The sequence below is a fragment of the Lolium perenne genome, chromosome 1 (genome assembly GCF_019359855.2).
Source record: "Lolium perenne isolate Kyuss_39 chromosome 1, Kyuss_2.0, whole genome shotgun sequence".
NCBI classification, from domain to species: domain Eukaryota; kingdom Viridiplantae; phylum Streptophyta; class Magnoliopsida; order Poales; family Poaceae; genus Lolium; species Lolium perenne.
Window position 1 is genome coordinate 143730368 of NC_067244.2, and position 143102 is coordinate 143873469.

The following is a 143102-nucleotide window of genomic DNA, read 5'->3' on the forward strand; positions in this document are numbered from 1 at the left end:
ATGGTTCGTATAGCTCAACAAAGTGATATGCTTGAGAAAAAGGGTCAAATAGAGAGAGAAGACTCTCTTGAAATCCATGCTCTCAAAAATGCTCTTGAGGAAAGTCAAGAAACTATAGCTTCTCTTGAGGAGAGGCTAGAAACTCTTGAAGAGCCTCAAGATAAAATTAACAAGCTCACTAAAGCTAGAGATCTTGCTAGGGCTAAGTCTAAAGTGCTTAAAAAGGGAAAGGCCCAATTTGAGGTTGATCATGAGAAACTTGTGAAAGATCTAGATGAACTAGACAAAGCTCACAAAGCTTTGAAGAGTGAATACACTCTATTATCCAAGTCTTATGAGCAACTTCAAATTAGGCTTGCCTCTTATGATGTGCCTAGCTCCTCTACTCCTTCATGTGATCATGCAAATGTTATTGAGGAAAATGCTAGGTTGAAAGATGAACTTGCTAGGACCTCCTCTCCCCAAAGTAAACTTTCCTTGGATGATCTTTTGAGTAAGCAAAGGTCAAACAATGGGAAGGAGGGACTTGGTTTTAATTCCAAGGCTAAAAAGGCAAACAAGAAAAAGACCAAGCCCGCACATGAGAAAACTAATGGTGAACCCCGAAAGGGCAACACCATTAATGATGATGGTGCGGGAATAGATAATCCTCACTATGTTCTCTTTAAAGATTATTATGGTGATGTTTGTGCTAAGTATGTTGGTCCATATGATGGTTATGTTGCTTGGTCTATTTGGGTTCCAAAGACCCTTGTTGCTAACAAAAGAGGACCCATTGAAAAATGGGTACCTAAATCCAAGAATTGATCTCATGTAGGACTATGCCGCCGGAGGTTCAAAATGGGTACTTGATAGTGGATGTACAAGTCATATGACCGGCGGCAAGAACCTCGTCAAGGAGTTGAGGCCTAACATAAATGATATCATCGTCTCCTTTGGCGATAATTCTACATCCGAGGTATTGGGTTTTGGCAAGGTTGTGGTTGCACACAACATTACTCTTGTGGATGTCATGCTTGTCAAAACCCTTGGTTACAATTTGCTTTCCGTTTCCGCCCTTGGCAAGATGGGTTTCGCCGTCTTTATTGATAATGATATTGTGGTCCTCTTGTGGAGCAAGACTCTAAAAGTCGCATTCGTTGGGTATCGCGAACACAACTTGTATGTGGTGGACTTTTCGGGGACCACCACGTCAAGTGCGATGTGCCTATTCGGAAAGGCGGACGTGGGTTGGTTGTGGCATCGCCGCCTAGCCCATGTCAACATGAGAACTTTGCAAAGTCTTCACAAGGGGAACCATATTGTGAGACTAATGGAAAATGTGTCTTTTGCCAAAGATCGTGTTTGTAGGGCTTGTGTTGAAGGCAAAATGCATGACTCTCCGCATCCAAGCAAGACCATCATCTCTTCCAAGAGGATCTTGGAGCTCCTTCATGTGGATCTCTTTGGTCCCGTTACTCATGCAAGTCTTGGTGCGAAGAAACATTGCTTGGTGATTGTCGATGACTACTCAAGATACACTTGGGTCTACTTTCTCAAGATAAAAGATGAGACTCAACAAATATTCATTGACTTTGCTACCGAGGTGCAACGACAACACAACCTCCTCATTATGGCAATAAGAAGTGACAACGGCTCCGAGTTCAAGAACTACACACTCAATGAATTTCTTAGTGATGAGGGGATTCGTCATCAATATTCCGCTGCTTACACCCCTCAACAAAATGGTGTTGCGGAGAGGAAGAACCGGACTCTTATGGATATGGCAAGGTCTATGATGGCGGAGTACAAATCCCGCTATAACTTTTGGGCCGAAGCCATCTCCACCGCTTGTCACTCCTCCAACCGGCTCTATCTCCGCAAGGGCTTGAACAAGACTCCATATGAAATACTCACCGGGAACAAGCCTAATATCTCATACTTCAAGGTGTTCGGGTGTAAGTGTTTCTACAAAATCAAAGGGGTTCGTTTGTCTAAATTTGCTCCTAAAGCTTTGGAGGGTATATTTGTTGGTTACGGTGCCGAATCTCACACTTATAGAATCTTTGATGTATCCTCCGGGATTATCATTGAATCTTGTAGTGTGAAGTTCGAAGAAAATGATGGCTCCCAAGTGGGGCAAGTTGATGTTTGTGCAGGTGATGAAATACCTCAAGATGCCATAGTAAGAATGGGTGTGGGATTTTTCCGCCCCATTGAGGGACACGGTGTGGCGTCTCGGGAAGGACTATGCTCTACCACGGTGGAGCCCTCATCTTCTCAACATCAACAGACCCCATCAAGTGAAGCAAATGATGCACCAACCCAAGAACAAGAACAACACCCTCTCTCTAGTGTGCAAGATCAAGGACAAGATTAAGGTCACGATCAACCAAGAATTCATGATGGTTCCGACGAGTATCCATTTGATATTTGCTCCGCACCAAATGATGTCCAAGATCAAGCACATGATGTTGATCACTCACAAGAAATTGTGGTTGCTCAAGTGGAAGGTCAAGACGGGGACCCAAATGATCAAGTTGATCAAGTGACACCTCCAAGGCCAAGAAGAACCAAGGAGGAGATCGAGGCCCGTCGTCTAGCAAGAAGAGAAAGGCAACTTGAGCGTCTTGAACACACTCACGACAAGGTTCTTGGTGATGTAAGGGCAAAGGTTTCCACAAGAAGGCAATTGGCTAATTTTAGCAACCATCATGCTTATATCTCCTTAGTGGAACCCAAGAAAGTATTTGAAGCCCTTGAAGATTCGGATTGGTTGGAAGCTATGCACGAAGAACTCAACAACTTCAAGCGCAACAAAGTGTGGACTTTAGTAGAGAAGCCAAAGGGGTGCCGCAATGTTATTGGCACTAAATGGATATTCAAGAACAAGCAAGATGAGTTTGGGAATGTTGTGAGGAACAAGGCAAGATTGGTGGCTCAAGGGTTCTCTCAAGTTGAGGGAATTGACTTTGGAGAAACCTATGCTCCCGTGGCTCGTCTTGAGTCCATCCGTATCCTTCTTGCTTATGCATCGCATCATAACTTTAAGTTACAACAAATGGATGTGAAAAGTGCATTTCTTAATGGTCCTATTCATGAAGAGGTTTATGTTAAGCAACCCCCGGGGTTCGAGGATCTCAACTTCCCTAACCATGTCTACAAGCTCGATAAAGCTCTTTATGGTCTCAAACAAGCTCCTAGAGCTTGGTATGAGCACCTTAAGGAATTATTGGTAGACCGTGGGTTTGATGTTGGGCTAATCGATCCCACTCTTTTTACTAAGAGGGTCAATGGGGAGCTTTTCGTTTGCCAATTATATGTTGATGATATTATCTTTGGCTCTACTAACAAAGCTTTCAATGATGAATTCTCAAAGCTTATGACCGATAGGTTTGAGATGTCTATGATGGGAGAGATGAAGTTCTTCCTTGGTTTTGAGATCAAGCAATTGAGAGGAGGAACCTTCATCAACCAAGCAAAATATCTCCAAGACATGCTCAAGAGGTTCAAGATGACCGAGATTAAAGGTGTTGCCACTCCTATGGTTACCAAATGTCATCTTGCACTTGATCCCAATGGTAAAGAGGTGGATCAAAAGGTATATCGCTCCATGATTGGATCCTTGCTTTACCTTTGTGCATCTAGACCGGACATAGTGTTGAGTGTTGGTGTGTGTGCAAGGTATCAAGCTTCTCCTAAGGAGAGCCACATGATAGCTCTCAAGAGAATCTTTCGATATTTGGTTGATACCCCAAGATATGGTATTTGGTACCCCAAAGGCTCAAGTTTTATTCTCAATGGGTACACCGATGCGGATTGGGCGGGAGACAAGGATGATAGGAAATCAACCTCGGGGGCTTGCCAATTTCTTGGTAGGTCCTTGGTGTGTTGGTCATCTAAGAAGCAAAATTGCATATCTCTCTCCACCGCCGAAGCCGAATATGTTGCCGCCGCAAGTGGATGCACTCAATTGTTATGGATGAGGCAAACTTTAAAGGAATACGGTGTCATTTGTGACAAAGTGCCTCTTTTATGTGACAATGAAAGTGCTATCAAGATTGCCTATAATCCGGTGCAACATTCAAGAACGAAGCATATTGAGATCCGGAATCACTTCATTAGGGATCATGTTGCCCGTGGTGATATTGAGCTCATCTATGTTCCTACCAAAGATCAACTTGCCGATATATTCACGAAGCCTCTTGATGAAGCAAGGTTCACTTATTTGAGGAATGAGCTAAATATCATCGATTCAAGGAGTATAGCTTGACCATCTTGCAAACACACCTTCGTCTCAAAACTTTATTTGGTTTAGATGTGGGCATGGAAATAGGGGGAGTGCGGTTTAAATTATTGAGCTATCCCTCCCCCCATAATGCCAACATTAAAGATTTCATTCTCGGTATATCATATGTTGATATGGGAGCTTAAATGATGAGTATTGGTTTGGACCCTAGATATATCTTCGCGGTGCCATACCATAACACTCATATATGGTGGCCTAGGCCACCACACTCTTCTTCGTGAAGAGTTGGAGTTGTTTGGATTTTCATTGGATTTTATTGACATCTCCTTGTTTATGGGAAATCACTCATTTTTGGTCTTCATTTGATTTATTTGCAAAAATGAGTGATCATGTACCATCTCACAGTTTGGTGTATCTGTCCTAAGCCTATCTCATCTAAGACATATCCTTCACCTTCCCCAAGTGGACCTCGTTCGTGTCAAAATCCTGTTTTTGGGCTCAATTTCCTGTTCCACCGGAAGTTCCGGTCGTTTCGACCGGTACTTCCGGCCGGCATCCTTTCCGCCTGTTAAGCCTTTCGTGTCCTGACTGGGTGGTTCCTGAGAGACCGGAAGTTCCGGCTCCAACGAGCGGAACTTCCGGCCTTAAGTGGCCACTATATATATGGGCTGAACGGGTGAGCAGTTCCATCTTCCCCTCTTTTCCCCTTTCCAATATCTATTTGGTGGTGCTCCTCCCTTGTGACGGCTACTGCTCCTCCGGCCGGATCTCCCTCCTCCGGCGCTCCCCGCCGGATCGTCTCCGTGGATCGGCATCCTCTCCCTCTTCTCCTCCATGGCTCCCCCCGGTTTGTGCCCTCTCCCTCTCTATGTGTGGGTAGACCTCACTAGATGAACTATAGGGCATACTCTAGGCAAAGCTATGGTAGAAATCCTCTAGATGCCTTTCCTCTACTAGATCGTGCTTAGGATGTCGTGGTAATGCGGGTCTCTTAGCCATTGCCTCAGATCTGGTGAGAAACTACCGCTGTTTTCGAACAGCCGGAAGTTCCGGCCCTTCACGCCGGAACTTCCGCCCGGGGCGGAACTTCCGCCGGTTCTCACCGGAACTTCCGGCCTGGCGAATTTTTCTGCTGTTACCCAATATCCTGTGCATGCTCTGGTGTTTGGCCTCCTTGCTTATGTGTTCTCTTTCATCATTCCTATCATGTTGATTCCGTCATCAGGTAGTTCCAAGAAGAGAGGCAAGGATCATGTGGATGAAGTTGAGGAAGAGCTTGAGCAAACCCGACCATCCAAGCTCACCGCTCGTCAGCAAGCTGCTCAGAGGCACAAGTCACCGGCTGTTCGTGGGAAGAACGTACACATATCCGTGAAGGGCATGCAATACAATGAGTACAAGGAGCTCCGTGACATGAACCCTTACCTCACCCCTCGGAGCAATAGGGTTGGGGATAAGCGGTTCCACAACAAGACCCAAGAGGAGATATTCTATGAGATCTACATACCATTCAAGAAGGGGGTCGCTCCTCAACATGCTATTGACACCGGGAAGATGGCCGCCAACAAGTACTTTGACGAAGCCTATGCCATGTGTGGAGAGTTTGGGCTCTATCCGATTATGGAGCTCAACAAGGATTATGATGTTGGTTTGATTCAACAATTCTATGCCACCTTCCACTTTGAGCAAGATGAAGCAAGAACATTTCGGTGGATGACTCATGAGAAGCTCCTTGAGTCTAACTTGGCAAAGTTTGGAACCGCCCTTGGATATCCTCGCTACCCGGGTGTGAATGCAAATGGTTGGAGGTGCCATGATAGCTCATGGGCTCAAACAAGGGAAGTCTTGGAGAACCTCTACATCCCCGGTTGGGGTATAGCGGGCAAGAGTGCGGATCTTCTCCCTACTTGGGATATTATGCTTAGAGTCTACCGGGAAACCATTGGACCAAAGGGTGGCAACCTTGATGAGATACATCTTTATGAAGTGGATCTAATGGCAAACTCGTTTGCTAAGAAGGGCACCGGTGAGAAGCTTGATGTGATGGACTACATCTATCATGAGATGTGGTCATGTGTGTATGAGAAGAAGCTTCCCGCCTTTGCTCCGTACATTATGAAGCTCATTGAGGACACTTGGATGGAGACTTGCAATGCTAGACTCGTTCAATCTATTCCACTCAATCTCACATCCCATGAAGTGAAGACATTGAGGACCAAGCGCCACAACTCTCCTCTTGAAGCTGTTAACCCCATGGATGAGAAGCCACCAAGTTGGGCTTCCAAGCTAGCACGCCGCTTGAGACAGATTTTTTGCCTCACTTCTGCAGTCAACCATCGTCAAGACGCAGCATGTTGAAGCCAAGAAGTCAAGGCTCCGTCAGAAGAGCATCATGAGGGCACTTGAGGTGGAAGTGTCTCTTCCCGGATCCGAGGAGAACATCACTCCGGAGGCAGAGTGGGTCTCTCAGCATGGCATGCCTCTCCCTCCAGATGGTCTTGAGATCGAGTCTCCTCCGCACACTCCTCCCTACCCTGGCGCTACATCGAACTTCCCTCCCGGCTGGGCTAACGCCGACCCTTGGGACGCGTAGTTTCTCTTTTTCCTTTTTGGTGCTTTGGTGCCAAAGGGGGAGAATAAGACCTTGTTAGGTTGCTCTTCGGTGGGTATTTGCATGGGGGAGTCACAAGCTCGTGTTGGCTTTGGTTTTTATTGCTTGTGATTCTAGTTATCTTTATGATGTCGAACTATGTCTTAGCTATTTGGTTTGTAAACTCTATCTATGTGCTTGGAACCTTATTTGTGTATGGTAAACTCCGCATGTGAGTCTTCCTTGGTTATCTATGTGTGCATGATTTTATTATTCATATGCTTATCACTATGTTGTATTGCTAACCTTTGGAAGACGGATGCAAGATATAGGGGGAGCTTCTTATGTACCATTGCTCACATCTAGGGGGAGCTCCTCTATATCTCTCACATTGTTGTTTACATTGTCTATTCCTTGCAAATACTTGTGGTGTCATCAAACACCAAAAAGGGGGAGATTGAAAGAACATTTCCCGCCCTTTTGGGTTTTGTGTGTTTGACGCCAACACTATGTATATTTTTATGTGTGTTGATGTAGACAGGTACAAGCCATCAAAATTATGTTGGATCGGTGTATTGGTTTTGCTGTTCTGAAGTTCTGCAGGTTTTCTGGATCTGGCGGAAGTTCCGGCCTAATCTGGCGGAAGTTCCGGCCTGTCATTTTTCAGCAGAAGCCTCTCAGCGCAGTCTGTGCTAAGTTTTCTCTTCAGGACCGGAAGTTCCGGTGGAGTTGGCCGGAAGTTCCGGCCAGCGGAACTTCCGCCCAACTTCCGGGCAAGTTCCGGAATTCCGAGTTTACGGCTCTGTAAGTTCCAGTAAGGTTTTCGCCAATTTCCGGAACTTGGCCGGAACTTCCGGCCACCGGAAGTTCCGCCCAAGTTCCGCCCCTTCATTTGCTTTGCAGGTTTTTTACCAGGGGCGGAAGTTCCGGCCCGAGTGGCCGGTACTTCCGGTGGAAGCCGGAACTTCCGGCCATCCTGGCCGGAACTTCCGGTGTTAGTGGATTTCGTCCCCAACGGTCAGATCTGAAAGCTCCACCCATATAAATAGCTTTCTCCTCCAAAGGGACAAGTTGCTCAATCATTGCAAGAAAAATCTGCCAAGCTTCATCACCATTAGAGCCACCTCAAGAACACAAGATTTGCAAGATCTCCTTCCTCCCCCAACCAAAGCTCTTGATCTTTGGAGATTCGAAGGAGAAGACACCGATCTACATCCTCACCGAAGCGTTCTTCATTTCCCCCTCTCTTGTTTGAGGGATCTCATGCTAGTGTTCCTATTTGGTTCCCTAGTTGATTTGTGTTGATATATTGTTGTTGATTGTTGTGTTGTAACAGATTTGGGAGCCTCCAATTAGGTTGTGGATGTGTGCCCCAAGAACCTTGTAAAGGCCCGGTTTCCGCCTCGAGGAAATCCCTTAGTGGATGTGGGCTAGGCCTTCGTGGCGTTGCTCACCGGAGATCTGAGTGAAGCCTTCGTGGCTGTTGGTTTGGCTTTCGTAGCAACCACACTCCTCCAAACGTAGACGTACCTTCTTGCAAAGGAAGGGAACTACGGGAATCATCTCCGTGTCATCGCGTGCTCCACTCTCGGTTACCTCTATCCTATTCTATCTCTATATCTTGCTTAGTTGTTATCCTTGTCATATAGGTAAATTCACTTAGTTGCATATCTAGAGAATTTACCTTTTGTGTGAAGCCTAAATTGAAAAAGAACTAAAAATTGGTTAGCACCTATTCACCCCCTCCCCCCCTCTAGGTGCGGCATACGATCCTTTCAGCCACCCTGTAGAGCAGCGGAAGGCTGAATGTTAATGAGGTGGGCCGACGTAGAAACAGCCTCAGCCCAGAAATGTGGCGGAAGAGAAGAAGCAATCATCATAGCACGGGTGGTCTCAAGAAGATGACGATGCTTACGCTCGGCGACGCCATTTTGAGCATGCACGCCGGGACAAGAAAACTGAGCGAGGGTACTCTCCTCAGCAAGGACACCACGAAGGCGCTGGGAGATATCCTCACCAGCAGAATCAGCACGGAACACGCGAATGGGTGAGGAATACTGAGTGCGGACCATGGCTGCAAAACGCTGATAAATAGAGAGCACCTCACTACGAGAGTGCATGAAAAACACCTAGGTGTATCGTGAAAAATCATCAATGAATAAGATATAGTATCGATGGCCCCCTTTCGAAGCAAAGGGAGCCGGACCCCAAACATCTGAATGGACTAAATCAAACGGTCGCTAAGAGACAGACACACTAATAGGATAGGGAAGCTGAATCTGTTTGCCTAACCTACAACCCTGACAGTGTAACGACCCATCTCCAGAGACAGACCCCAAAAGGCCACGATGAACCAAAGACGACAGGCGAGAGTCACAAAGGTGACCAAGACGATGATGCCACTGCTGAAAAGAGCCGGTGACAGAGGCAACAACCGGAGGAGAACTGGCAGATGGAGTGGCAGCGGAGGGAACACGAAGCCAGTCTAACTCCCAAAGCCCCGGAGACTTACGGCTACGAGGGCCAGCTCCAACTAGGGCCTGTGTGCGACGATCCTGAACCGCACAAGACTCGGCGTCAAGAATGACGCGACAACCAGAATCGGTGAGCTGGCTAGCAGAGAAAAGGTTCATCTGAAGGCGAGGAACATGAGAAACATCAGGGACAAATAAAGAGGGAGTAAAAAGGGTGCCTCTACTAGAAACATGAATAGAGGTACCATCAGCCGTGATGACACGGACAGGAGAAATAAGAGACCGAAGAGCAGACAGAATAGAAGACTCAGAGGTCATATGAAAGGAAGCTCCAGAATCCAGATACCACGGGGACGTACCTGACTGTGTAGAAAGTGGTGGTCGCGCAGCGATGCCGAAGAGCCGCCACAGAACCAAGAGCGCCCGGCGAGGAAGAGTCTGTAGTAGCGAGCAGACCACGAAGACCCCTGAGAATGTCCTGATCAGAGAGTGCAACTGCAGAAGATCCTGAAGAGCCAGCCTGCTGACGATCCTGGAACTGCTGACGTAAACTGGGATCCCGCGTCCAGCAGGTGGAGGAAGTGTGGCCAACCTTGCCACAGTAGGTGCAATGAGGACGAGGGCGGAGACTCGGACCGCGAGGCTGCTGACGTAAACTGGAACCCAAGCATCAAGCAGGCGGTGAAGCTGCGCTATCTCATGCGCAGAGAGGGGCGCGACTGGAGAGGTCGACGTACAATCAGGTGCCGACGAGGAGCTATCACCCACACGCACAGAGGCCACCAAAGGGGGCGACGGAGAGCAACACGCCGATGAAGACAGAGTCGGCAAAGCGCAGTCATAATCACGTGAAGAGGCCGCGAAAGTCGATGTAGAGCGGCAGGCCGACGTAGACGGAGCCGACGAAGCGCGGCCATAACCGCGGGAAGAGGCCGCAAAAGTCGATGTAGAGCGACGGGCTGACGTAGACGAAATCGGCGAAGCGCGGACAGAGCCGCATGAAGAGGCCGCAAAAGTCGGTGAAGCGCGGGCAGAGCCGCGTGAAGAGGCCGCAAACGGCGATGAAGAATGGCTAGCCGTCATACACGGAGGCAGCGGATAAATACCAAATACCAAAGGGAGGCCCAAAGATAAGGCGTGATCAGCGGAAGAAGACATCGGGTAACAACAGCCGACAACATTTTTTTTTTGTGTAGATGGAAGTCAACTCACAGCCACGCGCAAGGAGATCGATCTAATCCACGCGCGGGCCGATCGGCAGGGGAGAACGACCAGGGGAGATCGGCAGGGGAGATCGACCAGGGGAGATCGATCAGCAGCCAGGGGCCAGCACGTAGCGCAGCACGGAGCGGATCGGCCGGCAGCCAGGGAGATCGCGCAGAAGCAGAGATCGGGCGGGGCGGGCGGCCTGGGAAGAAAACGCGTTTTCTTCCCGGGAAGAAGAAAAGGCCGGCGCGGAGCCGATCGGCCGGACGAGACGGACGGCCACAGAGACGGCCGGGGAGACGGCCGGCGAAGATGGCCGGACGGAGAGCGGCGGCCGGCGGCGGATGAAGAGCGGCAACTACGGCCGGGACAACGTACAAACTAGGACCAAGTTTTGCTCTGATACCATGTTAAGGCAATATGCTTGTTGTATTACCAGGGGGCCAAAGGCCACAATATATAGTACATATAGAGGTGCACATATGCAGAAAGCCCCCTAACATATGGGAAGATTACAATAGACAGATATATACATCTAACATATTAGAGGTTCCCGTGCTGCATTTTGGCGTGCTCTGAAGATGCGCAAATCTTAACGTAACCGCCGGGACGAGACACATATGCGGCGCCTCCCAATATATTTTCCCATGAAGGAGATGTAGCACCGATGCTGAAGTGATCACCATGCATTAACCTTAAATTGCACTGCTGTTTACAATACAATTGTGTATCAATACAAATTTGGGGACTTCGGAGATTACACGGCAAATAGCTAGGGACGGATCAATGATCTACATGGAGATGCTTGTTTCGTTGTGGATGGTGCATGAAGCGGCCGGAATCTATGTACGTGGCTGCACGAGCCGCCTGATGCCGCGGCACAACTTGCGCAGGAAGAAGCCGCCGCCGAGCTGTTTGGCGTTAGAGTCGTCGTGGCCGTGGCACGCTCCCACCTGGTAATGAAGCAGCCAATCCTTGCAGTCGACGTCCATGGCGAAGTTGTCGAGATTGTGGGCGAGCGCGCGGTCGCCGTGCCTGAAGAGCAGCTCCACCTTGAGGCTCTTGGCGTAGATGGTAGGATCGCTGGGGCAGGCCTCCGCGGCCGCCCTGGCGACGGCTCGCGCGCGGTCGGCGCCTCCGTTCCAGACCTCGAAGTTGATGAACATGCACCAGAAGTTGACGCCGCTGTTGTCCTCGTCGGCGTATATGCGGCGGCCCCACTCGATGAACAGGCCCCTGGCGGCGTCGACGTTGCCGTCGTGAAGCTCCATGGCGATCCACGCTTTGTAGACGGAGGCGTAGTCGGCGACCCTGCTGCATCCGAGCGCGCTACGCAGGAGGAGACGCGCCTCCTTCATGTCGCCGTCGGCCTTGTACATCACTTGCGCCTGCTCGCACCGATATTTCTCGCCGCCGGCCGCCCCTCGCGACTCCCCACCGCCAGCGAGACTCCTCTACCCGCACGAGAGCTCCTCAACCCGTAGCTCCAGTCAACGCGTGAGCTCCCCGCTACAGCGGCGACCACCACATCGTGGAGCTTGTAAAAAACGATAAACAGGGTTATGCTTGAAATTCTCAAATGCTTGATACAGAAGCGTTTTGTAAACCCATCAGCAACTTGATCTTTTGACGGAATGAACCTGATCTCCAATTGCTTCTTCATCACTCGTTCTCGAATAAAGTGAAAATCAATCTCTATGTGCTTTGCTCAGCATGAAACACAGGATTAGCTCACAAGTACGTTGCACCAAGATTGTCACACCACAAACACGGAGCTTGTGTCAACCGTACTCCTAGTTCAGCTAACAAGGACTGCAACCAAATTACCTCAGCAGTTGCGTTGGCAACAGACTTATACTCAGTGCTTGACCTAGAAACTGTAGCCTGCTTTTTAGCACTCCAAGAAACCAGGTTTGGTCCAAAGAACACTGCAAATCCTCCTGGAGCGACGATCATCAACACATCCAGCCCAATCTGCATCAGAGAATGCACTAACTAGAGTAGAGTTGGACTTCATGAATGTGAGCCCAACTGTAATAGTGTGCTTGACATATCGCAGAATACGCTTTGCAGCAGTCCAATGCATAGTAGTAGGAGCATGTAGATACTGACACACTTTATTGATTGCATAGGATAAATCTGGTCTGGTGAGAGTGAGATATTGTAGTGCACCTACAATGCTTCTATACATGGTACTATCCTCAGGACCAAGCAAATCACCTTGAGCAACAATCTTTTCAAAAGAAGACAGGGGCGTCGGCATGCCTGTACAATGTGCCATACCAACTCGTGTGAGAATATCTTGTGCATATTTAGACTGACTTAGCACTAGTCCATTGTCAACCTTCTAAACCTCAATGCCCAAGAAGTAATTAAGATCACCAAGATCCTTGCGTGCAAACTCTTTACTTAGATCCTTCAAAAGAGCATCAGTTGCCGCTTGAGAGGAGCTAGCAACAATAATGTCATCAACATAGATAAGCATGAAAACTGTGATGCTGAACTTACGATAGATAAACAATGACATGTCAGCCTTGGAAGCAACAAAACCAAGATTAATAAGTTTAGCACTCAACCGAGAATATCATGCTCGAGGTGCCTGTTTCAGACCATACAGTGCCTTGTCAAGCTTGCAAATATGATTAGGTTTTCCCTTATCTTCATACCCTGGTGGTTGTCTCATGTAGACCTCCTCTTCCAGAACACCATGAAGAAACACGTTCTTAACATCTAATTGTCGCAAACTCCATCCCCTGGAAACTGAAACAGCCAGAACCAGACGAACAGTAGCAATCTTAACAACAGGACTGCATGTATCCTCATAGTCTATCCCATAGCGCTGTTTAAATCCTTTAGCCACCAACCTGGCTTTGTATCTGTCAATAGATCCATCGGCCTTGCGTTTGATTTTGTATATCCAGCGACAATCAATAATGTTTTTACCTTCACGAGATGGCACAAGCCTCCAAGTATTATTTTGCTTGAGAGCATCAAACTCCTCATTCATAGCTGCCCACCAGTTTGAGTCTTGTAAAGCATCTTCAAGGTTTGCTGGCTCAGCTGTAGAACACGACAGAGCCCATCGAATAGTGCCATCCTTGTATTCGCGCGGTTTAACAATACCCTTGGAAGCTCTTGTAACGGGCCGGGTAGAGGGAGCAGCAGGTTGGTGCACAGATCCGGCGGGCGCAGAGGATCCCATAGCAGGCACGGCAGACGAGCCAGACGAGCCAGAACTGCCTGCTTCATCGGAGGACACAGGCGGATCTGCTGTGGATGCAAAACTCGGTGTGGAGGATCGTGAGGACGACGAGGAGCCACGCGGAGAAACCGGCGCAGAGGATCTGGGAGCATCGCCTCGCGCGGGAGTGGGCCCCTGTCCACGCGCGGGAGTGGCCGACCGACGCGACGTGGCGCGCGCGGACTCGCCTCCGTGGTCAGACGCGCTGCCTGTGTGGTCAGGTGCGTAAGGGGCGTGATCCGACGCAATTTCCGGTGATCCCAAGGACGATCTGGGGCAGAGAATCCGCCTCGGATCGGGCGCTTCTGTTATTTCCACCTGAGTTGCCAGATGAGCCTCCAGAGCTGCTGGAAGCACTGTTTTGAGCAGAATTTTTACCGGGCGCCGTATTTTGAGGTGCTGCATCCTGCAGAACAGAACATACAGGTCTAGACAATGGATTAGTAGCATGATTATTTTCCACATGTGAATCATCAATAGTATCATCTCCTTGCTCAAAATTGTGAAGAGATGGATCAAGAAGAATAATTTGTTCGCGGAGAAGAGCACCGGCATTGGGATGTAGATTTTTGAATGGAAATACGGTTTCATCAAAGACAACGTCGCGACAAAATATAAACGCGACCAGTGGATACTTCTAGACATTTGACCCCCTTATGACGCGGACTATAGCCGAGAAACACACATTGCGTAGAGCGGAAAGCAAGTTTGCGCTTGTTATATAGACGAAGGTTGGGCCAACATGCACAACCAAAAACACGAAGAGATGAATAGGTTGGGTGTGTGCCTAAGAGACGATGTACAAGAGTGTCATTGTTGATGACTTTGCTAGGTAGCATATTGATGAGGTATGTGGCTGTAAGAAACGCTTCATCCCAAAATTTTAGAGGCATACCGGCATGAGCAAGAAGGGAGAGACCAACCTCAACAATGTGGCGATGTTTTCTCTCAGCTGCCCCATTTTGTTGATGAGCATGAGGACATGACACAAGATGAGAAATTCCCTGAGTCTGAAAATGAGAGTTAAGTGCAGTATACTCTCCTCCCCAGTCAGATTGCACAGAAATAATTTTCCTATCAAGTTTACGTTCAACAAGTTTTTGAAAGTTCACAAAGGCAGCAAGAGCATCAGACTTTTTCTTGAGTAAATAAATCCAAGTAAACTTGCTATAATCATCAATGAAGCTTACATAGTAATCATGATGACCAACAGAGGTAGGTGCAGGGTCCCATACATCAGAAAAGACTAATTGTAAGGGAGTTGTAGATACACTGGTGGAGATGGGATAAGGTAACTGATGACTTTTAGCTTGTTGGCATGGATCACACACTAATTCATGGCTAGAATCTCTAATACACGGAAGTTTATTTTTGCTAATAATATGCCTAACTATGATAAACGAAGGATGACCAAGACGACCGTGCCACCGAGACTGTGATGGATGAGCGGCGACAAAAGCATGCTTCTGAGAATTTGGCGACTCCAGGGAAGAAATAAGAGGGTAAAGCCCTCCAACACACCGTCCTCTATGAATTATTTTCCGGGTGACCTGATCCTTGATCAAAAAGAAGAACGGGTGAAATTCTATGAACACTCTATTATCATATGTGAAACGGTGAACATAGAGAAGATTTTTGGATGCATTAGGGACATATAGGACATTGCGAAGTTGAAAATTTCGAGCATGGTTATGAACTATAGATTGACCAACATGGGAAATAGTCATACCTTGTCCATTGGCGGTGTTGACCTTGTCGTAGCCCTTGTAGGAGTCCCTCATGGTGAGATTGTTGAGTTCCCCGGTGATATGATGGGTAGCACCTGAGTCCTGGTACCAATTTGTGTCGACCCCGTAGGCAGCATTGATTTCTTTGTCACCATAGCCGCCATCATCATCTTCATAACGGCACCAACAATCTTTAGCATAATGAACCTCTTTTCCACAATCTGGCAAGTGACATTGGCCCATGGGGTGGTGCGGCGGCGTCCACGACCGCGTCCTCGGCCCCCTCCTGGAGGTCCACGGCCACCACCACGACCTTTATTGTATGGGCGATCATCTCCTCGACGACCATCCCGACGCTCATCACGGCGCTCATCGCGGCAATCACCGCGGTCACCGCGCGGCTTGCCAGAACCAGTATTGTTGGTGTAGAACTGGCGACGCTGATGATATGCAGCGTTTGCAGATGTCTCAAACTCATCAGGTGGCGAGGAATTTAGCATCTCCTGACGCTGATCATATGCATGCAATTGAGAGTACAGCAGACTCAACGTGATTGGCATGGGAGACACGCCCAGAGCGGCAACCAGAGAGTTGTACCCGCTGCCAAGACCGGCGAGTATGTAGGAGACAAGCTGGCGATCAGGCAGAGGGTGACCGGCCGAGATCAATTCGTCGGCGAACCCCTGCATCTTTGTAAGGAACTCCGAAGTAGTCATCTGTAGCTTCTTCGTGTTAGCGAGGGCGATGAGCAGATTAGTCACACGGGACTCACTTTGTGCGGCAAACATCTCCTCCAGGGCTGTCCAGACTCCATGGCTGCTCTCAATACGATGGACATGAGGTATGATCTCAAGGGATAGAGATTGGAGGAGGTATGACAGGACCGTCTGGTCCTTTGCAAGCCAGACTGCGTACGCCGGTTTTGGCGTCGGTTTCGCCTGGGCATCGGCCTCTTTTTCGGCTGTGGTAGGAGGAAGCTCTTGTGGCGGTGCTGCAGCTGTTCCGTCGAGAAACCCGACGAGTTGAGCGCCACGTATGGCAGGGAGCACCTGGGAACGCCACAGGGGAAAATTTCTTCTCGTCAGCTTGTCTGATGGAGGTGTCCCGAGGTTGATCTGGGGGACATAGCTGGACGACGCCATGGCGATCGGCCTGAGCAACGATGGCGGAGCGGAGGACGGTGAGGTGGGCGATCCTGGCGTCGCTTGGTTTCGGCGACAGACGGGACGGAGACAGAGATCGATCTTCGTCGATATCGATCAGGTAGATGCGGCGGAAGATCCGGCTCGTGATACCATGTAAAAAAGGATAAACAGGGTATAATTGGATCTACTCGGATCCAATCCCGAGTCTGTCAAGGTTGTATTTATAGTAGGGTGTTGTGGGTCACCAGCCGTACAAGTTAAGAACTCATATTACAAACCGTGTTACATATAAACTCTAACAGAGCTCACTATCTACACGGGAGGGCTCGAGGTTGGCCAGCCTCCCCCCGCCGCTCGGCCGCTGCCGGAATTGGCGCGGTTGTCAGCGAGGCCCCTCCTTGTCCAAGAGATGTGGAGCGGAGAGGTCATGTGCAAGGTTGTCGGTATGGAGATACTATGTAGTATAATTTTCTTGCCAACAACATCGTATCGTAAAATCATACTGTAGTCTCACGGTACTATAAAATTCTATTTTTATTAAAAATATATGTATATATATTAATAGTTTACCTCAAATTAATTTGAATTTAATCTTTAATTTTGAGCATATTCTATGTTTTTAGTAGAATCTAATGATGTATTTAAATAATATAAATATGGACTAACCCATCCAATGCATGATATAAGAATAATTAATTATGAACCTAAAAAAAAGAATGTGTATACTTGATAGTCAGTATAAATAAATGGCTTCTAGACACCGCGCTCACGACAGAGTTGCCCACTAACGCGTGCTCCGACGAGCTGCTCCACATCGACCATGCATTCGCTACCGACGAGTATAACACGTCCGGGCCTCTCGAAATAAATCAAGTGGATAAATGAATAAGACTAGTATAAATGCCCGTGCGTTGCCACGGGTTTTCAAATTTTATTTCTCAATGCACTTATATAATTCACAACTTACTATGAAAATCTCGATCTTTTCTGAGAAAAAAACACGATAATTATATGTATAAGTCAATAAATTTCACCCTCCATAAGGTTTCATACAATTTTGCGCTTTCTTTTAAGCACTACTCGAACATGGATGATCCCAAAGTTCATAAATTCCAAGCCAGACAGATAAACCATTACACTATGTTCACGTGTAATTCCTAGTCAGACAGATAAACCATTACACCTTTGGAGAACAACCAGCAGTTAATTGAACAACACAAAATCATAAATTTAATAATATAACAAGTAAGACTACAGAAGTATTTATTCACAAAAGAGAATGCAATGTACAAAGCTGGCTATCTATGAAGGAACCTGTGCTCTACAAAGATGGCTAGCTATGTAGTTGATGCATTAATCGATTATGCTCCTGGATATGAGTAATGTTTGCTGAGGACCTGCTGCTAGCTCCTAGTCATCGGACCTCATCCATTAAAGCGCAGCTCAGGTGGCGGCTCTGTGATGAACTCCTTCTCTGCATTTCACAAGTTCACACCAGAAACTATGGTTATTTCCTTGGCTTAAGGAAACAATCAACTAATGATATTTACTAATGATAATAGTGTCAACCGTATGCAAGAAAGATGACTCCTCCAAGAGACACTGACTCTATAAATGTTTGAGCAACAATATAAACTTAAATGGTCTGCAGACAAATCGATTTGGCATGATTTGACCAACCTACCAGTTACCCCAAGTGCCTGGAATATTAGGAAAGGACAAAGCAGAAATATTTAATATTTCAGTCGTGTATAGTTGGAAGACTTGAATTTCATAATTTAGCAACGATATACATTACATAGTATGTAAACAAACAGTAACTACTTCAGACGTCAGTATATAGGCTGTTGACTTCAAACGGGCACTTTTGCTAGCATATATAACACAACAACTTATTTTTCTAAAAAAGATCATATAATGTATCGACGGATTCAACATAAAAACAAAACCAGGTAAGATGTAGCCACATAATGAGTCTTCCACTTTATGCCAGAAGGGAGAGTATATGCAGGAAGTATTACTCGGTAAATCCTGTCACATTGCAAGTGAAAGAAACAAATTCAACGTGTCTTAACATATTAATATATAACGTATGGTATGTCTTCCCTTCATACTCCCTATACTACACAGCTACACTACATATTGCATGATCGAGCCAGAGATGAATCTGTAAAACTATAAACAGAATGTAGATGCTATTTAAAACTACACAGTGATTCTCCTTATCTACTCCTTTCCGTTTGATTTGCTAAACGAATTTTTGCAATGACAAAATTAATCATTTTTAGAAAGGAATTTGAACCAAACAAAATAGAAACTGAAATTTGTGGTTCTTTGTAGATATAAAAAGATCTTATGTTTGCATTGGATCACGGGTGATGATCATAGGACCTCTGAGCGTCTCCTTTGCATGCAACAACATGTGCCAGCAAAGAACAAAATCTGGTCGAAACAAAAGCCAAGCATAAGAAAAACCACAAAGCATCAGCGATAGCAAACATAATGGTCAATCGGTTTCTTCCAAAGAATAAATGTATACGAGACATGATAAAATTCAGACCAGTTCAACAGCTAGCTAGGCCTTGCCTCCTCTAGTACTGCTGAAAGCTCATGTTTATGTAGCTTATTGCAGGAGGATTCAGAGTTCTCATCTTGCCTGCAAAGAAATGAAGAAAACCGTGAGAAAGAGCTCAAAACCACACCGCACCTCTGGCTTTCATGCCGATTAGCACGTCTTTCAAGCCTAAAATCATCTACAAGAACAAAAAGATTTATTTTCCCCGAGAAGTCATGGACAGCGTATTAGCAAAGTTCATATGTGATTTCATAGGTAAATGGGTGTTCTGTATTACAGGATGCAGAGCTAGATGAGCTCCTAATCCTGATTGGGTTTCCGCTCACAGATTTTCCAGGAGAGTCTTGCCGAAAATTCCATTAGTTGCTTTGATTAAGCAACTGCAGTAAGTATTCAGTCTTTTCATCTTGAAAGACTTGCAGAAGTACCAGGGATCATGATTTTGACAACAATTTGCAAAAGGTTTCACAAACAATTTCATTAAGTGTTTAGTCATCCTAACATGAAAAACCAACCCATCGCCCGTAAATACCCATCAGCTATGGTAGAACTTAAGTAGATTTCCTAACACAAAATTCACAATGTGTATTAAGCATTGCCTGAAAGGTCCGACTACTAACACATGAACTTAACAATATACTTAGGATAGAAATGTTTACGGATGATAATGGATGACAAGCCAAATTCTAGTACCTCAGAGCCTCCAGTGAGCTCACAAAGTTCATGACAACATTAGATGGATATCTCCAAATATGCACATCCAAAGAGATAGTAAAAGGTTTACCCCACTGGGAATCCTCCCTTGGCACGGTGGCTGGGTGAGCATGATGATGCACATGGCTATGAGGAGAACATCCATAATTATCTTGCTGAGGTATCTCCTTGCGCTTCAGATCAGAGAAGTCCACGAGCAGGATGGGGTTAGTTCAGCAACGCCAACTCATACACATGCACACACTTAAGTAAAAAAGCTCTTAGCATCAAATGGGCATGAGAAACAGCACAAACTATCATGACTGTCAAGTAGAAATGCATTTTCTGGTTGCACAAGCTAACACGTGAAAGTGTTTAATTAGCATATACCATGCTTCCTCAAATCCTTAGTAGAACTGTTATACATGATTGAATTTTATACAGGTGAGCGGTGTCTGATTTTCAAGCATAATGAAATATCGCGATCTGTTCATGGCTCGTGCTGGTGTATTTCGAGCGAACCACAGTTCTCCGGCTGCAAGTGTAACAATTCATAACAATGGCTAATATCAAATTTATCCGCAAAAAAGGCTAATATCAAAGTTGTACAGCAATCACATTTTATTGGTTGCTTCTCAGGATACCATCACAACCTTTTCTTCGCTTGATGCATCCTTATGACTGAAAAAGCACACCAGTTTTGGCTTGCCTAGAAATCCTATTTTGAAGGAAAGGAAACTGTGTAAATAATAAACACTCTATGATTTTGCACAAATTCGATAATTGATAGGAAGCATTTTTTATCCAAAGAAGGGAAAGCACTCTACAAATTATGTATTGGACTGGTAGCAAGTTTTTAACAAACAGGGGAGACTGTCACATGCCTTATATAATATAAATATGCTTGATGAAAAGAGAGAAGCACTAACCTTGACATACAAAAGATTGGCATTCACACATAATGCTAGGTTGCTCAGGAGGGTTCCAGGGAGTTTTGGTCCACCAAGAGATCTCATGTGAGCATCACCGACAATGGTAATGACACTATGACTGCTGAATCTGAAACAGTCAATGACACCATTACAAAGTCAGTTACCAAAAATTTCAAGAACATGCTATGAGGTAGAACAGAAACAAAGCCAACAACCGACCATATATTTCCAGCCAGGCCTCAAATATTGACAATGCAGTTTTGCAACTTGTGCTGTAAGGCACCTGGAACAAACAAAAAATTCAACATGCCAGAATCATACACTCCAATTGTTCTATAAAGTTACATAATAGGTCGTGCTCAATTGAAGAATACAGTTGTTAGCAGTCAAAAAAAAAAAAAGAATACAGTTGTTGCATATTATTCAATACAGTTTCCATTTCAGAAGGGGTGTGCTCCGATGTCCCCCCCCCCCCCCCCCCCCCCTTAGCTCCACGGTTCCGAGAAGTTGGAGCTGCTCCAGCTTTTGGTATAATTACGTGAAGTTGAATTCGTGAAATATAAAAATGCAGAGCACACTGGGACGTACCGCGTGAGCGCTTAAATCTTTGGCTGAAAGTTCATCTGGCCCGTGGCGAAGTACTTCCTGGCGGTGGAGTTGGCCTGGCCACGACGGTGAGGATGGCTATGGTGGCGGCGCTGAACCACCCAGCACTGCCGTGACGTTCCCAAACACCGGGTAATTAGAAATATTGAGGTAATTAGAAATATTGAAACGCGCTCAAGAGAGGAGAGGGATTTAAAAAGTTAACTGCAAGCTGCTCTAGCTTTTGGTACACAAACATAAAAAAACACGGAGCGCCGTAATTTACATCCGACTGCTACTGATTTGACTTAATCGCAACATGATTTACATTTGTCGCTACTGAATCATGGAATCCGGCGAACGAGTCGACGTACCTTCAGCTGAAGTTAAACTTGTCCGATTCGTTCTCGCCGCCGCGCAAATCGAGTTGTAGCTCGCTGCCACCACCGCCAGGAGCTTGCTATCGCCGCCACTACGTCGCGCGCGTCGCCTCACCCACGACGAAGTTGGTTGAGGCGGTCACAACAAGTTTCTGGCGGCGGCGGCAACAAGCTACAACTCGATTTACGCGGCAGCAAGAATGATTCAGACAAGTTTGACTCCGGCTGAAGGCAAGTTCATTCGTTTGCCGACGGCCTCGATTCGATGGCGGCAGGCGTGAATCACGCTGCGGTGAAGTCAAATCGGGGAAAGTCTGGGCATTCGGAAACATGCCCGAGAGATGGGAGGGGGGGGGGGGGGAAGATAAAACGTGCGTAACATTTTGGTCACTTATCGGTGACAGTGGTACATAAATAAACAACAAATCCATGTTTTTGTGTTCTGCGGAACCAACTCCACGTATTTGTACCAAAAGCTAAAACAACTACACATATTTGTACCAAAAGCTGGAGCAACTCCACTAATCAAAACAAAAAATCTGGAGCGGCTCCAATTTCACGATTTCAGAAAAGTCTTGCCAACTCCGTATGTATGGATGTGTTGTTTAAAAGAAGTAAAACGTGCTACTTAAAAGAAGCAAGCAAGAGAGCTTCTTACGATTTTCCTCAAATAACTGGTAGTCTGTCCAATTGAGTTCTTAACATCTTATCTTAGTGCAGAGAATGAATCACTTTTGCTATGGTTGAGTACCTGGCTTTAGGAGAGGTGGATCCCGTCAGAATTGTTGGATCCGATCAAAGGGAAGAGGATCCCGTTGCAGGGAGATTCCGTTGCTCGTGCGGCCATAGCGTGACATTGACGCTCTGAGATGCCACTGCTAGTGTTGTTCGTGTCTCGCCGCCGCGCACCGCGTGCTACTGCTGGTGGTGCTGCTGCCTGGGTCGTTGAGGTTTGCGGCAGCTGGTCGTCGGCAGGATTGGTGGAAGATGACAGGGTAGGTGGGGCAACGACGGCGGACGGGATATTGGCGACAGCGAGCTCGAGGAGACTGGGGAGTGGGAGAAGATGCAGCGCCGGAGAGGACGTGCGAGGTGGTCGCAGCGGCGGCGGTGGTGGGGAGGGCGAGCATGCGAGGGGGCATAGACGAGCGGGGTCTTCGTGAGGGTTTTCTATTCGGGGCAGGCCCACTTGTTCGGAAATTGTTGTGGGAGGGTAAAATAGTCAGATAAAAATATGTAGGACGAAAACTTCAATCAGAGGAAACAGAACCAGTTCCTTCTTTTTAGATAGTAGAGATAGAGATAGAGATGTAGCATCGATGCTAAAGTGATCACCATGCATTGACGGAAAACTGCACTACTATTTGCATTAAAATTGTGTATCAATAAAAAATTGGAGACTTTGGAAATAATAGAGCCAATATCGAGGACTTTTTTTTTTTGTTGCGGGGACTGGCTTTTACTCTTTTCTTTTTTGAGAGAGAATGACTGGTTTTTACTTTTTACTATGTGTAAAATCTAGGCAGTGAGGCTTCTGATAACTCGGCCAGGCCCAATAGCACCGGCAGGCCGAAAGCCCACGCCGGACTCCTCGGTCATCCCACCACTGCTCCGCCGTCGTCTCGCCCCCGGCCGTCCATCCCCTCCGCGCGCCGCCACCCTCCCCAAAGAACCCCATGGCGTTCGCCGCCAGGAGGAGCGTCGCCTCCCGCTTCTCCCACCACCTCAGCCGCCGCCTCCACCCCTCCATACCCCACCAGCTCTCCTCCCGCTCCAGCGACGACGACCCCCCGAGCCCCCCGCAGCCGCTGCCGCTCCCGCCATTCCTCCCGCCCGCTTTCAGAGCTGCCCAAACCCTAAACCACCTCCTCCCCTTCTCCCTCCACCACTCGGGTCTACCGCGCCGCAGCTTCTCCTCCGCCGCCCCAGCCGGAGAGGTTGATGCTGCTGCGAGCGTCCTCGCAGACGCCGCGGCTGCGGCGGTGCCGGGCCTGCCGGCGCCGTTCCCGGGGGAGGTGGCCGCCGCCGCCGTCGACTCCTTCTACCCCGTCGCCGCGCTGCAGTACCTCATTGATTACGTGCATACCTTCACCGGGCTGAACTGGTAAGCTTCGCGATGCAGCTTCTGCGGTCCGGGATCTGTTTCCTTGGATCGTGTGCTTGGTTTGCTTGCTCCTGCTCGTCTCTCATGCGGGATGTGATGGTCAGGTGGGCTTGTATTGCGATAACGACGGTGCTGATCCGGAGCGCGACCATCCCTGTGCTGGTGAACCAGCTCAAGTCCACGCAGAAGCTAAATGTAATGTACTCTTGGTGTGATTCAGCGTGCATTTTTCTAGACCTTTTGTTTGCTTGATGTGCTAGTGTACGTGTGGGTCAAAATCTATGCAGCATGTAAGTGTCATTTCGGGAATATGTAACCACTGCATTCCCTACACTACCACACAAGCATGAGCAGAGTGTTGTATCAGAGTGGTTACTTGTTCCCCAAATCAGCTAGTGATGTACTGTACCTCACTGCTGCTCCATCCTGTCCAGGCACTTGCCCCTTGCACCACCGCTAATCAGTTCTCCTTTTTAATTTCGAACGTTTTATGGACTTCAAAATACTGCATTCCAGTCAGCAAGCCCTTCTATGCATTATGTAGATGCTATTTCTTAGACCTGTTCATCCACAGCCTGGCCCAGCCTGCAAGCTTGAAATGATATAAACACAAATGCTTCCTAGAAAATGATTACAATAGCACTATTTGTACCCCTATAATTAACAAAATCAATTCTTGTAAATAAAAAAATGTTCTTTACATGCTTCTTCGGGCTGGCCTGCTCCAGGCTTGGGATTGGCATTTTTGGTGCCGCTGTCTCAAGCACGCCCTGGCCCATGGTTTTAACAGTTATTGTATTTAAGACGTCTTTAGGAAGTCACATGCTATCACTGTATCAGTTTAGTTCATTGCTCTTTCCTTCTTTCAGAAGTCTATTTATTTGACCTTAGTACTTTATTGTGGTTCACGCAAAGTTTCCATCTGATTACTTCTTTCTTTCAAACTTGACCATTTTCAGGCAATAAAACCAGAGATGGAAGCCATTAAGGATTCAATGGATGTGAGATTATGTCCTTCTCTTGTATAGAATATATTATGTAGTTGCCAACTGATGAGAGAATGGGGCATGGAGAACAGTTATTTAACTTCTGTTAGTTAGATACATCATATAGCTAATGCTTTAACCTTTCAAGTTCATTTCATACAGAGCTCGGATCCGAAATCGGCGCTAGAGGGGAAATATAAAATGACTGCACTCTTCCAAAAGTATGTAACCTGGAGTACATTATTCTTGTCTCTATTTTAATGACAATGGCACCAGCTGTGCATTTCCTGGTTAATATATACTGTCCATAGTCTAAAAATAATGTTCACTAGGATTTTGTAATCTGGAATTCTTTCTGTGTTAAATGGACGTGTTCTAAATTTTTAGACATATCGGTCACCATTGACCACATCATGATGATATTTTCTCTTATGTGGTGCATGATGTATTAGAGATAGTTCTCGTTGGCGCAGTTCCTCTTAACTTCTTTTTGCAATTTTCCTTTAGGCATGGTGTTAGTCCATTTAGTCCACTAAAAGGACTCCTAATCCAAGGGCCAATGTTCATGAGCTTTTTCTTTGCTGTGAGTAATGCATCTTTCTATCCCTCCGACTGTTCTATGTTATACTCTGTACTATCTTTTGGAGGAAAAAAAAACTATATATTGTATTGCTTACCTTGCTTCTTTCTGATTGTAGATAAATAACATGGTTGAGAAAGTTCCTTCATTGAAAGGAGGAGGATTATCTTGGTTTACTGATCTGACAACCCCGGACCCTTATTACATCCTTCCGGTGTTAACAGGACTGTCCTTCTTGGCTACAGTAGAGGTATGCAATTTCTCTAGTGTCATTGTGGTGTCTGTGTACGTCTATCATTGTGCATGTAACTTGGCATACCATTGCTTCTTTCTTGTATTTTTGGTGTTGTAGGATTTAGGGATCTGTTTTATACCATTTTGCCTGCGTAAACATGTACCCTTGTCAAATGGTGCATTCACTTTTAAAACGTATGAACATAAACAGACTCCTTATGATTGCATCCAATTAACTACTCTGCTTTCATGGTACCTTTTTTCTTACTGAACATCCAGAATTTCGAACTGTGGGTTGTGAATTTGAAACATTGACTGTGCTAGATGATTTACTTGCCAGTATTTCAGTCTAATCTAGCAAATATATTGTGGTATTTCAGCTTAACTTGCAGGAAGGAATGGAGGGAAATTCTATGGCAGGTAAAATGAAGACATTTTCTAGAGGAATGGCTGTTATGACAGTCCCTTTCACAATGAATTTTGCCAAGGTATGACAATAGATATGACTACTCTTTCTTAGTTTCTGTATGTAGATGGTATATCTGTACATGGATAAATGGGAATGTGTAGCAACTAGGGTGTCAAGCGGCGTCCCGCTTTAGTCCGGCAATGACATGATTTAGGCAAAAGTGACTCAAGATTCAAGCTAGAAATAATGAAGAGTGTGAACAAACTCCATCCCGCATCCCGTCCGCATTGACACCCTTATTAGCAACCAAAGATTGGAATGTTTGACTAATTTGTTGTTGCTTCTTAATTGACAAGCATCAAGAATGAGCTTTTACTTCTTAATTGACAAGCATTAGGGATATGTTGCCTTTTCTGTTAAGCTATTGCCATGCCTTTAGTTTTATCAGCTAGGAATTCACTGTGAATGTTATAGACCAAATACCATTGTGGTCCAGATTTTATAATGCAACCAAACAAAGTGAATGTGCTTATGAGTTTTACAACGAAAGCACTTCAGAGAGCGATGGAGATACTCCACAAACAGATCGAGAAACTACTACTACAAGACATTCCAGACATAACTAGAAAGCATCTAACACAAACCAATCAGCACCCTCTCTAGTTAGTCTCTTGTGTCTCAGACGAATTCACAACAGAAGGTAGCACAAATAAACTCATTCGTAGTTTCGGAATCATAATATTTTATACCTAGAAAATTGATGACTATGCAAGACATATTATCTCATGTAGCTGAATTTTTTAATTATGATATAACTGTATAAGATAGATTATCTTATGGCCTGAGAAAATGATCAAAATGACTGTAAGACATATTGGCTCATGTCATGTGGCTGAGAAAATTTATGGCTATACGACAGATTGTCTGGAATGGCTGTTCAAATTTTGTTCAATGGTAGCAAATACTGTTATTTTGCTGTTTAGTTTGTGCTAAGAGATCTGCAAGTAGTAAAGGTCATGAGGGGAACGTATCCGGTGCACCGGGCCTTGTGGAGAGCACCCAGTGCACCAGATCTCGGTCCAAATTCAGAACAAGTTCAAGAAACAAGAATGACAAATTCAGTGTCGATAGACTAATCGGCTTTATTCAGTCCAATTTAGATAAACTCTGGGCACTCTACCGCCTAAACGGACCTAAAGCGGGCAATGACCTAAGGTGCTGGGGGCCACTCTATCGCCTAAGCATTCTAAGGAGGACACCTTAAAAACCATGCATGGTAGATAGATGTTGTGTCACCATGTTGTTTTTTTTTCTTTTCAGAATTGTTGACAACTCACCAGATATGTGTTCTCAGGTTATGAGGTAGTACTAGAAATTTTTCAAGCAAGCACAATATATTATTTTCTTATAGCTTGGGTGGGGGTTCTACTGTAATACTGTTTTGGCATGTGAACTAAAATGTACCAAAAATACATGCCATTAGTATGCTTAGCGAACAAAGATAGGCTGGATTGTCCCGACTAGTCAAGTGAGCTAGATATATCCACTTCAACAGTACTCACAACATTGTCCTAATCTCCTAGTCGTTTGTCTTGTTCCAGGGAATTTTCTGTTACTGGATCACGTCAAACTTGTTCTCCCTTGTTTATGGTATTGGTGAGTATGGTTCAAGCCTTTTTAAGAATTGAGGAAAGAACGGTTGATCTATGGCATTAGGCTCTGTTTGATGGTCTAATAGTTCATGACGTGTGATACTTGATTTTTATCAGTTATCCGCCGACCTGCTGTGAGGAAGTTGTTTAATCTTCCTGCTTTGGAAGCTCAGACTGCACCTGCACTGAAGTCAGCTTTCAATTTATTTGGTGGATCCAAGGCAATACCTTCAGCAAAGTCACCTTTAGCTATCACAGCAGCCCAGCAATCTTCTTTGGAGAAACCTGATGCTGCTGCTCTTGGCTACCGGGTCAAAAATCTTGAAAAGAAGGTGAAATCTAGAGGAAAATCTCGGAAACACAGGTAAAATATGGGCACATAGGAGCTTAAATGAGAGTTTGCACTTTGACCTTGCGGTTGGTTGAGATTTGATTTGCCCTGAATCCTGATATCGTGCTATGATTCGATTTTGCGCAAGGAGGCTGTCACTGTTTCTTCATCACATGTGGCTGCTGTGGCCTTTTTTAGTGTATAAGACCGATTTTGTTAGCATAATAGTTGATAAACCTTAGTAACTTACAATAATTGGTTTTGGTGTTCATCTTCCTAAAATTGAGATGACAATATCTGGTTCCTATGGACTTTTGGAGAGCCTCAGTGACACAACAGGTAAAACTATGGCACCAATAGTTCAAATCATTGAGAGGTATCTTTGTTTAGTGGTGTCAGCTGCTAGTAAGCGGCTTCAAGTGGTTGGTGATTGCTTGTATCCAAATGCTTCCAGTTATAGATGGGAGATGCAGGAATACGTCAGTATGGTACTAGATGTTTATATGATTATGTTTGTATCTTCTGTTTATGCACTTGAGCTTATGTGATGTCCAACTCACGGTATTCTGTACACTGGCTGTGCACTTTGCCTGGAAAATAATAATAAGTTCGTGGAATAAGTATCTGTTCCATCTACCTTGTGGTTTGTCATGCGGCCACTAAAACAACTAGGCAAATTTTGTGTACCAGTGATTATATTTGTGTGCCTTCCTGATGTTTTCAGACCTAGCTAAGCGATAACTCATGTACTTTCAGTTGTTGGTAATGATGTTTTCTTTTTTTCATTGTGCTTCCGGATGCTTTATCTCAGTTTTGCGTTAACCATGTTTAAGTTTGTGTACTAATAGCAATACAAATGGGAGAGGAACACTTTACCTGTTATTTGGTATGTGTCTTGGCAACCTGACAGAGTACACGGTTCACCTGTTATTTGGTATCCTGTTCATTAGGTCGCTCATCTGCTTTGAGATGTGATATGGACACTTTATAATTTACAAACCTGATCAGCGTGAAACGCCAGGCACATACATCAGCTCATTTTTGTGTCCGATGGGTTAGTTACAGAAGCAACGGACTACTTCACCAGCTATGCTGTGAATATTCTTCTTGTGCTGTTCACACGATAGTTCTTCTCTATCTTCAACGGGTATAATATTTCTATTTAAATAGCTTGAAGTTTATGGTGTACATTTTAGGTTATTATTATCAAATAACGACATGCAGGATCAAACATGCGTGCATAGCTAGATGAAAGGACAGTCTCACTACTCGCCAGAATCTGATAGAGCTATCCCGGTTAGCTGCATTTGCACATTCCCAATCTTGTATTTGAAGCATTCTTTCCTGCCAGCCACCACCTAGAACTAGAGGGCTGCCAGTCTATTTTGTCTCAAAAGAAATGAACCCTGGTAGTGTAGAAAAAGAAACCGTGAAACAGAAGAATGGTCAAACGGATGAACCAGCCAAGAGCTTCCGTGCATCTACACCAGTACAAAAGTGCATAACCAATTCATATTCTTCAACACCTCACCAACCTACCTGCCACAAGTCGTCTAAGACCGGTAACACGTACAACTACCGGTCCGGTCCGGTCCTTCCACGGGTCAATCAAACGACGCAACTCTACTGACCCCTGCTGCATTACCAGTGTTGATAGAGCATCTCCACTCGTCTCCCCGACGAGGCCCCCGAACGATGTTTTTTCCATCCGGACGGCGAAATTCGGCCCAGTCGCGTCCCCGGTTCCTCGATTTCGTCCGGATTTGGGCCTAAATTCATCCGGCAATCTCAGGCCATCCCCGGCCCCCCGGAGCTCTCGGGGACTCCGGACGAAACAAAAACGCGCGAAACGGCGATGCAACTTCCCGCGCGTCTGGTGGCCCCAACTTGTCGACGAGAGACACTGATCGTCGCCCTCATCGCATCGTCTTCCGCGCGCTGTAAAAGCCTGCCGCCGGTCAGCATTCGCCGGCCGCGTAGCTTCCACGCGGCGAGTTAATGCCGTCGCGTCGGCTTCCGCGCACGCATCGTCTTCCACGCGGCATTAATCGCCGTCGCCCGCCGCGCCTATTTAAAGCCACTCCGCTCGCCGCGACGCCCCTGCTCCACTCTTCCTCCATTCTCCCTCCCCTGCTCCACTCTTCCTCCACCTCCAACGATGACGTTCTCCGACGACGACGGCGCAGCCGCCAATGGCTTCCCCCGCCGGTCGCTCCACCAGTGGGAGGGCCACCTCCTCCACCAGGCGGGGTACCCCTGCCCGCCGGACACGAGGCCTCCCGGCGGCGGGTGGCGGCTAAGTCGTGGCGGCGTACCAATCCCGCCGCCGCCTCGGGGCGACGCCCTCGACGCCACCATCGAGGAGGCGCGGCTAACAATGACGGACGAGGAGCGCGCCGACCCGCGCCACCACCCCGACAACTACACGCGGTGGAACTCCTACTTCCTCCGGCGGTGGGAGCGGGAGCTGGCGGCCTACGACGGCCCGCCGCCTCCGCCTCCGCGCAACAACGCCGCGGGACGCCGACGTTGGTGGAGCGCGCCGGGCCGGACGCTGGAGAACGTCCTCGAGCACATCGAGGGCGGAAACTTCCCGGTGCTGACGATGCCCCCTGCATCGAGGGCATCGGCGAGCCGCCGCCGGGGAAACGTCTGGCAGCCACGGCGCATGGCTGCCAGCTCGTCGTCTTCCGGATCGGCGCCGCGGCCGTCCTTGGCGCCGGTGAAAAGGGAGGCGACGTCTCCGTCGACGCCGGCGCCGGCGCGCGTCAAGAAGGAGCCGGCGTCTCCACCGCCGACCAGAGGGCGCAGCGGCGCCCTCGTCATCCGCGACCAACCCTCCTCCCCGCAGCGTGGGCGGAAGAGGAAGTCGGCGAAGAAGGAGGACGGCGCTGCCGCTACCAACGCCGCCGCAAACAGGCTCGCCGAGGAGGAGGCGAAGCGCGCGGAGGAGGCCGCCGTTGCGGAGGCGATCGCCAGATCGCTCAAGGACCTGGTGCCCGCCGACAACGCCTCCCCGAGGACGCCTCCCCGGAGTGGTCGAGGCGCGACCGGGAGCGCCAGAGGCGGAGCAACAGGGCGAGGCCGATGGACCTGGCCGCCGCGCATCAACTCACCGCCCGCGCCGCCGCTCCAACCGCCGCCGCCGACATCGCTCGCTACCGCCGGCCTGCGACACCTCCATCCGGCGTCGCCGCCCCATTCGTCGACCTCGAAGCCTCGGACGACGAATGGTACAAGCCATCCCCGCCTCGGTGGGGAGCAGCCAGGCCGCGCCGCCGCAGGTCGACGACGACGGCTCCGACGACGACGGCGGCGACTACACGGTGTTCTACCGCCATTTCGGCATGTAGAGCGCCGTGTTTTAAAATTAGCAGTTGAATTCCCCTAGCCGAATTCGAAATATAGTCGAATTCGGCCTCTATGTATGAACTTCGCCCGTTATATAGTAAATATCATTAAATTTAGTCTAAATTCGCCCGTTTTTAGCCGTAGTTTGTCAAGTTTCCGTTTTTCAAATTTGCATCGTCGTCTTCGCCTGGGCACGCGGCTGGGAAACTACTCCTCCCCACGCCAAATCTTCCTCCAATCCGGACGAAAATTTAGCCGGATTTGGGCGTGGGGGGCGCCAACGAGTGGGGATGCTCTTAGAGCATCTCCAGCCGCGTCCCCCAAAGCAATTTGGGGCGCGCCGGACAAAAAAACCGTTCCAGCCGCGTCCCCCAAAGCCCATTTTTGTCCGGCGCGGCCCGATACGGTGTCCGGCGCCCCGAGCCCGTTCCCGTCCCACAGGGGACGCTCCGGAGACGCCGGACACACCGAAAAGCGAGGCGGGGAGTGGCGGGGCCGACCTGTCAGCGGCACAATAAATTTTAACCTAACCGTCGCCTACCTCGCGACGGAAGTTAATTGGCTTTGCAGCGACGGTGCAGTTCCCGCAGAGGCGCAGCGATGCGTCCCGTCGCGCCTAGCTCTGCGTGCCGGCGTTAATGAGCGCCACCGCTCCTCCGCCTCCCTCCGGCCTATAAAAGGGCCGCCTCTCATCGTTCCTCTCACACACAAACCCTAGCGCCTCTCCCCCAAACCCTAGCCGCCACCATCTCAACAAGACTCGACGCTATGTCTGGTAGAGGCGGAGGCCGTCCTCGCGGCCGTGGTCGTGGTCGTGGCCGTGGCAGAGCTGAACGCTCGCCGTCGCCTCCCACGCCGCCGTCTTCATCGTCGGGGATGGACGTGGAGCCGGACGTGCTGTTCGAGTTCGTCCTCGTCCTCAAGGGCGACCCGCGCGGCACCCAGAGGCTGCCGGACTCCTTCGCCGAGTACGTCGCCGGCGACGACCGCCCGCGCACGATGCATCTGCGGGAGGCTTCGTGCGGCTTCTACCGGTGGATCGTCGACGCGATCTACGACGCGCGCGGCAAGATGTACCTCAACATCGGCTGGGAGAAGTTCGCGCGTCACCACAGCCTTGAAGCCGACTTCATCCTCCTGTTCTCCTACTTCGGCGACAGGGACTTGAGCGTCAAGGTCTTCGACGAGACGCGCTGCCGCCGGGACTACCACGGCGACAGCACCGACGAGGAGGACGACTGAGTGTTGTTTCTTCGCAGCGAATACGTGCACGGAGGTTTCTGCCTGTTCGCCTCATCGGTAGAACCAAAGGGCACCATCCTCCCGCTGGATTTTCCAGTTTGGGTGACTGGGTGTGCCCTTGAGTGTTCTTTCTTAGCAGCGACCAAAGGAAACCTTCGATGCACGGCCTAGTTAGGTTTAGTTTATTTGTAATATTTTATATTTGTGTCCACCACGGTTCCAACTATGTATTAGTTTGTGGAAACCACGTACCCAATTATGTATTAGTTTGTGGAAATTGAAATAAAAATGCCAAAAAAAGTATTTTAAATGTTTGGGGGGGGGGGGGCGTTTGGGAGACGCGGCTGGGGAGCGACGTCCTCCAAACGCGGCACGAACAAAACACGTCCCCCAAACGCTCGATCCGGCGCGGTTTGGGGGACGCTTTGGGGACGCGGCTGGAGATGCTCTTAAATCCCTGTTTTTCGAGAGACATCGCCTACTGCACTTAGGGCATCTCTTGCGGCGCGACGCATTTTAGCGTTCGCGCGCGTCCGTTTGCGTCGGCCGAAATGGTCGAAATCGACCGCGCGTCCGTTTGCGTCGGGGGTGGCTCCAGCAGCACGACGCATTTTTTTTGGCCGAAACTTTTTTTTAATACATGAAACATAATTTACATAGTTAAAACATGAAAAAAAAACCTAACGCCTACTGCTGCTCCTCGTCACTGTCGAGCATGATGAGCTTCGGTATCACCCACGTCCAGTAGCCATCCGGGGGAGCGTACGCCGGGCGCACCGCCGGTCCTGGAGGTGGAGGAGGCTGCGGCTGTGGCGGTGGTGGAGGCGCCCAGGGATATGGTTGTGGCGGTGGTGGAGGAGGCGCCCAGGGCTGCGGCTGTGGCGGCGGTGGAGGAGGCGCCCAGGGCTGCGGTTGTGGCGGCGGTGGAGGAGGCGCCCAGGGCTGCGGTTGTGGCGTCGCCGAGTCCTGTAGTGCCAGTCGAAGGGCTTCATCCTCCGACAGGACCGGCGGCATGACGCCGGTGGCGTAGCGGGGCATCGGCGGCTGCATAGGCGCGTCGTTCTCGGAGACGAGGACGCCGAGCTTCGCCATCTCGTCGTCCGTCATGTTCTCCGGGAACTCAAAAACGCGGCCCTCCGCCACGGCCTGCTGCCATTCGTGGAAGACGGCCGCGACGTAGTCGTCGCTGTCGTCCTTCACCTCCTCGTTCTGGTACGCGAGCGCCTCGATGTAGTCGTCGTCGTCGTAGGCGGCGTCGTTGTGCTGCGCGCGCGTCGCCGCCTACTAACGACGCCTCGGCGCCTCCTGTCTTCGTGGACGAGTCGGCGGTGCGTCCCCGAAGGGGAAATCCCTGTCGCCCATGAAGCCCGCCCTTCTTCTCTTATCCGTCTCGGTTGTCAGATACGTACGCCAGGTGTCGGAGTCGACGGCGTACGCCGGATCGGCGCGGAGGTCCGACGGTACCGCCTCCTTCGCCGGATCTCCGCGGTCCGATCAGACTCGCGCGCAGGGACGGGAGGAATGGACACCCGGCGGCAGCTGAGCCGCCAGCCGCCAGGCAGTTGGACGCCGGACCAGGCCTCGCACGGCAACCATTTGCCGTGCATGAGCCTCCCCAGCGTGACGGGGAGCGGCACCCTCTTGCTGCGCTGTCGGAGGCCTCGCAGTCGTTCTTCTTCCCCATGGCGCTGCGGCGGTGGTGGTGCGAGTGGAGGTGTGGGGGGAAGGAGGAACGCGGCCGGTGGTCTTTTAAGGGCGGCCGCGCGCGGGATACGATGCCATTGAAGGCGGCGCAGAAGCCCAGCCGCTGCCCGCCAGTGCGCGTGCAGAACAGGCAGCCGCGTCATTGATGGCGAAGGCTGCGACGCAGACGCGGAAGCGCTGACCGCGTGAAGCGATGCCCTCGATGCAGACTCGCTGCCAGGTGGGCCCGGTGGGGAAGCGAGCGGACAGTTTCCGCGTCCGCCGAACGTCCGCAGAGATGCAAACCTGGCGCATATTTGCGGCAGGTTTGCGTCTCCGCGGACGACCCGGTCACTTTGCGTCATGCCGCTGGAGAGGGTGCCAGACGCATTTCCGGTCCTCGTGGACGCAAACGGTCGCTCAGCGTCCGTTTGCGTCGCGCCGCTGAAGATGCCCTTAGGTTCACCCAGCTGATCGAAAGGTGAAATTCACCCTCCTTCGCCTAACTTAGGGTCAGCCCGCATTAGCAAATCCAACGAGAAAATTGCAGAAATCACTCATTATTGATGTCTGTTGCAGAAACTACTCACTTTACGTGTCCTTACACAAAGTAAATCTGACGGCCATAGCCTACAGTGATGATGTGGCGTCTGAGTTTCATCAAATTTTGGCCCAAATTTCACAAAAAATGATAATTTATTTAAATGGATGGTTTAAACTAGGATAAATTTGATAGGGTCATTGAGAGTATTGGAGGGAATTTTTACTTGCAAGAGATTTTATACCACTTAATCCCCTTCAATCCGAGGTAACCGGACAAGGCTTTAAGGTGGAGAAACCCCCAATCCACTTCGCTTTTTTGTTCACTCCCTGAAATTGTCAAAGAACTAAAGAGTATAAAAACATGTGAGTTAATATTCAAATGTCTAGATATTTCTTTGAGAAACACATTGTAGATGCAGACGAGTGTCGACTAGCGCTGACCTAACACCGAAAAATATGACCGATTAAATGCTTGAATAAATCCAGGTAACACATGAGCACCCACACCAAGTCTTCAACTTAAACCTGCTCAGACTGGCTCCACGTCATGAACTGATCTACGCTTCGAATTTGGGGTGTAAGATTTTTTTTTTTTGCGAAAATTCTACCGATCTATTAATAATCATCAACAGTAGTACAAAGATGCTTAAAAGTAACAAAAATTATAAAAAGTTCATTGGACCACCTAGCGACGACTACAGACACTAGCACGAGCCGAAGGCGCGCCGTCATCCTCGCCCCTTCATCACCGGAGTCAGGTAAAGCTTGTCGTAGTAGAGCTTGTTGTAGTAGACATACGGGAAGTCGTCGTGCTAAGGTCCCAAAGGACCAACGCACCAGAGCAGCAACCATCGCCGATGATGACGTAGATCGGAAGAGACTGACCTGAAACCACACAATCGAACACGAAAGACGACCGGACATGGGAGATCGGCCGGACACACAACTCCACACGCCCTCCGACGACGCTAGATGCACCACCAGAGCGAGGATAGTACGGGGAGGACCATATTCTGACTTCAGGAAGTAGCCGCCACCTCACCATCCCGAAGAAGACACCGAGAACAAACTAAACGAAGAACTGAAACCTTCCCACCGACGAGAGGCTGCGGTCCACTACACCTCCAAGACCGCAAGGCCACCGAAGACGGAGAGGACCGATAGCATCGCCGACGAGAGGGACGAAACCCTAGATGGATTTTAAGCCGCCTCTTGATTGCCTGTGTTTGTTTCCCGTACCCTGTAGCTCTGTACGTTGGTCATGGGGTGTAAGATTGTTAACATGGCATTTCCATTTTTCTTTCAATCTCAAACACGTGACCTCCACCGAAGGAGGAAGTGGTGCAAGAGTTCGTTGCGAAATCAAAATTCCGATGATGCAAGTTAACGGAAAACGTTGAAACTTCATTTGACGATTTCAAAAACTCGTATAGAAATAGCTGGAAGTTCCTATCAAGACATGCAAAACAAACGGGAGAAAAAGTACATTGCAGTGTTTTTTTTTTTATGAAATGTGTGTTCTTTAATAATCAACCAACATAATGTCAATACAAATTGTTTTTCGGATGCAATCCAGGGGCAGACCATGCCACACACGACAACCTCTAGACTCACATGAACGAGCTAAAAGATGAGCGGCAACATTCTACTCGTGTCTAACATGAAAGACATTACAAACTATGAAGGAGGCGATCAGTTCTTGGATATCTTGAATCACTACACCGCATAATGAGATCCTTCTCCTTACCCGTGATCCGCTGAACCACTGAAAGACAATCGGTGGCCAGCTGAATATTACTCAGTACCTCGTCTTTGGCAAAAGAAAGAGCCAATCTTACAACATGGGCTTTAGCTAACTCGGGTATAGTGATCTCCTCAATATTGTTGCTGCAAGCTCCAACACAAATCCCCATATGGTTCCGCATCACAATACCTGCACCCATCTGACAAGACAAGGTAAACAATGCAGCATCAACATTAACCAAAACATATCCTTCTAATGGCGGAGTTCAAGAGCCTGCCAAAGAGGGCTCACGCCTATGGTTGGGTTTTGACAGATAGAGATGCTCCATAATCAGATCAATGTATGCTTTGATTCTGGCAGCCAAACATGTCGGAGAGATGGAACAGTTTCCTTCACGAAACTTATTCCTTTGGTCCCATAAGTACCAGCAAGTGACCGCCAAAACGTAGCCTGTATATCGCCTCCCCTTTCCAAGAACTTGAACAGCCAAGTCTTCGGCGAGGTGAAAGAGACCTGGTCTTCAGAGCCGTTGAAGTTCAAGCAAAGACTACTTCATGTCATTTACGAAATCTTTGGTGACATGATATCGCTGAGAAACTGGACTTCTTCATCAATAAGACCTCAGACACAATCAAGGATAAAGTAATTTGTAGTGTAGAGAAGAATTGGTACGTTGATAAAACCGTGTCCTTCTTCTCTACAAATGTCAACACTATATTATTGTCATATATATCGACGGTGCTGACTTGGTATTAGGATGAAGCAGAATATAACATGCAGTGGTCCAATAATTTAGATGTGAAAGAGGAAGCCAGGCAAACATTTTAGAGAAAAACCCCAATTTGGTCTATGAAGTTGTCCGGTATGTACATTTTGGTCATGAACTTGCAAATCGTGAATTCTAGGTTACGAAGTTGCCCCGTACGAGTGTTTTGGTCACTCCGTCATGGTAACCGTTAGTTTGCTGATGTGGTCAATTGTGTTTTTTCAAATTGCCCCCTAAATTTTATTTTTTCTAATTTTTTAGTCCCCGGTTTGATCTTTTTAGGGGGCAATTTGCAAAAAAATAGTTGGCCACATCAGCAAACTAATATTGGGCGTGAAAGAATGACCAAAACGCTCACGCAAGGCAACTTCTTGATCCACAATTCACATTTGCAAGTTCATGACCAAGACGCACATCCGAGGCAACTTCATAGACTAAATTTGAGATTTTCTCAACATTTTACATAGGCAAAGGTGCAATATCGTGAATAATGCGAGCCTACACGTTTCTAGCATATCTAAAAGGGGATAAACTACACTCTTTACTCCCTAGCTTACTAGCTAGCACCCGGTTTGAAAAATAAAATGAAGACACCTTGAACCCAACCGGTTTTCTTGATGCAGTTTAGGGGTGCATATACAGTGTAACTTGTGAACCCAGCCGGTTTTAGGCCGGTCACGCCGTGACTGGACTCGCATCCGCCGGACATTCTCCATCCAACGGCTCCAATCAAGTGATTCGAAAATTTTGTCAAATTTGTCTTTTTCTCTGCGTCCAAAATACAAAGTATTTTTGATTGAAATTTTTTGCGAACTTACAACATGATTCGTTGGCAACATGTATATTTTTTATTTTAATTTTTTTGACGATTTTCAAAACGAAAATTCAAAATCGTCAAAAAATTAAAATAAAAAATATACATGTTGCCAACGAATCATGTTGTAAGTTCGAAAAAATTTCAATCAAAAATAATTTGTATTTTGGACGCAGAGAAAAAAACAAATTTGACAAAATTTTCGAATCACTTGATTGGAGCCGTTGGATGGAGAATGTCAGGCGGATGTGAGTCCAGTCACGGCGTGACCGGCCTACAGCCAGTCACTGAATCCCCGTCCAGCAACATTGCGGGGTGTTCTGCATTGAGGAGCTGTAAGGTGCTGCGAATTTTATAGGTAAAATATGCGGGAATTGAAGTGTGCTTATTCAAAAAAGATGGGCTCGAAATTTTTTTTGACAGAGAACTGTCAGTTTCCGAAATTCCCGAAAGATATGGAAAATGTTAAGTTTTACTTTTCAGGGCTTCTTGGCAGCATACTTTTCATTACAAAATAAAATTAAAGAAAGAAAATAGAAATAGAAAATCTACATGCCGCCTCATGTCCCCATGTCTAACTTAACCAAGAAATGAACATAGTGCACTGTAGTACTTTGCAAGTGCTCATGGTACGCCAAGCTAGCTAATAAACCAGCTATTCTTCTCTAGTTCTCCTAGGAGTATTGGCGATCAACCGAAGAGTGTCCGGAGAACGGTGTCTCCTAGTCCGGGAACGGCGGACAGGAAGTGGCCGGTGCCGGGCAGCTCGTGGTAGTTAACCCACCCGAGGCTCCCAGCGACGTGCCGCTGCAGCGCGACCGGCACGAGGCCGTCCTCGTCGCCCTGCCACAGGTGCACCGGGCAGCCCTTGGCCGGCTCCGGCAGCGCCATGGGGTCGAACTCCCACTTGCCGAACATGACCGCCATGTCCCGGTAGTAGGACTCCTGTATCCCTTGCTGCGTGGCCATCTCCCTCTTGTTCCGGAGGGTGCCGTCGGCGGTGAGGGTGCGGCGGATCTCGGCGTCGCGCTTGTTGGGGAGGTAGGTGGTGTTGGCGACGACGGTGGAGGTGGGCAGGGGCAGCCAGCTCTGCTCCATCCACCAGTGGAGGACGCCGGGGGCGTGGTGCGCCACGCGCAGCGCCCACTGGTCGCCGCGCTGCTGCCGGCCGTACTCCCGCGCCGCCAGCTCCGCGGGGAACCCGGGCCACCAGTAGTTCACCACCGGCGCCAGCATGGCGGCCCCCGCGATCCGGTCCGGGATGTACCTGAGCGCGCCCCACACGGCGTGGCAGCCGAGCGAGAAGCCGACGACGTGGAACTTGTCGCCGAGCCCCAGCGCGTCGGCGAGGTCCGCCATGTCCAGCGCCGCGCTCTCCACGGACCGCGCCGGGTTCGGGTCGCTCTCGCCGTACCCCGCGCGGTCGAAGCCCACCATGTACACGCCAAGCTCCTCAGCGACCTCCTGAAATTGTTGCACGTAGATGTCAGATTGTTGTACACATTGGCATTGGTGTTGTCGTCGACGACACGACACGCGTGATTATACAATTCAGGAGCTCGCTGACGGACGGGCCGGCAAGCAGGCGATATAGACAGGGACTAACCGGCGAGGCGCGGAGGCTGTCGAGACGTGAGCCGGTGAAGCCGTGGGAGAAGATGACCTTGAAGCGCGCGGTGTCCCTGGGCACGCCGGACTCCTCGTACGCCAGGTGGCGCCCGTCCCTGAGCCGGACCCGCCGCGCCGTGACGGGCGGGCCGCCGGGAGAGCCGCACGGCGTGGGCGCCGGCGGCTGCACGGCCCGGCACAGCCACTCGCCCAGCTGCCCCGCGAGCGGGCCCATGCCCGTGCCCACCGGCGCCGCCGAGTAGTAGTAGCGCGATCGATCCATGGTAAGTGAGTGAGACGGTCTCAGCTGTCAAGAAGTCTGAAAGCTACCGCCGTTGCCCGTCGGTGTTCGATCGGCTGCGCGTTCTTGGCTGGCCGTCGGGCTGCTCAGTGATGATATGTAGGTGATCTGGGCGTGCTGGTAGGTGGCGAGCAAGCATCGCGCGAGAGTGTTTATATATTGGAGATGGAGATGAAGCGAGCTAGTCGCGTGCGCGCGCGCGCGTGTGTCAGAGGGTGCGGACGTGGTCGCGGTCGTGGGATTCCTTGGTTGGTGAAGTTGGTTACGATTTCCGTTTGGCCTGGCAAAACGCGGTTTTACGGGGCATTTTGGCGTGCGCAATTGAACTCACTCTCATGGAACCAAATGCCGGCCGGGTCTCCGAGAATCCTGGTCGTAGCTTAGGGCAGGGCGTGTTTGGTAGCATGCACTAATTTCCTGTACCGCTGGTACAGTGGGAAGAAGGTCCTCAGAGTTTTAGATGGGCCATAGGCAAGAAAAGTCACGTTGTTTGATGAAGTTTTTTTTTTGCCCCATGGAGATTTGGACGCTGCTCGTTTGGTAGGTCGGTTTTTAGTCCTAGTAGCACCCCAGAATGGTGCCCGTGTTGTTTGGTTGCAACCCAAAATCCACTTCTGGTAACTTCTTCCTTCAGTGGTGAAGTTACCAACGATCAACAACACAAGCAAGAACATAATAATGCAAGCACAAGCAAACTTAGCACTGGTCATAGACGACACAAATTCACGACACACCATTGTTCACGCACGATCATAGTTCAGGACACAGCAGACACGATCATAGTTCAGGACACGACACGAACAACAACTAGACACGACATGGTAGCGGCGATACATAACCATGTAACCTTCAGACATGATTTTCGAAGACGACACACCTGGTGGCATCGCCATGGTATAGGCACCTGCTCATCACCTCACTGCAGGTGTGGTCGAAGATGACCACACTGTACTTGAAAGAGGACACCTTCTTGAAGGTGAGGAATTGTCATACCTTGAGCTGATGGGCGACGACGAAGCCTGCCCACCCATGTTCGATGTATGTGTCATCGCCTTCTCTCATCGTACTCATCCTCCAGTTGCAACCAGTGTTGGTGCAAACGATGATGTTGGAAGGGATTTCTCCGAACCACTTGATGAAATCTTGAGGGACCAGGAGCCAACTGAAGGTGGGCCTGAAGACGATGTGCAGGAACTGGTCTGGCCCTACCTCGTCCTGGAAGTGGCCAACGTTAGCCGCCCTTCGCTTCTTCGACGGTCCCTCATCGGTGGTCTTAGTAGGTGACCCAAGCTTGAGCTTCTTAGTCTGCCACAAGAACACATGCCATTAGAGGTGTGTCTGCTCACAAGTATAGATGAAAACGGACATTAAAAAAATTAGTGAGGCCTCATACATTGGCTCACACGGCAGCTCAAGAGACTGCCGTCAAACTAAGTCTAGTGTGCAAGTAATGTCACACACACGACTAAGTTTGAGGGAAGCACCTTGCCTTCCGTTGTGCCTTTGTTGAATCGCAGGCCAATGCAGAAGTGAAGAAGCACACAAGGCCTCATACATTGGCTCACACGACAGGCATAGGGAGTGGCCACAAATAAAGTGTAGTGTGCAAGGACTATGCCACACATGACTAAGTTTGAGGCTACCACTTAGCATTTCATTGTGCCTTTGTCGAATCATTGGCCAACGCAAAAGAGGACTCGTAGATTTGATCACATGGAAGGTAGAGGGACTGTCCCCAAACTAAGTCTAGTATGCAGGGAAGCTGGCACACACGACTAAGTTTAAAGGCATCACCTTGCCTTCCATTGTGTGATTGTTCAATCATTGGTCAATGCACTAGACAAACAAAAAGAGGCCCCATATATAGGATCACACGGCAGACAAAATGGACTATCCGCAAACTAAGTCTAGTGTGAAAGTAATATGGCACACATGACTAAGTTTGAGGGAAGCACCATACCTTCCGTTGTGCCACTGTTCAATCATTGGACAATGCAGAACTGAAGAAGCAGAAACATGCAAAACAAGGTACCATAAACCTCATAATATCAGGACATATGGAGGATATGTTTGATCAGAACCAATGGCATGGTCATGTTCAGTCATGTCATAGGTTCTGATCAATCATCTCCTCATACTATAATCCCTGGTTATAATCATTGGCCTAGTTCAATCAGAAACAAAACAAGTAGCAGTTCAAATTGAGTACATTACCAGTGGTACTTACGGTACATTACAAATTCTACTTAGGGTACATTACAAATTCTCCCTAGCACAACCATCTGCAGGATCTCCTACAATACATCTAGAACATATTCATCACTCATCACAAATAGCCCTGATCCTCTTGAGCTTATCCTTGATTGCAAAGTTCACTTGGAGCATATCGTATATGTCATACTCTATCTTTCTCTTCTCAGCCTCCAAAGCCTTTCTTTCTGCCTCTCATTCCTGTTTCTTAGCCCTCATCACTTGTGCTTGTGTTCTCTGCAGATTCTTGAGCAGAGCAACTTCGTTCTTCAAATCCTCCCATTCCTCTTCCGTCTGAACAAACTAGCGAGACTTAGCTTAATCTTTCGCACATCAATCACAACATGCTAAACCCCAGCACAAAAAACCCTTCCCCTCTTTGCATGCACAGTAAAATCTGATAGTTTCACCAATCCACAGTCCGATCTACCGCGATTGGAGATTACAGTAACAACTAAGCAAATCGAGACCATGAACAGCAAGAACTCGACAAAAACAGCAAGCAATAGCGACGGACACCTTGCAAACATCTATCTGAACCCTATCCTAATGGAAACCCTAGCATATCTAATATGCATGTCGTCGCAAATGCCCAAGCATGGCATGTTCTGGCACAACGAGTACGAAGGTGAGAAGAAGAAGTCGTTACCGCCATTGTTCCGGTCGAGGACGAGGTCGAGTTTGCGGCCGAACTCAATATGCCGATGAAGATTGTGGAGCAGGTTGCGTCCGATGTCACGGTGCTGCTTGTCGTCGTCTCCTCCCCTCCGGTACCGGTGCTCCTCCTTGCGGCGGTGCGGCGGATTGGTCGACGGGAGGGGAACCGCCTGGTGATGTGACAATTTGGGGGGGTGAGAGTGAGGTCGCAAGTGAGACGAAGGAGAGGGGGCGGTGAGGCTAGTTATGGCGAGTGTTCCCGAAGGGACGCGGCGTTTCTGTCTCCCTTCCCCATGCGTGCAACCTTCTCGCGACAACGGGCCTGGCTCCACAGAAACTGTCATTCCGGGCGTTCCTTTAGGGCATGTCCTGGGGCTTCTTTAAAACCCGGTTCGTGCAAGAACTTGGCGGCCTGCAGGCAAACGGCCCGTTCCACGTCCTAGCCCATGCAAAAAAGGCCCTTATAGCCTACCGAACGCGCCCCTAGTGCTCTACCGTATCCATAACCAATATAGCCGAATGTTTCCGCTTGGTGGGTGAAATGACGCCAACATACGAGCAAAGGGCATCTTCCTATTTATGCACATCAAATGTGTTTGTTTTGATCCGTTTAAATTAGTCGCGAACACAAAAGTTGGTACAATTGGTTCTCGTGTTCGTTTGTGCCGGGTAGCTAAGCGGGCTGGCACAGAAAAAGGTGGACTATCATTATCCACATGGGATGGCGATTAAAGTCCCATCATCGCTATCGTTGGCAATTAATGTTTCCTGCGCACAGGAACAACGGGGAACGAAATTTTCCTCCCTTCCATGTGCTATAATGGACATCGTAGCCAGAACGTCTGGCTCCGATGGATCTAGGCCATCAGGGTATCCCGACGTCCAGTAGGCCGCGCGACTGCTAGCAGCCCCCGCTGTTGTGGAGCGTGTGACTAGGTGAGTATAGATACAACTATCACTAGATTAGGTTAATCAAACCATGTAACTATGTAAAGATGGTCATTGCGGCCAACTAATATTAATGAACTGGTTAGCAATGTTTCGAGTCGCTGTTGGGTGGACCCAAAGAGGCCTGGTGTAGAAACCAAAATGATCCGCGGTCTGTTCGCAGCAATGCGATTCTAGCCCAAATTTGGTCCGCGAATTGGTCCATTTCCATCGAGCAGTTAGAGATGTCCTAAGAGTAAAATACATGAGGGCATAAGAACTTGTATAAAGGTCCATAAACTTATAAAATAGGGTTTAGTGACCTAAGAATGTGTAAATACTCTCACAAACTTACAAAATGAGGTGTAGGCCTGACCTAAACGGATCGAGGCTGTTCAAACATGTACATGGGCACGACCCAGCGACGCGACCCAGCGGACGGAGTGCGGAAGACTGTCTGTGGTGACCCATTTCGATCCCAAATTTAGGATGGTAATGCCGTAACGCGCGGGTTCCCCTCTTCTCATCCACGGGCCCGTCGTTAGTGGCTTGGACCAGTGCACACTTGATTCGACTCCCTCCCTCTCTGCCGCAACACCACCGCCTTCTGGGTTGTTTGTCACCTTTGTTGGTGTCATCCGCTTCGGCCGCACCTCGGCGAGGCTAGGCCTAAATTTTGTACCTACTGACATGCGCATGCAAAGAAATTAACATCATGACCATTGTATGACCATTGATACATCGCTGGACGACTCCAATAATGATCGATACCGAACTTTTGATGGTTGTGTAAACCCTCTCCATGAGCACAACGAGAGATAGCTGCCAAAAACATGGAAAATTTGAAGCGTAACTGAGAAGTTATCCATAATCGTATTTTTAAATACTACTTCCATCATATCTCAGAGCACATATTTTGGTGCCACGGATGTCAAGAAATTTTTTCTTGCATATTCTCGATGGCGTGAGGTACCAAACCTCGTACTTCGAATGCAAGACTGATGCCATCAGTAAGATTGGCGTCACTTCTTACAAAAAAATGTTTCACAACTATTCACGTGCTTGCATATGGAGTTGCTGGTGATATTTTTAATGAGTACATGTGCACGAGTGAGACCGCATGAATTTACTCGATTTACAAGTTCTGCAAAACAGTAATTGCGGTGTTTGGGAAAGTTTACCCGAGAGAGCCAATGTTGCCAACACTGCTCGATTGTTATCCATCAACGGTTCAAGGGGTTTCCTGGGATGCTTGGAAGCATAGATTCCATGCAATGAGAGTGAAAGAACTGTTCTTTTGTTGGGCAGGGGCAATATAGCGGGATGTTGATAGGTGCACTATCATTCTTGAGGCTATTGTGTCACAATATATTTGGATTTGACACTCTTAATTTATCGGCATGGTAGGTTCTCACAATGACATAAACGTGCTCCAACACTTCTGATGTTCTCTAGGCTTCTAGAAGGCAATGCTCCAGTGGTTCACTATGAGATCAATAGCCATGCATACAACACGGGGTATTCTCTAGCTGATGGCATCTATTCTAATTATTCTACAATTGCAAAGACAATCCACAACCTAGAAGAAGAGAAATGATGGAAGATTTCCACAAAACAAGAGGCTTATAGGAAGGATTTGGAGCAGATATTTGGCGTGCACCAATCTTAGTGGGCTATTATTTGGCGCAGTACTAGAACAAGGAGCAATTAGACCATGTGAGAGGTGATGGCTTCTATTGTGATCACGCACAATATGATAGTTGATGATGAGCATGATGATAACATCTTTGACAAAGGGTAGCAATTTAAGGGTGAACTAGTTGAGCCATAGCCTGGGGCAACATCGTTTGAATAGTTCCTCGATGGCAACAACTTCGTGTGTACCAACTCGTTGGGACTCCAAGTGTAGAGTGATGCAGCAAGCGTATTTTACTCACAAGGATGACTCCAGTCCGGGTTTATATCAAACTCTCGGCAATCTGAGCATCAACCTTCTTCCAACCTCTTCCAACAAACTATAAAACAAAGCTAACATCTTCTGCCCCCAACTCCACCGTGTGGTTGTCAAGCACAATGCTTTGTATTAGTATAACCTAAATAAAAAAATTAAATTAATCTATAATAAATACATGAACATGAAAACAATAAAGCAAAATTAGTTTTGGGTTTTTGTATTTTCGGATTTAGTTCTTGCAAAAAATGTAAAGGATGGTAAAAGCAAGTAAAAGTGGTTTCTTATAATAAAAAGTGGACCGGGGTTTATGGGTTCACTTGTCTGCTCTCTCATAAAGTGTGGTGAACATAAAACAACTCACAAACACTATAATATTGTTAAACCTTCATTATGTGTTTGATTAGAATTTATATGAGCATGATGTTCTGATATAAAGATGATACAACATATCTCACTTATACTTCTCTAGAAAGGGAAAACTCCATGCAATTGAGAATTAAGAATAAACATAACATAGCCTTAGGTACTTTGACATGACGTTTGTGTAAAATCCCATGTTTTGGGGCTAGAAATAGAGAGCAAACATATTTGTGCGTTGCATTCATGCATAGAAATTCTAGGGAATTTCCCACTTTCATATAAAACTTGTCACAGTGACTAAAGTTTCACTTGAGTTGACGGAATTGAAGTAGATCATCAAGTCAAGAATATAAACTTCAATGTGAACTTTGCTAAAATCTTGTTTTGGGTAGACATGATTTGATCTATGAGTTAGATCAAATGGAACTAGAATCTATACCACAAAACATTATGTAAGGATCAAATACCGGATCTTCTAAGGGGTCATAATATGGTATTCGTTGGAAACAACATATGGATACTTCTTCAACTATAAGTTAAAGAATAAGAAAGTTAGGGAAACCAATCTTATCTTTTCCATGTCTCCAAAGAAATAGATATTCTTACCATGATATGCATGATATCTCTTCAACTCAATTCTTGAACTCATGACACAAGTACACCAACACTAGCCCTATCATTAAACCTTTACATATTTTATCCTTCTCTCTCCAAAGCTATCTACATCAAACCCTAGAGAAGGGAGAGGTATATACATATCAGAGAAATAATATCAACTCTTGAGCTAAAACCCTAGGATATAATCCATCTAACTTTGGAGTGGTGATAAAATCCAATATTAAATGGAATAGAACCATATTATTGTCATTAAGATGTACGTACAAAACCAATCCAAACTAAGCTAGCCTAGTGGAGCCTATGCCTATTTGATCTCAGAAACCTTGTGAGCATGTTATAAACCCTAGCCATAGCCATGCTCAGGTAAGAGAGTACAAGTTAAGTGTTATACTCTAGTTGCTAGAGAAAGCACTTGATCTTAGAGGTAAAAGCCAAATCTTCTTAGTGATATCTTAGGAAGCCAACCCATGATCATCAGAAAGTGGGCACTGATCATAAAAATCGAAGAACTAGAAATAAAAAATTATGATACATAAGTTGATCATGTCTAATGCATGATTATTCTTTGGATATATGGGAGAATAAGTTAACCCTAGTGTGATAATAAGATAGCATCCATCAAAAGAAATAGTGGGGGCACCAGTATGCAACCCTAGTCCTTATTCAACATCTTTAACGGAAAAGCAATTGCATTATATATAAATCTTTATTAAGTCAAGAACATAAGACCACTCTAGTAATATTTTGAAGTAACCATCCTATTATCGGGAGGAATATCAATCCTTAGGTAACTCAACATATTTTACTCACATAAACTTAAAACCCTACGCCCATAACTTATTATCAATGCATGATCCCTTGGTAATCATGAGTAAACCCTAAGCTCGTATCTCTGTTTATTAGTGGACATAAGCAAAGCCCTAGTGCTAAACCTTACACTTAAATCTATAGGGTATGATCAATCACTCATCATTACAATTAAGGACAAGCCCATGAACCATGTGACAAACTCAACCCTACCTTCCAAACATGAGATTTAACGTAACAATCATTATTAAAAATCCACTCAAGTTTGAGAGACAAGTAAACAAACCATAAAACTAGGTGCATCCAAAATTTATTTCCAATACACTATATTTTCTTATGAAAGAAATAAGAAAAAACTCTAAGAATCCAAAACCAAACCTTTATATATATTACTAATGGCATTTAATAACACCAAGAGAATTCTATGTCATTAGGGATATATAAGAACCCATGGACAAATCCTACAACTATAACTCAATCCAAACATTATTACATAGGGATTGTTATTAATTACCAAAATCACGCAGGGGGATTCATGCGCTTTCATCATGGATGAGTGCAAGAAATCTACACCTTCTTAACACGGCTTGTGCCGTGATAATTGTTGCCTCTCTTGCACCTTACTTTTGGGCTGAGGATGTGTTGGCTTCCACATATCTCATCAACATTCAAACCTAGGTTTTTTAAAGAGTCAACCAAGATATTTCATTAATTATCACCAAAATTACATGCTTGTTCAGTATACTGAAGGATGTATTCCGGCACCTGGGATATCCAGGCGCATTCCGGGTCAGAAGAAGATCCAAATTTAGCAATGTTCTGAACAGCTAAATTTGCTTCTCTATTTACATGCAAAATATAAAAATAGTTACATCCTTCTACCAGCTCCTGGATTCGTTTTAATACAGCTACATAGAATACTAGTTCTATGATTTTTTCTTGTTTTCCATAGCAAAACTAGCTCCAGCGGATCAGATTTCATAATAAATTGGCTAATGTTCATGTGTCTAATTAATTTAGCTCCATCCGTACAAGCATATGCTTCAGCAGTTAACACATCAGGCTAAGTTCATGCCATCTATATCTTGTTACAAGTACCATGCCATTGTTATCTCTAGTCACCACACCCAATTTTCCTTCCATACTATTGGGATTATAAGCTACATCTACATCTACCTTATGAAAACCTTCGATCTTCTGGTTGTTGCCAGTGCGCTTTGATCTGCGTCCTGACTCTAGAATATAGTTTGAGTTGGCAAGAAGATCTACTACAGTAATGTTATATTACTTTAGAGTGTCTTTTTGGTCGTTCTCCTAATTACTCTGTGTTTTGTTTTTTGGTTGAGTTTTGTATGTTTTTTCTTGCACCGTGAAAATGCCCCAATCTGACTGCTCAGTCTAATGAGTGTGTTTTTCTCGGATGTAGTGACGAGAATAAGGGTTGTTAGTCGTCAGATGCGCATTTCACGGGATGTAACTTTTGATGAGTCACGTCCATTCTACCCACGCCCCTCCTCCTCGTACTTTTATGTGGATGATGTATGTGGTTGATCTATGTTTTCTCACGTTCCCTTGTACTTCTCTATGGGCTTCGGGTTCCCACTCCTCCGAGTGCCCACATTGTATATATGACACCATCTTCCGCTACACGTTCCTCTCCTCTTTCATCGCATGACTCTCCACATTTCTTTATGATGTCTCACTTCTCTCCCTTGCCTATGGTTATTCCTCCTCATCCCCCTTTAATTTCGTTATCCTTGTCATCCAAATGACGTGGATAATTCTCGTGCCATGACTACTACTTCTAGTGTGCCATCTTCTGCACCCCATCCTACTTATGATATTTGTGGATGGCCTTGCCCTCCACTTGATTGTATTCCCTTGACCGCCATGGCCCTTCCATTGTCCTCTAGATAAATTCTTATCTATATGTTGTTGGTCATCCTGAATGGCAGCTAGCGATGGCAGATGAGATTGATGTTGGAGCAAACTAACACATGGGATATGGTTTCCCCTCCTCCTTCTATTTGTCGCATCACATGTAATTGGGTATATAAGATGAAGACCTGCTCTAATGGCTCTCTTGAGTGTTACAAAGCTCGTCTTGTGGTCCTTCCTCCTTTATATGCAACTACCACCGAGGTACTTTATTCATGTTGGCATGGTATGTCGTATTTGGCGCTCCCTCTGTGGCCTTAAGCAAGCCTCAACCCTGGTTTGAGTATTCCCCTCTATAGTGACTGCCGTTGGTTTCTCACCCAACGCACATGATCCAACATTTTTTTGTCACAGCTCTTCTCGGTGACATGATCATCACTGGTGGCAACTTTAAGTACATTTCCTTTGTTAATAACCGTCTCCATGAGAAATTTTGTTATGACTTATCTAGGTCTTCTTCGCTAATATCTTGGGATTGAGGTTTCCTCTACCTCCGGTGGCTTCTTTATCTCTCGGGAGAATTATATCCAGGGCCTCCTTGCTCGTGCTAATCTTGGTGATAAGAGAATTGATGAGACTCATATGGATCTCAATGTTCACCTTTGTGCCTCTGATGGCGATCCCATGTCTGATCCGATGCCCTTTTGTCATTTGGTTGGGATCCCTGTCTATCTAGTTGTCGCTCGTCCGAATATCTCCTATCATGTACATATTTTAAGTCAGTTTGTCTCTCCTCCCACCTAGGTTCACTATAGTCAACTGCTTTGTGTTCTACGATATATTTGTGGCATGATCTCTTGTCATATCTTGTTCCCTCGTTCCAGCTACTTACAAATCCAAGCCTATTAGATGCAACGTGAGCTAGAAATCCTTCAGATCGCCATTCACTTTCTGCTTACTATGTGTTTCTTGTCGATTTCCTCATTGCTTGGAATACGAAGACACGGCTGTGGTTTGCCATTTGAGTGCAGAGGCTGAGTTGCGAGATATGGCTCTATTGACGGCAGACTTGGTTACGCTGGTTAATGGAAGAACTTTTTGTTCCTACTACCACATCGAGTCCTTTCTTGTGAGACAATATAGGCTCTATCAACATTGCAGATGACCCAGTGAAGCATGAGCTCACCAAGCACATCGGTTTTGATGCCTCCTTTGTACGCACTTTTTTGCATGATCAGGTTCTTGCTATTCAATATGTGCTTTTCGAGTTATAGTTGGCTAGTATCTTCATTAAGGCCTGGACTAGAACGCAACATGGGTTATTCCTCTCCAAACTTTGTGTTATTGACCGGCCATGAGTTTGAGGGGGTGTTAGAGATGTATAGCCCTCTTTACTACATATTCCATTGTATAAGAATTTTACTACACTTTGCAACACTTGTACATGTATTGGCATTTGGCCCCTTGTGATTAATAGTTGCTCATTTTACAACACTCTCAGACGCTGAAAGAAAAATGGGATGCAAATTCGAGCTAAAGAAGTTGTAATTGATGAACATTGATTCAAAAGCAGAGGACATATTACCATGAATTCAACGAGGGGATGGCAAAAAAGCTTTTCAAGCTACTCGGGTAGAAGTGTGACGGTGTAGAGGGGTTGGCGAAGGATCATGTCGTGGAAGTGCTATGGTGGAGAGGTCACCAAGGGCCGGGATGGCTTTGTCTCCTTGCAAGCACCGAATTTTGTCCATGATTCTGATTTCTCCTTAGGTGGTGTTGCCGACAGGCCAGACGAAGAGTCGGGCGAGGGAGATGCAGGCGATTGGCCGGTAGATGTACGACGCTCAGGGAAGAGGAAGAGAAGGGGTTCAATCATGGGGTTCTTTCGATGAAGCGCCTGCACCGGATAGATATGCATTAAAAATGTCTCATATCGCACCGTAACCAAATATGTTTGTCTCTCTCCTTATTAACTAAGCGCCACGTAAAAAAAATCCTGACCTAGATCCTAAGTTACCGCTATGCACTATGCCTAATCTAAGGACTTGTTCGGATCCTCTCCACTCCTCAATGGCTCTGCGGAGCCGAAGGAGTTCTAGTTCATTTATATGAAGTTGCTGAAACTGAACTATGCGCGCTTCACGGATTTCGGTAGAGTGGAGAGCTTCCGAACGGCCTCTAAGTCAATCATACGTAGGAGTGGTGGCCGTGCAACTTTTTTTTAGAGGTGCGACCATTTTTCCAGAGAGTTGATCTGAAACGGAAAACCGAAGTAGAAATTGACCGATCAAGATCGTGAAGGAAGAGTGGGAGCGCGATCCAAGGGCGCGATTGGTAGGTCGCAGTCCTATTTTTTGACTCCCGGGGGCAGGCGCTGGGGGCCTTAATGGGTGGAGACAGACCAAAAAAAACCATGTACTTCACTTCGTTTGGTACCCAGGTCGCATCCAGAGAGCCAGAAAGCCCAAATTGTTCGGTTGTCTCTCTACTCAAGTTGAGTCTCACCACTTGTTCACGTGGTGAGCGTAACTTACACCACCACACTTGAACTGAGTAACGGTGGCTAGCACTGGGAGTAGCCACCGATGCACGAACTCCACCAGCGATCTCACCGTGAGCACGCGAAACTCGAAGAAGTGGAACTAGTCGTGAGTTATGTCAGCATGCTCGCTACCTTTCGTTGCGCCCGCCACACCTCGTCGTCGGCGCAGAACTTGGTCTTGAAATGGTTCTCAAGGTATGCGCATGTCGGCGGTGAGCACGCAGTGCGGATTGGAAGGGAGCATGCCGACCACGACGGCAGGCCCAACGAGCATCGCTGGCGCAGCTAGTGGATCACCACGAAGATGAACATAGCCATGAGCACCTCCACCACCTTCTACACCTCCGGGAGTAGGTTGATGTGACCACGTGCAAGACATCACTCACTACCACAACCAAGACCACGCCGGTGCGCGGAAAGGCCACCATGTTGATGTCGCCGGCGGTGGCCAAGGCGGTTACGCTGCCTACATGTAAGACACCTCTCACACGTGCAAGTTACAATATATTAGCGTAATACAGATATGTTCATCTACATCCGTCAAAACGAAAAAAAATTACAACATGAGAAGTGTGCGAAACAGCGAGGTGAAGCTACTCGTTAAAGGAATTTTGAAACGGCGAACCATGTGCGATAAATTTGATAAAATTCAGCCAAAAACTCTACAAACAAGAAGACGGAATTAAAGATTTACAACAAACAAAACTCGAAATCGATAGTCAGAATGAAATCACCTAATCGACGCACATATTTTTCATCTACAACTTATTTTGATTTGAATATAGTTGTGTTGATTAGAAGTTAGCAGAAGTGAGGTAGGTTAAGAAGGATGAGAGGAAGAAAGACCAGGTGAAGGACAACCAGCCGGTCCTAGAAAACGGTCAATTCAGCCGTACCAGCCAGTGAGCCTAGCCCAGCGCTGCTTTGAGGGACGTACATGCCACTACGCAAGAGGAGTTCACTCATCCAATCAATATACTTTCGGACGTCCCCCACTTTCTTCTTTGGAAAGGTTGGTTGGCTTTCATGCGAGGTACCAATTGCGCCGCAAGTGGAGCTTAACAGAACGTTACCTTTTGGATAGGAGAGATTGACATGGAGATTCTTTCGCTCTCCCTGACCAACCAACTGACAAGACTTGCGATTATTATCAGATTCTGTGCGGCAACGTGGAGCACATTGTGCTGCAACGTGGAGCACATTTGCTGAGACAAACTGTACACCGGTCCCAAGGCTCTGATGAGGGCGAGAAGAACTTAATCCAGGCAGGCTGTGAGGTTGCATTTGGTAGTACATCTTTCGCCCCACTGAGTTGTTAAATCTGGGCTATTTCTGATTTCCATCGAAGACGACATGTAACTATGTAAGAACATTGTCTGTGTTCAGGTTCTCGGTGGCAAATATATATTTCCCTGACCTCGCCGATCTCTTAGCAGCAAAGAAGAAAATGAACTATTGAGTTGGGGTACTTGGCGGTGTGCAGTCCTGAAACGTTGAACACGGGAAGGCTCCTCAACAATCCCAAATTCTAATTATTGCCTGGGCACTCTCTGGTCTTACACGGTGCTCCACCTTCAGGTCCGTCCGATCGCCATCTGGTGGCTGGAACGAAACGGCGCTACCGTCCAAAGTAAAGACACTGCGTGTCTCTCTTCCTTCATCCTCTCCATTCCCCTCCCCGCCTCTTGGTTTGGCTCACTCTAGCTCCCGAATCCACCGGTAAATTGGGCTCGTCGGCGGCGAGAAGACCCGCTGAAATCAGCCGGGGTCGGGTGTACTCCTTGTGGGAGAGCATTGGGGAGCATCGACGACGGGGTCGCGCGGATCGACTCTCCCTGCATCCATCCCTCCACCCCCACTATCTCGGCTTCATCCACCCACCACCCTCGCCATGGCCACATCCGCGGCCTGCGCGTCCTCCCACCTCGCTCCTCCCTCTTCCGCCGCAACTTGCGCGGGTCCAGCCTACTCCAGTGCGCTTTTCGCCACCTCCGTGATGTCGCTGCGGCCGTACCCGCGGCTGCTCCTCGCGTTCCGCCGCCCCTCAATGGCCACCGTTGCCGCTCCGCAGGCCGCGGCCGTCCTAGAGGACGAGGACGAAGCGCCCGTCCAGTTCGACCACGTCACGACGATTACGAGGACAGGTTCGTTCGGTAGCGCGACCTCCTGATTCGACGCATTGGAGGCCGATGACCGCCGCGCAAGGGTCGGTGAAGGACCATCGGCGGCTCATCCTCGCGAAGAAGCGCCCACGGTCTGGTTAGTGTTTCAAATCGCTCGGCCCCCACCATTGCTTCTCTACTTCTGGTTTGGGTTTTCCTTGATTTCGGGCGATTTGGCACTGGGTCGTAGGAGCATGCTGCAGCTAGATCTGAATTAGAAGGCTCACACTGGCGGATATGTCTCCAAGAGTCTAGGGACTCGGGTTGGCCATTGATTGCTAGCTTCAATTTGGGTGCGTGTCAGTATCTCAACTCCGTTTCCGCGGTAGATGGGGACTGTTCGTTCTGAACCCGAGAAAACAAGCAGGAAGGCCGCGGGCACGAGCAGCTGGTTAGTGTTCAAATCCGAGCGGCCTCCGCCATTGCTTCTCTACTGCTAGTTTTGCTTAATTCCGCGCTGGGTGGTAGGAGCAGGCACGGTCGTGTTCATGGGGGAGGGGGGTCGGCTTCAGTTTACATCCTCCATGAGTTGTGTTTTATCTGTTTTGGTGTAGACTCAGGTATTACATGTAGATTTCGTTCAATAATACATGTACGCGACATTACCAGATGTATGTAGGATGTATTTTTCAGTCGTAGTCATGCTGTTGTAATGCTGTTTTGGGTTATATGGCAGGATGTATATTTTCCGTAATATATACATCTTGGTTATCTGGCGTTAGCATTAGTGTGCTCACATGATGTATTTTTCGGTAGATGTATTTTCATAATCAAACTGCGCATATGGGATATATTATTGTATCATAGGAAGTACTTTTGCATCCCTTGAAGTTTTGTTTCACATTAGACAATAGGGTTCTTTCCCAAACTATTTTTGATTCAACCTGATGTATTTTCTTAATGAAAATTTGCATATGGAATATATTATTATAGTCAAAGGATGTACTTTTTTTATTCCCTTAAGTTTTGGGTCAGATTAGAAGGTATGTTTTTACTGATTTTTTTTCTTGATTCAACTGGATGTATTTTGTCGATGAAAATGTGTATATGTGATGTATTATTATATACACGCGATGTACTATCTTATTCCCTCAAGTTTTGGGTCAGATTAGATCGTAGGTTTTTTCTGAAGTTCTCTTTATTCAACAAGATGTATTTTTCAATGAAAATGTGCCTATGTGATGTATTAGTATAGTCATAGGATGTATATTATCTTATTCCCTCAAGTTGTGTTCCACATTAGACAATAGGTTTTTCCTGATTTTTTTCTTTGATTCAACATGATGTATATTAGTATATACCATGATCTCTTTGCAGTTAAGAAAGTGGTACGAAGAGGAAGTAGCTTAAGCACATGTCAGGACATATGTATGTTCTTTGATGCAGATCTGAATTAATATGTCGCCACATGTTAGGACAGGGATTTGAATCCAAATGTCATGTCCACATGCCCTATTCCTCTGCTTGATCCCCTCCTTTTTTTGTCATGCAGAGTGTAAATGCTTGCTTCTTTGCTACTAGTACTTGCTAGTTACTTACGGTATGTGCCAGTCAATTCGTACCATGGCCTAGCAGCTTGGCTCATTTTTCTTGTTTTACGATTGAGTAGTCACCTCCTAGTGCTAAAGCACTTAGTTTGAGTTACATAGTAGTATTTTTTCACTTGTCTTACTAGCTGTTGCGTGTATAACTGTGAACCATATCTGAGATTATCAAATTTTCACCTAAGTTTGCTTTTGAATCGTCATGAATTTAGTATGTATTGGTTTTAGTTTTGCAGGTCTTGTTGGTTACCAGATTTTGTTGTCGTTCGTGGTAGTTTGTCTTCTGCATGTGTTCCCTTGGTGCTGCATTCTAGGTTGATAAAGCTCACACGGTGCATTTTTATACATCTTAATATAAATTAAACACATGATAATTACATGCAACAGGAAAATAGGTGCATTTCTTCCATCAGAGAAGTTAGCACTTTTGCATGAATTTTCTTTGAATTTCTATTTATATGATACAACACCAACTATGTTTATTAACGTGTATGTTTGTCACTTTGTCACAGTTAACAAACCATGGCGGTCTACAATTCGAGGAACCACACCACTGAGGAAGTTCCTAGGAAAGTATATTCAACTTCATTTGGTTTAGTTCTCGTTGACAGTATGTATGTGCATGTTCCATGTGGTTGGAGTGGGCGCTGGTACAGTGTGTGCATCTACTGTGAGATATCTACCTCTCATGTTGCATGATGTTGACAGGAAACTCAACTCATATTATACATGCATGTTACTGTGTTCCCCCTTCAAACTTTAACATATGATTTTCATCTCGGGAATTTGTTGAAATTTCGTTACATCTAAAAAGATGAAGAACCATGTGCGGTTTTCCTGGTTTGAATCTCGAATAGTTGTTCTAGATCAAGATTTTTTTTGCGGAAAAACAAGCTTTACCTTGTAAATCCAGATGCTTTCTTTTTTATTTTACTTTGGTGTGCCTGCTAGCGCATGTAATTTCTGCTACTCCATATTTTATCTATGGAATTTTTGCTGCGGACTGGCAGCTGGATCTCTTGATGCTTTTAATACTCGTATTTGCACATGTCGATGGGGTGCACCATCCTCCGTTGACGCCCGCACTAAGCGATAAAAGGTCCTGGGAACATTTACTGTTTTAGTAACATGTCGCTATCAAGTCATGGGACCACATGGGACCACTTTCCTTTTCCGGTAAACTTCGGTTTCAGACAAGGGGAGCACTCCCTAAGACTAACCGGTGCCTGAGCACTCTGTAGCAATGCCCCTCAACAATGCCCATGTCGTTTATTCTACAGTTACAACCACAGGTCCACAGCCGGCTATCGCTCCTACCTCAAGTCCTACTCAAGTTCAGTAGGCTGCAGCTAAGCATCCTCGCGGATTTTGACGGCCTCGCCGCAGACATCAGAGTGCGTCGTCGACCCAATCTGCAGTGATAGTCCATGTTGTGTTTTGGTTAATCCTTTGTTACCAAACTACCACAACCGCAAGTCTTCGGGCTAATAGTTATGAACTGGGCTTCGTTGATGCCGCCTCAGCAGTACCATCTATCCTTTATTACTGGATTTCTTTCGTTTTTGTGCTGTTGCAAATATACTGTAGTATTTCCTAAATATTATACTATTTTGAGTTTTGTTTGTGGAGATTTCTAGGTTTGATTTTGGAACACATATCTCCGGATAAGCAGCCAAGGATAAGAAGCTAGGTGCTTACACAAATACTAAAGAAACTTTCTAATAAAGCAAGCAGGTCAAGGAGCACTACCTTGACCACCACACAATGTGCATTGACAAGTTACTGTTAACAAAAAAAAAAAAGAGCTTCTGAAAGAAGTTTTAGTCTTTACCTACCAAGAACACTACCGACCCATAAGGCCATCGCCATCCTCTCGTTGGTGATCCTACAGGCTCTCTCAACAGGTCACAATTTTGGGGTTGGTGAGAAGACTATAGAAAGGTGCTTTTGACATGAGATGCCAATTTGAAGAGAATATACAATTGTAGATTTGTTTCTCCATTCACACTTCTTCACCAACTCCAACTACAAAGTTTGATGGACGGCATACTCCTGAAAATGGAGGCAGCAGAGCCAAGAAAAGATTCTTGGCGCCTTGGTGGCACCATTCCTCCCCATAGAAGGTGTAACCTTTTGTGAAACATCATCACCTATATGTCATACCTATGTAAATAAAACGTCTGTATACACATTTTGAAAAGTATAAATCATCATCATGTTCATGGTCCACTTGCATCCATAGCCCATAGGTCATATGTTTCAAGACCGGAAAGGGTCGATTATCATTAGTAGCAAATGATTATTAGCTCATCCAACTCAAAACAAATGTACGGGCAGCTGTGTCCGCGAGTTTTAGATTACCAACAGGCAGGGAGTGTTTAGAACGCAAGAATGCCTACACAAGTATGGCATATACTACCTCTGTTCGATTTTAATCGATGCACGAACATAAGATAAATGAACTAGCTATGGTTCTAATCAAAATCAACTAAATACGAAGGGAGGGAGTATTTGTCGTCCAAGATTATCTTTTGACGAAGAGAGAGCTTACTGAAGTAAGCAGAGCTACCTGCCAGGTGTACATGGGAGAAGAACCCTTTTAATTTGTGGTAGGTGAAGGTGAGAAGTTTTTGCTGGGTGGTGTGACCGAGAATACATGGACGATAGTAGGTTGGCGTGAAGATCCCTGCCCTGGCCTCCACTACGTGCTTCGTTTTCAGCAAAGTGTCACCACTACTATTCAGCTCGCACTAGCTTAGCCCCAACACCTAACACACTTGATAATAAGCGGTCCTCGTCCTGCTCCAACAACGCCACACAGCCCCATCATCCATTTGATAAGAATTCCACAGCCCCTGCATCGTCTACAATGGCTGCTGCCAATACCACAGGTAACAACTGCACTACGAAACTTCATCCGCAAAACTGCTGCTGAAGAAGAAGAAATGCAGCAATTTGGATACGTGATCAGACGCATGCACGCCATGTCGTCGTACGTACGTTATGCCTGACTGAGTTTAACCTGTGTACGTACATGCAGGGAACGGGAGCACGCCGGTGGGGCTGCTGGTGCTGATGGTGGTGGCATTGGCGGCGGCGTTGTTCGCGCGCGCCGTCCGTCCTCCGCCGCCGACGCCGTGCGGGGCGCCTGGAGGGCCGCCGGTGACGGCGCCGAGGGTGCGGACGCGGGACGGGCGGTTCCTGGCGTACGCCGAGTCCGGCGTGAGCCGGGACGGCGCGCGGTTCAAGGTCGTCTACTCGCACGGCTTCTCCGGCAGCCGCATGGACTCGCCCCGCGCCTCGCAGGCGCTGCTGGAGGAGCTGGGCGTGTACATGGTGGCGTTCGACCGCGCCGGGTACGGCGAGAGCCACCCCGACCCGCGCCGGTCGCTGCGGAGCGCGGCGCTGGACGTCGAGGACCTCGCCGACGCGCTTGACCTCGGCGACAAGTTCCACCTCATCTGCTCCTCCCTCGGCTGCCACGCGGCGTGGGCATCTTTCAAGTACATCCCACATAGGTAGGTGAAAGTCGTACATACTGAAACTGCAGACCGTGTGTCATGTTCAACGAGACTGACTGGTTCTACTGCCAATTGAGTCGTGCAGGCTGGCCGGAGTGGCCATGATGGCGCCGGTGATAAACTACCGGTGGTCGGGGCTGCCGAGGGGGGTGGCACGGCAGCTGTACCGGCGGCAGCCGCTGGGCGACCAGTGGTCGCTCCGCGTCGCCTACTACGCGCCCTGGCTGCTGCACTGGTGGATGAGCCAGCCATGGCTGCCAACCTCCACCGTCGTCAGCGGCTCCGGCTCCTTCCCCAACGCCCTAGACGAGAAGAACCGCCTCATGGCCCTCTCCACCGGAATGTTCCAAAAGGTTCGCTGTCTCTTCCTCCACCGACCACCATGTTAAGGCCATGGCGATATGATCGAAACATTACCGATCGTGTGCTTCGCGTTGTGCAGAGGGCGAAGGCAGCTACGCAGCAGGGAGTGCAGGAGTCGTTCTACCGCGACATGGCGGTGATGTTTGGGCGCTGGCCGGAGTTCGAGCCGACAGACCTTGGGAAGGAGGCGCCGCCGTTTCCAGTCCATCTGTTCCAGGGCGATGAGGACGGCGTCGTGCCGGTGCAGCTGCAGCGGCACATATGCAACCGGCTTGGCTGGATCAGCTACCACGAGCTCGCCGGAGTGGGGCACTTCCTGTCCGCGGTGCCAGGTCTCGGTGACAGGATCGTCAGCACGCTCCTACCAGGGCCGGCCGGTAACTGTACAACCGCCGCCGGTGGTGTCTGTGCGTCATGAAACCAAGGACGCCTGATCCTCCGTAGGTAGAGAACTGTAGTAGAAAGCAATGCTGAAGAAAAAAAGAATATATCTCTTTCATGTGAGCTCAGCTGAACCACTACAGTACTGTAGAAAAAACCTGAAGAGATTATGAAATATCAATATATATCATCAGAGGGTAATTTGATGTCATTTTACATGAATTTTATCCTCACAATCAGAAGAAGCCCTCAGCCAAACTGTTTAATTTACAAACAGCTACAAAGAACAATAACTGACTAGTTATTTTCAAGCTATGATCTAACACCGTAAACGTGACCCAAATGTTACAACACAGTAAAACCTATAGCAGCCAAAAGCTGCATGATCAACAACCACCAAAATCTTGGCTGCAAATAGGAGAAAAAGAAACACAGCCCGGGAGGCCCGCTGATCATCTCCCGCATTGAGCTGCTATGAATCCAAATATATTCACAACCAGGGAGTAAGGAATCAAGCATTGATCTCCGCGTTGCACTGCTGCTCCCTCTGACAGCTTCTGCGACTCCAGAACATGCCTGAGCAGGTGGTCTGGTCAATATCCTGCTCTCCTCTCTTATCCAGCTCAGTACTTGCGCTGTGTGAGGGCCGTGGAGACTGCACCTCAGAGCCATCCTGTGTTTCTGTTGAGCCGCATGGATCATCGTCGCTGCACCTGTAGGTTTGGAGGGCGGACGAGGGAAATGGGCTGCAGGTGAGTGGACAGACTAGCTCAGAAGAGACAGCTGCGACACGGTTGCGCCTGATTTCAGCTTTGCAGACAGTTGCTGGGGAGTCTACGGATCGGGTGTTCAGAATGCATGGATTGCAGAATGTGAGTGCAGAGCTTGATTTAAACCCATCTGAGGTCGGTGTGCTCGGCAACTTAGTGAATGCCATTATTCCATTCCGACAGAGAGGGCATGGGATCGACCCAGACGGGCCTGTGAACTCGACACGGACGTTGCTAGTCGAGCAAAGATACAGAGCACATTTGATGCAGAACTCATGACCACAGCCTGAAAGAACAGAATGTAATGTTAGATACCATCACTGCATTTTTCACATAGCTGTGTGTACTGTAATGTGACGCACATGATTAAGTGAAAACCTACTGAAAAAACATATGACTTCATGAAACCTTAAAACCACTCCACACAGGCAAGTTTCAGGCTGCACAAGCGCCATCAGTGCTATAGTATTTGGTTTCACGTCTCTGCTATTATTTTTGTTTTTTAGCATTTGTAAAATAAGGTAATTCACAAAAGGGTGGCATCATATGCACCTGTAAGGATATAAAATTTGAGCTTCGTTTGCAGAATATTATGCCATTGAATGGTCACCTGAACTTATCGGTACAGCAAGGACTATTTGACAGCCCGTTAATTGTTTCAAGTTCGTGATCGACTAGTGTTATTCTCCAACAAAAAAAAACTTATGGATAGAGAAGATGACGGACTAGTGCAGATTCAAGATTAAAGCATAAATACTAACACATTAAACATATTCAGAAATAGAATGAGCTTAGATTAAGTTGGAGCATGTCCATCTCCTGACAAATTACTATGATCTTTTTTTATCCAAGCATCATTGAGAATTCTGCACAATATATCTTTGTCCTTAAGGAATGAGATAATTTTAATGCAAGTGTTTAACGTTGTTCCCACCTTCAGCAGCTACAGAGCAAGACCGTTCCAGGCAAACTGCACAAAGATCGCTATCATCCACCACAGAGGATATGGTGTGTTGCAACCCAAATTCTCTGCAAAGGCACAAAAAGAAGATCTATAAACATGAAGTGTATCATTATAAAGTTAGAGCTGCAAGCACTTGCTATAAGGTGAAATAAGTCAACAAATGCACTCTCGGTTCGATCTAGGAATTAACTCAAATATGTTTGAGTCAAGGCAATTTGAAAGTAAACACAACCTATTCCTTAGCAGAAAAAGTAACTACGCGATGGGGACTGAACCCATTGAGGATGATAAAACACAGCATAAGAGCCGATGTTTGCTCTATGCCTGTCCTACCCCAAGAACCTACTACAGCAGTTTGCCTTGTGCAGTATTTGTGTTTCTGCAAGTATTTCTGAAACCAATGCAATTCCACAAGACACATAATCTGGCCCAAATGTTTATAAATACCAGATCAGACAATATGCAAAATGAAACTGATTTAATAAACTGGTTTTCGCCCAGTTTTCTCCCAATAAAGTGGACAACTCTTTTCTTTATGAAATAGACAGAGCTCCTGTCCAGCTTCCCAAAAAAAACTGATTTAATTGCGTAATAGTGTGCTTTCTCAAAAAGCACGGATTCACAAATCAAGCAGCACTTATTGTTGTCCATAGAAGTAAGAACAGTCATTATATTTTACCTAAAGCAGACAAAATCGATATTTTACCTGGCTATATTTAGTATGCTCATAAGTGGCAACGCTAGGTAACTAGATGGCTGAATTGCAGGGATAACAGTGTGTGAATTTGGAGAGAGCAATGGCTCCAAGCCACGCCGCCCAAATATCCTAGCAACATCCATGGGAAGCCACCTAAGAACAAGATACATGTTAGTAATTGTTTGAAATAATAAAGCTATAAGATATAAGTTAGGTTCAAACAGTGCCAGCCAAGCTAATTAATCAATATCTGTGGTGGTACGCTCAATTTCGATTTTTAGATACCACTTGGCACTATTTATTACACAGCAGATTCTTACCCATTGCAATTAAGTGTCAACCTGCTAGCACCTTTTGAAAGAAGCACCTGCAATGGTGGCATCAACAAATATCAGAACAAATCAATTCCTGATGCAGCAAGTACAGTCGATAACTGCTAGTTGTCCAAAAAGCGATGCTGCTAACATACCTGGCAACACTCCAGACTACCGCCACCGGCTGCGTAATGCAAAGGGGTACTGCCAGCTCCTGATCCGTAAAGACATAAATGAATAACTAATTGAGTAAGAAGATTACTGCATATCATCTGAACTCAGAACCATCACTTGCCTATCAAATTTGATGTACTTCCGTAGGGAAATGTGACAGCTGACACATTTGCACCTAATTCAATCAACAATTGCATGCAATCGAAATGGCCATTCAAAGCTGCCATGTGGAGAGCTGTAACGCCGCCATCAGCAGGTTTGTTGATGTACCTCACACGAGCACTGAACAAAGATGGTATACAATTAATTGCTAATTATTCCATACAGAAAAGATGACAGTAGATTGACACTTGGCAATATGTACGGTTCATTGAACTTCAGTCCCACTGAAGAAGTAGGACTGCTGCCGCTATTCGCCTGGCTATCACCGCCATCTGCCACCGAAGAGGCACTATCGTCCAACGACACACTTGGGACGTAGTCAGCAAGTAACAACCTTACACACCGAACAAGTCCATCGTGTGCTGCAAAGTGCAATGCCGTTCGACCACTCAAGTAATCCGCCCTGGTAACCTTCCAAGCACCCAAACACAAAGAGCAGTCAGCACCGTCCCGGTGTCAGGGCAGAGAAATGGAACACACGGTGAAGACAATATTACAAATACCATACATTGCATTTGAAGAGCAAGAGCATCTGAACCACCTCCCAGTGTCCGTGCCGGCATGCATGCATCAACGCAGTCTTCATCCATACATCCAAATAAATGGTAAAAATCAGCAAAATGTTTTCGACTCAGATAAAGATTGTAGAAACGGATCGAAACATAACCCATATCTACCCTGTGGCCAAGCAGAGGACACCACGAAAGCACTACCTACGAGACCTCAATTTTTTGTTTGTCTGGATATTGCAAGATCAAGTCTTTTATGCCATCACAGAGCAGAGCAACATAAGAAAAAACACTGAATCCTCAAACAACTTTTATCATATAAAAACATGAAACAAGAGTTGATGATTTTACTAGTACGTCTGAATGACAGATCTTACATTTCAAACCATGAAATGGCATAAAACAGAAAGATCTGCCTACCTGACCACAGTAGTTCCGCGCGTTCACATCCGCACCCTTCTCCAGCAAGAGCGTCACAATCTGCACATAAGACAACCGACTCGCTGATCAAATCGAACAGTAAAAAAACGCAAAAAAACATAACGGGGCAAGGAAAACAGCACGGACGTCGAGGTGGCCCTTAGCGGCGGCGAAATGGAGCGGGGAGTTGAGGCCGCCGAAGGTGGAGTAGCGCGCGAGCGCAGGGCTGAGCTCGAGCAGCATGCGCGCCTCGACGGCGTCTCCGTCCCGCGCCGCCGACACCAGCCGCTCGCCGGACGCCGAGCACCCCAGCGAGTTCCCCATCGCCGCCGCCGCCGCCGCCCCTCGCCGGCGAGCGGCGTCTCCGTGGCCACGGATACAGCACAGGCGCGAGGGAGCTGTAGCCAACTAGCTGCCGGAGGCGACAGTCGGTGGGCTCGCCGGCGGCGAGGCGTGCGCCCGTAGTTTGCGGGAATTTGGGGTGGTGGGTCGTCTTGGCGTCCTCTGTTCTGGGGTCTCAAATTTTCTGAAGCCCGGAAGAAGGGGGAAGGAGAAAGAGAAGAAGAAGAATGAGAAGGCTTGGCTTTGTTTTTTTTTTCATCACTTTATATACTCTAGGTTAAGATTAAATCACCTCAGCTTAGGTATTTTAAATGATCTCATTGCACGTTTACCACTGGACCGTGCCACTGAAGTGTGGGCCCGAGAAGGGCAAGAGCATACTAAGATGGTGACAAAAAATTATAAAGATCTCACCTAGCATGGCTCATGTCCCATTGGCCATTACAACCAGGATAGATTAGTAGCAGCTTGTGTGGTGTGGTGTGGGTGTGATTATGTTAGGTGTCAGTGTGCTTAGTGACTGACAGGGTTGGTTTAGATGATAGCAATCACGGGCCAAACTTTTGTTTTCACCTTTTTGGTTTCCCGGGATGATGGCCACACAAAATTCAAGATATTTCACTTTGCTTTCCGTTTACCTTTAGTGCGTCCAATAAAGTTGCCATTGATGTGTGATTAGCCATACTACCTAACGAGTAACCACTAATTGACTGTTTGTATCATCTATAAACACAAAATTGGTTGTAGGACCATCTCTTGCATATTTCGGCTTATTCGGGATCGTATAGTCTTTGGATCAGAGGAATGGTTTTAGGGAATTATATCGCAATTTCACAGGAATTCACTCCAACCTCTTCTAAAACCCCAAACATGCGCTTCATGTACTATGATCGATGTCCGGAGTGCGCTCTACTTTGTAATCTTCAAATGAAAAATACAAACGTGGAACAAAGATGGGTTCAGTGTCGTTTTCGTTTACATATGGGGTCAATGTTGCAAACAGAGCTTGGCTCTGGTGGTTAGGTCCCCTGTGGTGGAACCAGCCCACCCAGGTTCAAGTCCTAGACTTGGCATGGGTGTTTGCATTTACCTGGATTATTCCAGGATTTAACCGGCGCTATGCTTTCAGTGGTAGGTGACGTGCCCGTCAACAGCGAGGCGCCAGTGGTGACTTCGTCAACCTCAAGATATGCCGGCTCAGTCCCTCGAAGGTGCTCATAGGGGTAGGGTGTGCGTGCGTGCGTTCATAGGGGTGTTTGTACGTGCGTGTTTGTGAGCGTCCGCGTTGTACTGTGTTCTCAAAAAAAAACATATGGGGTCAATGTTGTAGGGCGGGTGGGGTGTGCGTTGGGCGCCTGGAGATCACATGTTTTGATATGGACGGCAGGCTCGTTGTCGTCGGAAGATAGTATCAGTACAATGGAATGGGGCCAGAGAGAAGTAGAGCCAACAAAGTAGTAGTATCTTCGGTTGGGACACGGGACAAGTTTCTGATGAAATCGACCGATAGACGGCATTTGCTGCCTGTGAGCAACCACCTCGATGATTAAACAAGTCACTGTCACTTATTATGGTTTACAACGAGTCAGTGTCGCACTGTCACTGATGATTCTTAAGTAAGCAAATACCCATCCTAGTTATTAAGAACTGACTAACTGAGTGACACCCTGCATCATCTTTCAAATTGCCAATGCTTCTTAATAAAATCGGAAAATATCTCCACCGTTAGAACAACATGGAGGTCCAGGCCCTAAGTTTCATCAGTGTCATGGTACTTAACTTTCATGTAGGCCCTCTCTGGTTTCAGCCAATCAATCGATACAGCCGGATGGAATATCGCCTTCCTGAAATCAAAACCTTCCAAAAAATATCTGAAAATTCTTTACTCCAACGGACCATCGACATACTTGTCTTCTCCTGGCATCCAGTTAACTAACACAAAAAAAAAAAAAAAAAAAAAAAATCGTCACTCCTCCTACCTTGCCAACTTGTCACCAAGACACCAACCTTGCAAGTAAAGTATCCAGGATAAAGAAGGCGCCGCCCTCGGCTATCTGGTGGGGTTTCGGTGAGCTACTACGCTTGTCCTCTTCCCTTTCTCCAGATCAGGGTTGGCCAGATAAGAAATCTGCATCCTCTCATATCATAGGCACATGTAAGTAGACCAGATTCTTGTTTTAAATAGAGCCGATAACAGATCTGGTCGTATCTATCGCACTTGCATAGAAGCAATCCTAACAGTATATTTATGCTGGGTCTTAAACGCATCTGTCGGCAATTGGGCTAGCGAGTCAAAGGGTAGCAACCATGAATGCCTCTGCTATGGGATTCGAATTTGAATCCCTATCGATAATAGTGTGCATACATTACTTCTCTGAACACCCTGCTGCCAATGAAGTCCACGGAAGCATGATATCATCATTTCATGCTTCACTTTTCTTTTTGAATAATTTCATGCTTCACTGGGAAAAGGCTAGAAAAGTGTGACATGGAGTACTATTCTTTCATCAAACTGACATAACACATACACTTAAAAAGAGGGCTCACACTGTTGTGGGCCCTGGGCCATGGCCCGGTTGACCTTCTCTAGCGCTGGGCAGGACCGCGCTGATGCGTGTTGATGAGAGTCCACTCCAGATGACCCAGCTGATGCGTGTTGCCCTGTCTTGCCCGCACGTCGCTGCGCGCTAATGGAGAGAGACAGTGTTCCTGCAGCCACTTCTTCACTTCCTCATATGTTCAGGAATGATCCGGTGGAGTAGCTCAACGGGGAGGCCTTCTAGCTCTGCAGCCCACCATGACAGTTGTTGTGTAATGTAAAAGGGTTTAGAAAAGCTCAGCAGTACAATGAAGTTTTTTACTTCTCAGAATAATTGCACAGCTTTAGTTTCCCTTCACGGAAAGAACTACAAGTTACTACTTACCAGCTCCTGAGAAGTTGAACAATGGTGGTAATGACCGTCCATTTGGCAAGCAGGTCTTAGGATCCCGCAGTTCATCAAAGAATGGATGGGCACAAGCGTCAACCTGCAAGTATAATCAGGAATTTTTTGTTAGAACAGTACTCAATTCTTCAAGGATTTTTCTTCTTTATCCCCAATTTAGTAGGGTGATGATTCGTAGATGCCAAGGTAACACGACAACTTAGAAGCAAAAAAGGTGTTGCATTTTAACTGAAGGAGAGTTCAGAACTTAGTGTTAGCAAGCAATGCATCCGTAATTCCGTTCTGATATGTTCATTGGTTGGTTCAAATGGCTCAAGCATAAAATCATTCTTACAGCTGTGCAGCGCAGACTAGGTGAGTACTGAAGTAGCCTTGACACCAGATCAACCGCTTCAGGTGGCATGCGCTTACCAAAAAGCTACAGCAGAAGAAAATTAGGCAAGCAGATTACAGCGGCCTAGGCTAACAGAACAAACATTGGAAGGACTACTAACCTTGTGCCAGGGATGAGCTTTTATCTGAGGGAATTTAAATTCAGAGTAGTTCGGGTTCATGCATCTGATTTCTTCTCTTGTTGGGGTACCCAAAATCTGGAATTGGCAGAAGAAATACTGTTTTAACTCTATGAACCTACATTACTGGACTCGATGGTTTGGCAGGAGATACAGACCTTTATTATTTCGACCAATTGATCAACACCGCTTTCTCCAGGAAACAGAGGCTGCCATTTCAATGTTCAGGAGAGAAAAAAAGAGAAGTGAACAAAAAGTCCAGCTCATGCACAGAAAAGAGTTTACCAACATAACAGTAATTATTAATTTGACTTTCTCCATTTAAGTATTAGCCTTCTAAAATGAAACAATGTCAAATAAATTTGATAAGATATGTGTGTACTTTAACAGAACTTGATTTATGCAAATCTAAATATGTTCAGTGATATGATAGGGCGCCTTCTGGATGTTGCTGATCACATTCTAATGTTTAGAAACTCCAATGTTCTTTAAGCAATTACGAGTAATAGACTCTATAATGATAAACCAAAATTACGTCCCCTTAGGAATCAAGTGGAATTGATTAAATAAGTATAACCTCAACTAATGAATGAGATTCTATACCTGACCAACCAGAAGCTCAGCTAGTACACAACCAACAGACCAGATGTCAATTGCTGTGGTATACTCAGTAGCTCCAAATATTAGCTCAGGAGCCCTATAGTACCGCGAGCAAATGTACGAGATGTTTGGCTCTCCAGGGACCTGAAATGGGATCGTGTGCTGTCAATACATGTAAAACACAATACCAAGAAAATAACTGACTCGAGCATACCAGTTTTTTAGCACTCCCAAAATCACAAAGCTTAAGTTGATGTGTATGTGGATTGACCTGAAAGATTGATCAGTTGCAGTAAGTTGATCGTTACTTATGATATAATGAAATAATATTTCACATATTGTAGGTGGTCACTTCATTGAATGAGAGAACCGGCAAGCATGCAATGATGCTGCACTGTTCAAGCAAGAAGATATGTCTAATAAAGAAGCCTAAGGAGACTTACCAATAGATTCTGTGGCTTAATATCTCGATGGCATACACCAACAACACGATGGATATATGCAAGGGCCCGGCACATCTATGAAAAGATGGAACAACAAAAAACTTTTTGAGAATCACCGAAACTAACTGTCTGAAAGAATCTATACACTGCAGTGGAACATCTCACGAACCTGATAGGTATACAACTTAACATATAGTATGGGTACACGCTGGTTCATCCGATTATAGTATTTGGCGACACGATAAACTGTCTCCGGGACGTATTCAAGTACAAGGTTTAGGTAAACTTCACCCCTCTCTGTTGTCGAAAAGAAATGATGCTTTAGCTGAACTACACTTGGATGGTCAAGTAATTGCATCGTTTGGAGCTCTCTGTTCTTATATCTCTTATCCTGCAGCACCTTCTTAATGGCAACAGTCTCTCCAGTTTCCAAGCACTTGGCCTGTTGTACATGATATTATCAATGACTTCATGGCCCCAGCATTACGATATACTCAGTAAGAGAAAGTATAGTGATGTATGAGGGTGAAGATGGCCAATTAACACACCTGGTATACTACACCAAATGAACCAGTCCCAACAACACGTTCTGCCATGTACGAGACCTTCTGTAAAACAATTAGAGTATATATTAGTATCATCAATACCAGGCTGTTGAAATCCCAGGGAATAGTTTGATGCTACAACACACAGCCACAGGAAAACCAACGACGCACATTCCTATAAAATGCACCATAATGCAGAATTTTATAAATAAGAGTTCCCAAAATTACTAATTTTCATCAATGGAGCATAAGAAGGTTTCCAATACGAAGTTACTGCCTTAAGACTTAAGTATCCGGCACTAGAGAATGTATGAGAGAGTAGTGGATATATTGAAAAAGGCATCACCTGCTTTGGCTTCCCATTTTGACCTCCTATCGTTGTCACAATGATCTGACCTGCTTCTGTTCCATTTCCATCAACGGCAACCCCTTCAGCGTCCTACAGTCAGAAAAAAAAGATCACACAAATAGGAAAAGAATAAATGGCGTCAAATCAACAAGCCATGAACTGAGAAAACAAAATAACCTTATCGTTATGGCCATCAACTTTATCATCGCTTATCTTCATATCATTCATTCCTTCTGGAAGATCTGCAGCTGTTTCTTCAGTTTTAGCAGGATTCATACTAGTAGATGTGCTTGCCTCAGCATCTCTATGAGAGGATGATGATGATGACTCTTGGTCTAGACGCATAGGTTTATCATTAGGTAGATGTGGTTCGACGACAATATCTCCCGTACCATCCTGATCAAACTTTGGCCTTTTTGAGCCAGAGTCACCACCCTGATAAGGACAATAATTTGGATATGAATGTTTGCAACTAGAGAAGCATAGAGAGGCTATAAGCCACTACAATCACAGAAATCAATATTTCCTGCCACAATGGAAGCCATTTTCTGGCTGTCCCAAACAACAACAAACAAACTGCATCCATCAAAAAATTTCACCAATCGACAATTACACTGCCCAATATCTTGTAACAAAATACGCTTGCTCTTTTTCAATGTTTTGTAATTTGTGCAACGAAGCTTTTGTTCGCAAGAAGGCTTCTGAGGCTGCACAGGGCATGGTTACACTATGGGAAATTAGCAAAAAGGACCCAAGGGCAATAGTTATATGGTAGACAATTCCTGACCAATCAATGCAGAAAACTATTTTTGCCTGAAGAACCAATGGAGTGTATAAGGTACCAAACAACCATGAGGGCAGAAATGGAGCATCAAATCTCTTCATGAACTTATGAAATAGATGAATCATGCTTATTAGGAAATAATACATTTCACGGTGCTGCAGCATTGGTGGCAAAATGTTGTCATTTTTGTCCAACCTCACAAATGATTAGCAGAAGCAAACAAGCGCAAGTAGCTCAATGCCAACATCGTACCGAAGCATTTTCCACCTGACAGCGAAACAGGTCGTACATTTTCTATAAAAGAATGCTACTAGCAACCAAGCAAACCACGGATGCTGAGATTAAGAAGATCCGCGAGAAGGAACCGGCGGGTTGGTTTCAGGCCATTGACACCAAATGCAGCTTCCCGCGAGCGGCCGAGACGCCAAATCGCTTACCGGGGGTAGGGGTAGAGAGAGAGAGAGAAGGAGGATGCGCACCGGATCGGAGACGGAGGAGCGGCCTGAGGCGATGCTCTTGAGCCGCCGCATCATATGCATCCTCCTACGCGGGCGCCGCCGGCTGCCGCGGCCCGAACCCGGACACAAACCCTAGCACCGTCCGTCCCCCCCAACCAGTGCAGCTCCGCCTTCCGCGAAGCAGCCTCGCCGCTGCCGGAGGCGGCGACCCGTGAGAGGAGGGAACGGCGACGGCGGGCGAGGCCGTAGAAGGGTCTGGAAGCTTCGGCAGTCGTGGACGCGATGGCGCAGTGGGAGGTGAAATTTTTTGGAGGGGAAACGGAGGGAGGGGGAGGGAGGAAGGGTGGTACACCACTAGATTAGATTCCTCGCTGCTTTTTTTAGCTTTTGACTCTCTTTCTGTCTCTTCTCATTCTCACCTCCGCTTGTTGCTCGCCAGAGTGGCAAAGTTTTGGAGATCTTGACAATGGACATCATAATTGTATTTGCCTGCATAATTGTATTTGCCTCCAGCCTGCCACATACAACCTCCGTTTGATTCAAACATAATTTACATAGACTTAAAGTAAAACCTAAACTAAAATCAGGCGTTGTTGTCTTCTTCGTTGTCGGAGACGGGGTCGACGAAGGGCGGGGTGCCCACAGCTGCTGCGCCTAAGCAGGCACCTCCGCTGGTTGCGCGTACTACGGAAGAGGAGGCGCGTACTACGGAGGAGGCGCGTAGTATTGCTGCCCATTAATGCCGACGCAGAAGCTGAGATGGCAAGCGCAGCTTCCAGCGCCATCCGCATCAATGTTGATGTAGGAGTTGAGACGGCGGGCGCAGTGGTAAACGACGGCCTTGATGGCAAACGCTACCGCCGGTCAACCTTCTGTTGTCCGGTCGCTTCCAAGTGAGCCCACGCCACGCGCAGCCGAACACGCGCGATGTCCGCGCAGCGTCCGCGTCGACGGATTGGTTTCCCAAATTTGGAATCGGGCCGCGGTAGCTACCCCCTCGTCTACATCGAACCGCCAGGCCGCACCCGCACGCATCCAGGCGCCATTAAGGCCTTCTCTCTGAACGAGCGTTTCTCGGAGCACCTTCTCCTCCCAGTTTCCCTCTCTCCGAACACCTTCTGCTGACACCACCAGATTTGGCCGAAGGGGAGAGGAGGAGGAGGAGGAGGAGGAGGAGGAGGAGCTTGGCACCACCAGATTGTGCTCTCGTATGTTGGATAAGCTATCTACGTCGGATCTGGTGGTGTCTACAGAGCTTCGTCTTGTTATCCATGACCGCCGCCACGACGCCTCGTCCATGGGTGTGGAGAGACTGAGAGACAGTTGACTAGCTGGGAGTAAGGAGAAAGCAGATAAGTTTTGCACACGAAATTGGTCCTCTTTTGTACAATGGGTTTAGAGAGATGCTTAGCAAAATATACCAGCTTTTTTTTGTCTAAACACTAGTGCTTATTTACAATTGGCAGATGCCTGACTAGGCACCTCTCCTATGTAAATAAGTACATGTGCTAAACAAAAAGTTCGGTTTATTTTTTTGTAACCACACAACTAAGCACCTTGCATTGTATGTGGCCTAACAGGATACAAAAGTACATTGTACGAGTAATTGTTTTTCTTACATGTACATTTTACTCTAGTTTTTGTTTAATTATATGTTGAGAAGATTATTTCCAAATCAAAGGGAAGCACAATCCACTACCTTTAAAACTACAATACACTAATATTTGGGACAAGTTAACCTCGAGGTTTTTCCATGTGATGGACACCAGAGAATATTTGATTATAACTATATCATAAACTTGGGAGTATGAGATTTGCTATTTCAACCTCTAAACTACAATGTATGCATACACTACGACCACATGCAAGTTTTCGATGCATTCCAACGACCGCATGCAAGTTTTCAAGACATTCCAACATTCAGAATTGTCTTTTCGGTAAAAAAAATACTAACTTGTGGGACCAAGTCGTTTGTCCCCTTTGACGGGTTTCATATAAGAATGAAAAACATAATTACACGTGTGTGTTCTCGCAACACTATTCCTAACACTCCATGGGGAGTAATCATTTTTTCTCTCTACGGATCAGAGAGTTATCTACCTTCAAGATTTAATTTAAACGTTGATTATATATTTATATTTCTCTCACAATAAATCGGCAATAGATTTGGGTTATGGGCGTTTGAAATCGGCTTTTTCGTTCCATTAAACTCGTCTATCACTAATTCATAGCATGATGTCCAGACACGGAACATAGATTTCATTCATAACAAACAAGTGTATCATCTCTTATATACCTAAGGCATCGCATTGCAAGTCAAAAAATAATAAGGCATCACATTGACATTCTTGTAAAACTCAATAAATATATTCACACCAACTCTAAAGTATGAATCCTCTAATGCCTTTTCCTAACATGAAACCCATATATCTTCACACCAACTCCAAAGTTTGGAGCCTCTACAGCTTGGTCTCTTGGCTCGAGGTAATATTATTCGGCGTTCAAAGCTCTTCGAACCTTAAGGCAAGAAAACTTGTGTTGCATAGAAGAAGTGATTAAGTTGACACGACACTTTCGGATGTGATGATGTCGACAGAACTGCACACGGATATTCATCAATGTAAGATAATAAGTAAAAGTAGAATAAGCGAAATGGAAATTTTGCGAAGAAAGAAGAAAATGTACACGCTGATGTATCATCTGATTGTGGCATTAGCTTCAGCTTCGAATATGGCCTTTCGTGAGGTGTCACCGAAATATGATATCCCTATAAACATGTTGAAAGTGCATGGAGCCCCCATATGTGGTTTTGGTAATTAATGACAATCCCTATGGACTAATGTGTTTTCATTGAGTTATTTTTGTAGGTGTTGTCCATAGGCAAGACTTGAACCACATGTTGGCTTTGTTAAGAATCAGTTTGCATACCTGTATTTGTATCGTATGCATCATGTACTCTTGTAACCCTGTAACCCTGTCGTGTATATAATGAGAAGAGGTGGAGGCGTGTTGCCTATCCACAAAACCCTAATCCTTCTATTTTGGTATCAGAGCCACCGAGCCCTAAACCTAAACCGCTGCCGAGCCGCCGCCTCCTCTCGACGAGATCTGCCCCGCCACCATCCTCCCGATGGAATCATCCGGTGCTGCCCTGCAACTCGTCGCCCTCGGCCCCGTAGTCTCTCCGCCCGCGGTCTCCACTCCCGCTACGGTCACTCCCGTCGGCATCCGCCTCGACCGTACCAACTTTGGGCTGTGGTGAGCCCTCATACTCACCAACCTCTCCGGGGCCTCTCTCCATGGCTTCCTAGATGGAACCATCGCGGCGCCTGCCCAGAACGTCACCGAGGGCACCGGCGATGCCGCCCGGCAGGTGGCCAACCCCGCGTATGCAACGTGGTGGACACAGGACCAGAAGGTCCAGGGCGTGCTCCTCTCTTCCATGACGGAGGAGATCGCGAGTCAGCTCCTAGGCTGCAAGACGGCAGCCACGGTATGGACATCAATCCATGCCATGTTTTCTGCTCAAAGCCGCGTAGGCGTGCGGCACATCCGGCGTCAAATACAGGCGTTGAAGAAGGGAGATATGACCGCCAGCGAGTACATGCACAAGGTGCGTGCTTTGGCCGACTCCATGGCCTCCGCTGGCTCTCCTCTCCGCGATGACGAGATCATCGATTATATGCTCACTGGCCTTGGCTCTACCTTCAATCCGATTGCCGCGTCTCTCAACATGGCAACCAGGCCGGTGACCGCCATTGAATTTTATTCCATGGTGCTGAACTATGAAGGACTCCAATTGTCCCAGCAAGGCGACGGCGAGGAGTGGTCTTCGTCGGCCAATGATGTCTCCCGCGGAGGTCAAGGCGGCGCGCCCTGGCATCCGCGTGCACCCGCAACCCCGCCTCCTCAGCCTGGCTATGGCGGGGGCAACGGTAGCCGCCAGAACTACGGTGGTCACAACCCCAACGGTGGTCAGTACAACCCCAACGGTGGACAGTACAACGCCGGTGGAGGCGGCTATGGCCAGCCCTATGGTCAGCAGGGTGGTGGAAACAGCCGCCCCAACTACGGCGGCAATGGCGGAAACGGCGGCGGTGGTGGCAACCGTGGTGGCCAGAACTGTGGTCGTCGTCGTCAGCGTCCACAGTGCCAGATCTGCGGCTACTGGGGACATGCTGCCTCGGATTGTCGGAACCGCTACAATCCCGACTTCGTGCGCGGCAACAACAACAATCAGCGCGCCGGCAATTCTGCATCGACTAGCTCTCCGCCCTGGATGATGGACACCGGGGCGACGGATCATCTAACAAATGATCTTCAGCGCCTTCATATGCAGGAACACTACGGTGGAATGGACCAGGTTCAGGTGGCCAACAGTGCAGGTTTGTCTATTGCTCACATTGGTCACTCCTCTTTAGCCGGTTCGCATTTAAAACTGAACAACATTCTTCATGTTCCACATCAGAATCTCCTTTCCGTTTATCGCCTTGTCTGTGATAATGATGTGTTTGTTGAGTTTCACCGTTACTTCTTCTGTGTAAAGGACAAGGCAACCCGGAGAGTTCTGCTTCTCGGTAGAAGTCAAGGAGGACTCTACCCCGTTCCCCTTGGACGCGCGTCTTCATCATCAGCTCCTCAAGCTTTTTCTGGTGCCAGGGCTTCATCATCCCAGTGGCATCAGTGTTTAGGTCATCCTTCAAATAATGTAGTGCACACCATTGTTAAGAACCATGATTTATCTTGTACCGCCGCTAGTACTCCTTTGGTTTGTGATGCATGTCAGCGTGCTAAAAGTCATCAACTTTCATATAGTCTGTCTCATCGTGTTTCCACTACACCTCTTGAGCTTATTCACTCTGATGTTTGGGGTCCTACAGTTGCCTCTTCTGGTGGTTTTAAGTACTATGTTAGTTTCATTGATGACTACTCTCGTTTTTGCTGGGTTTATCTTCTTAAACACAAATCTGATGTTGAGCGGGTGTTTTTATGCTTTCGAGGCTCATGTCGAGCTTCTCCTCAACACCAAAATTAAAGCTGTCCAGTCTGACTGGGGTGGTGAATATCATAAGCTTCATCAGTATTTTCAGCGCACTGGTGTATCTCACCGTGTGTCCTGCCCACATACCTCCCAGCAAAACGGTGTCGCTGAGCGTAAACACCGTCATCTTGTTGAAACAGGGCTTGCCCTGCTCGCTCATTCATCTCTCCCTTTGCGTTTCTGGGATGAAGCCTTTCTAACGGCGTGCTACTTAATCAATCGCATGCCTACGCCGGTTCTTAACAAAGAAACTCCACTCTTTCGGCTTCTAAACATTCAGCCCAACTATGAGTTTCTCCGCATCTTTGGTTGTGCATGCTGGCCGAGTCTCCGCAAATATAATGCTCATAAGCTTGAGTTTCGATCCAAGATGTGTGTCTTCTTAGGTTATAGCCCTATGCACAAGGGATACAAGTGCCTCGATCGGTCCACCGGTCGCATCTATATCTCCAGAGATGTTGTCTTTGATGAATCCGTTTTCCCATATGCTACACCAGGGGTTAAGGTTGATCTTCCTGCTCTTCGCCAGGCCATTACTTTTCCTATGCATGAACCGGCTACGAGTGATCATGTGCGGCGATACGACTTATCTTACCTAACACCTAACCCGTCCCCTTCAGCTGTTGTGTCTCCAGTGCAGGTTGATGCTGGCGCTTCCCCGATCGACGTTCCCTCCGCATCGGATGCACATGGGTGTATGCATGCCTCGACTAGCGCGCCTGGCGAGGATTCTGTGCGCCCCCCGCTGGGTGGCTCGCCCGCGTCGGGGGCCTCCATGCCGGCCGGCTCGGCTCGTCCTCTGTCGCCGTGCCCTTCCTCGCCTGGCTCCCCGTCGCCAGCCCCTGCTCCGTCGCCAGCACCGTCACCACCAGTCACTGAGCCAGCTGTCTCGGCTCCCTCTACATCGCTGCCTGGTCATGGGATGGTGACTCATCTGCGGGATAATACTCGCCGTGAAAAGCAATACACCGATGGAACAGTTCGGTATAATCCGTGCCGTCGTGCTCTGTTTGCGGCTCCAGTGTCTCACCGTGATGCCCTTCTTGAGCCGGCATGGAAAGCTGCTATGCTTGAAGAATTCTCTGCTCTCTCCAAGACACGGACATGGACGTTGGTCCCTTGCCCGCCTGGTACTAATATTGTTGGCAGTAAGTGGGTATTCAAAACCAAGCACCATCCTGACGGTTCCATTGAGAAGCACAAAGCTCGCCTTGTCGCTCGCGGTTTCACTCAGCAACATGGTATTGATTACGGTGACACCTTCAGCCCTGTTGTCAAGCCGGCCACGATTCGCCTTGTCCTTTCATTGGCAGTTTCTCGAGGCTGGACGCTCCGTCAGGTGGATGTGAGTAATGCTTTCCTTCATGGTTTCTTGACCGAAGACGTTTACATGCAGCAACCCCCTGGTTTCGAAGATGCTCGCTTTCCCTCTCATGTCTGCAAGTTGCAGCGTGCTATATATGGCCTCAAACAGTCCCCTCGAGCATGGTATGCCCGTTTGAGTGCTCGTCTTTTTCAGTTGGGGTTTCTTCCTTCCAAAGCTGATACGTCTTTGTTCGTATACAACCAACGTGGTGTTCAGATTTTCATGTTGGTATATGTTGATGACATAGTGATTGCTGGTTCCACTACTGCGGTTGTTGAAGGACTCGTTCGCTCTCTTTCGAACACTTTTCCTATCAAGGATTTGGGCGCCTTGGAGTACTTTCTGGGATTGGAAGCGTCTTACAATTCCGGGGGCATGACACTTGTACAGCGCAAGTATGCGCTCGATTTGTTACATCGAGTAAACATGGAGAATTGTCATCCTACTTCCACTCCGATGGTTACTACTGAGCGTCTTGCTCGTGACACGGGTGCTCTGCTTGGTCCTGAAGATTCTAGCCGATACCGCAGTGTAGTTGGCAGCTTGCAGTATTTGACTCTCACACGCCCTGATATATCTTTTGCAGTCAACAAGGTGTGTGTCGTTGCCTATTCGACGATACCTCGGAGGAGGGATCCTCACGAGGGGGAGAAGAAGTAGGGGCCATAGGGCGAAGAGTCCTCGGGACGGTGGTACGCGAGTTACCCAGCTTCGGATCACCTGCACGATGGCAAGGCCTACTGCTGCTTGTCTGGAATTATCTGGGCGCTTTCGCGTTGTTATAATGAGTTGTGGTTTGTGCCTCTAGGGCTCCCGGGATCCGGCTTATAAAGGCGCACGGATCTAGGGTTTACATGGAGAGTCCTAGCCGGATTACAGTTTGCCTAACTACGGTACAATGTCTTGCCGTGTACGTCAAGGATCCGCCTTCCATATACGTCGTACTGGATCCGGGTTCCTCATGGGCCTCCCTGGTGTCGAGGGTGCTCCTCGGCAATGCCCTCCGATAGGGGCTTAGGGTTGATGGAATCCTGCAAGCTGACATGAGACATCGGTACGCAGACAAGCGGGGAGAGCGATTTACCCAGGTTCGGGGCCCTCGATGAGGTAAAACCCTTACGTCCTGCCTGTCTGTTCTTTGATTATGGTGAAAATAGGTTACAATGGGGTGCCGAATAGTTCGGCTGTGATCTCGTCGGGATGCTGGTTGCTAGGGTAACCTAGTTCTAAGCTTCTGCTGGCTAGTTTTTCTAAGGTTGATCGTCCCCCGATAGCCCCTCTCCTGGCCTTTATATAGGTGGCCAGGTCCCGAGAGGCCTAATCGAGTACGAGTAGGTTTACAATAGATCTATCCCCAATCTTTCCTTGTTCGGCTTCTTCCGCGTCTTGTACTCCAAGTAATCTTCCGTCGCACCGCCCTAGTGGCCCATCTTGCCATCGGGTACCTTCATGGGCCTCTAGTTGGACCGTGTAGGGTAGAGCAACATTGGTTACCCGAAGGGTAATGCCCACGTCAGTAGCCCCCGAGTCTAGGTACGGATGCTTGCAATCCGTGCGTAGACTCAAGTTGTACTACTCGAACATTTTCTTCTGCCGAAGCTTTTTCCTGCAAGTCTCTGTAGTCCATCCGATACATTTTCTTTATGCAAGGGATAACGAATAACGCGCCCAACTTTTGTTGGTTAACTGCCGATGGCAAAACAACGTTATCCTACACAGAATCAAGTCCCGGGGCATGATCCTGGAGTGCGAAAAAGTTTTATCGGGTGCGCATTCAGCGCTCTCGATGGGAGTAGCCCCCAAGTCTGGGTACAGGCGTTTACGTCTGGATGCAGACTTGAGTCAAGTTTTCCCTTCGAGTCTTTATTTTATCGGGTGCGCGTCCGCACTCCCAATGGGAGTAGCACCCGAGCCTAGGTGCGGATGCTCGCAATCCGCGCGTAGGCTCAAGTTGATCACCCGACATTTTCTTATCTCTTCAATAGTGCCCATGACGTCACTGATGACACGCCGCTGTTGTGACCTGATTGACAAGACTTGACCCCTCCGGGCCCACCCTAGTTCTGCGCAGGCAGTTTTTAGGTTTTGACCAGTGCACGCACAGTGACCGAGGCGTTTCCTCGATTTTCGCGCGACGTGGGAATAATGGGCCGCCAGTTCCATCCTGTTTTTTAGCGCCACGTGTACAGCTGGATTCACTCCACCTCCCACGACGCCCACGGAGTTATGGCCACGATCTCATATTAATCCTTAAGGTATAAATAGAGGACTTCCTCATTTTTACTTTTTTACACCTCCACTGCTCATCTCCTTCGCGCATCCTCTTCTTCTTCCTGCATCCTTCCTTCAGAAGCTTCAAGCGCCATGGGTAAAAAGAAGGGTGCTAGTGCCTCGGAGGCGGCCAAAGTTAGCCGTGACTGGAGTGCCTCCGCCATTTCCAACCGCGACATCAACAGACTGCGAACCCTCGGATTCATCTTCGCATCTGAAGATGATATCCGCCTTCCAGGTGCAGTTTCTCGCCCAAAGCCCCCAAAGGGCTTCACCGTCATGTTCTCTGCTTTTCTATTCCGCGGCCTTTCTCTTCCAGCGCACGAATTCCTCCGTTCTGTTCTTTTCTTCTATGGGATTCAGCTCTGGCAGCTGACCCCAAACTCCATCCTCCACCTTTCTATCTTCATTACTGTCTGTGAAGCCTTCCTTGGCATTGATCCTCACTGGGGTCTCTGGAGGAAGATCTTCTACGTGAAGCGTCACAATGACAGCAACGCCCCCCCCCCCCCGTCGTTGGTGGCGTCGGCTTTGTTGTTAGGAAGGAAGTCGACTACTTTGACTATCCAATGAAGGAGTCCGTCCAAGGCTGGCGCAACAAGTGGTTTTACTTGCGAGACCCACTAGTGCCTGGGCGACGCCTAAACCTTCCTCCCTTCGAAGATAAGCTGATAGCTAAGCCGAAAAAATCTTGGCAAAACACTCTTTCTCCCGAAGAGAGATTGACAGCCGATAGGCTGTTTGACCAAATAGTCACCCTGAAGAACACGGGAGGCTTGACGATGTGCGGTACCGAGGTTGTCTCGGTGTTCCTTCAACGTCGAGTGCAACCGTTGATGTCTCGCTCCCACCAGCTGTGGCTTTACATGGGCAAGGAGGATGAGTCCAGAGTCAGCTCTGCCGAACTTTCGGCTGAAGAACTCCGGGATGAGGTCCGCCGCCTAACGTGCCTTAGTATGAGGGACAACATCGTCCTGACTTCGGCTCGTTCCCCTTATGATTCTGATCACCCTCCGACTGAGGTAATCTTTTGTCAAGCTTCTTTTCTTCTGCTGTTATTACTCCTTTATCCGTTGCGTCTTACAAACTTATTTTTCCTTCGGCAGGTGCTTGCTGCTGCTCGATGCTATCCTCCTACACCCGAAAGTGGTGTGGTACTAGAGGATGACGACGAAGATTCTGACGGAACTGAGGAGGCCCCGCACGCCCTTGAGGATAGCGATGTCCAAGAGGAAGGGGCTACTGAAGACGACGCTTTTAACAGGAGTAGGCATCGGAAGCAGGTGCACGATGACCTTATCACTTCGGCTGAATCAAGTCCCCGCGGAGGAGATAATGATGCCGACGAAGCTGCCGCACCTCCTCCCGTCAAGAAGAGCTCAACAAGCCTCTTCGCAGGCGAAGATGACCTTGACCTGTGAGTGTTTCTTACTTTTCCCTTGATTTATTTCCTATCATCTTGCATGCTAACTCTGCACTGTTTTTAAGTAGCTCTGATGATGATGATGATGAAATCCCTCTTGCGAAGAGGGCCAAACTTTTCTCTGAGAGAGCTGCATCGGCCAAGGAATCCAATCCTTCTCCCACGAAATCGACGCCTCCCTCGCGGACGGTCGTAGAGAAGGTTCCAGTGTCGACGGTTATTCCTCCTGGCGACGTTCCTACTTCATCGGCTGGTCGTGACCATGTAAGTATTCAACCTGCTCCACGTTGCCAAGTTTTTCTTTATATCGGCTGAATCCTTATGATCTTATTCTGCCGCAGCCGATTTATGCCACAGTCGATGCTGTGGTGGAGTTCGCCGAAGAGTTCACCCGACTAGAAGCTGAAAATTCCCAACTTTGAAAGACCATCAGATCTTCGGCTGATCAGGTGCTTGAGGCCAACAGGCTCGCCACTGACGCTAAGAACGAGAACATCTTGCTGAAGGAGGAAGTAAAGAAGCTGAAGCAACGACTGAGGGATGAGCTAGATGCCAAGAACGCAGCGGCGGCCGCGATCGACAAGAAGGAAGGCGCTCTTCGTGAGTCCATCAAGGATTTGCTAGGTAACAGCTCATAGTTCACCGTTTTTCGCTTTGGTGTTTCCATTATTGATTGCTGGCCTGTCTTCCTTTCAGATGCTGCCGACCTAACCGTCACCCGTCATCATCAGCTTCGGGAGGACTCTACAGCCGATGCCTTATCACTTGCTACCGAGTCTAATGTTCAAGTACTTAGTCTTCTGAAAAAGGCCAAGGGAGCACTATCGAGGTTATACTCAATGATCTTCCCGAAGATGAAAGAGGACAAGACTCTCGATGAGATGGCGGCTTCCTTCCTTGTTGACCCTTCCGAGCCTGTGGAGGTATTGAAACGTCGTAGCCGCTTGTTTGGGGCGGTGCTTACTTTCCAATTGCTCATGGGCCATGGGATGGGGTCGGACTTGGAGGAGTTGTCCAAGGCATTGCCTGTTGATAACGACAATCATCTAGTCGACCTTGAACCTTACAAGCGATCGGCAGTTACTTGTGCCAACCGACTCCTGAAGCTGGTGGATGAAGCTCAAGCTGAGCCTGCTCCCGAATCTGCTCCTGGCTCGTCATCAGCGAACCCTTGAACTTTTTATTCGACTTGTTGTAAATAAGATCAGTCGTAACTTCGTTGCAGTCCAATTTCGGCTCTGTTGCCAATTTGAACATGCTTTTGAATGTATCACATGTGCCCAGTGCTCCCGATGGGAGTTTTACTTTGATACTAGTCTGAATTTAAGGATTGCACTGCAGATTCCTCCGTCTTCTTCTCGTGCTGAGCTTCTTCCGAATCCTTCAAATAATGATGAGTCAGGCCTCGTTCGCCGTTTGCGTGACCAAGTGTCTAGTTTAGACAAAGATATCACTTCTCTTCGTGCGATGGCGGCCTTGGTGAAGAAAAAGGGGGAAATAGCGACTGCTATCGAACAGTACGCTCTTGATGGTCTCTATGTTGCTACCGAAAGTTTAGGCTGTAAGTATTAACCCATGCTTTGCTTTCTGCAATAATTTTGAATGTTCCCTTAACTGGTTCTTATTCCTTTCCAGTTGTAGCTTTAGATGTTGCTGAGGAGAACAAGAAGATCCATGAAGAGGTTGAGGCAATGACCGACGTTGCACACCCGAATCATGGTTTGTGGCTGCATCGTCCGAAGGCTATCGTCATGGCGAAGTTTAAGTATCGGGTGGGGAAGGCGCATTATTATTTTGATAAGTTTCATGCTCATCTCACGATGGTTTGGAACACCTTGTTTCCTCTGGACCAAGCACCCGAAACCTTATCCGCCTTGTTCACCCGATTCAAGTCTCCCGAAAGGATTCAGCAACTGAAGGAACTCCTGGCTGGTGCGGAACTTGCTTTTGCTTCAATATTGGCATGTCATCCATCTCTAGACTTAGGAGCCGTAGCGAACACCGAGAGGAGCTTAGGCCAGTATTATGATGCCGCTAGAGGTCCTGCTTACACCATCGTTTCCCGGATGGAGTCGTGCCTTGAGAAGGATCTGAAGGCCCATTGGGACCGGGGAGCTCGACTGTGAATGTAATAGCCTTATTTCCTGCATAGGATTACTTTGTATAAATTTATTTCGTATGTTGTATGCTATATTAATTTGATTGATATTTTATTTGTCGGGGGCGGCTGAGTGATCAGTTCAACCTGCTCTACCGACGACTTCGTTGGATTATGCAATGTTATTGCGAAGCCTTTGTGTAAGTTTTGTAAAAGCGAGACCCATCGATTTAGTCGAGGGATTTAGACGCTTGGCATCGTCACGCGGTGCACCGGTTTGAGCCTCATTTTGTGATAATGTAACCATCGACTGCAGCACTCGCGTATTTCTTCGAGGCTTGGATTGGTTGTTTTCTTTTTGTGTGTCACTAATCTTAGCTCTCGTTGAGAGTATTTAATTAATGACACTATGTGTTTTCTGGGCCAGCGCTCCCGATGGGAGTAAGAGCCGAAGGTAGGGGCCGCAGTCGACCTGTTCAGGTGGTGGGGGCCTAGACTGAAGAAAGGAGGCAGAAAACCTGATTAAAGCTTTATTCATAAGGAAAAGCAACCTTAAGGACTATAAATATAAAAAACAATCGCGCCCTATGTATAGAACCGTCGCAGGTGTGCGACATTCCATGGATTCCCGACATCTTTTCCCGAAGTTGGATTTTTAAGCCTGTACGCTCCTCCTGGTATCACTTCGGTGACGATGTAGGGTCCCTCCCATGGAGACTCGAGTTTCGAGGGCCTTTTTTGCTTCAGCCGAAGTACCATATCCCCAACGCTAAAGCATCGGTTGCGTATTCGCCGACTGTGGTAGTTTCTCAGCGCCTGCTGGTATACCGTGGTTCTGGCTAAAGCAATGTCTCGGGCTTCATCTAGTAGGTCTACAGCATCTTGCAGTGCGATGTTGGAAGAGGGTTCTGTGTATGCCGTCACTCGAGGTGCTTCGAATCGAACATCAGCTGGCAGGACTGCTTCGGCCCCATGTACCAGAAAGAATGGGGTGTACTGAGTCGACCTGTTAGGCGTGGTACGCAAACTCCAAAGTACTAATGGTAGCTCTTCGACCCAAGCTCCCTCTGCGCCTGTATGGCGTTTCTTGAGGCCGTCCCCTATTAGACCGTTGATCCTTTCCACCTGACCGTTTGTTTGCGGGTGTGCCACTGATGCGAATTTTAGTTTTATTCCCCTGTCATCACAAAATTCTCGGAACTCTTTGGAGTCGAAGTTAGTCCCATTGTCTATGACGATACTGTGAGGCACGCCGAATCGACATGTTATTTCCTTGAAGAATTGGACTGCTGTTTTTGCCTTCTGGTTTCGTACTGGTACTGCCTCGATCCATTTTGTGAATTTATCGACTGCGACTAATAAGTACGTGTGTCCTCCAGGCGATGATCTCGGCAGTGGCCCAACTTGATCGAGTCCCCATTGGGCGAACGGCCACACCAAGGGTATCGTCATTAGGTCTGTTGCAGGGGCGTGCGGTTTTGGGGAAAACCGTTGGCAAGGGTCGCACTTCATGGCCAGATCTCGAGCGTCCGCCGCCGCCGTTGGCCAGTAAAATCCTGCCCTGAAGGCTTTTGCGACGAGAGCCCTACTTCTCGCATGATGCCCGCAAGTTCCCTCGTGTATTTCGCGCAGCAGTGCTCTTCTGTCGTTGATGGCAATGCACCTTTGGAATATCCCGGAAATGCTACGCTTGTAGAGTTCACCGTTTACTACGGTGAAAGCTTTCGATCGCCTGACGATTCGCTTTGCTTCTACTGGATCCGCCGGCAGTTCCTGCCTTGTAAGGTACGCCAGGAACGGTTTAGTCCATAATGGCTCAAGGAGGAGGATTTGTTCGGCTGGGAGAACTGGAGCTTCGTCGGTAACTGGCTGCGGGTTTGCCTCCGCACCCTCAGTCGACGGTTTTAAAGGTGCCGGCGCCTTCTCTTTTATTGATCGCTGAGTGATCACCTCGTAAAATACTCCGTCTGGGATGGGAGAGCACATGGAGCCGATGTTTGCTAAGGTGTCGGCTGACAAGGTATCAACTTGTCAATGCCTATGGATTGTAGGCTAGGGTTTAGTTGGAAGTAGAGGGTAAGTAGATCTCGAAGGTTTCAGCCGAAAAGTACTCGACGATTGTGAAGACTAGGGTTTGTAGACAATGATTCGATTATCTCTTCGTCCCTCGACTCCCCCTTTATATAGGAGGTGGAGCCGAGGGATTCGTGCTATACAAGTTACAGAGTTCGGGACGGTTTCTAACTCATCCCGCCAGATTACAAATAACACTTCCTACTACAACTCTTAACTTTCCTTAATATATCTTGGGCTCCCGAATCTTCTTATTCTTCGGGTAGTGGGCCTTCAGTAAACCCCGGGTACTATCTTCGGCAGGCCCATTTGGGATGCCTATGTCAGTAGCCCCCGAGATTTTGCTTGAATCGTAGAGTCAGGGAAAATCTCCACTGTTTATTTTTATTCGAAAGCTTTAACCTTTTTATACTTCTTCACATAAAATTCTATATTGTACAGGGATAATGGTAGTTGGGGCTAGTTCATCTGACGGATCAGGTACTAGTTAACTGCTCTAGTGGCAATCCGCAAAAACCTACTTCAAGATCACGTCCCTGGACATGATCTCGGGATACTGGTGTAAACTTCGACAGGTGCCGCTTAAGGTCTTACCATTCTGTCGAGTCCCAGTCAAATTTATCGGGTACCTAACGCGTCCGTTAGGATTTTTCTTCGTATCTATTGATACGGATAAAAGTAGCAGAGCGCAGTCTTTGGCGATGCCACGCCCAGCAGAACGGATCTGGGGTCTTACCTTCGCAAATTTGCGGCATTCAGAAATTGATCGCAACTTTGGCGTTCTGAGAATATATTGTCGAGTGCTTTTCCGGCTGTTGGAATGGCACATTTTATCGAGTCAAATATGACTTATATTGCTTTCCCGATGGGAGTATATGTAGAGTTAATTATAACTCGAAATATACTCTCTTGCTTTTCTATCTTTTATTTTTGAACTTCATCGGGTACGCGAACAGCGTTCCCGATGGGAGTAGCCCCCGAGGCTACAGCCAAGAACTTGTGCTTGGTTGTAGGCTCAACATTTTAGTCCACCTTGTCACTATAGTCATTATGTTCCAATATGATCTTCTTTTTATCTCTCGGGTGCGCGAACAGCGCTCCCGATGGGAGTAGCCCCCGAGGCTACAGCCAAGGACTTGTGCTTGGTTGTAGGCTCCCGCAATTTCTATACTGCCATACTCGAAATTTTACTTTTTGTCGAAGTAGCCCCCGAGCATTTGGGCAAAAACTTGTATTTGATCAAAGGCTCCCGAAGTATTCAAATAACTCCTCCTGTCGCCAATCTTCTTTTATTTTCTTGTCGGCATGCTTCCCTTAATCAAATTTACTTCATCTCTGTTTAATAGTCATGATTTTTCTGCCCTATGGGTCCATTGCTTCTACCACGTTGACACGTCGTGCAAGTGGGGGACACACGTCCTCCGCTTTTCCTGGCGCACGTACGGTAACGCTTATCTCAGTAAAAATACCTTTTTACCCTTTTATCTAGAAGATTTGTTGTCACCACACGATTTCTTCATCCAACGGTGCATTGCTTCACCCGATTCTTATATAAACCTTTCTTCAACCTCCGTTCACTCCTCGCTTGCGCCGCACATCTGTTCCTCTTCGCAAAAGCTTCCCCGCGCCCAACTCTCTCTCGATCTTCCGCACTCACGAACATTGCTTTGCCCATTGCCGTTGATGCCACCGCGCACGCGACTCACTCGCCACAAAGACTCCAGAATCCAAGATGGCCGCCGAAGATCTTGAGTGGGAGAGATCTAAAATCTCCAACCAGGACGTCAACACTCTGAAGAGGCTTGGCCTCATGAAGAAGGAAGACGCCATCCGCTTTCCCAGCGAAGAAAGCTACCCCAACCCTCCAATGGAGTATCGGGTTAGTTTCGTTGATCACCTCATCCGCGGCCTTTCGGCCCCAATTCACGATTTCCTCCGCGGCCTTCTTTTTGTTTACGGGATTCAACTGCACCAGTTGACCCCCAATTCCATCCTTCACATTTCCATTTTTATCACACTTTGCGAATGCTTCCTCGGAATCCCTCCTAATTGGGCTCTGTGGAAACGCATTTTCTGCCTCCGCCGCAATGGCTCCCACAACGCCACCTATAACATAGGCGGCGTTGTTATCTGTGTCCGAACTGATGTCGATTACTTCGACGTCAAATTTCCTGATTCTGTCCAAGGATGGCGCAAAAGGTGGCTCTACATTCACGAAGAAAGCGCCAACTCTATTGAACACAACATATATCCTTTCGACGGAAGTGCCAAAATTCAGCGCCGCCGCTCCTGGGATGCCGAAGCTTCCGATGAAGAGAAAAAGGCGACAGAGGCACTCATGTCTCGTATTCATCAGCTTCAAAACACTCGAGGCAAAGAGCTGTCTCGGTGTTCAAATCACCGCCTACTTTCTTAGGATTAGAGTGCAGCCTCTTCAAAGCTCGCAAAAATCCCCTTTGGACGTATTCTCGTGAAAACGACGCCAATAGAATCTCCGGTGATCTTTCTCGCAAAGGACTTGGAGAAATTGATTCGAAGAGTTTCCCGCCTGGCCAAGAAGGATCCTATTCCCTCCTCTTGTCGCGTGGAACCATACAGCTCCGCCAATCCTCTCCCCGAGGTATTTTGTCTTCTCGAGTTTCTATCTTGTTCCGAATTTTCCTCGCATCTCATTATATTGGTATCGCTCTAATTTTTCATTTGTCGCTATTTTCTTACGTAACCATCCTACTATGACTTCTCTTCCTCCTCTTCCCGAGGATGGAGAAGTCGAAGAACAAAGCTATCGTTGCCGAAGACATCCAAGGTTCTTCTATTCCTGAAAGTGAAGTCGCAGGTTCTCACAAATCTGCGGCTTCCCATGAAAAAGAAGTTGAATCTGAAGCCGCTGAGTCGACGCAATCCCTTCCTCCCGCTGTTTCCCCAAGGAACAAAAGGAAAAGGAATGATGCCGAGGATTACGGCACTTCTAAGGCTGAAAAAGTTGTTCCTTCTCATCCGAAGGCAGCTTATGATCCTTATATTGAATCCTTCGTCAGCTCGTAAGTCGTCTTTATTTCTTCCTATGTTTGTACTCGAAATATTTATCTTGTCTTGCTTTTTATGCTGCCGATTTTTTGATCAACAAAGTGATGACGAGGAAGAAGTACCAATCGTTGACGTAGCTCCTCGGACAAGCACGTCATATACTCGTACTTGCCTCGTACACGCTAGTTGAAGGAGAAGAATCCTCGCCTCCTCAAAGAAAACGTCGTCACCACAACTCCACCAGCAAGCCCCCTTGCTCCTTCACCAAAAAGGACAAGGATTGAAACAAATCTTGAACCTGCCCTTCAATTGGGCAGCTCGTCGACTCTGCTCTTAGATGATGTAAGTTTGTCGATATCTATATTTCCGCTATTTTGCTTCTTCGCGCCTTCACTCTCTTTTTCATGCCTATGTTTCTCTTGCTGTGTTCTTCTTTAACAGCCCATGATCAAAGAGCTTCTCCGCATCGGATCCCAATTTATTGGGTACCGTGAGTATGCTAGCAGAGCCGAAGGTAACAACTTTTATACTTGCCGTTTTTCCTTGACTTTTTGCTCCTGTTGCTTGTCGCGATTTTTGATCTTTCTTCTCTCTCTTTTTTATATCTCGACAGAGAAACTTGCAGAGGCCAACAAACGTGCCGACGCACTTGCTCAAAAACTTGAGCAAAGTGAGGCGGCTCGTAAGAAAGCCGAACTTGTTGCTAGCGAAGCCAAGGCCGAGGCTGATGAAGCCAAGGCAAAAGCTGCTAGTGTCGAGGAACTGCAGAAAAAACTTGAGGATACTGCATCTACCTTAAACGAGCACAAAGCTGCACAAGCTTCTCGTGAACAGGGGATTCTCAAGCGCCTGAAAACACAAAGTCGCTGCACTTTCAATAATATTATTGATTTCTTCTATTTTTATGAGAGCCGCTGTTTCTTATTGTTTGACCAACGCTTTGTTTTCTTGACAGATCAAACAAACCAAGATTTTGATCTGGCGAATCCTGTCGATGACCCTCTCCTTGACGCACTTTCCTATCTGGAGCTGCATGGGTCCGAAATTCGTGAAGGCGTGGCAAATGCTAATGCAGGATTGTCGGCGTTGTTCCCCTACTTCTTCCCGAAGAAAGAGGAGCCCTCGACTTTCCTTAACCTTGCCAAGATGTTCAATTCACCAGAAGACCTTGGACTGAAGATGCACCAAGAAAATATGAAAATTGCCGTCGAAAGCACTGTTGCTTTGGTTGCTGATACCAACAGGCTATTGATTGGACGAAAGTTGGCGACACCGAGCAGATAGAGCAATCAAGATGGAGGTCGCTGATTAAGGCAGCCAAGCCCAACACGAAGAAGATCTTGGCCTATCTCGGGATCAAACCAGCGTCGACTCCTAGCTCATCAAGGCCGGAGGTCTAGTTGCATGCCTCTTTATTTTTCTTTCTATGTTTCTTTTGCTCTTGTCGCCAAAGTAGTCATTTGGCGACACGTACTTCCTTAGCTCCACTGTAATGCCTTTGTAATTATTCCGAGAGATTAATGAAAACTCTATCTTTGCTTGTTGTTTGATGTTGTCTTATCTAAATTTCAGTTGATATTTGATAACTATACTCCGTCTTCCGCTCCTTCCAATATTTCGCCTTCTTCTTCTCGCTCGAGGAGAGCTTTTGCCGATACCGCACCCGTCGAAGATACCTTGTCGCAAGAACTGGATGAACTTCGACAAAGAACTTCGCATGCGAAGAAACAAACACTTGTGATGATGGAGAAGTCTCATAAGTCATCCGAAGCCGAAAAATTGCACTTCAGCAAGCTCGCGAGGCCGTGGCTGCTAAGGAAATTGCTGCTTCCGAGGCTGAAAAGGCGACTACTCGAGAAAATTTCATGCTCGAGTTAATGAATGAAGCCGCATGTATATGTCGGGTATGCTTGTTTCATCCTCCGATATCTTTCATCTTCATGCTATGTCTCTTAAAGGTTTCTACTTCGTTGTTTTGATAGGTTCCTTTATTGATGCTGCTGCCGAGGAAGAGAGGGTAAATACTAGGACGAACCTCCTTGTTAACCTTTCCCTTGACCATGGTTCTCTATTTTGGGCTACTCCGGAGAGGACCCGCCAAATCGTCAGGTTTCAGGATCGCACCTCTCAAACTCGCGACTTCCTTGACTTCTGTACCAAGACCTTGTCTATGGTTTATAACTCCATGTTTCCTCGGAACATTCAACCAAAAACTCTTCCCGAGTTAATGGAGAAATTCAAAGAAGCTCACAGGGATCCATGACTTTGTCAAAGCTCAATTGGTAGCCGGCGCCGCATTTGCTCTTATCATGCTCCAGATCTGCCACTCAAATCTTGACCTTACCCAAGTTGTCGCGAAAGTTCATCGAAGGTAAAACGTCGAAGAGTTGGTGTTGACCGAATTAACACGAAGGTTTCGCTTCGTAGCCGAAGAAATGATTGAAGACCTTCTTCGGATGGACGCCGATTTTTTTGCCGATGGTCATTATGCTGATTTTCTTGGCGCTGCTCCTGAAGAGAACAGAGTTACCCTTGATGACATATTGAATCAAGGCTAGCTGTTTTCCCCTTGTAGATAATTCTTCTTTGTGACCCATGACTATGATTATATTGTGAAGCAATCATTATATTTCTATGTTTGTCTAGCCCCCGAGTGTTTTGGTGACTCTTTACTGTATTTGTATATTGCGAGGTTTTGAACCAAGGCATTTATGTATTTATGGCGAATATGAGCCCCCGAGCTTCTTTATTGAGTACTATTTTGTGTTTTTATTGACTCACGAGGTATTTTAATACCAAGGCGAGGCTTTTCTTTTTCGATGAACTATATTGAAATTCGTCGGAGCAGAGACTTTAAGCATGTCGATAAAGAAAAGGTTATATTGACACTATCTTTATTATATTGCAGCACCGCGAGCCCGCCTCATTAAAAACCTTTCCCGGCCCCACTCGGTGCCTCGAAAAAGGAAAAGAGTGCGTCTGAAAACTCGCGGGCGTTTCAAGACATTGAAGTTTTACAAGGACTATATTTCAACTCTAGGCGTAGAACCGCCTGAGTTGCGCCACGTTCCAGGGGTTTGGCTCCTCCACCCCTGTCTTCTTGTCCTTTATCCTGTATGCCCCTCCTCCGATTACTTCCATGACAATGTAAGGGCCAAGCCATGGTGACTCGAGTTTTTCATGACTTTTTTGCGTGAGCCGAAGAACTAGGTCTCCCACCTGAAAAGATCTTGGCCGCAAACGTCGACTGTGGTAATTCTTCAAGTCCTGTTGGTATTTGGTTACCCGAGACAAGATTTCATCTCGAGCTTCATCAAGTGCGTCGACATCATCTTCTAGCGCTTTTCTCGACACTTCTTCGTCATATTCGACGACGCGTGGAGAGTTGTGCTCTATCTCGATTGGTAATATCGCTTTCGCTCCATGAACCAAGAAAAACGGAGTTTCTGTGTTGCTGTGTTTGGTGTTGTTCGGATGCTCCACAATACACTTGGTAGTTCTTCTCGGCCAGGTATGTCGTGCTTTTTCCAAAGTGGTCCTAACAAGCGTTTCTTGATGCCATTGCAGATGATGCCATTGGCTTTCTCGACTTGCCCATTGGTTTGAGGATGTGCAACCGACGCAAAGTGCAACTTGATACCCACCTCTTCGCAATAATCTTTGAATTCGTGGGATGTGAAGTTATCGCCGTTGTCCGTGACGATGTCGTGGGGCACTCCAAATCTGAAGACGGGGCCTTTTATGAATTTTATCGCGGATGCTCCGTCCGGTGAATTTATCGGCTTCGCTTCTATCCACTTTGTAAATTTGTCGACAGCTACTAGCATATACTCCTTTCCTCCTGGCCAGGATTTGTGTAACTTGCCCACCATATCAAGTCCCCATTGGGCAAAGGGCCATGACAATGGTATTGGTGCTAGCTCGTCGCCGGAGAGTGAGGTTTTGCGGCAAACCTTTGACACGCGTCGCAAGTTCTTACTATGTCCTTAGCGTCCTCGATTGCTGTCAACCAAGCAGAATCCTGCCAAAAACCTTGGCTGCAATAGCTCGACTACTTGCGTGGTGGCCACATATTCCTTCGTGTACATCCTTCAGAATTATTCTTCCTTCTTCGGGTGTGACACATCTTTGCAGGACGCCTGAAATACTCCGCTTGTACAATTCCCCTTTGACTACCGTGAAAGCTTTGGAGCGTCGAATTACTCGCCTTGCCTCAACTGGATCATCGGGTATTTCTTTCCTGAGGATGTACGATATGTACGTCCGCATCCATGGTATCTCGTATCACCATGACCAGGTCCCGATCTTCTTCTTCTTCCTCTTGCTTTTCCTTGGTAGCCCCCGAGGGTTTCTTCTCCTTCTTTTTGATTTTGTCGATTTGGTGGATCTCTCTCGTTATCTCTTCCCAGAATACACCTGGCGGGACTGCAAGGCATTGCGACCCGATGTTTGCAAGAACATCGGCTTCGTTGTTGCTCAACCTACTAATATGATTTACTTCGCATCCATCGAACAACTTCTCGAGCTCGTTGTACACCTCCTTGTATGCCATCATGCTATCATTGACTGCGTCACATTGGTTCATAACTTGCTGAGCCACCAATTGTGAGTCGCCAAAGATTTTTAGTCGAGTTGCACCGCAGGCTTTCGCCATCTTCATCCCGTGTATGAGAGCCTCATATTCTCGCTTCATTGTTAGATGCGTTAGGGAACGTCATCCGAAGGATGTACTTCAACTTGTCGCCTTCGGGTGATATGAGTACTACTCTCGCGCCAGCCCCTTCTAGTCTTTTGGACCCATCAAAGTTCATGGTCCAGGTTCTCGACAAGTCTGGAGGTCCCGTGTTTTGCAACTCCATCCACTCGCGATGAAGTCCGGCAAAACTTGCGACTTGATTGCTTTTCTTTTTCATACGTGATGTCCCGAGGGGAAAGTTCTATTCCCCAAAGGGAGACACGACCCGTAGCTTTCTGGATTGTTTAGTATATTTGACAAGGGAGCTTCATTGACCACTATGATCGGGTGTGCCGAAAAATAGTGGCGCAATTTTCGTGCTGTTGTGAACACTCCATATGCTAGCTTTTGGTACCGAGGGTACCTTTGTTTTGAGGGCGACAAAACTTCGCTCACGAAGTATACTGGCCTCTGCACTCCATGGATTTTCCCTTCTTCTTCTCTTTCAACAACTAATACCGTGCTAACCACTTGGGGTGTGGCTGCAATATACAGCAGGAGAGGTTCCTTTTCCTTTGGCGCCACCAAAATTGGTGGTGTCGAAATTGTGCGCTTCAAATCCTCGAAAGCTCTGTCGGCCTCTTCGTTCCATTGGAATTTATCTCCTTGCTTTATCGTAGCGTAAAATGGTAACGCTTTTTCTCCTGGGCCTCGCGACGAATCTGCTCAAAGCTGCGACTCGCCCAGCTTAGTCGTCGTATCTCTTTCAACTTTGTTGGCTTCCTCATTGTTACTATAGCTTGTATTTTGTCGGGATTTGCTTCAATCCCTCTTGCTGAAACTAGGAACCCCGTAAGTTCTCCCGCTGGGACGCCAAAAGAACACTTCGTCGGGTTCAACTTCGTGCAGAATTTGTCGAGGTTGTCAAAAGTTTCTTTGAGGTCCTCGATCAGCGTTGCCCCCTTTTTGACGTTATGACGACATCATCGATGTATACTTGCACGTTTTTCCCGATCCGTGTCGCTAAACACTTCTGCATCATCCTCTGATATGTTGCTCCCGCATTTTTTAGACCAAAGGGCATTGTCTTGTAGCAGAACACGCCGTAAGGTGTAATAAACGCTGTTTTGGCTTCATCATCTTCTTTTAATCTGATCTGGTTATAACCAGAGTATGCATCCAAAAAGGAAAGACGTTCACAGCCTGCCGTGGAGTCGATGATTTGATCGATCCTTGGGAGGGGAAAGTGATCCTTAGGACAATGTTTATTGAGACACGTAAAGTCGACGCACATGCGAAGGACTCGTCGTGTGTTTCTTCGGCACCATCACTCGGGTTAGCTACCCATGTGGCTTCAGAGATATCTCTTTGATAAAACCAGCCTCCTCAAGTCGATTTATTTCGATAGCATGGCTTTGCGGTTTGGTTCCGAAAAACGCCGCAAAGGTTGTTTGATTGGTCTCGCCATCGGATCCAAGTTTAGGTGGTGCTCGGCAAGTTCCCTGGGTACTCCTGGCATGTCACCTGGACACCATGCGAAGATTTTCCGCTTCTCACGGAGGAACTTGACGAGCGCGCTTTCCTATGCGATATCCATGTCGTTTGCGATAGATGTCGTCTTTTTTGGCTCGTCGGGTGAATCTGCACTTCTTTTGAATTTTTCTCGGTATTGAAAGTTGATTCTTTGTTTGGCCTTCCAACGCCTGGCAAGACGTCGTAATCAGTCATGCTTTTTGACGCCAAGTACTCAGCTTGCATCCCGAAAGTTTCGACAGCCGGTGAAAGTCCTTATCGCACTTATCGGCTAAGGCAAAGCTTCCTTTGATCGTGATTGGTCCCTTTGGTCCAGGCAACCTCCACAGCAGGTATGTATAGTGTGGTACCGCCATAAACCTAGCATATGCTGGTCGTCCCAACAGAGCGTGGTATTGCGACGGAAAATCCACGACTTCAAATTCGAGCCTCTCGATTCTATAATTTTCTCGGGTCCCAAACCGAACGTCAAGATTGATCTTCCCCAATGGATAACTTGGTTTCTCCGGTGTGATGCCGTGGAACCTTGTGTCCGTTGGTTTCAAGTTTGCTAAGGATATGTTCATCTTCCTCAATGTATCTCGCATACATAAGGTTTAGCTGCCGCCGCCGTCTATGAACACTCGAGAGACATCAAATCCCGCGATAACCGCCGCGTAATAAGTGCCGACTGCCCTGGTCGAGGAACTTGCTGCGGATGATCTGCTATGGTGAAGCCAATATCTTGTCCCGACCAATTAAGATACTCAACCGTTGGTGGAGGCATTTTTTCTGCCATAAACACCTGTCGTGAGATTACTTTCTCGAGCTCTATTGGACGGCCTCCCTTCCGAATCATCGACACCGCTCCGTTGGAGTTAGGATCAACATAAGGTGGTGGTGTAGGTGCTGCCGCTATTCTCGAGCCGATGCCGATTGTCGTCTCGTAATCGCGGGAGGAGGCGGCAAGTGAATCTCGCTTCCGGGTTCCCGAGGATTTCTCTCGTGTTGCTCGCGCGTTAGCGTTTCCGCATACCGCAACATTGCCTGAAAATTTCGACGCCTTTCCGCAGGTGCCCCGACTGTCTTTTACCGTTGCTATCAAGAAAAAGTGCATCCGACACGGTCCATTCATCATCTCTTCAGGGGACACAAAAGGCCTTGGGAATCTAGGCCCGCTATTTTGCCTCGTTGCGTGAATCATCCCCGTTATCACCTCGCTGCTCATTGCTTCTCCGATAATCATCTCTCGTTGCTTCCTCCTGTGTTTGCCCGAAAGCCTACCGAAATTTGCCCTGGAGCGTCATAGTTCGGATACCGCCGAGGAAATCGTCGCCTTGGTTGATAGTTTCGACCGCGGTCCTCCTCTCGGTGACCTGTGCCGTTTGTTGTGGACAGCATCTTCTCCATCTGCCCATCTGTTTGCTATCTCCATTAACGCGGATACCGTCTTTGGATTGGTCCTTCCCAAGTCCTCGACAAAATCTCCACGCCTAATTCCTGCGACAAACGCATCTATTGCTCTCTCGTCGATATATTTTCTCGCCGAGTTTTTGATGATATTCCACCTTTGGATATACTTTCTCATTGGCTCGTCTGGCTTTTGTCGACATGCTCTCAACTCCTCTAACGACGCAGGTTTTTTGCACGTGGATCTGAAGTTCTTGACGAACACATCCTCGAAACTTTCCCAGCTGCCGATGGATCCTGGAGTGAGTTTCTTTATCCAAGATCGTGCGGCTCCACTCAAATGCACCTGGATGCTTTGCATAGCTGTTGCCCTGGTTCCTCCTGTGAGCTTCACCGTCTCCAGGATAGTCGACTAGCCAATCCTCTCGGATCTTGAAGGCCGTCGAACTTTTTGAAATTATCGGGTAACTTGAATCCCGAGGGGACTCGAGTTTTTCGGACTCTCCTCGTGAAGCATGGTAAGCCGCACATATCTTCGTCGTTAAGCTCGGAGATTGCCGATGATCCCTTCGCTTTGCCGTGCTCGTCGACCCTTGCTTGTGCCGTCGTGTCTCTTGCTCCACTTGGTCCTTCAAAGCCGCCGCTGTTGCCGCTGCAGTCGTGGACTATTTTGCCTTGCCGCTCCTTCGGGAGGCATTGATACAAACGCTGTCCCCATAGCTCCAACTCCTGCTACCGCCATATTGTACAATGTTTCCCTTGGATCACCTGGAGGTGGTTTAGATGCAAGGATAAAAGCATGTGTCGCCATATACCCAGCCTTTCCTCGGTGTCTTAGGGATGATGTTTCCTCTTGTATCTATCGACATGAAGGACATGTCGAGGTTTTGGACCAAGTGTTCTCTTTCTGCTTCGGGTATGTGTTCAGCCTTGATCTTGCTCTGTTCCGCGCCTTCCTGTGGCTATCACCCGAAGTTCTAGATTGTCGACTTAGATCTGCCCTTCTCCTGCTGGATGCAGAAGCTGCCTCCTTTCTCCTGTTCAATTCAGCTGTCTGTTTTTCCAATTCCCTGGCAGCTCGTGCGAGCCTATATTGATATGCTTGTAATTCCTCTGGTGTGGCCGTGGTAGCCATTGGTTCTGTACCGTTCATAGCTCTCGCGGCTCTGTCCCACGCTGCTTGTGAAAGTTGAACTCTATCTCGCGGCTCTGGCCCGACGTATTTGTTGCCCAGGCCTTGTCGCAGATTGGAGGGATCGACGTATGGATTTCCCAGATCGTCGAAAGCCTCAGATGTTTCCTCTTGATCTTCAATGGCATAAATCTGATGATACTTTGTACTCAGATCTATGTTAGGTTTGGTGACATCATCGTTGAGATTGATGAAGACCTTGCCCACTGTGATAGATTTGTCGATGAAGTCATAACTGTCGACATCACTTGAGCCATCGCTTATATATGAGTCCGCAGACGACTCAAACGACATGTCGTTGAAGATCTTGGCGAGTTTCTCTCTTGCTCTGGTGCTGACGTAGCGTGTCGCCGAAGTTTCTTCTTCTCCTGACTCGGTTGATGATGCATAGCTTGAAAAATCGGAATCGACCGCCGACGATCCCGATGAATTCGAAATTTCGACACGATACGATCCCTCCTTCTCGACGCGAAAGTGAAACCTTCCGAACGTCATCTCCATGGGCTCTGCCAGATACGCATATGCATCCAAACGGGAGGGTGGGTGAGGAACAAAATCGACAAGACCAGCAGCGATCTGTTTACCTCGATCCATTGTGTTGCTTGCGGTTGACGATGTCGAAGATCTTGAACGTGCCATCGAGATCAGATCCTTACGCCTCTAGTTCCCACAGACGGCGCCAATTGACAAGGTATCAACTTGTCAATGCCTATGGATTGTAGGCTAGGGTTTAGTTGGAAGTAGAGGGTAAGTAGATCTCGAAGGTTTCAGCCGAAAAGTACTCGACGATTGTGAAGACTAGGGTTTGTAGACAATGATTCGATTATCTCTTCGTCCCTCGACTCCCCCTTTATATAGGAGGTGGAGCCGAGGGATTCGTGCTATACAAGTTACAGAGTTCGGGACGGTTTCTAACTCATCCTGCCAGATTACAAATAACACTTCCTACTACAACTCTTAACTTTCCTTAATATATCTTGGGCTCCCGAATCTTCTTATTCTTCGGGTAGTGGGCCTTCAGTAAACCCCGGGTACTATCTTCGGCAGGCCCATTTGGGATGCCTATGTCATCGGCTTCCTCGTTGCTGGCTCTGCCGATATGTTTGAGCTCGCACCCCTCGAACTTGGCTTCCATATTTTGATACAGCTGCCGATAGGCGATCATGTTGTCACTAACTGCGTCGCACAGATTCATCGACTGTTGTACTACCAAGTTTGAGTCCCCGTAGATTTCCAGGCGGGTCGCCCCACACGCCTTTGCCATCTTCATCCCGTGCAGCAGTGCTTCGTATTCTGCTTCATTGTTTGTCGGCAGAGAGAAGTTCATGCGTAGTATGTACTTCATTTTATCTCCTTGTGGTGATATCAGCACCACTCCTGCCGCAGCGCCTGTGCTTCGCTTTGACCCGTCGAAATACATTATCCAAGATCCCGACATGTCGGGTGCTGCCGGTGTCTGGGACTGAATCCAGTCTGCCACAAAGTCTGGGAGGATTTGGGATTTTATGGCCGTCCGGTTAACGTAAGTTATGTCGTGAGGTGCTATCTCGATAGCCCATTGAGACACACGACCTGTGGCCTCTGGATTGGTCATTATATTTTTCAACGGTGCTTCGCTCACGACGACGATCGGATGCTCTGTGAAGTAGTGCCGTAGCTTGCGGGCTGACCTCCATACTGCATATGCCAGCTTTTGATGATGAGGGTACCTCTGTCTTGCGGGTGTGAGTACTTCGCTGAGATAGTAAACGGGCCTTTGTATGCCATGAACTCTTCCTGCTTCTTCTCACTCGACGACCAAGACGCTGCTAAAGACTTGGGCTGTCGCAGCTATGTACATGAGTAGCGTTTCCTTCTCGCGAGGGGTTACAAGGACTGGGGATGTCGACAGGATCTTCTTCAGATTGTCGAAGGATTCCTGCGCCTCCTTTGTCCATTCGAACTTTTCCGATTTCTTCATCAAGTTGTAGAAAGGCAAAGCTTTTTCTCCTAGCTTGGCGATGAACCTGCTGAGTGCTGCCAAACGTCCTGCCAACTGCTGCACTTGATGCAGATTCTTTGGCGGCTCCATGTCGAGGATAGCTTTGATTTTCAAAGGGTTGGCTTCGATTCCCCTGGCCGAGATGAAGTATCCTAGTACTTGCCCCCCTGGTACTCCGAAGAAGCATTTTTTGGGGTTTAACTTGATCTTGTACCTGTCTAGGTTATCGAAGGTCTCCCGCAAATCGTTGACGAGGGTGGCAGTGTGCTTTGTTTTTACCACGATGTCGTCAATATAGACTTCGATGTTTCGCCCGATCTGCTCTCCGAGGCAAGCTTGCATGCAACGTTGGTAAGTTGCTCCCGCATTTTTCAGCCCGAAGGTCATGACGTTGTAGCAGAAAACGCCGTGTGGGGTGATGAACGCGGTTAGCTCCTGATCTTCCTTCTTCAATTTGATCTGGTTATACCCAGAGTAGGCATCGAGAAAGGAGAGGCGGTCGCATCCGGCTGTGGAATCAACTATCTGGTCAATTCTAGGCAGCGGGAAGTGGTCCTTCGGACATTGCTTGTTGAGGCCGGTGTAGTCGATACACATACACAGAGCGGTGGTGTCCTTCTTGGGTACCATGACAGGGTTAGCCACCCACTCTGATTCCTTGAGCTCTCGGATGAATCCTGCTTTACGAAGTCGATTGATTTCCTCACCAATTGCTCTCCTCTTGGGTTCAGAAAATCGACGCATTGATTGCTGCACTGGTTTGGCTGTTGGGTCAACATTAAGGGCGTGCTCAGCGAGTTCCCTGGGGATACCTGGCATGTCGGATGGTTCCCATGCAAATATCTCCCAGCGCTCACGGAGGAACTCGATGAGCGCGCCTTCCTATGCGACCGTAAGGTCAGCCGATATATTGACCATTTTCTTCAGGTCAGTGGGGTGCACCTGCAGCTTCTTGGCTTCCTTTGTAGCATCAAACTCGTCGGATCTTATGTTTCGGTTGTCGGCTGGTCGCTGCGTATGATCTACAGCTGCATCGATCGCATTGAGTTCCTCCTTAGCGCCGAATTTCGAGGCAATCTTCTGGAACTCCCTATCGCAGGTGTCTGATCGAGCAAAACTCCCGTGAACGGTTATTGGGGTTCCGTTGTTGCCTGGCATCTTCAGTTTTAGGTACGCATAATGAGGCACGGCCATAAACTTGGCAAACGCAGGCCTGCCAAGGATGGCATGGTACTGAGACTCCCAGTCGACAACTTCGAACTCGATCTTCTCTTTCCTGAAATTGGTGGGCATGCCGAAGACCACATCCAATGACGTTTTCCCAAGAGAATAAGCGGGTCGAGTCGGTATAATGCCATGGAATCCTGTGTCGGACTCCCTCAGCATATCGACTGTTAAACCCATTGCTCTCATTGTGTTGGCGAATAGTAGGTTTAAGCCGCTTCCTCCGTCCATGAATACTTTGCTCATGTTGTACCCTCCGATCTGCGCCTCGAGGACTAGAGCTGCATGGCCTGGTCTAGGGACGGCTCTCGGGTGATCTGTCCTGTCGAAGGAGATACTTTGTTCCGACCAGTCGATGAATTCGGGTGTGTCGACCATGGCGACTTCCGCATACTTCACTTCTCGCGAGAATTTCTTGATTTCCCTTTTTGAAAAGCTGGTTTTATGGATCATGCTAACCTGCCCGCGTGGCTCTGGGAATACCTCGGCTGGTACATACTCGCCCTTTTCCATTGGTTCGTATGGCTCCGGTACGTATGGCTCCGGCACGTACGGCTCTGCCCGATAGCTGTAGGATCTTGCCCTCTTCTCCATCATGTGGACTCTTGATATAGCTTCGTTCCTGAGGTCATCGCAGAACTATCGAATTTCCAAGAAGTGTCGGCAGTTCCTCAATAGGTGACTGGATTTCTCCTGACCGTCCTTTGGGTCGATGTAGGAGTGGAGGTAGCATGGTGCATCGAGTTGCTCCGTGGCCGATAGGTGCGGTGAACGAGCGCGGCCATGGATCGATTGCACGCCCTCCTGCTCCCGTTCAGACTGACGAGGGTGAGGCGCTGCACGTTCTTCTTCTCCATGGTAAAATTCCCTTCGTCTTTTCTTTCGCCCTGTTGTGGGGTCGAAACTTCCTCGGCTGCCTCCATGCGTGCATCTGGGTGGAATTCCCAAGGTTGCTGCCAAGGTATCCTCTGTCGAAACCGAGGGTCCCAAACCGGACGTATCTGTCCTAGGGAGGCGAAGAAAGCCTCCGGAGTCGATGATGAAGTGGACGCCTCCAAAGGTGGTGGTCAAGTCGTCACACGATCCCGCAGAAATCGAGTGCGACGATTTGAGGTGTGGTACGAACTCGATGGATCCGCAGCGGATCGGATCTTTTGAACCTGGAGGTGTTGGTGACTCGAGCACAAACGATGCAGACGTGGCTGGTACTGCCGATGCCCTGCCTTGTGCCGACAGGCTTCCCACAGACGGCGCCAATTGTCGAGGGTGCTCCTCGGCATTGCCCTCCGATAGGGGCTTAGGGTTGATGGAATCCTGCAAGCTGACACGAGACATCGGTACGCAGACAAGCGGGGAGAGTGATTTACCCAGGTTCAGGGCCCTCGATGAGGTAAAACCCTTACGTCCTGCCTGTCTGTTCTTTGATTATGGTGAAAACAGGTTACAATGGGGTGCCGAATAGTTCGGCTGTGATCTCGTCGGGATGCTGGTTGCTAGGGTAACCTAGTTCTAAGCTTCTGCTGGCTAGTTTTTCTAAGGTTGATCGTCCCCCGATAGCCCCTCTCCTGGCCTTTATATAGGTGGCCAGGTCCCGAGAGGCCTAATCGAGTACGAGTAGGTTTACAATAGATCTATCCCCAATCTTTCCTTGTTCGGCTTCTTCCGCGTCTTGTACTCCAAGTAATCTTCCGTCGCACCGCCCTAGTGGCCCATCTTGCCATCGGGTACCTTCATGGGCCTCTAGTTGGACCGTGTAGGGTAGAGCAACATTGGTTACCCGAAGGGTAATGCCCACGTCACCTGGATCCGGCTTCCTCCGAAGGTCGGTTCGGATCCGGCTTACTGATCCTGGGCTGGACTTCATCCTTCATGATCAACAGCAACTGGGCCGCCCGATGGGCCACATGCCACATCACCGTCTGTGGGCCACACAGGCTTGCCGGATCTAGGCACTGTCGATGGTACACCCATGAAGTATACCCACAACAGTAGCCCCCAGAGTTCTCCGAGTTTCACCTCCAGTTTCCGCCTTTGCTAACACTTCATGGTTTCCGGCAATCTTGGTAACACGGAGAAACTTGAAGAACTCCAACTTCGCATTTTCTTCTTCCCCAACATTTGGTCGGAAAATCCCCCCATCCTGCGGGACTTCATCCATCGACAGCACATGATATATCTCCGGGTTACTCCCCTGCTTGCGGACGAGAGTTGCTTATCTTCACGCTGCTACCCGGAATCTTAAAAGACTCAAACGGTTCCGCCAATTCTGGCGCCATTTTCGCGCGATTTGAGCGGTAAATTATCCTTAGCCATTTTTACCGTTTAGGGTTTCGACACGTGTCACGCATCCAACGGTGCGACGCTTGCGTTCCGACCACAGGATGCGGAGCACGAATCTCCTCCCAAGGCCTATAAATATCCACCGTCAACCCCTAAACTCCTCATTCACCCCCCTTCACCTCTCTACGAAGCGCCGCCCTCGAGCTCTCTCTCCACCGTGTCGGAGTCTGCCGGAATCCCGCCGGAGTTTCACCGGAGCTGCTTCGCCACCGCGCAGAGTTCATCCTGTTCTTAACTTCAGCGAGCCACCGCGTAAAAACCTCGTCGTCGGCGACTCCGACCACCGCGGAAACCATTACGGTGAGTTCTCGAGCTTCGTCCTCGCGCCGTAGTTGGTAGGGATGAGCTTTAGGATGCTGACGTTGGATCCGACTAAGCTATGTTTCCGCCATTGTTTCTTCTTTAGATGTCTTCTTTGACTCCGCCTCCCACATCCGAGCCGGTCATGGCAACACCCCTCTCCTCCGCTCCTCCCCCCTTTGTCCCAGTTCATCTGGAACCTTCCAAGGATTCCGGCACGAACGTCGAGGGAACATCTACCAACCCGGAGAAAGCCTCCGGAGCAGATCAAATGGAGCAGAAGGCGGAAGAAGCGGCCGCCAAAAAATCCAAGGCTCGCCAGCGAGACAGCGAAGCCAAGGGGAAATGGTGGCCCTGCACCACCACCGAAACAGAGCTCAACAACCTCGAAGCGGAGGGATTTCTAAAGCCCGGATCCTGGCGGACAGTTCCGGGTTCTCTGGCTCCAGCTCCCGAAGCCGGAGAAATGGTGGTGACGAAGGCACTCGTGGAGCGCGGCTTCTCATTTCCTCTGAGTGATTTCTTTTCGGAAATCTTGAAGGAGTATGGGCTCCAGCCCCACAACATATCCCCAAACAGTGTCTTGGCGATCAGCAACCATGTTACCCTTTGCGAGGGCCATCTCCGGATACCTCCAAAGCTTCCTTTATTTCAGTACTATTTCTCCGTCAAGAAGGAGAAAATTCCTAAAGCTTCCGAGTTGGCCACCTGCGGGTCAATCACCTTTATGCTCCGCCCTGGCCGCATCTACCCTCCAACCGACCGCCATGAATCCGCATGATATTGGTCGGGGGTTTCTTCTATTTGAAGGACGTTTCCGACCCGACGAGCGAGAGGGTGCTGCCGCCCTTCAAGAATAGCCCCGCCAGCGAGAATCCGGCCTGGACGCAATGTCCTCACCTTTCTGAATCGCCTCAGCTGACTCGTGCAGTTAGGCGGATCTGCAAGCTGACGGAGGAAGGTCTGACGGGGAAGGACCTCACCATGTCCTGGTTCACCAAGCGGATCCAACCTATCGTTGCCTATTCGACGGTACCTCGGAGGAGGGATCCTCACGAGGGGGAGAAGAAGTAGGGGCCATAGGGCGGAGAGTCCTAGGGACGGTGGTACGCGATTTACCCAGCTTCGGATCACCTGCACGATGGCAAGGCCTACTGCTGCTTGTCTGGAATTATCTGGGCGCTTTCGCGTTGTTATAATGAGTTGTGTTTGTGCCTCTAGGGCTCCCGGGATCCGGCTTATAAAGGCGCATGGATCTAGGGTTTACATGGAGAGTCCTAGCCGGATTACAGTTTGCCTAACTACGGTACAATGTCTTGCCGTGTACGTCAAGGATCTGCCTTCCATATACGTCGTACTGGATCCGGGTTCCTCATGGGCCTCCCTGGATCCGGCTTCCTTCGAAGGTCGGTTCGGATCCGGCTTACTGATCCTGGGCTGGACTTCATCCTTCATGATCAACAAAGAATCGGGCCGCCCGATGGGCCACATGCCACATCACCGTCTGTGGGCCACCCGGGCTTGCCGGATCTAGGCACTGTCGATGGTACACCCATGAAGTATACCCACAACAGTAGCCCCCAGAGTTCTCCGAGTTTCACCTCCAGTTTCCGCCTTGCTAACACTTCATGGTTTCCGGCAATCTTGGTAACACGAAGAAACTTGAAGAACTCCAACTTCGCATTTTCTTCTTTCCCAACATTTGGTCAGAAAATCCCCCCATCCTGCGGGACTTCATCCATCGACAGCACATGATATATCTCCGGGTTACTCCCCTGCTTGCGGACGAGAGTTGCTTATCTTCACGCTGCTACCCGGAATCTTAAAAGACTCAAACGGTTCCGCCAATTCTGGCGCCATTTTCGCATGATTTTAGCGGTAAATTATCCTTAGCCATTTTTACCATTTAGGGTTTCGACACGTGTCACGCATCCAACGGTGCGACGCTTGCGTTCCGACCACAGGATGCGGAGCACGAATCTCCTACCACGGCCTATAAATATCCACCATCAACCCCTAAACTCCTCATTCACCCCCCCTTCACCTCTCTGCGAAGCGCCGCCCTCGAGCTCTCTCTCCACCATGCCGGAGTCTACCGGAATCCCGCCGGAGTTTCACCGGAGCTGCTTCGCCACCGCGCAGAGTTCGTCCTGTTCTTAACTTCAGCGAGCCACCGCGCAAAAACCTCGTCGCCGGCTGACATAGGCATCCCCAATGGGCCTGCCAAAGATGGTACCCGGGGTTTACTGAAGGCCCACGACCCGAAGGATAAGAAGATTCGGAAGCCCAAGATACTGTTAAGGAAAACTAGAGTTGTATTAGGAAAGGATACTTGTAATCTTGCGGGACGGGTTGGAAACCCTCCCGGACTCTGTAAACTTGTGTATTACGAAATCCTCGGCTCCACCCCATATATAAGGGGGGGTCGAGGAACAAAGAGAGGATCGAATTTACCGTCAACACAACCCTAGTTTTATATTCGTCGAGTACTTTTCGGCTGAAACCTTCGAGATCTACTTGCCCTCTACATCCAACGAAACCCTAGTCTACTACTTGTAGGCATTGACAAGTTGATACCTTGTCACCGGCGACTCCGACCACCGCGGAAACCATTACGGTGAGTTCTCGAGCTTCATCCTCGCGCCATAGTTGGTAGGGATGAGCTTTAGGATGCTGACGTTGGATCCGACTAAGCTATGTTTCCGCCATTGTTTCTTCTTCAGATGTCTTCTTCGACTCCGCCTCCCACATCCGAGCCGGTCATGGCAACACCCCTCTCCTCCGCTCCTCCCCCCTTTGTCCCAGTTCATCTGGAACCTTCCAAGGATTCCGGCACGAGTCGAGGGAACATCTACCAACCCGGAGAAAGCCTCCGGAGCAGATCAAATGGAGCAGAAGGCGGAAGAAGCGGCCGCCAAAAAATCCAAGGCTCGCCAGCGAGACAGCGAAGCCAAGGGGAAATGGTGGCCCTTGATACGTCTCCAACGTATCTATAATTTCTGATGTTCCATGCTTGTTTTATGACAATACCTACATGTTTTGTTCACACTTTATATCGTTTTGATGCGTTTTCCGGAACTAACCTATTGACGAGATGCCGAAGGGCCAGTTGCTGTTTTCTGTTGTTTTTTGGTTCCAGAAAGGCTGTTCGGGCAATATTCTCGGAATTCGACGAAACGAAGACCCAACATCTTATTTTTCCCAGAACCTTCCAGAAAGTCAGAGTGGGACCAGAGGGGAGCCCTGGGGGCCCCACACGTGGTGGCGGCGCGGCCCAAGGGGGGCGCGCCCCCTAGTGTGAGGAGGCCCCGTGGCCCCTCTGACTCCGCCTCTTCGCCTATAAGATGCCTCCTGGCCTAAAACATCGACACGGATTGACGAAACACCAGAAAACCTTCCAGAGCCGCCGCCATTGCGAAACTCCAATTCGGGAGACAGAAGTCTCTGTGCCGGCACCCTGCCGGGACGGGGAAGTGCCCCCGGAAGCCATCTCCACCGCCATCTTCACCGCCATCGCTGTCTCCATGATGAGGAGGGAGTAATTCTCCCCCGAGGCTGAGGGCTCTACTGTAGCTATGTGGTTCATCTCTCTCTTTGTGATCTAGTTACTCTGGTGATGTTATTAAAGTACTCTATTCCTCCTTCATGATGTAATGGTGACAGTGTGTGCATCATGTAGTTCTTGGCGTAGGTTATGATTGTAATCTCTTGTAGATTATGGAGTTAACTATTACTATGATAGTATTGATGTGATCTATTCCTCCTTCATAGTGTGATGGTGACAGTGTGCATGCTATGTTAGTACTTGGTATAATTGCAATGATCTATTATGCACTCTAAGGTTATTTAAATATGAACATCGAATGTTGTGGAGCTTGTTAACTCCGGCATTGAGGTGCTCTTGTAGCCCTACACAATTAATGGTGTTCATCATCCAACAAGAGAGTGTAGAGTGGTTTTATTATGTGATCAATGTTGAGAGTGTCCACTAGTGAAAGTATGATCCCTAGGCCTTGTTTCCAAGCACTGAAACTCCGTTTATTTATTGTTATGTTGCATGTTTACTCGCTGCCATATTTTATTCAGATTGCTACTACCACTCATATACATCCATACTACTTGTATTTCACTATCTCTTCGCCGAACTAGTGCACCTATACACCTGACAAGTGTATTAGGTGTGTTGGGGACACAATAGACTTCTTGTATCGTGATTGCAGGGTTGCTTGAGAGGGATATCTTTGACCTCTTCCTCCCTGAGTTTGATAAACCTTGGGTGATCCACTTAAGGGAAACTTGCTGCTGTTCTACAAACCTCTGCTCATGGAGGCCCAACACTGTCTACAAGAATAGAAGCACCCGTAGACATCAAGCACTTTTCTGGCGCCGTTGCCGGGGAGGTAAGGTAAAAGGTATTCACATCCTCCGACTACTAAGCTATTTCCTAGCACTGTTGCCGGTGTGTGAGTGCCCGAATCTATTTCCTTTAGATCCTGCAATTGCATCTTTTTGTTTCTTGTTTTTATTTTCACTAGTTAGGCATAATGGAAAACAACAAAAAAATTGGTGAGCTTTTTAATCTTTTTGCTGAGTTAGAATTGTTTGATGCGAAAATTAAAAAACCTATTGAACCTTATTTGCATGCTAGTAGCAATGTTATTAGTATGAATGCAATTACTGCTAATGCTATGGAAAAGTCTAAGCTTGGGGAAGCTAGTTTTCATGATCTTTTTAGCTTCCCATCTTTAGGGGAGAAAATTTGCTCTGATAATACTTTATCTCACATATGCGATAACTCTAATGATGCTTGTGATATTTTAAATCCACCTACTGAAAGTATTCCATATAAAATACCTATGAAAATTATTGAACGTGTTATGGATAACCGCTATGAAGGGGATGGAACTGTCCATCCTGGAGATCATTTACTGTTTTTGCATGAATTATGCGGGTTATTCAAGTGTGCAGGTATCTCTATGGATGAAGTGAAGAAGAAATTATTCTCTATGTCGTTGTCTGGTAAAGCGGTGCATTGGTACAAACTGCTGAAGGATGGGCATTCTCTTGATTGGAAGGATATTGTGCCTCTATTTTACTCTAAATTCTATCCTCCAAGTGAAATTCACGAAGACCGAAACCGCATATATAATTTCTGGCCTCATGATGGAGAGAGTATTGCTCAAGCATGGGAGAGATTGAAGTCTTTAATGCTCAAATGCCCCAATCATGAGCTTCCTGGTAATATCATCATTGATAATTTCTATGCAAGACTTTCTTTTCAAGATAAAACCTTGCTGGATACTGCTTGTTCTGGATCATTCACGCGCAATAAAGAAGAGTTTAAATGGGACCTTCTTAATCGGATTCAGGAGAACGCTGAAGATTGGGAGAACGACAAAGGTAAAGAGTCAGGTATAAATTATGATTATGAATGCATTGAAACTTTTATGGATACTGATAAAATTCGAAATATGAGTGCTACTTATGGTCTTGACTCCCAAATTGTCGCAAATCTTTATAAAGCTTTTGTCTCTCATATTGAATTGCCGAGGAATAATTTTGATAAGTATCATGAACCTTTCAAAGACACTTGCATGGAAAATGAAATTGTTGTTAATGATTGCAATAAACATGCTCAAGCTTCTGAGAATGCTATTTCCTATAAGCATGTAAATTTTTGTGGAATACATAGACCTTGTGGAATTAATCAAATCGAAGATGAATATTGTATCCATCATAGGAATGAAAAAACTAGAAAGTGGTCTAGGGCTCTAGATGATCTTGGTAAAAAAGTTTGTGCCCTCTATCCTTTTATTTGTGAACTTTGCCATAGAGCGGGTCATTTTAATTTTCAATGCTCCTCCAATGATAATTCAAACCCCATGAGTGCTGCAAATTTGTATTGTGATGATGAATTACTCCTAATCAGCATGATGAACTTACTTTATTTTTGTGGTGTGAAGAGTTATCAAGAAAAATCTCTTTGTTACATATGAGTGATCTTGATGTTGATGATGTCCTGCATGGGTGTCTTTCTTATTGCATTAATAATTGCCATACAAATACTTACATACAGAATATCTTAGAAGATGACACTTTGCCAAAATATGATAGGACCGCTGTGTGTTTTAAACTTATTAATGAAAAGGAGGAATCCTCCCAAGTTTCTTCTATTGTTTCTGGAAATAAATCAGGTTCTGTGGAAAAGCCTCCCTTCAAGCCTCTTCCTCCTAAAGAAGGGAACGAGGAGAAGGAAAAGAAGAAGAAGGAAAAGAAGAAGAAGGAAACGAAGAAGAAGAAGAAGAAGAAGAAGAAGAAGAAGAAGAAGAGGGGGAATAAAAAGAAAGAGGTAACGGCATATCCCCGTGTGTATGAGATAACGATAGGTAACCGCAAGTATGTTGCTCCTGATGATTATTATGATAATGAATCTGAGTACAATGATCTTCCTATGCCCTTTACCTACATTAGTGATCATGATTTGAAAGAGCACACTACTTTTGATATTGCAAATCTCTGGGAAACTAATTCTGAAAATGATAATGTTAATAATTGCCATAGTATTAGTACTATCCATGCTTCCTCCCATAATGATATAGAGAGCTCTAAGCTTGGGGATGAGGTGTTTGAAAATCCTTTTGCTACTGATCATTATATGTTTGATACATCTCCTTCTAGTAACAATGATGGTATGGTCACAGATGAACATACTGTGAAAGATAACTATTCTACTTCTTATGATGACACTGTGCCTCCAATCTTTGATGATTATTATAAAGAATGCTATGATATAGGTTATAACTATCCTTATGAAACTTGTCATAGTTATGATTGGATTGCCAAAAATAATTCCCTTAGTATGCAACTTGTTTACCATGTTCAAATTCTTGATAATGATCCTGCTCCAATTACTATTAATGAGAAGAGTTTTTCTTATGCCAAAAATAATGATACTTTTATGCATATGAACCATGATAAGAATGTCTTAAGTGATGGATATATTGTGGATTTCATCAATGATTCTACTGAAAGTTATTATGAGAGAGGGAAACATGGTTATATGCATCTTAATAATATTAAGTTTCCCCTCTTTATGTTGAGAATTTTGAAGTTGCGCTTGTATTGCCTTCTTATGCTTGTCACTTTGTTCTTCATGAATTTATTTGTCTACAAGATTCCTTTTCATAGGAAGTGGGTTAGACTTAAATATGTTTTGAACTTGCTTTTTGATGCTCTCTTTTGCTTCAACTCTCATCCTTGTGCGAGCATCGTTAAAATTGCTGAGCCCATCTTAATGGCTATAAAGAAAGAACTTCTTGGGAGATAACCCATGTGTTTATTTTGTTACTGTTTTGTTGTGTCTTGGAAGTTGTTACTACTGTAGCAACCTCTCCTTATCTTATTTTATTGCATTGTTGTGCCAAGTAAAGTCTTTGATAGCAAGGTTCATACTAGATTTGGATTATTACGCAGAAACAGATTTCTGTTTTTCACGAATTTGGGCATGGTTCTCTGTAGGTAACTCAAAAAAATCTGCCAATTTACGTGCGTGATCCTCAGATATGTACGCAACTTTCATTCAATTTTATCTTTTTCATCTGAGCAAGTCCAGTGCCTCTAAAAAATTCGTCTTTATGGACTGTTCTGTTTTGACAGATTCTGTCTTTTATTTCGCATTGCCTCTTTTGCTGTGTTGGATGGATTTGTTTGTTCCATTGACTTCTAGTAGCTTTGGGCAATGTCCAGAAGTGTTAAGAATGATTGTGTCACCTCTGAACATGTGAAATTTTGATTATGCACTAACCCTCTAATGAGTTTGTTTCGAGTTTGGTGTGGAGGAAGTTTTCAAGGGTCAAGAGAGGAGGATGATATACTATGATCAAGAAGAGTGAAAAGTCTAAGCTTGGGGATGCCCCCGTGGTTCATCCCTGCATATTTCAAGAAGACTCAAGCATCTAAGCTTGGGGATGCCCAAGGAATCTGTCAACACCCGGATTTTTAAGTCCAGATGCCTGTCATGCCATACATCGCAATCCCAGGAATATTGTTGTTGCGAGACATAACAGTTGAATATCATATGTCATCATTCATTACATACCATAGTCGTCTTTACAAATAGAGATCACATGATCCCATAATACACACATAGTCAATCTAGGGATCAACATTCACCCAGTTCATAGGTTCATAGCGGAAGCGTAACGTAGAAGGGACTCTCTAGTCCACAGGCCAACGCTTGACGTCAGAAGGCTCCCTAGTTGTCGTGGACGTCCTGCTGGTCATCTTCTTCACCCTGTTGTTCTTCTTCATAATCTGGCCATTTGAATAGCCAGGGACACAGCCGTGAGTACTTTAAAGTACTCGCAAACTAATACTAAGGTAAGTGCTCACAATCTTAGTAAGGGGGTGCTAAGCTCTAGTTTATTTTGCATAAAGCAGATTTTGTTTCACAAACATTTTTGTAAACAACTCTTTATGTACCCACTACTCAAGTGGGAACATTAGTGTCATTCCCACAACTCTGTTGTGATTCCAAGTCAAAGTCTCCATTCAAGTTCAAAGTCATAAGTCACACTTCACCATTCATAATTTTCGAAAAGTTCTGATGACGGAACAGTATGGCCTTTCCAACTGTCCATAACCGAGGACGCGGCTATTCGAATAGGTTTAACTCTGCAGAGGTTGTACACTTGTGCCACAACAATTGCAATAGCTCGTCAGTGGGTAATCGGCCCTGATTTATCGTACGCGACGCGAACTACCAATCATAACCTTTCATTTACATACCCTAGTATAGGCGCCTCTCCCCATGAGCTTGGCCTCCCAAAGAAGACCAACCGTCAACCTCGGGAACCGCACAGGCTTGGGCCGGACATTCACCTCATCGCGCATCATATCGTATCATCTCGCTTGTTGTGGTAGAGGCAGCTTTCGGCATAACCCCGATGATGCTTGTTTAGAGGGAACCCATACTAAGACACACAAACTTCCGCTTAAGCCCTACCCAGATTCAGGTATTGTGGGGGTACGGTAAAATTGGAATGGTATCGCATCCGAACCCAACCATCAGTATTTTTGAAACATTCACCAAGTCATTCACCAGTCATCTTCACCTTCAAAAGAAATCATTCAATGGAATGCATCTTCATCCCAAGGTTTCGAAACTCCTTTAAAAATCTCTCAATAGAATGACTCGTCATTCCAAGGTTTTCGAAATCATTTCAGTTCCCAGTCTCCCACATGGAGTAGCCACTTTCAAATCAGCACTAGCATCTATGCAAGAGGGATGCTAAGTATTTGGTGTGTTTCTAGGCTAAGTTTGATACTCTTGTACTAGTCCAATACTAGCCAAGTGAATCATGAATCAAAAAAAAATACTTTGATAAAACAAAGGTAAATAAAGTTTGTAAGTATAAACGGGGAATTAAGATCATAAGCCTGAAGTAAAATAGGGGAAGGCTTTGCTCATCGAGAGCCTAGCAAGTGTGCAAGATTATTATCTTGCAACCAAAATGGTTTGCCTCAAGCTAGCTTGCATTGGTGGTAGCTTGCTAACTTTACTACTTTAGTCACCAACTTGTACTTTGACCAAAGTTAACTATAAAAGTAACCCATCTAGAAAACAAGTAAGAATTTGTAAAATCAAAACTTAGGATAGGTTCATAGAATAAAAGGTAAGAAACATGGTGCCTTGCCCCAAGGGGCGTTGCACCTTGCAAGAATATTAGTTTGCAAACAATATCTTAGCTTGCAAACAATATCACCTTGCAAAGGTAATTTCTATCAGTGCTAGCTTGCGTTGGTAATAACTTGCACTACTATCAGCTTGCAAGAGTATAATTTGCCAACTAACTTGCAAACATATCATTGATAATAGCTGGCTATAGAATAGTTTCTCTTAATGGTAGCTTGCCTTGGTTGAAGTGAGGGTCCAAGTTCTCTTCTCCTTCCTTGTTGTAGAAGTCCTCCTCTTCCGGATGGTCTCCGGTACTAGCGTCTAAAATACGAATACGGGGTACACAATCATCATACCAAACTTCATACTAACTAAGCACACACAAGTTTTACACAACTTAAACTAGCATCTCACCCTACTAATAAGTGGGGGGGGGATGGGTTCCTCTTATTTAAGAAAAAGATATTTCCTCCCAATTATCTTATTAAGATTTAATTTCTCTTATGAACACAATATGACCTAGGTTGACCAAAGTCAACCTCTTCATACTCCTCATTTGAGAAAAAGGTTTAAATGAGGTTTCATACCTCATACAATTTAATACTAACAGGGGTACAGATTTAATATCACCAAATACTCAACATGAGATTATATAGACCATGGTCCATACCTCATGTTGAAATACTTGAGAACAAGATTTAAATGAGAGGGAAAGCCTCTCATAAGATTTAACACATAGTTGTAACTAGGTTAACAACTACCATTGAGGTGATTTCACATCCTCAACAATACATTGGTTATTCTAACAATACTTGTACTCACACCAATACTACACTTAGAGTGCATTGGTTGTGTGGCTTGAGGAAAATAATCTCCTCTCCTTACATGTAAGTGATAGTTTCCATCTAGTGTTTGAGAAATACCTTTCTCTTACTGAAAACTTCTTAAGATTTAATTTCTCAAACAATCATGCATGAAATCATGTTGACCCAAGTCAACCATTCATCATTATCATTTGAGAAATAGATTTAAATGAGGTAGAGTACCTCATGCCATTTATTAACACTACCAATGACTTAAATCTCTAAGGAATTCATATAGGTGAGTTTGGGCCAGGGGTCCAAACATCACATGAATTCATTTGAGACAAGATTTAAATGAAGCATAAGACTTCATATGAATTACTTAATAATTTTGGACAATATCAACTAGTTAAACTAGCCATATTGCACATTTCTTAAACTAGGGCATGATCATGCAAAGTGACCACACCATTTTATTTCATAAACAACTAGTGCAAGTCAAAAGTGAGCTAAAGGAGTTGGAATTTACTCAATAGCTATTTTGGTTGCTTTTTAAGAATTATTCTAAGGCAGAAAAGTCCCTGACTTGTTATTTTTGTCAGATTATTTCTACACAAGACCTTGAGGTGGGACAAGTGGCATTGGGTAGATATTTTTCTAGGCTTTCCAAATATATAAACTTCATAAATTTTGGTTCAGCAGATTTGAAACTATTCAATTTCAAAGTGGGGGTCAGTATTGAAAAAGACTTGAAAGAAATAATTCTAATTCAAACTGGCGGGCTGGCGGGAAAGAGAAAGGGCCGAAAAGGTTTAAAACGCAGCGACGGCGAGTTGGGCCGGCCCAAAGAAGGCGTCCAGCGCGCAGCGGCCAGCTGACAGGGGGTCCCACTTGTCAGCGAGGGAGGCTTACCGAAACGGTATGGAAGGATGCGGGCCGTAGGATTAGATGGCGATCGGCGGCCGGGGATCGTCGTCGTCTGCCGACGCGAGGGCGACGCTGGCACGGCGGCGGTAGGGGGTCGACGGCGAGCTGGAACGTCGGCGAGGGGCGGCGTTGATGCAGGAGGAGGTTGTCGATGACGGCGGTGCTTCTCGAACAAGTCGCAGGTCCCGGGTGGCTTCTAGCTCCGGCGGCTTCTGCGACGGAGCACGGGCGGCGATGATGCAATTGAGTGGCTGTGGTGCGCAATGTTGAGGGGAGAGTGTGCGAGGAGGATCAGGGAGAGGAGGGAGGTCGATTGGTGTGAGAATCGGAGGAGGAGGAGCGCTCCTTTTATAGCGACGCGAGGTGGTCAGAGGTCTACGGCGGAGCCGACATGGTCGCGGTGTTTCTGGCGAGCTAGAGGGCTGGGCAACGACGTTGCGGTGTTCAGCAAGTCCAGCGGTTCTCCTGGAGGTGACAGCGGGGTCGGGCGGTGTCGGAGGGCGACGCAGTCCGCCCGCGTCCGCGGCGGCGTCCGCGGGAAAAGGTCGACGGTGTCGACGGCGGCAGGCAGCGCGAGGACACGGGACCGTGTCAGGCGGGTTCAGGGTGCGGCGGTGATGCTCGACGCGTCTCCAGGGGGTCCGGGGGAGGCGGCGTTCCTCGGCGTCGCACGTGGCCAGAGTTGGCGGTGGACGCGCCCACGACGTCCACGGCATGGTCCTGGGCGGGGCTGGGCGCGTGTCCTCCGGCGAATGTAGTCGTTCATCTCGACAGGGGCAAGGCTAGGGAGGTAGAGGGAGGTGAGGGGGAGCCAGTAGACATGGGGGGCCGAGCTGAGGATGAAGGAGGAGAGGGGGAGCACGGCATGGCCGGCATGCCATTGGCATGGCCATGGCTAGGCCATGTCTTGCCCTTCCCTAGGGTTCCTGTGGTGGTGTGAGGCAAGGAGGGGGCAAGGGGACAATATGGTGTAGGTTGGGGGAGATTATGGGTAGTAGAACACTATTTCAAATAGTGTTGCATTTATGCCATATTTGTAATTTGCAATATTTGCTCAAATTTGGTTGAGTTCAAAAGGTTGACCAAATGGATAAGAGTGGGTTTGGTTTGGTTCTAAATGACCAGAGGCAAGGAGAGGTGGTGGTGAAATTTAGAAATTCAAAATATGTCAATTTTCACTAAGTGGGAGATTGTTCCACTTAATTCAAAGTGCCAACTTTGGATGAGCAAAGCAATTGATCAAGAAGAATTTTGGCAAGGTGGTCTTTACAAAAAGTGCTCATCTTGATGTCCTCTTGGAGGACATGCAAAGGGTTGGAAAAGTTTAGTTTGAAAAACTTGAAATGGAGAGGCTCTAAGTAGTGACCAGAATAATAATGGCAGATTTGACCATTATCACATGTGATCCCCAATTGAGTTTGAATTTGATTTGAATTGGGTTTCTTGGATTCCAAAAGTTGTAATAGATGTTTAGCATCATTATACAACTAATGGTGAAGGCCAAAATGGGCTAGGGTCAAAATTTAGAAAAATGGCATAAGCCCTATGTGAGGTTTTGTGAATTTCTAACTATTTAAACTTTTATTTTTCTTGGCCTTGCTTTGACAAGGGTGAGGTTTATTTGCGGTTAGAAGAAGTTGGATGAAAGGTTCCAACCATTTTGAGGCAAGGTTGGTGCCTAGATCAAGATTTGATAAATTGGCCCTATGTGTATGTGAGGAAAATGGAAATATCCCACTATTGGGTTTCTCTCCATTTGATTGGACTTGACTTGACTCTAATGTCATTCTTATTAGTTTAGAAACAATTTCAAACCATTGAAACCATTCCAAGAGGTCTAGCTCAAAGTTTTGTAAAATTGGCCAAAACACATAGGAGATGACAAGTCAATTCTTCTTATTCTTGTAAGGTGCTCCCCTTGCTTTACTTGGGCAAGGTGGAGGGTCAAATTAGGTTTAGATTAGGTTCAGAGATGGTTTCACACCATTTTGGTAAAGGTAGAAGTGCATAGGACAAGAATTTGTGAAAATGGCTAGGGGTCACATATGCCTCTATGCATATGTGGCATTTGATTTTTATTGAACTTGGCTTGACCCACTTGATGTTGTTGAGAGTTGAAAAGGTATATAGGAGTGATCCACCCATTCCACTTCAAGTCTAGGGTCAAGATCCTCAATTTCACAAATTGATATTTTGCTCTCATATACCTCTATGGCATTATTACTCTCTTTTTGAAAACCTTGTGTTCCACTTTGGATTGTGTTGGAAAAGTACTAGATAAGGTTTAAGGATACTTTCCAATTCTCTACATAAAGTAGAAAGGCCTAGGGGAAGTTTTATAAAATAGCCATAGGCATATATGCTTCTTTCTAAAATAAGATTTTTCCTTTTTATTCTATTTTTCAAAGATTGATGTCAAGAGAGATGTGGTTTAGGGTTTAACACGTTTTACAATGGTTCACTACCATTTAGTAAAAGAAAAGGGGTAAGGTTTCAGATTCACATATTAGGGCTATAGGCCCACATATAGTTTTTTCCTTTATTCAGGGTTTCTCAAAATAGATCAAAGGAGTTTTGAAAAGGTTAGGGCTTAGGGTTCTTCTTATTTGATTTCCTTCTCTTTTTGTTGTTATTTGGTTTGTGATCTTTACTTGATCACTCTAGGGTTTTAGGGTTTACCCCTAAGGCATAAACACTCAAATAGGTAGACGCACAAGCAATAGGGTGGAGCCCTAAGCATAGCAATCCAATTTAGAAAAGTTTTTGTTGGTTCTCATTTTTGGAAAAAGGAAAAATTCATTTCTGCTTTATTTTGAAATTTGGGATGTTACAAACCCTTCCCCCTTAAACAAATCTCGTCCCGAGATTTTAAGAAGAGTTAGGTTCCTAAGAGAGATTGGGTGATAGGATTTAGCAGGGAACATACTTGGCATATTACGAGAGGTTTCTTGTGTTTCGGTGGCCTTCAGGTTGTAGTAGCGACCGTTGCGGTTGTTCGGGTAGTTTGGAGCAAACTTCCTTCTGGTTGCGATATGGCGCTGCTGCTGTGCAGATGCAGCGGGGTTGGCGGCGATCTTGGAAAGCTTCTTGCGACATTCATTGGAGTAATGACCCACAGTTCCACATTCATAGCAGGTTACCGTTGACCTGCTTGTTTGTGCGATGGGTACAGCATTGCTTCCCGTCCTGGGGGCATTGTTGGTGGTTTTCCTCGGGCACTTGTTAGAGTAGTGACCAGTAGCACCGCATGCGTGGCAGGTCACATTGGACTTGGCTCTAGGGGCATGGTGGGGTACTGGGATGAGCCGTTCTAGTGATGCTATCTTCACGCGGAGGCGGGCAATGAGGTAGTCCTTCTTGGCGTGTTGGTGGCGAAGTGCCTTGCGCTCCATTGCAAGGATGTTGATGGGGTCAGCCATCTTGGCGTGCTCCGTGTGTATCTGATTGGCCTGGGCACGGGAGTTGTTGCGGGTAGGAGGGGCCATCTGAACATTGAAGTAGATGATAAGATAAGGGGGAAACTTCTATGGTTTGTTTGAGTTAAAATTCAAGAATTGAAAACTTGAAAACTAGAGGAGTGTTGAGGGGGTAAAAACCAGCAACACTTTTTCATTCATACCAAACATCACACATTACAAATCTAACACACCGTTGGTTTGAGGAACCATTCATTCGTTCTACGATACATGGGGATCCTGATACAACTCACACCTACTTAAGTGCTGAGGTGATACTACTCTTCCGGGTGTAATCTGCTTCTTCACGGGTGAGGTGCTTGACGAGAGGCGAGGGCGTTGTCCAAATCCCTGCGGGTTTTGTACTGCCTGAAGTCCTGAGGTGCTTCATAGGGATTCATCTTTGGTTGTGGTGGGGGCATGGTCATTGGTTCTCCCCAGGGGTCATGTCTTGGGTAGTAGATGAAGCGAGTGTTCTTGATCTTGTCCTTATTTTGTCCACACAGACGAAAAATTGCCTCTTGCATCGCTTCGGCTAGTCCTTCCTTCCAAGTGTTTCCCGTTACAGCAATCCAAATGGTTTCCCATACCGGGCATCAAGCTTCCTTCGTAGATCAAGAGAAACGTCCCATCGAGGTGGTTCTCCTGCCTTAGCCTTGAGTGGCATTCGAAGAACTTTGGGTACGGGTGTCCGAGATAATCCACTAGTTGCTTCAACTCTTTTTCGAACTTGAGGTCGCCTTCGAACCAAGCTGATAGGACTCCCACTGCACGTCATCTGGGAGCACAGAGGAGTAAATTAGAGAAGTAGTCAAGTGTGCAAATCTTTGGTGTAAGTTTGCAAAGGAAGTAGAGATTGAAAAAGGATTTCAAGGATAAGAGTAAGAACAAGTTTTCCCAAATATTCACTTCATTGGTTTTTGAAACTAAGTTTTTCAGACGTCCATTCTAACTAGGGTCTCCTAAGGTCAAACAATGGCTCTGATACCAACTTGTCAACACCCGGATTTTTAAGTCCGTATGCTGTCATGCCATACATCGCAATCCCAGTGAATATTGTTGTTGCGAGACATAACAGTTGAATATCATATGTCATCATTCATTACATACCATAGTCGTCTTTACAAATAGAGATCACATGATCCCATAATACACACATAGTCAATCTAGGGATCAACATTCACCCAGTTCATAGGTTCATAGCGGAAGCGTAACGTAGAAGGGACTCTCTAGTCCACAAAGCCAACGCTTGACGTCGAAGGCTCCCTAGTTGTCGTGGACGTCCCCGCTGGTCATCTTCTTCACCCCGTTGTTCTTCTTCATAATCTGGCCATTTGAATAGCCAGGGACACAGCCGTGAGTACTTTAAAGTACTCGCAAACTAATACTAAGGTAAGTGCTCACAATCTTAGTAAGGGGGTGCTAAGCTCTAGTTTATTTTGCATAAAGCAGATTTTGTTTCACAAACATTTTTGTAAACAACTCTTTATGTACCCACTACTCAAGTGGGAACATTAGTGTCATTCCCACAACTCATTGTGATTCCAAGTCAAAGTCTCCATTCAAGTTCAAAGTCATAAGTCACACTTCACCATTCATAATTTTCGAAAAGTTCTCGATGACGGAACAAGATGGCCTTTCCAACCGTCCATAACCGAGGACGCGGCTATTCGAATAGGTTTAACTCTGCAGAGGTTGTACACTTGTGCCACAACAATTGCAATAGCTCGTCAGTGGGTAATCGGCCCCTGATTTATCGTACGCAGACGCGAACTACCAATCATAACCTTTCATTTACATACCCTAGTATAGGCGCCTCTCCCCATGAGCTTGGCCTCCCAAAGAAGACCAACTCGTCAACCCGGGAACCGCACAGGCTTGGGCCGGACATTCACCTCATCGCGCATCATATCGTATCATCTCGCTTGTTGTGGTAGAGGCAGCTTTCGGCATAACCCCGATGATGCTTGTTTAGAGGGAACCCATACTAAGACACACAAACTTCCAGCTAAGCCCTACCCGTATTCTGTATTGTGGGGGTACGGTAAAATTGGAATGGTATCGCATCCGAACCCAACCATCAAGATTTTTGAAACATTCACCAAGTCATTCACCAGTCATCTTCACCTTCAAAAGAAATCATTCAATGGAATGCATCTTCATCCCAAGGTTTCAAACTCCTTTAAAAATCTCTCAATAGAATGACTCGTCATTCCAAGGTTTTCAAATCATTTCAGTTCCCGCCTCCCACATGGAGTAGCCACTTTCAAATCAGCACTAGCATCTATGCAAGAGGGATGCTAAGTATTTGGTGTGTTTCTAGGCTAAGTTTGATACTCTTGTACTAGTCCAATACTAGCCAAGTGAATCATGAATCAAAAAAAAATACTTTGATAAAACAAAGGTAAATAAAGTTTGTAAGTATAAACGGGGAATTAAGATCATAAGCCTGAAGTAAAATAGGGGAAGGCTTTGCTCATCGAGAGCCTAGCAAGTGTGCAAGATTATTATCTTGCAACCAAAATGGTTTGCCTCAAGCTAGCTTGCATTGGTGGTAGCTTGCTAACTTTACTACTTTAGTCACCAACTTGTACTTTGACCAAAGTTAACTATAAAAGTAACCCATCTAGAAAACAAGTAAGAATTTGTAAAATCAAAACTTAGGATAGGTTCATAGAATAAAAGGTAAGAAACATGGTGCCTTGCCCCAAGGCGTTGCACCTTGCAAGAATATTAGTTTGCAAACAATATCTTAGCTTGCAAACAATATCACCTTGCAAAGGTAATTTCTATCTGCTAGCTTGCGTTGGTAATAACTTGCACTACTATCAGCTTGCAAGAGTATAATTTGCCAACTAACTTGCAAACATATCATTGATAATAGCTGGCTATAGAATAGTTTCTCTTAATGGTAGCTTGCCTTGGTTGAAGTGAGGGTCCAAGTTCTCTTCTCCTTCCTTGTTGTAGAAGTCCTCCGCTTAGGATGGTCTCGGTACTAGCGTCTAAAATACGAATACGGGGTACACAATCATCATACCAAACTTCATACTAACTAAGCACACACAAGTTTTACACAACTTAAACTAGCATCTCACCCTACTAATAAGTGGGGGGGGATGGGTTCCTCTTATTTAAGAAAAAGATATTTCCTCCCAATTATCTTATTAAGATTTAATTTCTCTTATGAACACAATATGACCTAGGTTGACCAAAGTCAACCTCTTCATACTCCTCATTTGAGAAAAAGGTTTAAATGAGGTTTCATACCTCATACAATTTAATACTAACAGGGGTACAGATTTAATATCACCAAATACTCAACATGAGATTATATAGACCATGGTCCATACCTCATGTTGAAATACTTGAGAACAAGATTTAAATGAGAGGGAAAGCCTCTCATAAGATTTAACACATAGTTGTAACTAGGTTAACAACTACCATTGAGGTGATTTCACATCCTCAACAATACATTGGTTATTCTAACAATACTTGTACTCACACCAATACTACACTTAGAGTGCATTGGTTGTGTGGCTTGAGGAAAATAATCTCCTCTCCTTACATGTAAGTGATAGTTTCCATCTAGTGTTTGAGAAATACCTTTCTCTTACTGAAAACTTCTTAAGATTTAATTTCTCAAACAATCATGCATGAAATCATGTTGACCCAAGTCAACCATTCATCATTATCATTTGAGAAATAGATTTAAATGAGGTAGAGTACCTCATGCCATTTATTAACACTACTAATGACTTAAATCTCTAAGGAATTCATATAGGTGAGTTTGGGCCAGGGGTCCAAACATCACATGAATTCATTTGAGACAAGATTTAAATGAAGCATAAGACTTCATATGAATTACTTAATAATTTTGGACAATATCAACTAGTTAAACTAGCCATATTGCACATTTCTTAAACTAGGGCATGATCATGCAAAGTGACCACACCATTTTATTTCATAAACAACTAGTGCAAGTCAAAAGTGAGCTAAAGGAGTTGGAATTTACTCAATAGCTATTTTGGTTGCTTTTTAAGAATTATTCTAAGGCAGAAAAGTCCCTGACTTGTTATTTTTGTCAGATTATTTCTACACAAGACCTTGAGGTGGGACAAGTGGCATTGGGTAGATATTTTTCTAGGCTTTCCAAATATATAAACTTCATAAATTTTGGTTCAGCAGATTTGAAACTATTCAATTTCAAAGTGGGGGTCAGTATTGAAAAAGACTTGAAAGAAATAATTCTAATTCAAACTGGCGGGCTGGCGGGAAAGAGAATGGGCCGAAATGGTTTAAAACGCAGCGACGGCGAGTTGGGCCGGCCCAAAGAAGGCGTCCAGCGCGCAGCGGCCAGCTGATGGGGGTCCCACTTGTCGGGCCGAGGGAGGCTTACCGAAACGGTATGGAAGGATGCGGGCCGTAGGATTAGATGGCGATCGGGCGGCTGGGGATCGTCGTCGGCTGCCGACGCGAGGGCGACGCCGGCACGGCGGCGGTAGGGGGTCGACGGCGAGCTGGAACGTCGGCGAGGGGCGGCGTTGATGCAGGAGGAGGTTGTCGATGACGGCGGTGCTTCGAACAAGTCGCAGTGTCCCGGGGTGGCTTCTAGCTCCGGCGGCTTCGCGACGGAGCACGGGCGGCGATGATGCAATTGAGTGGCTGTGGTGCGCAATGTTGAGGGGAGAGTGTGCGAGGAGGATCAGGGAGAGGAGGGAGGTCGATTGGTGTGAGAATCGGAGGAGGAGGAGCGCTCCTTTTATAGCGACGCGAGGTGGTCAGAGGTCTACGGCGGAGCCGACATGGTCGCGGTGTTTCGGCGAGCTAGAGGGCTGGGCAACGACGTGGCGGTGTTCAGCAAGTCCAGTGCGGTTCTCCTGGAGGTGACAGCGGGGTCGGGCGGTGTCGGACGGCGACGCCTTGCCCGCGTCCGCGGCGGCGTCCGCGGGAAAAGGTCGACGGTGTCGACGGCGGCAGCAGCGCGAGGACACGGGACCGTGTCGTGCGGGTTCAGGTGCGGCGGTGATGCTCGACGCGTCTCCGTGGGGTCCGGGGAGGCGGCGTTCTCGGCGTCGCACGTGGCCAGAGTTGGCGGTGGACGCGCCCACGACGTCCACGGCATGGTCCTGGGCGGGGCTGGGCGCGTGTCCTCCGGCGAATGTAGTCGTTCATCTCGACAGGGGCAAGGCTAGGGAGGTAGAGGGAGGTGAGGGGAGCCAGAGACATGGGGGGCCGAGCCGAGGATGAAGGAGGAGAGGGGAGCACGACATGGCCGGCATGCCATTGGCATGGCCATGGCTAGGCCATGTCTTGCCCTTCCCTAGGGTTCCTGTGGTGGTGTGAGGCAAGGAGGGGGCAAGGGGACAATATGGTGTAGGTTGGGGAGATTATGGGTAGTAGAACACTATTTCAAATAGTGTTGCATTTATGCCATATTTGTAATTTGCAATATTTGCTCAAATTTGGTTGAGTTCAAAAGGTTGACCAAATGGATAAGAGTGGGTTTGGTTTGGTTCTAAATGACCAGAGGCAAGGAGAGGTGGTGGTGAAATTTAGAAATTCAAAATATGTCAATTTTCACTAAGTGGGAGATTGTTCCACTTAATTCAAAGTGCCAACTTTGGATGAGCAAAGCAATTGATCAAGAAGAATTTTGGCAAGGTGGTCTTTACAAAAAGTGCTCATCTTGATGTCCTCTTGGAGGACATGCAAAGGGTTGGAAAAGTTTAGTTTGAAAAACTTGAAATGGAGAGGCTCTAAGTAGTGACCAGAATAATAATGGCAGATTTGACCATTATCACATGTGATCCCCAATTGAGTTTGAATTTGATTTGAATTGGGTTTCTTGGATTCCAAAAGTTGTAATAGATGTTTAGCATCATTATACAACTAATGGTGAAGGCCAAAATGGGCTAGGGTCAAAATTTAGAAAAATGGCATAAGCCCTATGTGAGGTTTTGTGAATTTCTAACTATTTAAACTTTTATTTTTCTTGGCCTTGCTTTGACAAGGGTGAGGTTTATTTGCGGTTAGAAGAAGTTGGATGAAAGGTTCCAACCATTTTGAGGCAAGGTTGGTGCCTAGATCAAGATTTGATAAATTGGCCCTATGTGTATGTGAGGAAAATGGAAATATCCCACTATTGGGTTTCTCTCCATTTGATTGGACTTGACTTGACTCTAATGTCATTCTTATTAGTTTAGAAACAATTTCAAACCATTGAAACCATTCCAAGAGGTCTAGCTCAAAGTTTTGTAAAATTGGCCAAAACACATAGGAGATGACAAGTCAATTCTTCTTATTCTTGTAAGGTGCTCCCCTTGCTTTACTTGGGCAAGGTGGAGGGTCAAATTAGGTTTAGATTAGGTTCAGAGATGGTTTCACACCATTTTGGTAAAGGTAGAAGTGCATAGGACAAGAATTTGTGAAAATGGCTAGGGGTCACATATGCCTCTATGCATATGTGGCATTTGATTTTTATTGAACTTGGCTTGACCCACTTGATGTTGTTGAGAGTTGAAAAGGTATATAGGAGTGATCCACCCATTCCACTTCAAGTCTAGGGTCAAGATCCTCAATTTCACAAATTGATATTTTGCTCTCATATACCTCTATGGCATTATTACTCTCTTTTTGAAAACCTTGTGTTCCACTTTGGATTGTGTTGGAAAAGTACTAGATAAGGTTTAAGAATACTTTCCAATTCTCTACATAAAGTAGAAAGGCCTAGGGGAAGTTTTATAAAATAGCCATAGGCATATATGCTTCTTTCTAAAATAAGATTTTTCCTTTTTATTCTATTTTTCAAAGATTGATGTCAAGAGAGATGTGGTTTAGGGTTTAACACGTTTTACAATGGTTCACTACCATTTAGTAAAAGAAAAGGGGTAAGGTTTCAGATTCACATATTAGGGCTATAGGCCCACATATAGTTTTTTCCTTTATTCAGGGTTTCTCAAAATAGATCAAAGGAGTTTTGAAAAGGTTAGGGCTTAGGGTTCTTCTTATTTGATTTCCTTCTCTTTTTGTTGTTATTTGGTTTGTGATCTTTACTTGATCACTCTAGGGTTTTAGGGTTTACCCCTAAGCAGACAAACACTCAGCAGGGTAGACGCACAAGCAATAGGGTGGAGCCCTAAGCATAGCAATCCAATTTAGAAAAGTTTTTGTTGGTTCTCATTTTTGGAAAAAGGAAAAATTCATTTCTGCTTTATTTTGAAATTTGGGATGTTACAGAATCCCCTTCTTCATTAACAATTTATCAGGTTTCTTCTCTTGAAACTATATTTTTATTCGGTCACATCTTATGTACTTTACTTGGAGCGTCTGTTTGTTTTTATTTTCATTTTGTTATTTGTCCTTCTCTGAATAAATTCATGCTTGTGTGGGAGAGAGACACGCTCCGCTTGTTCATATGAACACTGGTGTTCTTAGTTCTATCTTTAATGTTCATGACGGAGTTGAAAACCGCTTCGTTAATTGCTATTTGGTTGGAAACGGAAAATGCTTCATGTGGTAATTGGTATATGGTCTTGAATAATTTGATACTTGGCAATTGTTGTGCTCATATAGATCATGTTTAAGCTCTTGCATCATGTACTTTGCACCCATTAATGAAGAACTACATAGAGCTTGTTAAAATTTGGTTTGCATGATTGGTCTCTAGAGTCTAGATATTTTCTGGTTAAGGTGTTTGAACAACAAGGAAGACGATGTAAAGTCTTATAATGCTTACAATATGTTCATATGTGAGTCTTGCTGCACCGTTTTATACTTGAGTTTGCTTCAAACAACCTTGCTAGCCTAGCCTTGTATTGAGAGGAATTCTTCTCGTGCATCCAAACCCTTGAGCCAAAAACTATGCCATTTGTGTCCACCATACCTACCTACTACATGGTATTTCTCTGCCATTCCAAAGTACATTACTTGAGTGCTACCTTTAAACTTCTATTCTTTGCCTTTACAATACATAGCTCATGGGAAAATAGCCTTAAAAACTATTGTGGTGAAGAATGTGTACTTATGTATCTTATTTCTTAATAAGTTGCTTGTTGAGCGGTAACCATGTTTCTGGGGACGCCATCAACTTTTACCTTTGTTGAATATCATGTGAGTTGCTATGCATGTTCGTCTTGTCTGAAGTAAGGGCGATTTTCATGATCAAATGGTTTGAGTATGCATATTGTTAGAGAAGAACATTGGGCCGCTAACTAAAGCCATGAATCATGGTGGAAGTTTCAGTTGGGACACAAATCCTCAATCTCTTATGAGAATATTATCTGTTGTTGAATGCTTAAGCATTAAAAGAGGAGTTCATTATCTGCTGTCTATGTTGTCCCGGTATGGATGTCTAAGTTGAGAATAATCAAAAGCGAGAAATCCAATGCGAACTTTCTCCTTAGACCTCTGTACAGGCGGCATAGAGGTACCCCTTTGTGACACTTGGTTGAAACATATGTATGCAATGATAATCCATGTTAATCCAAACTAATTAGGACAAGGTGCGAGCACTATTGGTAATCTATGCATGAGGCTTGCAACTTATAGGATATCTTATACATAACGCATATGCTTTATTACTACCGTTGACAAAAATGCTTCTATGTTTTCAAAATAAAAGCTCCAGCACAAAAATAGTAATCCATGCTTCCCTCCGCGAAGGGCCATTCTTCTACTTTATTGTTGAGTCAGTTTACCTATTCCTTCTATCTTAGAAGCAAACACTTGTGTCAACTGTGCATTGATTCTTACATGTTTACCTATTGCACTTGTTATATTGCTTTATGTTGACAACTATCCATGAGATATACATGTTACAAGTTGAAAGCAATTGCTGAAACTTAATCATCCTTTGTGTTGCTTCAATACCTTCTACTTTGAATCTATTGCTTTATGAGTAACTCTTATGCAAGTCCTATTGATGCTTGTCTTGAAAGTATTATTCATGAAAAGTCTTTGCTATATGATTCATTTGTTTACTCATTGTCTTCATCATTGCTTCGAATCGCTGCATTCCTCCCATATGCTTTACAATAGTATGATCAAGATTATGTAAGTAGCATGTCACTACAGAAATTATTCTTTTTATCATTTACCTACTCGAGGACGAGTAGGAACTAAGCTTGGGGATGCTTGATACGTCTCCGACGTATCTATAATTTCTAATGTTCCATGCTTGTTTTATGACAATACCTACATGTTTTGTTCACACTTTATATCGTTTTGATGCGTTTTCCGGAACTAACCTATTGACGAGATGCCGAAGGGCCAGTTGCTGTTTTCTGTTGTTTTTGGTTCCAGAAAGGCTGTTCGGGCAATATTCTCGGAATTCGACGAAACGAAGACCCAACATCTTATTTTTCCCAGAACCTTCCAGAAAGTCATAGTGGGACCAGAGGGGAGCCCTGGGGGCCCCACACGTGGTGGCGGTGCGGCCCAAGGGGGGCGCGCCCCCCTAGTGTGAGGAGGCCCCGTGGCCCCTTCGACTCCGCCTCTTCGCCTATAAGATGCCTCCTGACCTAAAACATCGACACGGATTGACGAAACACCAGAAAACCTTCCAGAGCTGCCGCCATCGCGAAACTCCAATTCGGGGGATAGAAGTCTCTGTGCCGGCACCCTGCCGGGACGGGGAAGTGCCCCCGGAAGCCATCTCCCCCGAGGCTGAGGGCTCTACTGTAGCTATGTGGTTCATCTCTCTCTTTGTGATCTAGTTACTCTGGTGATGTTATTAAAGTACTCTATTCCTCCTTCATGATGTAATGGTGACAGTGTGTGCATCATGTAGTTCTTGGCGTAGGTTATGATTGTAATCTCTTGTAGATTATGGAGTTAACTATTACTATGATAGTATTGATGTGATCTATTCCTCCTTCATAGTGTGATGGTGACAGTGTGCATGCTATGTTAGTACTTGGTATAATTGCAATGATCTATTATGCACTCTAAGGTTATTTAAATATGAACATCGAATGTTGTGGAGCTTGTTAACTCCGGCATTGAGGTGCTCTTGTAGCCCTACACAATTAATGGTGTTCATCATCCAACAAGAGAGTGTAGAGTGGTTTTATTATGTGATCAATGTTGAGAGTGTCCACTAGTGAAAGTATGATCCCTAGGCCTTGTTTCCAAGCACTGAAACTCCGTTTATTTACTGTTCTGTTGCATGTTTACTCGCTGCCATATTTTATTCAGATTGCTACTACCACTCATATACATCCATACTACTTGTATTTCACTATCTCTTCGCCGAACTAGTGCACCTATACACCTGACAAGTGTATGAGGTGTGTTGGGGACACAAGAGACTTCTTGTATCGTGATTGCAGGGTTGCTTGAGAGGGATATCTTTGACCTCTTCCTCCCTGAGTTCGATAAACCTTGGGTGATCCACTTAAGGGAAACTTGCTGCTGTTCTACAAACCTCTGCTCGATCTTGGAGGCCCAACACTGTCTACAAGAATAGAAGCACCCGTAGACATCAACTCTGCACCACCACCGAAACAGAGCTCAACAACCTCGAAGCGGAGGGATTTCTAAAGCCCGGATCCTGGCGGACAGTTTCGGGTTCTCTGGCTCCAGCTCCCGAAGCCGGAGAAATGGTGGCGACGAAGGCACTCGTGGAGCACGGCTTCTCATTCCCTCCGAGTGATTTCTTTTCGGAAATCTTGAAGGAGTATGGGCTCCAGCCCCACAACATATCCCCAAACAGTGTCTTGGCGATCAACAACCATGTTACCCTTTGCGAGGGCCATCTCCGGATACCTCCAAAGCTTCCTTTATTTCAGTACTATTTCTCCGTCAAGAAGGAGAAAATTCCTAAAGCTTCCGAGTTGGCCACCTGCGGGTCAATCACCTTTATGCTCCGCCCTGGCCGCGTCTACCCTCCAACCGACCGCCATGAATCCGCACGATATTGGTCGGGGGGTTTCTTCTATTTGTTATCACCAGAATTTAACCAAGTCTGGAGATGGGCCGTGATTAAATGGGCTTAGAGGATATGCACGGAAAATATTCCCGAACCGGCCTTGTACAAGAAGTTTGGGCAAGATTGCCCGTGTATCTGTAAATTATAGTAGGATACGTGTCGGTTTAGAATTAAAGAGATAGAGTTTAGCTCGTACACATTTGGGTTTATTCCCAAGTTAGAAAGTCTACGGACTATAAATATGTATCTAGGGTTATTGAGAAGGAGGACGAACACATTCACAACAAATCAATCTAGGCGCATCGCCACCCCTTGTTTCGAGGGTTTCTCCCGGGTAAGCAACATGCTGCCTAGATCGCATCTTGCGATCTAGGCAGTATCAGTTTATTCGTTATTGGTGTTGCTCGTGCTGAAGCCTTTTTGATGGCGAGCAACACCCTTATCTTAGGTGTTTTGGGGTTGATCACAATGCTTTCACGATGCACTTGTTTAGCTACGCTACCCCTAGATATCTAGCTGCCCTTACACCTATTTTAGGTGTAGGGGCAGCGTCTTGCTTGTTCTTTATTTAGTAGATCTAATCCGTTATAGTTGCTTCTTGTTCTTCAAGGATTGGTTTGATATCTGTATGGTTAGGCCTTATAAACGAGTTGAACGATCCGGTAGTGCGTAAGGTGTGGTTTATTAAGCTCTAGAGGGATTGTTCCGGGGATCAACTTCACGTTGGTTTTTAGGCCTCTTTAGGGCTGGTTTCCATTATCTTGCGTATCTGTTAGGCTCAACTACGAATAGGATGTTCCGATTATACGGTGAAAACCCCAGACTATCGTAGATTAGTTTAGCTTGATATTGATAAAGCATGATCCCCATGTCCTTATAAATCTAACATGAACCATGGGGCAATCGACTCTTTGAGCCAATCCACAGAACAATTTAAGAGCCGATTGGGGCTCGTATTTAATGTTTACGTGTCTGCCATGCAGGAAACTAGTCGAAGCAATCCATCACCTTCCTGACCAGGTATAGGTCAGGTGGCACGCCCTCGTAAGCACCAGGACGCGTGTGCCAGAAGGCATTGCGGGCCGTCGCCCGAGGGACCAGGGTCAGCCGCAATCCTGGGAGCCTCCCGGCTCTACTGTGTTGCCCGTCGCTGCTCGCCGGTGGGTTTCTGACCGCAACACATTCTGGCACGCCCGGTGGGACACTCTACAGCAACCACTACGTCGACATCTGCAGCAACCATGTCAAAAGCCGCGGATGAGGTGGTGGGCGAACCAGTCACGTACGCAGATCTGCCGGAAGAACACAAGAAGAAGTACGATGAGATGAAAGCCATCTTAGAAGCCGGTCTCATCGGCTCTTTCATGAAGACCCGTTCACATGGCATCAGATGGAAAGGGTTCTCCCCTGAAGGTGCCCTCGATGAAGTAGACCTCTCTACCTCTTCAGAGGAACGCACCAGAGCTCTACGCCAGGAGATTAATTACATGGTAGCTCATTCCCTACACCGCCATTCTGAGAGCTTGGTGAACGCTTTTGAGCGCGTTGCGGTCCGAGTGGTGCAAGAGATCATGAAACATCAGTACTCTCCGTCAGGACCTACCCTGGGAACTCACCAGGGAGAGATACCACTCCAGATTAGACCGCCGCTGCCATTCGCGCTCGTAGCACCAGAACCGCCGGGTTCACCGGCGTACGTTGTCTACAAGGTTGGAGGCGATCCTAGCGATTGCCAATTCCTATATGAGCCACCCAAGGAGATCCCACATGGATACGTGTGCACATACGTGCCGGACTGCAATGCCTTGGCGCGCACAAGCCAGATCGCACCAACAGGGATCTCTGGTGTAGATGCTGACAAACAAGCATGGCTGGCTAAATATGCTACTGGAACGAGTCATGAAGGCTTGGTCCCTACAGCTAATACCATGGAGCAAATCAGCACTATATTGAGAGACCAGTTCGGCATCTTGCCGAAGAGGAAAGCAATCGGCTATTCCAAGCCGTACCCTGACGAGTATGATTTGATCCCGCTGCCACCCAAGTATCGGCTCCCTGAATTCTCAAAATTCAATGGAGCAGAAGGAGCTAGCTCAATAGAGCACGTAAGCCGATATTTGGCACAGCTGGGCTTGATTTCAGTATCAGACCCTTTACGTGTTAGGTTTTTCGCACAATCTCTTACGGGATCAGCCTTTGGATGGTACACCTCGTTGCCACCAAACTCAGTCCGCACATGGAAGCAGCTAGAAGAGCAGTTCCACGTGCAATATCACTCAGAAGCTACCGAGGCTGGCATTGCCGATCTAACACAAAAGTGCAGAAGCGGGAGAAATAAAGATTCGAATACATCCAATGTTTCAGGACTGTCAGGAACTGATGTTATTCGGTTCGTTTATCTGAGAAGGAAGCGATCGATCTGGCAGTACTGGGTCTCGCAACGTCGATCAAGGACCTGACTTCCCAAGTAGAGTACAGTTCATTGTCGCACATGGTGCAGAAACTCACATCATATGAGCAGCGACACCCTGAATTGTACCAAGACAAGTTCAAGCGTCCGATAGGCCTGGTTGAGATGGAAGAAACTGAAGATCCTGCACCAGATCTAGAAGTAGCTGTAGCTGAATGGGCTCGGGGGGCAAACCCCGTGTCCTGCAAATGGGTAAAACCGCAAGGGCCTGCAAAAGGGTTTGACTTCGATTTGAGCAAAGCTGAGCAGATTTTCGATCTATTGCTTAAGGAAAAATAGCTGAAGTTACCCGAAGGCCATAAAATCCCTACAACGCAAGAACTGAACGGGAGGCCGTACTGCAAATGGCATCACTCGTTCACCCATACCACCAATGACTGCAAGGTATTTCGTCAGCAGATCCAAATGGCGATAGAACAAGGCCGATTGCTCTTCGGACAGTTTGCCATGAAAGTGGACACACATCCGTTCCCTGGCGTCAACATGGTGGACGTAACCACTCCGCGAGGCGTTGACTGGATTTCTCATTCGATGTTAACATGGCAGGGCCCGAACGCCACCATGGCAAGGATAAGCAGGAAAGCAGTCACTCCCGCAGCAAGGAAAAGGAGGAGGCCGATCCACGCGACCGGCCCCAATATGGTGACAAGCGGTACCTCACCAAGGAACAAGTGAGAAGCGTGCGATACCAAAAACTACTCTCCACGCATCTCCTCAACAAATATGAATATCAGTATGATCGACGTCGGCAGTACGACAGAAACGACGAGAGACACAATCGGTCTGATGAAGACAAAGGAAGGTACCATCGGCGTGACAGAGACGACGAAGGACGCGAGCACCGCGCTAAGGAGAGGTCAAGGGAGCAGGAGGACATGGATAGGCACTGGGACTGTCCCTTCTTTAAACACTGCTGGGATTCAGGGATGAGCCGATTGCCTACAATCGACAACTGCCCGGAGTGTAGACGCCGGAAGAAAGATGCAGGAGAAGTTTCAGTTTTCAAGCGTCTAGGACCTCTCCCGCCACAGAACAAACGAGCTGAGTCATCTCAATATGAAGACTTTGAGGAGTCAGAAGATGAAGAAGAGGATAGGTACCACCGGCCAAGGTGGTGCCCCGATGGACTCAGCCACTCCCAAAAGCGTAGGGTTCAGCGGCTACGTAGCTTGGAGCAAGCCGAAGCACGATACTTGCACACGTTGAGGAAAGCGCGGCCCGATCTGGCCGTGAAAATTCAGCAGACTTTGGACGAAGAGAGTCGTCCACCAAGGAAGGTTTGGCGGCCCAAGCAAGAAAAAGCCGATGTGAGTACATCGGCTGGCACAAACATGGTGTTCTTCCTTCCATCAGAGTTTCGTGGCCCAGGAATTGAAGAAGTGCCGATAGCACAGTTTGACTGCGGTCCACAGCCAGTCATCTTTGAAAAGCCACGAGAGAAGGGCTACAAACACATGAAGGCCCTGTACCTAAAGGGTTATATCAATGGGCAACCCGTCGGCAGGATGTTGGTTGACACAGGAGCAGCGGTGAATATAATGCCATATTCCATGCTACGGCGTTTGGGACGCTCCAGTGCCGATCTGATCAAGACCAACGTCACGCTCAACGACTTCAACGGCCAAGCATCAGGGACGCAAGGTGTCCTGAACGTGGATCTAACCATAGGCCGAAAGACGATCCCAACGACATTCTTCATCATCGACAGCAAGAGCACATACGCTGCCCTAGGGATTGGATTCACGCTAACTGCTGCATTCCATCTACAGTGCACCAATGCCTGATACAGTGGGATGGAGACGACGTAGAAGTCGTACATGCAGATGACTCGATCGACGTCTCAATAGCCGGCATGAACATTTGGGACTCGGCAGACCAAGAGCCGCTCTCTGGAATCAGTTTGGACGGCTGTGATCGCATCGAGGTGTCAAAAAACGGGGTGAGGCTGGTCTTATCCACCGGCCTGATAGAGTAGCAAGAGCAACATCCATCGACATACGTGGCAAGGCCGATCCCTGCGATCGGCCCCAAAAAATAAAAAGCAAGAATCTTACTTCAAACATGTCACGTAGTCGTGGTAGGGAGACTCCCTCCTTTAAGGGAGCACGTACAAGTTGTAGACCTTCGTTGAGCAATTCAATCAACATGGAGGCCGATTCCAGCAATCGGCCAAAATTATTCTCGCCATACGTTTTGCCTGTATTCAACGTCGATTTAACAGGCGACGGAAAGCTAGGATATGGGTTTATGTCAGCTAATGAGCTAGAAGAGATCGACATTGGTCCTGGGGATAAGCCACGACCAACATTTATCAGCAAAAAGTTGGATCCACATCTGAGGGGCCTGATGATAGCTTTACTGAAAGAGTACCCAGATTGTTTTGCATGGGATTATACAGAGATGCCTGGGTTAGACAGGAGCATCATTGAGCATCGGCTCCCTCTGAAGAAAGGATTTCGGCCGTTCCAGCAGCGAGCACGACAGATGAAGGCCGAAATTTTAGTAGAAGTCAAAAAAGAGATCGAGAAAATGTTGAACGCCGGGTTCATCAGGCCATGCAGGTATGCTGAGTGGATTTCCAATGTCGTACCTGTGGAGAAAAAGGATGGCCGATGGCGCGTCGCCATAGATTTTCGGAATCTCAATAGTGCCACTCCAAAGGATGAATACCCAATGCCAGTAGCAGAGACATTGATCAATGCAGTTGTTGGTCATAAAATTTTAAGTTTCATGGATGGCAATGCCGGCTACAACCAAATTTTTATGGCCCCAGAAGATACACACAAGACTGCATTCAGAGTACCAGGCTCGGTAGGCTTGTTTGAATATGTGGTCATGACGTTTGGGCTGAAGAATGCCGGTGCAACGTACCAACGAGCCATGAATTACATCTTTCATGATCTGATCGGCAAGTTGGTAGAGATCTACATTGATGACGTGGTGGTCAAGTCTGTCTCAGTGGAAGGGCACCTGGAGGATTTGCGACGCATCCTGGACCGAACCAGAAAGTTCGGACTTAGAATGAATCCAAAGAAGTGTGCTTTTGGTGTGACAGCCGGTCAATTCCTGGGCTTCCTAGTTCATGAACGTGGAATTGAGATCGGCCTGAAAAGTCAAGAGGCAGTGCGAACAATGAAACCACCCACCACTAAGAAGGAACTCCAAAGTCTCATCGGCAAAATCAATTTTGTCAGAAGGTTCATCTCTAATCTATCAGGACGAATTGAGCCATTCATGGGATTGGTAAAAATCAAACCTGATGAGGAGTTTCACTGGGGGGCAGAGCAACAGCGAGCGTTTGATGAGATTAAAGAGTATCTAACGAAGCCGCCCATGTTGGTTCCGCCCCAGCAAGACAGGGGTAGGCTTGTTTGAATATGTGGTCATGATGTTTGGGCTGAAGAATGCCGGTGCAACGTACCAACGAGCCATGAATTACATCTTTCATGATCTGATCGGCAAGTTGGTAGAGATCTACATTGATGACGTGGTGGTCAAGTCTGTCTCAGTGGAAGGGCACCTGGAGGATTTGCGACGCATCCTGGACCGAACCAGAAAGTTCGGACTTAGAATGAATCCAAATAAGTGTGCTTTTGGTGTGACAGCCGGTCAATTCCTGGGCTTCCTAGTTCATGAACGTGGAATTGAGATCGGCCTGAAAAGTCAAGAGGCAGTGCAAACAATGAAACCACCCACCACTAAGAAGGAACTCCAAAGTCTCATCGGCAAAATCAATTTCGTCAGAAGGTTCATCTCTAATCTATCAGGATGAATTGAGCCGTTCATGGGATTGGTAAAAATCAAACCTGATGAGGAGTTTCACTGGGGGGCAGAGCAACAACGAGCGTTTGATGAGATTAAAGAGTATCTAACGAAGCCGCCCGTGTTGGTTCCGCCCCAGCAAGACAGGCCATTCTATATTTACCTGTCAGTAGCTGATACTTCTATCGCCTCAGTGGTGGTGCAAATCTATGATGGCATGGAAAGAGTTGCTTTCTACCTCAGCAGAAGGATGTTGGATGCAGAGACGAGGTACCCGGAGATCGAGAAGTTGTGCCTCTGCCTATTTTTTACCTGCACCAAGCTTCGTCACATCTTTTTGACGGCAGAAATCGTCATCATTTGCAAGTCAGACGTCATCAAGCACATGCTGTCGGCTCATGTTCTGAAAGGCCGACTCGGTAAATGGATGTTTGCATTATCGGAGTTGGATCTCCGGTATCAACCTGCGAAAGCAGTTAAAGGACAGGCCCTGGCCGATCTGATCGCTGAGCGAATCAACACTAATATAGCTGCACTGTCTATACGTGCATGGGCCATGTTCTTCGATGGATCGGTTTGCGACGATGGTTGCGGCATCGGCATCCTACTCGTGTCGCCCCGGGGGGCAACCTACAACTTCTCCATCAGGCTATCTACCCCTTGCACTAATAATGTTGCTGAGTATGAAGCAGTACGTAAGGGGATAGAGTTGCTAATTGAAGCTGGGGCCGAAGCGGTAGAACTCTTTGGAGACTCAAAGTTGGTGATCTCCCAGCTCACAGATGAGTACAAGTGTGAGAGCGAGTCGCTCTTCCCGTTATGGATGCATTGCCGCGAGCTGATGACACAGTTCAGGTACATAAACTTCAACTGGGTCCCGAGGTCGCAGAATACGGAGGCGAACGATCTCGCACAGATGGCGTCAAGCTATAAGGAGACAGTAGAAGGCGCCGATGTCCAGATACATTTCATGGAGCCAGATGATTGGAGAGCCGATATCTTCAATTACTTGAAAGATCCGGCTCGGGGGGCACCTAAACGGATAAGGTACAAGGCTATGAAGTATGTCCTTATTGGGGATGACATGTTCTACAGGACCTTGGAAGGTTTACTTCTCAAATGCTTGGGAACAGCCGAGGCGAATCGGCTCTTGCACGAGGTACATGAAGGCACCTGTGGAACTCATCAATCGGCTCATAAGATGAAGTGGTTGATCAGGCGATCAGGGTTTTATTGGCCCACCATGCTTGAGGACTGTTTCAATTACTATAAAGGGTGTCAAGCATGTCAGAAGTTTGGGAGCATTCAGATGGTACCCGTATCAGCAATGAACCCCATCATCAAGCCTTGGCCATTTCGAGGATGGGGCATGGATATGATCGGCAAGATCCATCCTGCATCGAGCAAAGGCCACGAGTGGATCTTGGCCATTACAGATTATTTCACTAAATGGGTGGAGGCCGTCCCTATGAAGTCTGTGGCGTCGAAGGACGTTATCAGTTTTGTGAAAGAGCATGTCATTCACAGATTTGGGATTCCCCAGACCATCACGACCGATGGAGGTTCGGTTTTCGTTTCTAAAGAATTCAGAGAGTTCTGCGACGACATGGGGATCAAGTTGATCCGATCGTCTCCATATTATGCTCAAGCAAATGGGCAAGCTGAAGCGTCCAACAAGAGCCTTATCAAGTTGATCAAGAGGAAGATCGACGAGTACCCTAGGCGTTGGCACGAGGTTTTGTCGGAGGCTTTATGGGCTTATCGCATGTCATGTCATGGGGCGGTAAAGACCTCGCCGTACCATCTGGTCTATGGACAAGAAGCCGTGTTACCCTGGGAGATCACGGCTGGGTCGAGACGTGTCACGTTTCAGAATGACTTGACAACTGAAGAGTATGCAGCCCTGATGAGTGATAGCATTGAGGATCTGACGGAACTTAGACTTTGGTCACTTGAGAAAATTAAGGAGAACAAGGCCAAGGTGGCTCGTGCATACAATAAGAAGGTGAAGCCAAAGGAGTTCCATGTTGGTGATCTGGTGTGGGAAGCTGTATTGCCGTTGGGGACTAAGGACAAGGCATATGGTAAATGGTCTCCAAATTGGCATGGGCCGTACAAGGTTGACCAAGTCCTAAAGGGCAGTGCATACATGCTCGAGCAGTTGGATGGTGTGAAGTTCCCAGTGGCCGTCAATGGCCAGCATCTCAAGAAGTATTTCCCAAGTATGTGGGATGATGGGCAGTGAGATACGGGGGCCGATTTTTAAAATCGGCCAGTAAAAAACTTTTTTTCATCAACTGGAGCAAAGGGATATGGGGGAGAGTTAATGTTACAGCAGTTTCCGAGGAAGTGGTGCCAAAGAACTGTCAAATCGTGCAGAGAAGTTGAGAAGGCAAGGCATCATGATGAAGGATACTGCGACGGTTCTGCCCTGCCACGACATGACCCTACGAAGAAAGAAAAAACAGAGTGGTTTTGGAATTATCATTGCCAAAACCAGGGGGGCATGTGTTATCACCAGAATTTAACCAAGTCTGGAGATGGGCCGTGATTAAATGGGCTTAGAGGATATGCACGGAAAATATTCCCGAACCGGCCTTGTACAAGAAGTTTGGGCAAGATTGCCCGTGTATCTGTAAATTATAGTAGGATACGTGTCGGTTTAGAATTAAAGAGATAGAGTTTAGCTCATACACAGTTGGGTATATTCCCAAGTTAGAAAGTCTATGGACTATAAATATGTATCTAGGGTTATTGAGAAGGAGGACGGACACGTTCACAACAAATCAATCTAGGCGCATCGCCACCCCTTGTTTCGAGGGTTTCTCCCGGGTAAGCAACATGCTGCCTAGATCGCATCTTGCGATCTAGGGCAAGATCGCTTATTCGTTATTGGTGTTGCTCGTGCTGAAGCCTTTTTGATGGCGAGCAACACCCTTATCTTAGGTGTTTTGGGGTTGATCACAATGCTTTCACGATGCACTTGTTTAGCTACGCTACCCCTCGATATCTAGCTGCCCTTACACCTATTTTAGGTGTAGGGGCAGCGTCTTGCTTGTTCTTTATTTAGTAGATCTAATCCGTTATAGTTGCTCCTTGTTCTTCAAGGATTGGTTTGATATCTGTATGGTTAGGCCTTATAAACGAGTTGAACGATCCGGTAGTGCATAAGGTGTGGTTTATTAAGCTCTAGAGGGATTGTTCCGGGGATCAACTTCACGTTGGTTTTTAGGCCTCTTTAGGGCTGGTTTCCATTATCTTGCGTATCTGTTAGGCTCAACTACGCATAGGATGTTCCGATTATACGGTGAAAACCCCAGACTATCGTAGATTAGTTTAGCTTGATATTGATAAAGCATGATCCCCATGTCCTTATAAATCTAACATGAACCATGGGGCAATCGGCTCTTTGAGCCGATCCACAGAACAATTTAAGAGCCGATTGGGGCTCGTATTTAATGTTTACGTGTCTGCCATGCAGGAAACTAGTCAAAGCAATCCATCACCTTCCTGACCAGGTATAGGTCAGGTGGCACGCCCTCGTAAGCACCAGGACGCGTGTGCCAGAAGGCATTGCGGGCCGTCGCCCGAGGGACCAGGGTCAGCCGCAATCCTGGGAGCCTCCCGGCTCTACTGTGTTGCTCGTCGCTGCTCGCCGGTGGGTTTCTGACCGCAACACTATTTGAAGGACGTTTCCAACCCGGCGAGCGAGAGGGTGCTGCCGCCCTTCAAGAATAGCCCCGCCAGCAAGAATCCGGCCTGGACGCAATGTCCTCACCTTTCCGAGTCGCCTCAGCTGACTCGTGCAGTTAGGCGGATCTGCAAGCTGACGGAGGAAGGTCTGACGGGGAAGGACCTCACCATGTCCTGGTTCACCAAACGGATCCAACCACTTCAACATCGGGACCGCTTGATGTTCCAATACACGGGGCGCGACGATCCTATGCGCGCTTCTAAGGACAACCTCTCCGCCGACGCCATCGACAAACGGATCCGACTCCTCATCAAGATTCCGCGTGATCTTCATATTCACGTGTGCAACAAGGACATCCACACCAACAGCTCCGGGACCGCGGTACGTTACCTTTACGTGCCTGTTGATTCCTTTATACTCTGAATTTTTTCTAAGTGTTGACTTGGTAACGAAGCTCAAAGCACTCGAGGAGGGCGAACTCGGAACTCTCCTCCGGGTCCCTCAAGCGGGAAACACTGACCCGGAAGCCGCGTCTGAGGCGGAAGCCCCCAAAGCTCCGCGCTCCTCCAAGAGGAAAAGAGCTGCTCCCTCCAGCCCTGTAGCCAAACGTGCCCGCGAGGTGGCCAGCACCGCGGCTACCCGTAAGGCGGAGGCGGAGAAGAAACGCCTCAAGCTCATCGACACCAGCAATCGCGCTCAACCCAATATCCAACAATTTTTTATACCAACTGGGTAAGCGTCTGGTTTCCGTTAAAAGATCTTATTGCTGCTGTGAATCAACATACACTAACTTGTTATGCCTCTTTTTCTTATATTGCAACAAAAGCTCCGGAAGCCAGGCCCCCAAGATCACCAAGAAGAGGGTCAAGCCATCTCCGGCTTCTATGCCCGTCACACCGGAAGTAGAGGTTCCGCCCAAGGCCACCTCAATCGCCACGCCGGATCCGAAGGACATCATCAACATTGATGACCTTCTGGAGGGTCCAACTGTCGAATCTGACAAGGGTGATTCCGGCAAGGGCGCATCCTCATCTGCACCTCCGCCTGAGCAGCCCACTGCTACCTCGACTGACGCTCCGGCTGACCAAGTCGAGAAAAAACTCATCTTGAGCGGCGCCACTGGAACGCCCCAAACTCATCCTCACTTCTTCCCAATTCTGCAAAAGGCCCCCCTTTCACAACGCCACGCGGAGATCTCCGCTATGATGGACCAGGTGTGGGGGCCTGCGAACACGGAGGAACAGGAGCTGACTGAGCTTGAGAGCGGTATCAAGGCTTTTTTTGCCAAGCACAAGAATGTGCGTCAGGTAACACCAGCCCCCAGGCATTGGTTAATGCATTTTTTCCGAGTAACATGTATGAGCCAATGTCTTAAACTGTAGATTATAGCGGAAAATCAAAATTTTCACATGCTAAATATTTGAACTTCCGTCCAGCCCCCAAAAGTTTGAATTTCCGTCTAATCCTTAAACTGCTTTCACAGAACACGCGGAAACTGCATGATGACTTGCGCATCCATGTACTGGAGCAGAAGAAGGAGATAGAACTGCTTCAAACCAGGGACGCGGATAGTCAGAAAGCCATCGCGCAGCTGGAGACCCGCCTCAAGAGTTATGAAGGTAATAACTCCGAGTGAGCCCCCAGGATCGTCAATGTAACTATACTATTTGAACTAACTGTGTTGTTGTATTTCCGAGTCGCAGAAGAATTTGCCAAGCGCCCCACCATCGACACTCTTGCCGCCAAGGTCGAAGTTCTTGAGGCGGAAAACGAATCCCTCAAGAAGTTCCTGAAGGAATCCTCCGAGGAGGAAACCAAGAAGAAGAAAGAACTCTTGGAAAAACATATCCAGGAACTGTCGGATCTCGCTGAAAAACTCAAAAAGAGCCAGCAGAGAATCCAGACCTTGGCCGCAAAGAACAAGAACTACGAGGCGGAGGCGGAGGCTATTGACAAGATGATCTTCCGTAAGGACCTCTTTTTTCTTTCTTTGTGACTCCGACCTCTTCAAACTTGTGCTTCTGCTCGCGGAAAAAACTGATCGTACTTTTTGCAGCGAGCCTTGGTTTTGAGTGGACGAAGGATGCCACCCTCAAGAGGACTGAAGCGTATGAAGAAGCGCAGAGCTCCATTGATAACCTCTTTGAGGCATGTCGTGGGGTCGCCAAATCGCTGTCCCTGAAGAGAGCCGGAACCGCGGTGATTGACACCATGACCAAGCTGATCAAGCAGGTGCCGGAACTCATCAAGGACTGGCAGGAGTCTTCCGCCCGCGGAGTCGCTTCCCTTGTGTTGGCAACATGCAAGGCGCACTTCCCAACCATGAACTTTGCTGATGTTGCACGCGGAGCCCCCAAGGGTACCAACATGAGGATCCTTCTCGCGGAGACCCGAGGGTATGACCGGCTGTTTGTCGGACGAGTTAACCACTCGTTCTGGTACAACAAGCATGATCTTCCCGCGGGATTCACTGACGCGGAGGATGAAGATGAATAGGATTGCTCTGAAGATTTTGTTGAGGAGGGCTCCGGGTCAAGCGCGGATCATGAGGAGGAGGGCTCCGACGATGACTCTGGCGATGGTTCCGCCTACATTGCTTCCGACGAGGATCAATCCTCCGAGTAGAACCTGCGACACAGTCAAACTGATGTATCATTTTGGCCCCGGAGTGGGTTTGTAATATAACTTAAATTTTTAAGTAGCTAGGGACGAAACAGTTATGCATGGGCGGAAAATACTTATCCTGCTATCCGTTAATATTATTTGCATGTTTCGTTTATTGAAAGCAAGTGCTGATTTTATATGTTCCGGCTTGCCCATTTGACCTTCCGCGAGCCGGAAAACTTTTAGCCGGAAACGCTCGCCAGCGGCGACGAAGCCCAATGGCAATCCGTCAATAACCGCGGAAACAAGCCCCTAGCCCAAGTGCCGGAAATCGCTGCCAGGAATCCATGAGTTTGCAACAGAAGATATTTCCACCAGAAAACTTAAGCTTACGTCCTAAAGGACGATTTTGAAAATCACAACTTTCATACACGCCTAGGCGGAAATATCCAGCTCTGCGGTTTTAGTCGGAAAACACACATGATCTAAAAATGAACAAGTAAAGGAGGTAAAAGACTCAATGCGTGAACCAAAAGCTTTATTTCATTGATCATGTATAACTGTTACAAAGTATGTAATTTTATGCTAAGTGTGGAAAGGACGTAGCTGTGCAATGTTCCAGGGACGTTCTGTTTCATCGTAAATGTCATCCGGATCCTCCCGCTTGCGTTTCCGGTACCAATTAGCAGGTCTATCTTTTAGCTCTCGGAAATCGACAAGGTAGTACGATCCGTTGTGAAGCACTTTGCTAACGACGAAGGGTCCTTCCCATGGAGATTGCAACTTGTGATCTTTCACCTGACGAAGGCGGAGGACCAAGTCCCCAGCCATGAACGAGCGATTCCGAACTCGACGACTATGGTAGCGTCGGAGCTTCTGCTGGTAAATGGTGGAGCGTTGGTCTGCTAAGTTCCGAGCTTCTTCGATCAGGTCCACAGATAGCTGTCTGGCCTCGTCAGCAGTTTCATCATTATAGGCGGAGACTCGCGGTGAATCGTGGATGATGTCGGAAGGGAGCACAGCTTCGGATCCGTATACCAGGAAAAACGGAGTGAATCCTGTTGACATGTTGGGGGTAGTTCGTAAACTCCACAGGACGGAGTCTAACTCCTCAGCCCAAGCTCCGGCTGCACGGCGCAGCGGCTCTTCAAGGCGTGGTTTTATTCCGGATAGGAGGAGTCCGTTGGCTCTTTCGACCTGACCATTGGACTGTGGATGAGCCACGGATGCCAGGTCTAGCCGGATCCCAACGTCATGGCAATAATCCTTCAATTCTCCTTGGGCGAAGTTCGTGCCATTATCTGTGATTATGCTGTGCGGGATGCCGAATCTCGTCACGAGGCTGCAGACAAATTTGAGTGTCGTAGCACCATCGGCTTTTCTCACTGGCTTCGCCTCGATCCATTTACTGAACTTATCAATAGCGACCAGGAGGTACTCAAAACCGCCAGGAGATGATATCTTTAACTTACCAACCATATCAAGCCCCCAGACCGCGAACGGCCAGGTGATAGGGATGGTCTTCAGCTCTTGGGCTGGAGCGTTTGGTTGGGTAGCGTATACTGACAACCTCAGCAGGTTTTTACCAACTTATCAGCATCTTCTTTAGCTGTGAGCCAGTAAAATCCAAGCCGGAAAGCTTTGGCAATGAGGGACCTGGGAGCGGCGTGATGCCCGCAATCCCCTGCGTGGATCTCTCTGAGGATTGCAATGCCATCCTGATTGGAGACGCATTTGAGAAATACTCCAGTTGCACTTCATTTGTAGAGCTGTCC

General features: G+C 47.0%; 5 protein-coding genes and 2 long non-coding RNA genes across 7 annotated transcripts; 3 read left to right on the forward strand and 4 right to left on the reverse strand.

The window, feature by feature from the left end:
• Positions 1 to 17837: 17837 nt before the first annotated feature.
• On the reverse strand, positions 17838 to 20435 carry LOC127306674 (uncharacterized). Its single transcript, XR_007854799.2, has 2 exons — positions 19971 to 20435; positions 17838 to 19267 (listed from the first exon to the last, which is right to left on the reverse strand). It is a non-coding gene; the product is annotated as an uncharacterized lncRNA (long non-coding RNA).
• Positions 20436 to 23352: 2917 nt separating this feature from the next.
• LOC127306679 (mitochondrial inner membrane protein OXA1-like) lies at positions 23353 to 28704 on the forward strand. Its single transcript, XM_051337369.2, has 9 exons — positions 23353 to 23880; positions 23985 to 24075; positions 24840 to 24881; positions 25029 to 25087; positions 25374 to 25449; positions 25565 to 25696; positions 26061 to 26168; positions 27691 to 27745; positions 27859 to 28704. The coding sequence occupies exons 1-9, from the start codon at positions 23453 to 23455 to the stop codon at positions 28107 to 28109; spliced, it is 1242 nt and encodes a 413-aa protein (XP_051193329.1). The 5' UTR covers positions 23353 to 23452; the 3' UTR covers positions 28110 to 28704.
• A 9965-nt stretch (positions 28705 to 38669) lies between these two features.
• On the reverse strand, positions 38670 to 40146 carry LOC127306688 (uncharacterized). The gene is made up of 2 exons (XM_051337378.1): positions 39822 to 40146; positions 38670 to 39679 (listed from the first exon to the last, which is right to left on the reverse strand). The coding sequence occupies exons 1-2, from the start codon at positions 40104 to 40106 to the stop codon at positions 38906 to 38908; spliced, it is 1059 nt and encodes a 352-aa protein (XP_051193338.1). The 5' UTR covers positions 40107 to 40146; the 3' UTR covers positions 38670 to 38905.
• A 13424-nt stretch (positions 40147 to 53570) lies between these two features.
• Positions 53571 to 56602, forward strand: LOC127306694 (uncharacterized). Its single transcript, XR_007854813.1, has 2 exons — positions 53571 to 54376; positions 56336 to 56602. It is a non-coding gene; the product is annotated as an uncharacterized lncRNA (long non-coding RNA).
• Positions 56603 to 58487: 1885 nt separating this feature from the next.
• On the forward strand, positions 58488 to 60299 carry LOC127306712 (uncharacterized). The gene is made up of 4 exons (XM_051337405.2): positions 58488 to 58714; positions 58864 to 59341; positions 59430 to 59697; positions 59787 to 60299. Exons 1-4 carry the CDS (start codon positions 58693 to 58695, stop codon positions 60123 to 60125), a joined length of 1107 nt encoding a protein of 368 aa, XP_051193365.1. The 5' UTR covers positions 58488 to 58692; the 3' UTR covers positions 60126 to 60299.
• LOC127306702 (probable E3 ubiquitin-protein ligase XBOS33) lies at positions 60256 to 64681 on the reverse strand. The gene is made up of 10 exons (XM_051337392.2): positions 64246 to 64681; positions 64099 to 64158; positions 63678 to 63749; positions 63372 to 63580; positions 63129 to 63289; positions 62989 to 63047; positions 62840 to 62886; positions 62529 to 62672; positions 61793 to 61887; positions 60256 to 61144 (listed from the first exon to the last, which is right to left on the reverse strand). Exons 1-10 carry the CDS (start codon positions 64420 to 64422, stop codon positions 60600 to 60602), a joined length of 1569 nt encoding a protein of 522 aa, XP_051193352.1. The 5' UTR covers positions 64423 to 64681; the 3' UTR covers positions 60256 to 60599.
• A 2058-nt stretch (positions 64682 to 66739) lies between these two features.
• LOC127306719 (shaggy-related protein kinase alpha) lies at positions 66740 to 71450 on the reverse strand. The gene is made up of 13 exons (XM_051337416.2): positions 71098 to 71450; positions 70012 to 70269; positions 69832 to 69924; positions 69489 to 69548; positions 69110 to 69382; positions 68941 to 69015; positions 68712 to 68768; positions 68501 to 68641; positions 68056 to 68106; positions 67880 to 67975; positions 67720 to 67803; positions 67365 to 67467; positions 66740 to 67225 (listed from the first exon to the last, which is right to left on the reverse strand). The coding sequence occupies exons 1-13, from the start codon at positions 71155 to 71157 to the stop codon at positions 67164 to 67166; spliced, it is 1413 nt and encodes a 470-aa protein (XP_051193376.1). The 5' UTR covers positions 71158 to 71450; the 3' UTR covers positions 66740 to 67163.
• Between the last annotated feature and the right edge of the window lie 71652 nt (positions 71451 to 143102).

What these genes read in the sequence shown, in the direction of transcription:
- LOC127306688 (XM_051337378.1), bottom strand. Translation starts at nt 40,106, where the DNA reads ATGGATCGATCGCGCTACTACTACTCGGCGGCGCCGGTGGGCACGGGC. An exon ending in ACAGCCTCCGCGCCTCGCCG is followed by an intron (nt 39,680 to 39,821) that starts GTTAGTCCCTGT and finishes CAACAATTTCAG; the next exon opens with GAGGTCGCTGAGGAGCTTGG.
- LOC127306719 (XM_051337416.2), bottom strand. Translation starts at nt 71,157, where the DNA reads ATGCATATGATGCGGCGGCTCAAGAGCATCGCCTCAGGCCGCTCCTCC. An exon ending in TTGATGGCCATAACGATAAG is followed by an intron (nt 69,925 to 70,011) that starts GTTATTTTGTTT and finishes TTCTGACTGTAG; the next exon opens with GACGCTGAAGGGGTTGCCGT. An exon ending in GTTCAACTTCTCAGGAGCTG is followed by an intron (nt 67,226 to 67,364) that starts GTAAGTAGTAAC and finishes GGTGGGCTGCAG; the next exon opens with AGCTAGAAGGCCTCCCCGTT.
- LOC127306712 (XM_051337405.2), top strand. Translation starts at nt 58,693, where the DNA reads ATGGCTGCTGCCAATACCACAG. An exon ending in TTCAAGTACATCCCACATAG is followed by an intron (nt 59,342 to 59,429) that starts GTAGGTGAAAGT and finishes TGAGTCGTGCAG; the next exon opens with GCTGGCCGGAGTGGCCATGA. An exon ending in CCACCGGAATGTTCCAAAAG is followed by an intron (nt 59,698 to 59,786) that starts GTTCGCTGTCTC and finishes CGCGTTGTGCAG; the next exon opens with AGGGCGAAGGCAGCTACGCA.
- LOC127306679 (XM_051337369.2), top strand. Translation starts at nt 23,453, where the DNA reads ATGGCGTTCGCCGCCAGGAGGAGCGTCGCCTCCCGCTTCTCCCACCAC. An exon ending in ATGACTGCACTCTTCCAAAA is followed by an intron (nt 25,088 to 25,373) that starts GTATGTAACCTG and finishes ATTTTCCTTTAG; the next exon opens with GCATGGTGTTAGTCCATTTA. An exon ending in CCTTCTTGGCTACAGTAGAG is followed by an intron (nt 25,697 to 26,060) that starts GTATGCAATTTC and finishes GTGGTATTTCAG; the next exon opens with CTTAACTTGCAGGAAGGAAT.
- LOC127306702 (XM_051337392.2), bottom strand. Translation starts at nt 64,422, where the DNA reads ATGGGGAACTCGCTGGGGTGCTCGGCGTCCGGCGAGCGGCTGGTGTCG. An exon ending in CGCGGAACTACTGTGGTCAG is followed by an intron (nt 63,750 to 64,098) that starts GTAGGCAGATCT and finishes GTATGGATGAAG; the next exon opens with ACTGCGTTGATGCATGCATG. An exon ending in TTGACACTTAATTGCAATGG is followed by an intron (nt 62,673 to 62,839) that starts GTAAGAATCTGC and finishes TCTTGTTCTTAG; the next exon opens with GTGGCTTCCCATGGATGTTG.